The sequence below is a fragment of the Mustelus asterias genome, unplaced genomic scaffold, assembly GCF_964213995.1.
Source record: "Mustelus asterias unplaced genomic scaffold, sMusAst1.hap1.1 HAP1_SCAFFOLD_42, whole genome shotgun sequence".
NCBI lineage: Eukaryota > Metazoa > Chordata > Chondrichthyes > Carcharhiniformes > Triakidae > Mustelus > Mustelus asterias.
In genome coordinates, this window is record NW_027590119.1 from 625,898 (window position 1) to 747,793 (window position 121,896).

General features: G+C 44.1%; 2 protein-coding genes, 6 non-coding genes and 1 pseudogene across 9 annotated transcripts; 7 read left to right on the plus strand and 2 right to left on the minus strand.

Moving 5' to 3' along the window:
* Nucleotides 1–1,678: 1,678 nt before the first annotated feature.
* On the minus strand, nt 1,679–1,768 carry trnap-agg (transfer RNA proline (anticodon AGG)). The gene is given in 2 exon segments: nt 1,679–1,714; nt 1,733–1,768. It is a non-coding gene; the product is annotated as a tRNA-Pro (tRNA).
* Nucleotides 1,769–26,257: 24,489 nt separating this feature from the next.
* trnat-ugu (transfer RNA threonine (anticodon UGU)) lies at nt 26,258–26,330 on the plus strand. The gene has a single exon. It is a non-coding gene; the product is annotated as a tRNA-Thr (tRNA).
* Nucleotides 26,331–61,095: 34,765 nt separating this feature from the next.
* LOC144482690 (Ig heavy chain C region-like) lies at nt 61,096–79,245 on the plus strand (annotated as a pseudogene). Its single transcript, XR_013495950.1, has 7 exons — nt 61,096–61,210; nt 61,343–61,651; nt 62,822–62,890; nt 74,837–75,136; nt 76,109–76,420; nt 77,340–77,648; nt 78,141–79,245. The product of XR_013495950.1 is annotated as an Ig heavy chain C region-like (transcript).
* Nucleotides 79,246–86,480: 7,235 nt separating this feature from the next.
* Nucleotides 86,481–91,918, plus strand: LOC144482757 (uncharacterized). Its single transcript, XM_078201595.1, has 3 exons — nt 86,481–86,562; nt 86,935–87,022; nt 90,307–91,918. Exon 3 carries the CDS (start codon nt 90,658–90,660, stop codon nt 91,246–91,248), a length of 591 nt encoding a protein of 196 aa, XP_078057721.1. The 5' UTR covers nt 86,481–86,562; nt 86,935–87,022; nt 90,307–90,657; the 3' UTR covers nt 91,249–91,918.
* Nucleotides 91,919–94,234: 2,316 nt separating this feature from the next.
* On the plus strand, nt 94,235–94,307 carry trnae-cuc (transfer RNA glutamic acid (anticodon CUC)). The gene has a single exon. It is a non-coding gene; the product is annotated as a tRNA-Glu (tRNA).
* A 2,701-nt stretch (nt 94,308–97,008) lies between these two features.
* On the plus strand, nt 97,009–97,080 carry trnaq-cug (transfer RNA glutamine (anticodon CUG)). The gene has a single exon. It is a non-coding gene; the product is annotated as a tRNA-Gln (tRNA).
* A 5,809-nt stretch (nt 97,081–102,889) lies between these two features.
* On the plus strand, nt 102,890–102,972 carry trnal-aag (transfer RNA leucine (anticodon AAG)). The gene has a single exon. It is a non-coding gene; the product is annotated as a tRNA-Leu (tRNA).
* Nucleotides 102,973–104,504: 1,532 nt separating this feature from the next.
* On the plus strand, nt 104,505–104,576 carry trnae-uuc (transfer RNA glutamic acid (anticodon UUC)). Its single transcript has one exon. It is a non-coding gene; the product is annotated as a tRNA-Glu (tRNA).
* A 10,096-nt stretch (nt 104,577–114,672) lies between these two features.
* LOC144482811 (uncharacterized) lies at nt 114,673–121,580 on the minus strand. The gene is made up of 3 exons (XM_078201685.1): nt 121,515–121,580; nt 115,506–116,603; nt 114,673–115,346 (listed from the first exon to the last, which is right to left on the minus strand). Exons 2-3 carry the CDS (start codon nt 116,250–116,252, stop codon nt 114,996–114,998), a joined length of 1,098 nt encoding a protein of 365 aa, XP_078057811.1. The 5' UTR covers nt 116,253–116,603; nt 121,515–121,580; the 3' UTR covers nt 114,673–114,995.
* Nucleotides 121,581–121,896: the final 316 nt, after the last annotated feature.

Sequence of the window (121,896 nt, forward strand, 5' to 3'; positions counted from 1 at the left end):
AATGTGGTATTGCAGTCACTGTCAGGGTGTAGACAAAGATCAACTTAATGCAAGGTAATGGCCATTCAAAAGTATGATGGCTGCAGGGAAGAAGCTGTTCTTGAGTCGGCTAGCACGTGACCTCAGACTTCTGTATCTTTGTCTCGAAGGAAGAAGGTGGAAGAGAGAATGTCCGGGTGCGTGGGGTCCTTAACAATGCTGGCTGCTTTGCCGAGGCAGCAGGAAGCGTAGACAGAATTAATGGATGGGAGGCTGGTTTGAGTGATGGATTGGACTACATTCACGACCCTTTGTAGTTTATTGCGGTCTTGGGCAGAGCAGGAGCCATATCAAGCTGTGATACAACTCGAAAGAATGTTTTCTATGGTGCACCTGTAAAACTTGGTGACAGTTGTAGCTGACATGCCAAATTTCCTAAGTCTTCTGAGAAAGTAGAGGCGTTGATGGGCTTTCTTCACTATAGTGTCGGCATGGGAGGCCAGGACAGGCTGTTGGTGATCTGGAGACCTAAAAACCTGAAGCTCTCGACACTTTCTACTTCGTCCCCTTTGATGGAGACAGGGGCATGTTCTCCTCTACGCTTTCTGAAGTCAATGACAATCTCCGTTTTGTTGACATTGAGGGAGAGATGACAGAAATGAGAAAATACTTTGCGGTTCACGGCCTCAGGGTGAGGTCCGCACTAAATCAGAAAATGAGTACACCACAGAATAAGGCCATGCTAAGGAATGGCAATATAATTCCAAGTCAGGATGGTGAGTGACTTGGAGGAGAACTTACAGATGGTGGTGTTCCCATGTGTCTACTACCCTTGTCCTTCTGGATGGAAGTGGTCGTGGGTTTCGAAGGTGCTGTCTAAGGATCGTTGGTAAATTGCTGCTCTGTATCTTTTAGATAATACACATCGCTGCTCCTGAGCGTCGGTTGTGGCGGGATTGAATGCTTGAGGATGTGGTGCCAATCAAGCGGGCTGCTTTGTCCTGGATGATGTCAATCTTCTTGTGTGTTGTTGGAGCTGCACCCATCCAGGCGAGGTGGGAATATTCCATCACGCTCCTGACTTGTGCCTTGTAGATGGTGGACAGGCTCTGGGGAGTCAGGAGGTGAGTTATTCGCCACAGTATTCCTGGCCTCTGACCTGCTCTTGTAGCCATTGTGTTTATGTGGCGAGTCCAATTGAGTATCTGGTCAATGGTAACCGTAAGGATGTTAACAATGGGGGATTCAGTGATGGAACAACTATTGACTGTCAAGAGGCGGTGGTTAGATTTTCTCTTATTTGTGATGGACGTTGTCTGGCATTTGTCTGGCGCGAATGTTACTTGCCACTTGTCAGCCCAAAGTCTAATATAATGCCGCACACTGCGGACTTTCAAAATCTGAAATAAAAACAGAAAATGCTGGGTTATGTCAGCATTTCTGGAAGTATCTGTGCAGCGAGAATCAGAACTGACGCTTCCCGTCCAGCTGTCACGTGGCAGGCGCAGATGGGTGTCCGCGCCTGCCATGTGGGTGTCCCCGCCTGCCATGTGGGTGTCCCAGTGGGCTCTATCCGTGCTGTAAAACTCTGTGCCTTTATGACTCTTTTTCGGAGCCAGTCAGCAGAAAGCCATCCCGCCGTTTGCACCTTAAATAAATCAAAATATCTCCTTTCGAACACAATATTTCGGTCAAAACGGGGCTCGTCCGGGATTTGAACCCGGGACCTCTCGCATGCTAATGGGGCGAGGTACCCTAAGCGAGAATCATACCCCTAGACCAACGAACCTGCACGTTAGTAGCTAACAAAATAAAAATTGTTTAACTTTCTACAAAGCAGTTCTGACACCTCGAGTGAAAGCCGAAATTGATTAAATAACTTACCGCATCAGCATTTGTGGACTTTAAGTTCCAGCAAAATATCCGTCCAATATTGTTACCTCGACTGTTTGCAACTGGGGGTTTTTGTTTATAAAGTACACATGTTACAGTCAATAATTTTAACCAGCAACTTCAACATGTGACAACTCTGAGTCTGCCTTTGAAACTTGATCACTTTTGAAAGGTGTGGTCTGTCTGATGACATGGTTCACCTGGGAGATCTGTGGGTTTGTGTGAAAGGATCGGGGAGCGATTGGACTTGATGTGATAGTAATATGAGTAAAAACATGTCAAACTTCCCAACAGTGACAATCAGTAACCTCAGTGAGGGAAAACACTTAGACGGGACTGTATTGTCAGGTTCACTATGAGTAAATTTTCGCTGATTTTTAACCCCATGTGTTGTCCTGACAATGAATCATTGATTATCGACCTGTGCCAGATTTTGTATGAGGCCCGCGGGAGCCTCATTCACTGTGGCTCTCAGTGCACAGTAATACTCGGTGTTGTCTGTCACCTTCAAATCTTTCATGGGCAAGTGAAAAGTGCTTTGTTTCAGGTTGAGATTCCCGCTGCAATGTAAAAAACCTTGAGACCCGTACATTCGCGGCTCTGAGCAGTCAATGAGGAGCTCGGTGTGTATACTGGCGATACCAGAACAGTAATGTTGTACAGTTAAACTCTGTCCCGAGTAACTGCAGGGTATTGCTGAATCTTCACCCTCTGCTGCTTCAACACCTGGTCCTGACTGGGACACTGAGTCACCGTTACTCATGTCTGAAAATAGGGAACAGACGCGCAGCGGGTTAGAAGGAGTAACAACAATGGAATAATCCCCTCCAGATGGAAATGGGGAATGAATGTGGTGACTGGCAGATTTCACGCAGAAGTTCAAAATGACAGACCTGTAATCAGGACAATAACCAGAGTGAGACAGAGTTTCACCCCCATGGTTCGAGTCTGAACAGCAGAAACAGAGAGACTGATCACTGTCTGAATCAGATCTGCAATTGGAGATGTTGAAACAGTCAGGGGGATGTTATGAGGTCCAAAGTGACTCCATCTCTCCGCCCATCTTTACATCTTCAAACAGACGCTTCCTTTAGAAAGGGATTGTGATCTTTCATAAGTGATCAGAGAGTACTCTCCCGTGGACAGCACAGCCGCATATTGGAAACAGGGACACACGCGGCAACCTGAAAAGACTGACACTTATAGAGAACATTGAATCATAGAACCCCTACAGTACAGAAGGAGGCCATTCGGCCCAGCGAATCTGTACCGACCACAATTCCACCGAGGCCCTATTCCCGTAACCGCACACATAATCTCCCTGACACTAGGGGTCAATTTATCATGGCCAATCCACCTAATCCGCACATCTTTGGTCTGTTGGAGGAAACCACAGCACCCGAGGAAACCCAGCAGACATGCGGAGAACAGATAGACACACGGTCACGTGGAAAGACCAACACGAATAAGGATATATAACCATATAGATATATGCCCAGACAGTGACATCAATTCTAACGTCCCTCGTTATAAATCCAGAATTATTCTGCAGATTTCTGACACCTATTAGTTTGCGTTGCTAACCATGATAATGCATGAATACCTCCACCTCCGTGTTCACTGGAAGTCTCGGATACTGCACAGAATCAACACAGAGACCAGTAAACTAAGTGATAGATTCCCAAACCGATCGACTCAAACATAGAGTCATAGAGTCAAAGAACAAAGAACAATACAGCACAGGAACAGGCCCTTCGGCCCTCCAAGCCCGCGCCGCTCCCTGGTCCCAACTAGACCATTCTTTTGTATCCCTCCATTCCCACTCCGTTCATGTGGCTATCTAGATAAGTCTTAAACGTTCCCACCACCTCCACCACCTTGCCCGGCAGCGCATTCCAGGCCCCCACCACCCTCTGTGTAAAATACCTCCTTCTGATATCCGTATTAAACCTCCCCCCCCCCCCCCTCCACCCCTCATCTTGAACCTATGACCCCTCATGAACGTCACCACCGACCTGGGAAAAAGCTTCTCACCGTTCACTCTATCTATGCCTTTCATAATTTTATACACCTCTCTTAGGTCACCCCTCTTCCTCCGTCTTTCCAGTGAGAACAACCCCAGTTTACCCAATCTCTCCTCATAACTAAGCCCTTCCATACCAGGCAACATCCTGGTAAACCTCCTCTGCACTCTCTCTAAAATCTCTGGAGGTTTACAGCATGGAAACAGGCCCTTCGGCCCAACTTGTCCATGCCGCCCGTTTTTGTTTAAACCCCTCAGCTAATCTCAATTGCCCGCATTTGGCCCATATCACTCTATACCCATCGTACCCATATACTATCTAAATGCTTTTTAAAAGATAAACTTGTAACGGCCTCTACTAATACCTCTGGCAGCTTGTTCCACGAGACACACGGACAATCACTAAGAAAGATAACCAAGCAGATTGGCACAGCCATTGACACACAAAAGAGACATGAACTCATTGGCAACGTAAAAAGCGTGCTAGCTCCAGAGTAAACTTCCTGAACTGGAATTCCCTGGTGTGGTGTAAGTGCGGCAATATCGTGTTAGATACTCATTGCGATGGAACACAACATTTTAACAACAGGAGCAGCCAGAAATCTATTTCTCATCAATGGTGATCATTGATTGACAAATCGACGTGGACCCTTTTGCAGAATAAGCAATAATGGATATATTTATTTTTACGCCAAACATATTCTGGATGTGTCCGTGTGCAAAACATATTTACTAGTGTCACAACCAGGCTTACATTAATCCTGCAATTAATAATTCAAGTTACTGTGAAAATCCTCTCGTCGCCACATTCCGCCGCCTATTCGTGTACACGAAGGAGGAATTTCAATTGAACCCGGGTCCCTAGCATTGTGAAACAGCAGTACTAACCACTGTGCCACTGTGTTGGCCTATGTGAAGTCCGTGTGAATAAGACAGATTCTCCATCCATTCTCGAGGTTTTCGGATTGGATGTTCAGGACACAGGAGGACAGCACAAGAAGACTGCTTCAGGTGTAGGTGATTTATTCTCGTCTGTTATATTCCACACTCTGTGGAAGGTTGTGGAGTAAATGTAGTTATATTAGGTATAATTCAGAAATAATGAGGAGATGCTTCATCAGATTTAAATTCGTTTTGTAAAATCGATATAAAATCAATTGCAAAAATAAATATATGTTTACGTTGAAAACTATATCAGGAAGCTAAATCCAATACTTGCTGCCATTGGGTAAGGGAAAGGTTGTTAAAGCAAATTGTCCATGGATTCCGCAGAAACTCCTTCTTCAAATTGGGATTTTTCAATGACTTAAAAGGGAGAAACATCAACTTCATGGAATTAGAGGAGGAAATTGAAATTGGAACAAAGAACAGTTCAGGACAGGAACAGGCCCTTCGACCCATCAATCCCGCAACGACATCTTAATTATTCAGCTCCTCATAAAATAATTCGCAAAGATCTGATGGATTGATGAGCCTCTCATCGTTCTGTGACATTGTTAACCATTTTCAATCATTCTTAGATTAATGTGTCTCCAGCATTCCCAACGAATATTGCAACATATCAACTCAGCCCCATTGGGCTACGGAGCAGCCAACAGTTTCTGTGGTGTAGTGCTGATTGCATTTGCCTCACGCACGCAAGGGCCCACGTTCGAAATCGAGCAGAATCATTAATGACATTTGTCCATTAAGGTTGAGGGAAGTCTGTATAATTTCAGATTGTAGCTGAACATTATCCAAAACTCGATGTTACAGCCATGTTATATTTGCGCTCACCTCAAAAGCTTTCAGCAAAATCAGAAACCTTGTATTTTCATGACGCAATGAGAGGAAATAGATGTTCCTATTTTAAAACCGTGCACATATTAGCAATATTTTCAGCCCACTCCCGAATTTAATAGGTTTATAAATGCAGACTAACATAATTCATCACCAACTGAAACATGTCTAATAGTATTGTGTGCTCACAAATACAGATACAAGTGATACTGTAACTGAAGTAGAGAAAATGGAGAACATTTCCCCGAAGCATCTTTTTAAAATTGTTCTTCATAATAACGAAATAGGGAAAACCTCTCAGACAGAAGAGGAAATCGAGAATCAAAGCGGACCTTCTGGATCTCCTATAGATGAACGAGATTTAGGTGCCAGAATGTTTCACACACAGAATAAAGAGGGATCAAGTATAACTGGCAGATCATTCTTGAATCTCTTTCCTTTAAATATATTTGATTTGGTTTAAAGGCTGATCATGGTCAAACTCAAAAAAGCACCATTGGATGTGTATTACCCGTGACTCGATTTATTTTGTTGGTCAGTAATGTTTGCAATTTAATTTTGTATATTTCAGACATATTCAATTCGCAATGAGGACATCTGTGTTAAATAACTGGATTGATAGTAAATGTTGATTGCCGAACAAATACTGGATATAAGTGGTTGAAGTTAATCGATGGTATATGAGAATGACGCATTCACGATGGAGCAGAAATCATTGCTCCCTTAGACATTTGTCCGATGAATGTTTTTAAATTTTGAAATTCGAGACAAGTTGAGACATCACGTTGCAAGTAACGGTTGTCTCTTGCACGGAGGTACATGGACTCTCAGTCTAACCATTCGAACCTGCAGCAATAGAGCGGGGTTGAACAATGCAGTCAGACCAATTGCATATTCCAGAGATATTAAATTCAGAATTTGGACATATATATATTAAAAATCTGTATTGATATTAAAAATTGAATGATGATCCAAGGTGGATTGGGCATTGCCCCTCGGTTAGATTGATTAGCCATGGGGAAAGAGTAGCGTTGTGGGGACAGCAGGGGTAATGGCCTGGTTATGATACTCTGGCGTCGCTGCTGATTCGTTGGGCCGATTGGCCGTTTCTGCACTGATTCTATGAAACAGATACTGAGTATAATTGGTTGAAATTATTCGCAGGAAGATAAGAATGGCGCATTAATAATTGAGCACAAATCAGTGCTTCCTTAGATATTTGCCGGACGAACACTTTTTAATTTTGAAGAACAAGGTAAGTTGAGATATCGGGTTGAAAGTCAGGGATGTGCTGTTGTATTAAGTGACATGGGCCCTCAATCATACCATTCAAACCTGCAGCAACAAAGTGGAGTTAAACATTGTAGTCAGGGCCATTGAGGCCCCAATGCTAGCTGCAGTGGAGTGGTTATCCCGTTCCCCTAAAACACGAAGAGTCCCCGGTCCGAAACGGGGAAACAGCATTCGTTAAGCTTTCTCATGTAAGATGAGGGAAATCCTGTATGATTTCAGTTCGTTGCTGACCATTATCCGAATCTCGATATTACAACAATATTATATTTCCTCTGAACTCAACCTCAAATGGTTTCTGTGAATAAGAAACGCTGATTTTTTTGACGCACTGACAGGAAAGAAACGTCTCTACTTTGACAACCTGCACATAGTATCATCTTGTTCAGTGGACAACAAAATTTAATGGGTTCACAGGGGCAAACTAAAATAGCGAATCACCATCTGAAGCATGTCTAATAGGAGTGTGTGCTCAAAAAGACAAACACAAGTGATACTCAAAGTGAACTCGGGGAAATGGCGCACCTGCCGATAGCTCCTGTCAATGACCTCCTCACAATGGATAGTGAGGAGGTCATTGACAGGAGCTATCGGCAGGTGGTCACACCGGGACCACGGGAGGAGGGTAACTGGGTAACAGTGAGGAAGGAGAAAGCTCGGTTGATGGTGAGCACCCCGATGGATGTGCCCCTTAATAATAAGTACTCCTGTCTGAGTACTACTGGGGTGGACAGCCCACCTGGGGGAAGCAGCGGTGGCAGTGTCTCTGGAGCTGAGCCTGGCCCAGTAGTGCAAAAGGGTAAGGAAAGGAGGGTAGTGCTAATTGGGGACTCTACGGTGAGGGGGTCAGATAGGCGTTTTTGCGGACACAGACGGGACTCTCGGATGGTGGTTTGCCTCCCTGGTGCAGGGGTCCGGGATGTCTCTGGTCGAGTCCCAGAAATCCTGAAGGGGGAGGGAGAGGAGCCGAAGGTCGTGATGCATATAGGTACTGCTGACATAGGTAGGAAGAGGGAAGGGGTCATGAAAAGAGAATATAGGGAGTTAGGTAGACAGCTGAGAAAGAGGAATGCAAAGGTAGTAATCTCGGGATTGCTGCCTGTGCCGCGGGAGAGTGAGAACAGGAATCGGTGGAGAATGAATGCGTGGCTGAGGGTCTGGAGCAAGGGACAAGGATTTGGGTACTTGGATCATTGGGACCTCTTTAGGGGCAGGTGTGACCTGTTTAAAAAAGACGGGTGGCACTTGAATCCCAGGGGGACCAATATCCTGGCGGGAAGGTTGGCTAAGGCTACTGGAGAGACTTTAAACTAGAAAGGTTGGGGGGAGGGAATCGAAATGAGGGGACTGAGAGCGAGGAGGTTAGCTCGGAAATAGATAAGGAATGTAAACAGGGTAAGAGGGAGGTTAGACGAGTGATGGAGAAGGGAAGTGCTCAGGCTGAAGGTCTGAGATGTGTCTATTTTAATGCCAGGAGTGTAGTGAATAAAGTGGATGAGCTTAGAGCGTGGATTGCTGCTTCGAATTGTGATGTGGTGGCCATTACGGAGACTTGGATGTCTCAGGGACAGGACTGGGTGCTTCAGGTGCCGGGTTTTAGATGTTTCAGGAAGGACAGGGAGGGAGGCAAGAGAGGGGGGGGGAGTGGCACTGTTGATCAGGGATAGTGTCACGGCTGTAGAGAAGGTGGACGCCGTGGAGGGATTGACTACGGAGTCTCTGTGGGTGGAGGTTAGGAACAGGAAGGGGTCGGTAACGTTGCTGGGTGTTTTCTATAGGCCGCCCAATAGTAACAGAGATGTTGAGGAGCAGATGGGGAAACAGATCCTGGAGAGATGTAGGAATAACAGAGTTGTCGTGATGGGAGATTTTAATTTCCCAAACATAGATTGGAATATCCCTAGGGCTAGGGGTTTGGATGGAGAGGAGTTTGTTAGGTGTGTCCAGGAGAGTTTCCTGACACAGTATGTGGATAAGCCTACTAGAGGAGAGGCTGTACTTGATCTGGTGCTGGCTAATGAACCTGGACAGGTGGAGGATCTCTCGGTGGGTGAGCATCTTGGGGATAGCGATCATAATTCTATCTCCTTCACGATAGCATTGGAAAGAGATAGGATCAGGCAGGCTAGGAAAGTGTTTCTCTGGAGTAAAGGGAAATACAGTGTCATCAGGGAGGAAATTAGACGGGTAAATTGGAAGGAGGCATTCTTGGGGAAAAGTACCAAAGGAAAGTGGAGGATTTTCAAGGAATGTTTGTCTGGAGCTCTGCATGACAACGTTCCGATGAGACAGGGGGGTGTTGGTAGGGTACGGGAACCGTGGTGCACGAAGGTTGTGATGAACCTGGTGAATAAGAAAAGAGAGGCGTACAGAAGGTTCAGAGAGCTAGGAGGTGTTAAGGATTTAGAGGAGTATACGGGATGTAGGAAGGAGCTTAAGAAGGAAATTACGAGAGCGAGAAGGGGTCATGAGAAGGCCTTGGCGGGTAAGATTAAGGAGAATCCCAAGGCTTTCTACAAATATGTCAAGAGTAAAAGGATGAGATGTGAAGGCATAGGACCCTTAAAAGGTGAAGGGGGAAAAGTTTGTGCGGAACCGTTAGAAATGGCGGAGCTGCTTAATGAATACTTTACCTCGGTATTCACGGTGGAAAGGGATCTGGGTGGTTGTACTGCTGGTTTGCGGTGGACAGAAAGGATCGAGCATGTGGACATAAAGAAAGAGGATGTGTTGGAACTATTGAATGGCATCAAGGTTGGTAAGTCGCCGGGACCGGATGGGATGTACCCCAGGTTACTGTGGGAGGCGAGGGAGGAGATTGCGGAGCCTTTGGCGATGATCTTTGCATCGTCGATGGAGACGGGAGAGGTTCCGGAGGATTGGAGGATTGCAGATGTGGTCCCTATATTCAGGAAAGGGAACAGGGACAGCCCGGGAAATTACCGACCGGTGAGTCTAACCTCAGTGGTTGGTAAGTTGATGGAGAGGATCCTGAGAGAAGTTTAGTATGATCAAAAGTAGTCAGCACGGCTTTGTCAAGGGCAGGTCGTGCCTTACGAAGGAAGAGCGGTGGATGTGGTCTATATGGACTTCAGCAAGGCGTTCGATAAGGTCCCCCATGCAAGACTTCTTGAGAAAGTGAGAGGGCATGGGATCCAAGGGGCTGTTGCCTTGTGGATCCAGAACTGGCTTGCCTGCAGAAGGCAGAGAGTGGCTGTGGAGGGGTCTTTCTCTGCATGGAGGTCAGTGACCAGTGGAGTGCCCCAGGGATCTGTTCTGGGACCCTTGCTGTTTGTCATTTTCATAAATGAACTGGATGAGGAAGTGGAGGGATGGGTTGGTAAGTTTGCTGACGACACCAAGGTAGGTGGTGTTGTGGATAGTTTGGAGGGATGTCAGAAGTTGCAGCGAGACATAGATAGAATGCAAGACTGGGCGGAGAAGTGGCAGATGGACTTCAACCCGGATAAGTGTGTGGTGATCCATTTTGGCAGATCCAATGGGATGAAGCAGCAGTATAATATGAAGGGTACCATTCTTAGCAGTGTAGAGGATCAGAAGGACCTTGGGGTCCGGGTCCATAGGACTCTTAAATCGGCCTCGCAGGTGGAGGATGCGGTCAAGAAGGCGTACGGCGTACTGGCCTTCATTAATCGAGGGATTGAGTTTAGGAGTCGGGAGATAATGCTGCAGCTTTATAGGACCCTGGTTAGACCCCACTTGGAGTACTGCGCGCAGTTCTGGTCACCTCATTACAGGAAAGATGTTGAAGCCATTGAAAGGGTGCAGAGGAGATTTACAAGGATGTTGCCTGGATTGGGGGGCATGCCTTATGAGGATAGGTTGAGGGAGCTTGGTCTCTTCTCCCTGGAGAGACGAAGGATGAGAGGTGATCTGATAGAGGTTTACAAGATGTTGAGAGGTCTGGATAGGGTAGACTCTCAGAGGCTATTTCCAAGGGCTGAAATGGTTGCTACGAGAGGACACAGGTTTAAGGTGCTGGGGGGTAGGTACAGAGGAGATGTCAGGGGTAAGTTTTTCACTCAGAGGGTGGTGGGTGAGTGGAATCGGCTGACGTCGGTGGTGGTGGAGGCAAACTCGTTGGGGTCTTTTAAGAGACTTCTGGATGAGTACATGGGATTTAATGGGATTGAGGGCTATAGATAGGCCTAGAGGTGGGGATGTGATCGGCGCAACTTGTGGGCCGAAGGGCCTGTTTGTGCTGTGGCTTTCTATGTTCTATGTTCTATTTCCCAGAAGAATCTTTTTTTAAAATGTTGCTTCATCACATGGAAATCGGAAAAAAAACACTCAGACAGATGAGGAAATGGAGACTCAGTGCGGATCAACTAATCTTTCCTATAGCTGGCTGGAATTTATGCGCCTGAATGTTTCACACTTATAATAAAAAGGCTCAAGTATACCTAACAGATAATTGTTCAATCTCTTCCATTTAATTATAGTTGACTTTGTTTAAAAGCTGACGATGGCCAATCTCAAACAAACACCATGGGATCTGTATTACCCGGTGATTCGACTCTTTCAGTTGGCCAGTTATGTTTGCAATTCAGTGATATTCAAGTTCAGAGATATTCAATTCATAATGAAGACATATGTGTTAAATAACGCATTGATACTAAATATTGAAACAAATACTGAGTACAATTGTACAATGAGCTTTGACAAAGTGTCATCTGGACTCGAAACGTCAGCTCCTTTCTCTCCTTACAGATGCTGCCAGACCATATGAGATTTTCCAGCATTTTCTCCTTTGGTTTCAGAATCCATCATCCGCAGTAATTTGCTTTTATTAATGAGCACAAGTGGTTGAGATTATTCGAAGGAAGATGAATATGATGCATTAGTGAATGAGCAGAAATCATTGATCCCTTCGATATTTGCCAGGCGATCGCTTTCAAATTTTGAAGTTCAAGATAAGTTGAGCAATCACATTGAAAGTAACGGTTATCTTCCTGAAACAAGTGACATGGGCTCTCAGTCTAATCATTTGAAACTGCAGCAATACAGCGCAGTTGAAAATTGCAGAGAGGCGAAAGGTTCCCGGTTCAAAACCTGGCAGAAACATTTATTGAGCTTCCTAATTTAGATTGAGGAAAATCTGTATGATTTCAGTACAAAGAACAAAGAATATTACAGCACAGGAACAGGCCCTTCGGCCCTCCAACCCTGCACCGACCATGCTGCCCGAATTAACTAAAACCCCGATCCTTCCGGGGACCATATCCCTCTGTTCCCATTCCTATTCATGTACTTGTCAAGACGCCCCTTAAAAGTCACGACCGTATTCGCTTCCACTACTTCCCCTGGCAACAAGTCCCAGACACCCACGAAACCCTGTGTAAAAATTCTGCCTCGTACATCTCCTTTAAACCTTACCCCTCGCAACTTAAACCTATGTCCCCTAGTCATTGACTCTTCCACCCTAGGAAAAAAGCTTCTGACTATCCATTCTGTCCATGCCTCTCATAATCTTGTAGACTTCTATCAGGTCGCCCCTCAACCTCCGTCGCTCTAGTGAGAACAAACCAAGTTTCTGCAATCTCTCCTCGTAGCTAATCCTCTCCATACCACGCAACATCCTGGTAAATCTTTTATGTACCCTCTCCAAAGCTCCACATCCTTCTGGTTGTGTGGCAACCAGAATTCAACACGATATTCCAAGTGCGGCCTAAATAAGGTTCAATAAAGCTGCAACATGACTTGCCAATTTTTAAACTCAATGCCCCGGCCGATGAAGGCAAGCATGCGGTATGCCTTCTTGACTACCTTCTCCACCTGCATTGCCACTTTCAGTGACCTGTGTACTTGTACACCCAGATCCCTTTGCCTATCAATACTCTTAAGGGTGCTGCCATTTACTGTATATTTCCTATCTGTATTAGACCTTCGTTGCTGAACGTTATCCGAATCTTGATATTGCAGCCATATGATCTTTGCTCTGACCTCGGCCTCAAGTGCTTTCTGTAAAATAAGAATGTTGATAGCTTTGTGACGAAATGACAGGAAAGAAACATTTCGATTTTGACACTGTGCACATATTCGCATCACGTTCAGTCAACAACAGAATTTAATGAGTTTATGGGTGCAGATTAACGTAGCTAATCACCATCTGGAACTGTTCGAATTGTAGTATGTGCTCCAGGGGACTAACACAAGTGATACTGCAAGCGAACTATCGGAAATGGCGCACATTTCCCAGAATAATCTTTTTCTTTAATCGTTCTTCAAAACAAAGAAATAGGAAAAAAAAAACCACTCAGACAGATGAGGAAATCGAGACTTAGTGCGGATCTACTGGACTTTCATTTAAGTGTCCGGAATTTATGTGCCTTAATATTTCACGCCCATAATAAAAAAGACACAAGTGTCAATAGCAGATAATTCTTCAATCTCGTCTATTTAAATGTAGTTCACTTTGTTTAAATGTCGTTCGCTATGGTCAATCTCATAATTGTGATCTGTATTCCCCGGTGACTCGATTCATGTTGGTCAGTTATATTTGCAATTCTATTGTATTGAATTTCAGAGATATACAATTCATAATGAAGACATATGTGTTAAATAATGCATTCAGACTAAATACTGAAACAAATACTGAGTACAATTGTACAATGAACTTTGTTAAAGTGTCACCTGGATTCGAAACATCAGCTCATTTCTCTCCTTACAGGTGCTGGCAGACGTTTTGTGATTTACCAGCATTTTTTCGTTTGGTTTCCGATTCCAGTTTCCGCGGGAATTTGCTTTTATCGCTGAGTAAAATTGGTTGAGATTAGTCGAAGGAAGATGAGAATGATGCATTAATGAATGGCCAGAAATCATTGTTCCCTTAGATATTTGCCAGAAGAACGCTTTTAACTTTTGAAGTTCATGATAAGTTGAGCAATCAGATTGAAAGCAACGGTTATCTTCCTGAATTAAGTGACATGTGCTCTCAGTCTAACCATTGGAACCTGCAGCAGTTGAACATTGCGGACAGGCCGATTTGCTGCAGCTTGCGTCCAGCTGTTTCTGTAGTGTAGTGGTTATTATGTTCGTCTGACACGCGGAAGGATCCTGGTTCCAAACGAAGCAGAAACATTCATTAAGATTTCTCATGTCGGGTGAAGGAAAATTGCATGATTTCAGTTCGTTCCTCAACATTATCTGAACCTCGGTATTACAGGCATATTATCGGCTCTGACATCGGCCTCTAATGTTTTCTGTAAAATAAGAAATGCTGATTTTGTTTTGATGCACTGACAGGAAAGAAACGTTTCGATTTTGACACTGTGCACATATTCGCATCTCGTTCAGTCTACAACAGAATTTAATGGGTTTACAGGTGCAGACTGACATGGCTAATCACCGTCTGAAATATATCTAATAGTAGTGTCTGCTCCAGAAGACTGACACAAGTGATATTGTAAGTGATCTATCGGAAATGGCGCTCATTTCCCAGAAGATTCCATTTTAAAATCGTTGTTCACAACAAGGAAATAGAAAAAAAAACACTCAGACAGATGAGGGAATCGGGACTCAGTGCAGATCTTCTGGACTTTCCTATAAATGGTCGGAATTTATGCGCCTGAATATTTCACCCCCTAGATAAAAAAAAGGCCCAAGTGTCACGAAAAGTTCATTTTTGAATCACTTCCAATTAAACGTAGTTGACTTTGTTTAAAAGCTGGCTATGATCAATCTCAAAATTGCGATCTGTATTACCCGGTGATTCGATTCGTTCTGTTAGTCAGTTATGTTTGCAATTCTGTGACATTCAATTCCAGAGATATTCAATTAATAATGAAGACATATGTGTTAAATAATGCATTGATACTAAATATTGAAACAAATACTGAGTGCAATTGCTCAATTAGCTTTGACACAGTGCCATCTGGACTCGAATCGCCAGCCCTTCTCTCTCCTTACAGATGCTGAGATATTGCGAGATTTTCCAGCATTTTCTCTTTTGGTTTCCGATTCCAGCATCCGCAGTAATTACTTTTATTAATGAGTACAATTGTTTGAGATTATTCGAAGGAAGATGAGAATGATGCATTAATGAATGGGCAGAAATCATTGCTCCCTCAGATATTTGCCAGACGAAAGCTTTTAAATTTTGATGTTCAAGATAAGTTGTGAAATCAGGTTAAAAGTACCAGTTTTCTTCTTGAATTCAGTGACATGGGCTCTCAGTCTAACCATTGGAACCTGCAGCAGCGCAGCGCAGTTGGACATTGCAGACATGCCGATTAGCTAAAATATGCTGTCAGCTGTTCATGTAATGTCATGGTTATCACGTTCGCCTCACACTCGAAAGATTCCCGTATCAAAACCCGACAGAAACACTTTGGGACCTTTCTTATTAATGGCGTGCGAAGCCTGCATAGTTTAACTTCCGAGAATCACATACTGAAGAATGAGGCAATTCGGCCCATCGAAGCTGCACCGAACACAATCCCACCCAGGCCCTATCCCCATTACCCCATGTATTTACCTGGCTCGTCCCCCTGACACTAAGGGGCAATTTTGCATGGCCAACCCGCCTCACCCGCAACTCTCTGGACTGTAGGAGGAAACCAGAGGACCCGGGGAACCCCACACAGACACGGGGAGAACGTGCAAACTCAACACAGACAGTGACGCAAGCCAGGAATCGAACCCAGGTCTCTGTGAGACCGCAGTGCTAACCACTGTGATGCTGTGCCGCCCCCACTGTGCAACCATCATTGCTCAACGTTATGTGAATCTCGATGTTACACCAACTCAAATGCTTTTGGGAAAATCGGATCTTACAGTAACTCAATTGTCTTTAGGAAAATCAGAATTGCCGTGTTTTAGGATGCAATGGCAGGAAATAAATGTCTGTATTGTTTGTATGCATATTCGCAACCCGTTCAGTCCACAATAAAATTTAATGCGTTTACAGGTGCAGACTAAGAGCTTTAATCACCATCTGAAACATGTCTCCCAGCAGTGCGGGCTCATAAGGACAGACACAAGTGAAACTGTAACTGAACTAGAGGAAATGGCACACATTGCTTCGAAGCTTATTTTTAAAATTGTTCTTCCTGATAAAGAAATGGGAAAGACCATTCAGGCCGATGAGGAAATCGGAAATCAGTGCGAACCTCCTATAAGACCATAAGACCATAAGACATAGGAGCGGAAGTAAGGCCATTCGGCCCATCGAGTCCACTCCACCATTCAATCATGGTTGATTTCAACTCCATTTACCCGCTCTCTCCCCATAGCCCTTAATTCCTCGAGAAATCAAGAATTTATCAATTTCTGTCTTGAAGACGCTCAACGTCTCGGCCTCCACAGCCCTCTGTGGCAATGAATTCCACAGACCCACCACTCTCTGGCTGAAGAAATTTCTCCTCATCTCTGTTCTAAAGTGACTCCCTTTTATTCTAAGGCTGTGCCCCCGCGTCCTAGTCTCCCCTGTTAATGGAAACAACTTCCCTACGTCCATCCTATCTAAGCCGTTCATTATCTTGTAAGTTTCTATCAGATCTCCCCTCAACCTCCTAAACTCCAATGAATATAATCCCACGATCCTCAGACGTTCATCGTATGTCAGGCCTACCATTCCTGGGATCATCCGTGTGAATCTCCGCTGGACCCGCTCCAGTGCCAGTATGTCCTTCCTGAGGTGTGGGGCCCAAAATTGCTCACAGTACTCCAAATGGGGCCTAACCAGTGCTTTATAAAGCCTCAGAAGTACATCCCTGCTTTTGTATTCCAAGCCTCTTGAGATAAATGACAACATTACATTTGCTTTCTTAATTACGGACTCAACCTGCAAGTTTACCTTTAGAGAATCCTGGACTAGGACTCCCAAGTCCCTTTGCACTTTAGCATTATGAATTTTGTCACCGTTTAGAAAATAGTCCATGCCTCTATTCTTTTTTCCAAAGTGTACGACCTCGCACTTGCCCACGTTGAATTTCATCAGCCACTTCTTGGACCACTCTCCTAAACTGTCTAAATCTTTCTGCAGCCTCCCCACCTCCTCAATACTACCTGCCCCTCCACCTATCTTTGTATCATCGGCAAACTTGGCCAGAATGCTCCCAGTCCCGTCATCTAGATCGTTAATATATAAAGAGAACAGCTGTGGCCCCAACACTGAACCCTGCGGGACACCACTTGTCACCGGTTGCCATTCTGAGAAAGAACCTTTTATCCCAACTCTCTGCCTTCTGTCTGACAGCCAATCGTCAATCCATGTTAGTACCTTGTAGATGAAAGATATTTAAGCGCCAGAATGTTCGACACACAGAATAAAGAAGGATCAAGTATAACTAACAGATCATTCTTAAATCTCTTCCCTTGAAAGATATTTGCTTTTGTTTGAAAGCTGACTGCGGTCAATTTCAAAAAGGTACCATGGGATGTGTATTTCCCAGTGACTCGCTTTCTTTTGTTGGTCAGTCATGCTTGCAATTCAATGTTCTCTATTTCAGAGATATTCAATTCAGAATGAGGACATTTGAGTTAAATAAATGTATTGAAGTTAAAGGTTGAATCAAAAGAACCGGGAAGATGCAATGTGATTGGATGGGATTTCTTTTCTCCGCCCATTTTCGCATCAGCAAATTGTCACTTTCTGCAAAAGGAGACTGATGTTCGGTAAGTGATCAAAGAGCGCCCTCCCGTGGACAGTACAGCAGTGGTAACAGACGCAGAACCAAGATCTGAGATATCGGCACTCAGAGAATATCCAGGACAGCTACAACATTGGACAAGAGGAAACATCCGCTCAACATCCACACTGTTCGCACCCCTTAGGGTTTTGAAGGTTTCAGCCAATATGCCTCTTACTCTTCTAAACTCCCGTGGGTACAAACCTGACGGTACCATTCTTTCCTCATAAACTGACCCGCTCATAGCTGGTAATAGTTTAGTGAAACTCCTCTGAACTTTTTTCTAACGCATTAACATCTTTCTTAAGATAAGGAGACAAGTAGTGCACACAATATTCGAGACATGCCCAATGCCCTCGCCAATGCTCAATTTTCCGATCTATCTTTGTGTCGTCAGCAGATTTAGCATTTATATCTTCACTCTCTTCATCACTGCAGAAATCATCCCACTTATATGTTTCGCGACAAATTCAGCCAGAATGCATTTGTTCAGGTCAAATCGTGTATAATTAACTTGCTTGAGTTTTATGCTGAGTAACAGAGATGGTTTGTGAGGGTATTTCTCTTATTGGGCGTCCAAAAGTCATGTGATACGGTGCTGCACCACAGCTTGTGAGTAAGTATGGAGCTCACAGAATAAAATGGACAGGAGTAACATGGATAGGAAATTGGCTGAGTGCCAGGAAACAACTCGTCGCTATTTTTCGGACTTGAGCAAAGCTTGTAGTGAAGTTGCCAGGAATAGTTGACCTTCCTGGCATAGTAATGACCGAGAGCTTGGTATGGAAGTCAGACTTTCAAGACCTGTGAATGATACAGAACTTGGAAACATTGCCAACCATCAGTAGATCATGCAGAACTTTAGAACGAAAAAGATCCTAATTGGTGCAATTGGCGTGCAATTAGGAGGTTTAGTTTTTTGCAGAGTAAAGTTACATGCTTAGCTGTGTTGTGCAAAATGTGAAGAGACAAATGGAAATGATGAAAACGCTATGAAAGTGGGTTTCGACGCCGAGGGAACTGAGAGAATATGTGAATAAATCATCCATGGTGGAAGACAGTTGAGACTGCAGTCAATAAAATAGTTAACAATCTTTGTCTATTGGGGAATAGAATACAGAAGCAAGGAAATTAGGCCATATCTGTCGAAAGCAATGGAAAACAGTCAACAGAAATATTGCGTCCAATTCGGGGCACCAAACTTAAGGAGGAATGTAAAGCCAACAGGATGGCTGCAGAGGAAAAACACGAGAATAGTTCCAGAGTTCAGAAACTTCAATTACAAGAATATATTGGAGAGGTTAGGACTGTTTTCCTTGACAGGGAGTTACTGACGTGATCTTAGCATGGGTTCGTGAAGGGAAGGTCATGTTTCACTAATTTGGTGGAATTCTTTGAGAACGTTACATGTGCAGTGGACAATGGGAACCTGTGGATGTGGTGTATCTGGATTTCCAGAAAGCATTTGACAAGGTGCCGCGCCAAAGACTGCTGCATAAGATAAAGGTGCACGGTGTTACGGGTAATGTATTAGCATGGATAGAGGATTGGCTAACTAACAGAAAGTTAAGAGAAGGGGTAAATGGGTGTTTTTCTGGTTGGCGATCAGTGACTAGTGGTGTGCCTCAGGGATCAGTGTTGGGACAGCAATTGTTTACGATTTAAATAGATGATTTGGAATTGGGGACCAAGTGTAGTGTGTCAAAATTCGCAGACGACACGAAGATGAGTGGCAGAGCAAAGTGTGCAGAGGATGCTGGAAGTCGACAAAGGGATATAGATAGTCTAAGTGAGTGGGCGAGGGTCTGGCAGATGGAATACAAGGAGCTCCCTGCCCAGTGAAGCAGTTGAGGCTACCTCATTGAATGTTTTTAAGGCAAGGATAGATACATTTTTCAACAGTAAAGGAATGTAGGGTTATGGTGAGCGGCGCGGTTAAGTGGAGCTGAGTCCACGAAAAGATCTTATTGAATGGCGGAGCAGGCTCGAGGGGACAGATGACCTACTCCTGCTCCTAGTTCTTATGTTCTTATTAAGGCATTCAAAATGCAAAGTGGTCTGGAGAGAGTCGATAGAGAGGAACCGTTAACTGGGAGAAGGATCTTGTACCAGAGGGTGCGGGTCGAAGTTAATTGGCAAAAGAAGCATGGAGACATAACGGAAAACATTTTCAGACAGTGACTGACTCAGATTTGGAATGTGCTGTTTGAGAGTCTGGTGCAGGCAGCGCCAATTGATGGTTTCAAAATGGGATTGAATTATTGTCTGGAAATGAACAAAATGCTGGACTGTGGGGTAGAGAGTGCTGTTGGATGAATTGCTCCCTTAGAGGGCAAACACATACACGATGAGTCAAATGGCCTTCTCCACTGTTGTAAATGCTCTATGAACCTTGAAAGGGGAGGCAGTGGCATAGTGGTAATATCACTGGGCTAGTAATTAGGAGGGGAGGCAATTTTCTCAAGGTATATATTCAAAGACAACTACAACAGTACGTGGGATTTAGAATGCAATTAAAATTTTGAATTTAAAGTTTGTTTCCTTAATTGCTGCTATTACAAAAAAACACGTTAGATTCGCTAATGCCCTCTGGAAAAGGAAACCTTCCATCCTTCGCCAGCTTGGCCCATACGTAACTCCAGGCCTCCAAGTGGTTGGCGCTAACGGCCTGCTGTGATGCTTTAGAAACCCAATAAATTCAGAGTATTAGCGATTACTGGCCTCTCCAGCCGGGATAACAGACAATGAAAAAATAAGAAACAGCAACTAAAATCAGCATTTCACAACATCTGCAATAGCAAAGGTTGTCCAGGAGATGGCAGTGAAATCGTGATTTTTGGCATGACACAAAACTGAGATTGTCTCAATTATTGCTGCCATGGACTCAGGCTTTGCCCATCCTAAACTAGAGCCAGTTTATATGACAATAAATCCTATTTCTGATAATATGACAATAATTCTGAGTTGATTCCGTACTCATCAAAATCCCAGTTGTTATTATACTGAAGAAAGCCTGAGTTGATATTGCACCGTGCATTCTGGCAATTACGGCAGCACGGAATTAATTCTCGGCTAATGTCATGATTCTCCATGTCTCTGTTGTTACGTCACTTGACCCTCTGTCTTCTGATACTGCACCAGAACACGTTACTGTTTTTATTCCACGAGGCTCTGTCTCAGTTGTTGCACGGTAGCACAGTGGTTAGCACTGCTGCTTCACAGCTCCAGGGACTTGGGTTCGATTTCCGGCTTGGGTGACTGTCTGTGTGGAGTTTTCACATTCTCCTCGTGTCTGCGTGGGTTTCCTCCGGGTGCTCCGGTTTCCTCCCACAGTCCAAAGATGTGCGGGTTGGGTTGATTGGCCATGCTAAAATTGCCCCTTAGTGTCCTGGGATGCGGAGATTAGAGGGAGTAGCGGGTAAAATATGTAGGGATATGGGGGTAGGGCCTGGGTGGGATTGTGGTCGGTGCAGACTCGATGGGCCGAATGGCCTCTTTCTGTACTGTAGGATTTCTATGATTGCTGGAAACTGCCACGTATATAAAAACATCGACACTATCTCAATCACTCCTGCACCAGTCTACCTCCATGTTTATAGCGAACAGCATCCTGTCGCTGTAATTATTGTTTTATTACACGTTTCATTTATTGATGCACTTGCCGCGTCAAAGCTTATATCAATCTAAGGCCTTGGTCTAAATTACTGTGTCAGGCTTTGTCTCATTTTATATTATACAATGCCTAGAATCAGACAAAATTATTCTCGGCCCGGTGTCAGTTTTATAACGTTTGATGTTCTCTCCTTTATTATGCGCTAAACCATACCGCTGTTCATTTTGCACATCATTCTCTCTCAATTATTACTTTACTCTGCATTGCCTCACTTTTTATTCCACTGGGCTACATCTCTGTTTATATCACGCTAGATCATGTCCCTATATTCTGATAGCACCTATATGAGTTTCCATTACACGAGAACCTGTCTCAGTTGAAATTATTGTGCACGTTGTCTCCGCTGATATTAGAATAAATCTTGTCTTTGTTACAGCTGCATGTCTCTGTTTATATTAGAAAGTACCACGCTAGTTACTAATACACTAGACCTTCTCTCAAGAATTATTGAACTGAACCCAGTCTCGATTCAGACTAGCGCAGGTACTGGATAAATAATTGTTGCACTCGGCCCTGTCTCTGTATTACTGAACAAACGCCTACCCCCAATTATTATTTAATCATACCATGGTGATGGATTGGCCATGCGAAATTGCCCCTTAGTGTCCAAAGATGTGTAGGTAACGTGGATGAGCCATCGTAAATGTGCAGGGCCATCGGGGATAGGGTAGAAGGAAGGGTAGAATGGGATAGGGTAGAAGGACATTTGGGCCGACTGACCTGGATGGGATGCAGACTCTATGGGCCAGTTGACCTTTTTTTGCACAATACGGATCATATGGCTCTATGTCTAAGAAATATCACATAATTTCCCTCCTTAAATATTTGTCTGCTTATTTATTTAAATTAATCTATTTTCTATTAACCCAATTTGGAGAAATAAACTTTCATTCAGCAAATTTCCTTCAATTTTCCAGTGATAACCTTCAATCCATTTCCGCCTTCCATGAGTGTATGAAAACCCTAAACAATTCATGTATTCAATTGAAGAATAGGTAATACTGTAATTATTTATTGTCAACCATTCTGTTCTGTGCTTTTGTTTACAAAATGATTTCAGACTGACTATTTTCCCAGCGTTGACTTATTTGTCTTTAGAGATCAGTTGGAAAATGAATAACTCACTGTCAAATGGCGAGGAGATTTTTAAAAAATGACCTTCTCAGTTTCTCACTGAAATTCCTGATATAAGACTCGAATATGTTCCGATTTGTGAAAATGATGCCGAAAATGAACTTGGATGTATAGCCGACAGGAGATAATTATAACTTTAATTCTCAGTCCTCTTATACCTATTGATGCAAAGGATGGAAACATCTGCTGCTCTCCAGAGAAGGAGCAATATTTCTGTGTAACCGTTACCTTCACCAATTCCATGGTAACCAACCTAAATATTTTCTACTGTGTATAGGTTGTACAATGTCGGTAATACGATTAATCAAGATCAGGTGTATCATAAGGGTGTTCAGACCTTGTGTGGTATAAACAGTGATACGGGCTGCTGAACATGGATCGCAGTGGTTCAAGATGGCAGCTCATCACCACTTTGTCAGGGGCAATTAGGGAAGGGCAACAGATGCCAGCGATGCCCAAATCCCAGAAATGATTAAAAACTATTCAGGAACAACAGAGACAGAATCTAATCTAATATAGACAGATATGCTAGCGCAATGGTGACATAAACTGACCGGGAGAGTCATGTAAACCAATGTATGGGATATATAGAATAAGAGAGACAGAACATGATATAACATTTTAATAAACAGTTTTGTGCGTGTGATCATTCTCGAAAAAAGTAATTTGTCCAATGATAACCGGCAGGTGTCAAATGAAACAAAATCAGATATAGGTTCTAATTCACAACTGATTGGCTAACGGTTTCCAGAAATAATCATGGAGAATTAGAATATTATAATTTGAATGACCGGCTCCAGTGTATCACTAACAGAGACAGCTGGGCCCGGAGTCGGACTGGGAACTGATATAAGTAAGCAATCATTTCTAGGGCCTGAGTGCAGCTTTCTTTGTCATGACGAGTCTCGTAGGGATTTGTGTGGCAAACACGGATTGAAAACCCGATGACGACCGCAGGAGTGACTGACTCTACCTGACTAAGAGCTGTTATTCCCAAGGGGGACAATGGTGGCGGGCTCCATAAATTTCTGTTATCTGAGGTAACAATGCTGAATCTGTCAGAGGAACAGAAAATAATCTGTTCCTTCTCTTTCCTACAAACAGTTCCACATTTACAGACAGAATTAGGACATATGATGACTGAAAAGTCAAAATATGAAAACTTCATCGGAGGAAAAAAGAACAGTGCAATAAATATTAAGGGCAATTGTGCTTTTCCTAAATAATCGATCCAATGCTAATTTGTTCAAAGTGATACTCTTATCTTAACACAAGACGACAGCTGTATAAATATTGCATTCTATTCAGTCTCAATGAAGGGCAGGGAGAGACACAAAAAGGATGCGAGGACAATTACATAGATGAACCATTCAACTGGTCCCATTCTTGAAAACCCTTCAAATTTTAACCCCATGAAGGATATATCTTATTTATTTTCTAAAGTTACTGTGAAATCTGATTCGATCACCCTTTCAAGCTCTTTATTCCAGTTTATAACAACGTTTGTGTAAAAATAAACAATTATATTTCTGTCTCCCTGCTCAATAAAATAAATTTGTGCCCATTGGTTGCTGACCGTCCTCCCAGTTGAAACATTCTCTCTTTAATTACCCCACTCACAACTTCATGATTATGAACACTAATAAAAGTGTTCAAAAGATAGGAGATAGACAGAGACACCGGGAGAGTTAGCAGAAAGAAAAACGGGGTGCTGACAGATAAGGAACAAAAAATAAAAAGCAGATGGAGAGAAAATGATCAAACAATGCAAGACAACAGCTATCATTCCCTTCCTTCACGGAACCCGGGGGAGCTCAGTGGCTAATCCACTGACCATCGAGTTATGTCCGGGAATGGAAGCTCTAAGCAGATCACACCAGGCTCATTTGTAAATGTCACCGCAATGTGATCTGTGTGATTCTGCCCTGGCTCTGTGGACAGATATAGGCCGCACTGACAGATGTTCTCACCAGATTGGGGTCCATGGAGTTATTTTCTGCTCAGAAGTGAGATGTGTGGTTTGCAACCGGCAGCAAGAAACAGGAAGTTGTGTTACCTGAGAATGAAACAACCAGGGCCAGTTTGATGTTATCACCGTGAACAGTCTTCCTGACTGTGAGGGTGAACTCACTCTGACAGCATCAAGAACAACCACACAGATTGCTGCCAGTCTCAGTATTACATTCACCTCTATTCCCATTTTAATGAATCAAGAAAATGATCATATTTGGGGTTTAAATAGATTAATTGCAGTGAAGATGGACCGAAGGCTATCACTGAGAAAAGAGGGAAAATTAAAGCAACATTTTTTTCCCCGCAGAGGTATTCCATATAAGAAAGTTTAAGTGTGTTAGGTGTTGTGTGAGAGAAATCGAGGAGAGAGGTTAAGTGAGTGAACTGGTTTGTTTCCGACACTGAATTTTCCGCTGAAGAGATTTTTGTACTTTATCTTTTCAGTCACAAGGTGCCTTAAACAACAATTTTTTTTTTTTAAACTCGTAGCCAGATCCGTGTCCTGGATACCTGTGTAAGTGAGTTAATGGAGACTGAGAGAGAGAAGAGAGGTTATCTGATTTAGTTGCAGTCTGAGACAGAGAAAGAGAGGAGAGAAATTCAGTGAGTCATTTGAAAGATGCATTGCGTTGGCAGCGAAATGGCCAGATGTACATCACATTCAAGAGCGTCCAGGGCAATTCATTAACTTTAGGTATTGGCTGAGGCATAGAATGTGTAACCATAGAAACCCTACAGCACAGAAAGAGGCCATTCGGCCCATCGAGTGTGCACCGACCACAATCCCACCCAGGCCCTACCCCCATATCCCTACATATTTACCCACTAATCCCTCTAACCTGCACATCTCAGGACACTAAGGGCAATTTTTAGCATGGCCAATCAACCTAACCCGCACATCTTTGGACTGTGGGAGGAAACCGGAGCACCCGGAGGAAACACACGCAGACACGAGGAGAATGTGCAAACTCCACACAGACAGTGACCCAAATCGGGAATCGAACCCAGGTCGCTGGAGTTGTGAAGCAGCAGTGCTAACCACTGTGCTACCGTGCCACTACTGCGTTACCGTGAATACTGAATAAATTACCGTATCATGTTTAAAGGTAATAGCAATTATTTACACAGTGGTTAGCACTGGTACCTCACACTGTTACGGGCACAGGTTCCATTTCGGCCTTGTGTGGTGTTTGCACATTCACCCCGTGTGTGCGTGGGTTTCCTCCAGGTTTACTGCTTTCCTCCGACAGTCTAAAGATGTACAGGTTAGTTGGAGTGGCCATGCTGAATAGCCCATTAGTGTCCATTTGCTGTGCAACGTGGCGTACGTTTATTATGTTCCTCAATCTCTTCTGAACAAGAGGATGTTACAAGTTTCATCCCAAGCTTTCAACAAAATATTGCAGACAATCCGAGAGCAATTAAATATTACACGCAGCACCTAATAGTTATTAACAAGACGAAACGCATTCATCGAACCCCTTTCATCGACAGAAATATATTACGTTTTTTAAGCTAATATCCGTCTTTTCTCGCTCGCCCCTTCTTTCTTTCCATCTGTCAGACGCATTTTTATAGAAAACCAATTGCTGAGACACTGTCTGCTTTATTATTATGACCAAATATAAGACAAAGTGAGGCACGGATGTTTCAGTAGTGCACGACATAGAGCCGAGCGCAATAATATCTGAGATGGAGCCGAGTGTAACAGAAATGGCCTCTTGACTGAACAAAAACTCAGAAATAATGATTTGTAGCATTGTCGTCATGTAATAATAAATGAAGCGGCATATTTCGTAAATTAAAGTAATAGCAGCATTTGGCTCCATGGCTCAGTGGTTTAAGCACTGGCTTTGTAAACCAGGGTTCGCGAGTTCAATTCTCACTGGAGCCTGAAAACAAAATCTAGCTGATAGAAGCTGCACGGAAGAGACTGGGAGGCGAAGCAGAGAGCTTTGATTAGTGGAGGGAACAGATCGGATGGCATTTTAGTGCGGCACGGTAGCACAGTGGTTCGCACTGCTTCTTCACAGCTCCAGGGATCTGGGTTCGATTGCCGGCTTGGGTCACTGTCTGTGTGGAGTTTGCACATTCTCCTCGTGTCTGCATGGGTTTCTTCCGGGTGCTCCGGTTTCCTCCCACAGTCCAAAGATGTGCGGGTTAGGTTGATTGGCCATGCTAAAATTGCCCCTTAGTGTCCTGAGATGCGGAGGTTAGAGGGATTAGCAGGTAAATATGGGGGTAAGGCCTGGGTGGGATTGTGGTCGGTGCAGCCTCGCTGGGCCAAATGGCCTCTTTCTGCACTGTAGGGTTTCTATGATTCTAATGTAAACAGACACCAAGATCTATTGCAAATGCTCACATGCAGTATATAAATAGGCATGGCCTCGTGCATTACTGTACATGACTGCGCCAAATGTGTGTGACAGAGAGGGAGGGAGCGAGACAGACAGAGAGAGACACAAGGAGAGAGAGAGAGAGATGCACATTAATATCACTCCATTTATGATGAATGATCTGCTGAGTGTTTCTGGCATTTTTTTTTCAGACCCATGCATCGGTAATAGCTTCCTGATGAGCAACGAGATATTTAATCAGGTTACTGACAGGATGGCCAATAAAAGGGATAGTTTTATGGATTGATTCAGACGAGGAATATGAGGTAACGAGATTTAGGGAGGGAATAACAGAGCTTAGGGCCTCGACAGATGAATACATCCCAAACTGAAAAATAATTTTGAAGATAACAATACGAATTGCAGAAAATATATGTTTTTAACTCTATTCAAACATATCGTAACAGTCAACACTTGTTCTGTGTCCCCATTTCGGGGTTTTTTTCTCTCTGAAACAGATGAGCAAATAATGAATGGACAGATATTTAGCCTGTGGGAGCCCATCTGGCGATATTGTGAGGACACAATTCTGTCTCACACTGTCAGTATATCAGTTGAATGGTATAAATAAAATAAGATAGGCGAACAATTTGTATCGCTAAACTCTGTGACATATTGACTCAGTGCAACACAATATTCAACTAATAAAATGTATCACAACAGAGGTTGCTTGAAGTTATTGCAACGAGCACTGAACGATTGTTCAGATATTGACTTGTCCCCAATGCCGGTTAATCACTGAGAAATTGTTATAACGTTCACGCTAAATATTACCCACATGATAGCAGAGCAATTAGACGTTTCTCACAGCTATTTATATATATTAGCAAAAAAATAAACCTACTCTTCGAAACAAGAATGACTGGTACCGGACAGGCAAACCCATATTATATCGTGATTGATAATATCTCGACAGGCAACATATTCATGGTCGTATGTTGGATTAACAGAGACAGGTTCTGATGTAATGTAAAGAGACAAATCCTGTTTAATATAAAAAGAGATGGGATCTGATGTAATATAATCAGATCCGTGGTCTACTCCAGTAATAATTGACAGGACCAAATCTAGCAGAAATAGAGAGATGGCCTAGTGTAGCAAAACGAGAGAAATGACCGAATGTAGCGTGAAGAGAGACAGGGTCTACTGTCATTCAATTAAAGACTGGGTCCAGTACAGCACAAATAGCAGTATGGTCTTGTATCAAGCAGTGCCTTCTGAATATTGGCCTCTTGCCAGTGGGTAACAGTTTCGTCCTAATGAGTAAAACATTCCCATTCATAACTTTGAACTTCTGTACTAAATCTCCCATAAAGATTGGGATCAAAGGTGAACACGGGATCAAAGGTGAACTAGCTCGATAGGTACAGAACTGGCTTGGCCATAGAAGACAGAGGGTAGCAGTGGAGGAGTCTTTTTCTGATTGGAGGTCTATGACTAGTGGTGTTCCGCAGGGCTCTGTACTGGGGCCTCTGCTGTTTGTGATATATATAAATGACTTGGAAGAAGATGTAGCTGGTCTGATTAGTAAGTTTGCGGACGCCACAAAGATTGCTGGAGTTGCAGATAGTGATGAACATTGTCAGAGAATATAGCAGGATATACATAGGCTGGAAAATTGGGCGGAGAAATGGCAGATGGAATTTAATCCAGATAAATGTGAAGTGATTCATTTTGGTAGATCTAATGCTGGGGGGAGCTATACAATAAATGGCAGAACCATCAGGAGTATAGACACACAGAGGGATCTGGGTGTGCAAGTCCACAGATCCTTAAAGGTGGCAGCACAGGTGGAAAAGGTGACGAAGAAGGCATATGGCATGCTTGACTTTATTGGACGGGGCATAGAGTACAGAAGGTGGCATATGATGCTGCAGTTATATAGAACGTTGGTTAGGACACATTTGGAATACTGCGTCCAGTTCCGGTCACCACACTATCAGAAGGGCGTGGAGGCTTTGGAGAGAGTGCAGAAAAGGTTTACCAGGATGTTGCCTGGTATGGAGGGTATTAAACAAATAACAGATGCATGTAAAACTGGAATAGCAATAATCATGGGGGATTTTAACCTCCATATTGATTGGTCAACTCAAGTTGGACGCGGTTCTTAGAATGCTGTCGTGATAGTTTCCTCGAACAGTATGTTCCAGAACCTATGAGGGAGCAAGCTAGCTTGGATCTGGTCCTGTGTAATGAGACAGGTAACATTAATGATCTCTTTGTGAGGGATCCTCTTGGAATGAGTGATCACAATATGGTTGAATTTCTAATGCAGATGGAGGGTGAGAAAGTAGCGTCCCAAACCAGTGTCCTCTGCTTGAACAAGGGGGATTACAAAAGGATGAGGGCGGAGTTGGCTAATGTAGACTGGGAACACAGACTCATTCGTGGGACAGTTGAGGAACAGTGGAGGATTTTTACAGAGATTTTTCTCAGTACTCAGCAAAAATATATTCCAGTGCAAAAGAAGGAATGTAAGAAAAGGGATAACCAGCCATGAATAGCCAAGGAAATAAAGGAGAGTATCAAATAAAAAACAAATGCATACAGAGAGGCCAAAATTAGTGGCGAACTAGAAGATTGGGAAAGCTTTAAAAAACAACAAAGAGCTACTAAGAAAGCAATAAAGAAAGGAAAGATAGACTATGAAAGTAAACTAGCACAAAATATAAAAACTGACAGTAAAAGTTTTTACAAACATATAAAACGGAAAAAATGGCTAAAGTAAATGTTGGTCCCTTAGAAGATGAGAAGGGGGATTTAATAATAGGAAACGTGGAAATGGCCGAGGCCTTAAACAAGGTTTTTGTGTCGGTCTTCACAGTGGAGGACACAAATAGCTTACCAATAATTGACGGTCATGGGACTGTAGGGAGTGAGGACCTTAAAACGATCACGATTACTAAAGAGGTAGTGCTGGGTAGGCTAATGGGACTAAAGGTACACAAGTCCCCTGGTCCGGATGGAATGCATCCCAGGGTGCTAAAAGAAACGGCAGAAGAAATAGCAAATGCATTAGTTGTAATTTATCAAAATTCACTGGACTCTGGGGAGGTGCCAGCTGATTGGAAAACAGCTAATCATAGAAATCATAGAAACCCTACAGTGCAGAAGGAGGCCATTCGGCCCATCGAGTCTGCACCGACCACAATCCCACCCAGGCCCTATCCCCACATATTTACCCGCTAATCCCTCTAACCTACGCATCCCAGGACTCTAAGGGGCAATTTTTAACCTGGCCAATCAACCTAACCCGCACATCTTTGGACTGTGGGAGGAAACCAGAGCACCCGGAGGAAACCCACGCAGACACGAGGAGAATGTGCAAACTCCACACAGACAGTGACCCGAGCCGGGAATCGAACCCGGGACCCTGGAGCTGTGAAGCAGCAGTGCTAACCACTGTGCTACCGTACCGCCCAGTACTCTGGCGAAGGAGCAGCGCTCCGAAAGCTTATGGTATTTGCTACCAAATGAACATGTTGGACTTTAACCTGGTGTTGTTAAAACTCTTACTGAATCTAACAGAAAGCAGAGAGTCGGAATAAATCGGTGCTTTTCCGGTTGGCAATCAGTGACTAGTGGCGTGCCGCAGGGATCGGTGCTGGGGCCTCAACCATTTACCATATACATAGACGATCTGGAGGAGGGGACCGAGTTATCCATTTTGGAAGGAATAATAGTATAATGGACTATTATTTAAACGGTGAAAAATTACAACATGTTACTGTGCAGAGGGACCTGGGGGTTCTTGTGCATGAATCACAAAAACTCAGTTTACAGGTGTAGCAGGTAATCAAGAAGGCAAATGGAATGTTGGCCTTTATCGCGAGAGGGATGGAGTATAAAAGCAGGGAGGTCATGCTGCAGCTGTACAACATACTGGTGAGGCCGCACCTAGAATACTGTGTACAATTTTCGTCCCCTTATTTAAGAAAGGCTATATTAGCTTTGGAGGGGGTACAGAGAAGGTTCACCAGGTTGATTCCGGAGATGAGGGGGTTAGCTTATGAGGAGAGATTGAGTAGACTGGGCCTGTACTCATTGGAATTTAGATGGTTGAGGGGAGATCTTACAGAGACATATAAGCTCATGAAGGGGCTAGACAGGGTAGAAGCAGCGAGGTTATTTCCACTTACTAAGGAAACAAGAACTAGGGGGCATAGCCTCAAAATACGGGGTAGTCAATTTAGAACTGAGTTGAGGAGGAACATCTTCTCCCAGAGGGTAGTGAATCTTTGGAATTCTCTGCCCAATGAAGCAGTAGAGGCTACCTCGTTAAATGTGTTTAAGTCACAGATAGATAGATTTTTAACCATTTAGGGAATTAAGGGTTATGGGGAGCGGGCGGGTAAGTGGAACTGAACCCACTATCAGATCAGCCATGATCTTATTGAATGGCGGAGCAGGCTTGAGGGGCTAGATGGCCTACTCCTACTCCTATTTCTTATGTTCTTATGTAGCTATGAGGTGAGATTGAGTAAACTAGGGTTGTTCTCCCTGGAAAGACGGAGGTTGAGGGGCGACCTAATAGACGTTTATAAAATTATGAAGAGCATAGATAGGGTGAACAGTTGGAAGCTTTTTCCCAGGTCAGAAATGACAAACACAAGGGGTCACAAGTTCAAGGTAAGGGGACAAGGTTCAATACAGATATGCAGGGGACGTTTTTTACACAGAGGGTGGTGGGGGCCTGGGATGCACTACCAAGCAAGGTGGTTGAGACAGACACGCTAGGATCATTTAAGACTTATCTAGATAGCCACATGAACAGACGGGGAATAGAGGGATACAAACGGATGTTCTAGTTAGGAACACGTGATCGGTGCAGACTTGGAGGGCCGAAGGGCCTGTCCCTATGCTGTATTGTTCTTTATTTGTTCTTTGTAAACTGCTCAGCTCTAAGGGAACCAAACTCAGCTTTCAGCTGTTCTGATAGTGCAGCTCATGCATGATGAACGTCAAGATCGATAAGACCTTCTACCTCGCGTGCTTCCCGATGTCATTTTAGGAATTGATGGAACTTTTGGATGGAATCCCATTAATCATTGTCATTATGTCAGCATAAGATTCCAGGCTGGGAGAAGACTTGCTTCTGACAATTAAATGCCAACAACATATACATAGTCGTATGTTGAATTAACAGAGACAGTCTCTGATGTAATGTAAAGAGAAAAAATCTGTGTAATATAAAAAGAGATGGGATCAGATGTAATAGAAACAGATCCATGGTCTACTCTCGTACTAATTGAGAGGACCTAATGCAGCATAAAGAGAGGGATGGCCTCATAACGAGTGCAGTATAACGAGAGAAATGACCGCATGTAGCATAAATTCATACTACATTCGGTCATTTCTCTCGTTCTGCTACACTAGGCCATTACAAATTCCAAATTCCAAATTTGGAAATTTCAAATTCCAAACTACAAATTCATTACAAATGAATTTATTCTATACATGTAACCTACGTGTCTGCGTGGGTTTCCTCCGGTTACTCCATTTTCCTCCCACTTTCGGAAATACGCGCTGTTTAGGTGCCTTGACCCGAACAGCCGCTGGACTGTGGCGACTAGAGAAATTTCACAGTAACGTAATTGCAGTGTTAATGTAAGCCTTACTTGTGAGTAATAAATAAACTTTGTATAGTGTAGTATTGGGCACAGATTTTCAGACTGTGGGCACACTGAGCTGAATGTCATCATGTCAAAACACAAATTATGACCAGTTAACAGTCTAATCTCAGTGGAATCCGCATAAGTTTTGAGTCAAACGGTAATGTGTTCAATTCCCACAACAGACACCTGAGCTCGTGATCCAACCTGTGACCCAGTGCTGAATGTTCAGTTATTCCATTATTAGATGTGATGATATTTCAGTCTAAGGGGTGGTATAGCAATATCATTATTATTAAGCTAGCATTCCAGAAGTTTGAAGTAATGCTCTGGGGACAGGAGTTCCAATTCCACCCTGACAGCTGAGAATTTCAATTCACTTAATTGATTATGCTGAAACAAACATCATGTGTATTTAAAGTTTAAAGGTTTAAAGTGTATTTATTCGTCACAAGTAGGCTTACATTCACTATGTAATGAAGTTACTGTGAAAATCTTATGTCGCCAAAGCTCATCTTCTTCTCGAATGTCTTTCAGGAGAGGAAATTTTACTTCTTCGTTCTAAGATACATAAAATTACCAGAAGAAGCAACAAAGCTGAGGTTTAGGACCGTTTTAGAATTCAACAAAAGAAGACCAAATGATCGCGGGGGGAAATAGAGTATGAGAGTAAAAGAGCAGGGAACATAGAAACTAATTGTAAAAGCTTCTATGAATATCTGAAGAGACAAAGATTAGTAAAGACAAATGTAGTACCTTACAGTCAGAATCCAGGGAAATAATAATGGGGAACAAAGAAATGATGGATGAATAGAACACAAAGTTTGACACCACCTTTACAAAAGAGGACACACATATCCTCCCAGAAATGTTAGGGAACCAAGGGGCGAGTTGGAAGGCGGCATTGTTGAAAACCAGTATTAGTACGAAAATCGTTCTGGGGAAATTAATCGGGTTAAATGCTGATCAATCACTAGGGCCTGATAATCTACATCCCAGAGTATGAAAGGAAATGGCCCTGAAAATATTGGATACATTGGTGATCATCTTCTAATCTTCTATAAACTCTGGAACAGTTCCTACAGATTGGAGAGTGACAAATGTAACCTCAATGCATACAAAGGAAGGGAGAGTAAAAATGATGAATTACAGCCTGACTTTAGTATCATCGAAGATGTTAGAAACTTACAAAAGAAATGATAGTAAAACATGTGGAAAGCATTAACGGAATTTGATGAACCCAGCACGGGCTTAATAAAGACGTCATTCTTAACAAACCTACTTGCGTTCTTTGAGGATGCAAATAATGGGATAGGCAAGGTGGGACCAGTGTATGTGGTGTATTTGCACTTCAAGAAGACATTTGAGATGGTTCTTCATAAAATATCAGGAGGCCAAATTAAAGCGCGTGAAATGGGGTTAATGTATTAGCATAGGTATGGAATTCGTTGACAGATAAGAAACAAGAGAGTGGAAATAAATGGGTCATTTTCCGCGTGGCAGTCAGCGACTAGTGGGATACCCCAGATCCCAACTTTTTAAATTTATTCATTAGTCACAAGTAGGCTTACGTTCACACTGCAATGATGTTACTGTGAAAATCCCCGAGTCGCCATATTCCAGCGCCTGTTCGGGTACACTGAGGGAGAATTTAGCATGGCGTAGCTAATGCACCTCGCCAGAACATCTTTCAGACTGTGGGAGGAAACCGGAGCACCCAGAAGAAATCCATATAGACACGGGGAGAATGTGCAGGCTCCGTACAGACAGTGACCCAAGCTTGAATCGAACCCAGGTCCCTCGCACTGTACAACTGTGGGATCTGGATGAGGGAATCAAATGTAACATTTTCAAAAGGGTTGGCGATATATAACTGGGTGTAATTGTGAGCTGTGTGGAGGATCTGGACAAGTTGAGTGAATGGGTGAACACGTGGCAGATGCAGTACAGGGTGACTAAATGTGCAGTTATATACTGGTGTGTAAAGCAGAACGCAACACATATTTGGAAGTGTGACGTAGAAATGGATCTGCGTGTCCTTGTACACCAGTCAATAAAATTGGAGAGGCATGCACAGCAAGCAATTAGGAAGGCCTTCTCTGCATGAAGATTTGAGTTCAGAATTACGGAAGCCTTACCGCAGTTATGCCGGGCCTTCCTAGGACCATGCCCCGTGTAGTGCGTGTAGTTCTGATCTCGGAAAATAAGAAAGGGTCTGTGGGCACTACAACTGATACCGGAATTGGTGGGACTGTCCTAGGAGGTTAGGTTGATTCGACTGGGCCTGTATTCACTTGACTCACCTGATGAAGGAGCGGTGTTCTGAAAGCTCGTGATTCCAAATAAACCTGTTGGACTTTAACCTGGTGTTGTGAGACGACTTACTGTGTTCACCCCATTCCAACGCTGGTATTTCCACCTCATGTATTCACTTGAATTTAGAAGGATGAGAGGGCATCTGATCGAAACATATAAAATTGTGACTGAAACGTATAAAACATATAAAACGAGGGTGGCACAGTGGCACAGTGCGGGCCTCATAGCGCCAGGGACTCGGATATGATTCAAAGCTTGGGCCACTGTCTGTGCAGAGTCCGCATTCTCCCCGTGTCTGCATGGGTTTCCTTCGGGTGCTGCAGTTTCCTCCAACAGTCTGAAAGACGTGTTGGTTAGGTGCATTGACCATGCTAAATTTTCGCTCAGCGCACCTGAATAGGCGCTGGAGTGTGACAGTAGGGCATTTTCACAGTAACTTCATTGCAGTGTTAATGTATGCCTACCTGTGACACAAATAATAAATATACATTATGAATAAATAAAGTATAACAGGACTGGACAGGCTAGATGAAGGAAATATGTTTTCGCTGGTTAGGGAGTCTCAAACCAGGGATGCAGTTTCAAGACACAGGGGAGCCAATTTAGGATAGAAATGCGGAAAGCTCTCTTCACTTCAGAGGCTAGTGAACCTGCGGAGTGATCTGGCACAGATGACTGTGGATGCCATGTCGCTGCATATATTCAAGAAATAAATAGATTTGTGATTAAATTTTAATGCTATCAAGAGGTGTGGACAGAATGCAACAATGTGGCCTGGAGATAGAAAACTATCCATGATCATGATGAATGACGGATCAGGTTCGAATGGCCGACTTCGACTCCTAGTTTCTATGTACCTAATGTTTAGCTAATGTTCTGAGGACCTGGGTTCAAATCCCACCACGGCAGATCGTGGAATTTGAATTCAATAAAAAATATCTGGAACTAAGAATCTATTGATGACTGAGACCATTGTTAATTTTTGTAAAAACCCATCTGATTCGCTAATGTCCCTTTCGGGAAAGAAATCTACCGTCCTTAACTTGTCTGACCTACATGTGACTCCAGAGGCACAGCAATGTGGTTGACTCTCAACTGCCCTCCAAGGGCACCTAAGGATGGGCAAAGAATGCTCATCAGCCAGTGACGCCCAAGTCCCACGAATGAATAAAAAATAGTGTGTTTACCCTGTCTGTCCTACATGTGACTCCAGTTCCACAGTGATGAAGCTGACACTTAAATGCCTCTGAGATTTCCGAAATAGCCATTCAGGTGTTTCAAAGCTGCTGCAGAAAGTCAAACACAAATAAAACCGACCAGAGGGCAATTATTTTCAAAAAGGTGGCTCAGATCAGCCTTCTCAGGATGGGCAATTAATGCTGACTTTGTCAGTAATGCCCATATCCAGAGAATTAATAAAACAGTGCAAACAGTGTAGTTCCAGAAATCTGACAGAAAAACAACAAAAACGGTTGAGCAGTGGGCATCAGCAGAGAGTGAAACGGATTCTCATTTCAGGCCGATGGTAGAATGCAAAATCTCGATGGTATAATTATGTTGAACTGGGCTGTTCTCCCCAGTATCCTGGGCCATTCGTTCTTCAACTAAAATCACAAAATTGCTGTTCCTTTATCACATCTCGGTTTGTGGGAGGCTGCTGTGCCCCAAATACTTGCTGTATTCCCAATATTACAGTATTACAGTAGTGAATAAATTCAGCGAAAATACATCAGAGAGTTTTAAATGCTTTGGGGCGACCTGAGGTCGGGGAAACCGTTATAAATACGCGGGCGGCACGGTGGCATAGTGAGGTGGCACTGTGGTTAGCACTGCTGCCTTACATCTCTAGAGCCGTGGTTCGATTCCCGGCTTGGGTCACTGGTCTGTGTGGAGCTCGCACATTCTCCACATGTCTGCGAGGGTTTCCTCTGGGTGCTCCGGTTTCCTCCCACAGTGCAAAGATGTACGGGTTAGGTTGATAGGCCATGCTAAATTGCCCCTTAGTGCCCCAGGATATGCAGGTTAGCGAGATTAACAGGGTAAATGTGTTGGGTTACGGGGATAGGGCCTGCGTGGGATTTTTGTCGGTGCAGACTCGACGGGCTGAATGGCCTCCTTCTGCACTGTAGGGTTTCTATGTTTCCATGAACTAAATACAAGTTCTTTCCAAATGTTAACATTAGAAAACGCAAGATTTGATATGTTGAAAGCTCTGAGATTAACGTGATTGTATTCATTTCGTTGCCTGATGTCTTAACTTGTCCAGTTTAAGTAGATCAAATCATCAATAAAATTGACATTCAGTGGAATTGGAACCTGTTCAAATATGTTTCATTTATTGTGACATCAGAATACTCTGAACAAATTTTTGATCAGAATGTATCTCTTTATTTGAATTAAATAGCATCTGTTCTAATGGGTATTCAGAAAGTTTCTATTCATTTTGAACCAATTGTCAATATACTTAAATTAAACAGTTATTTTGAGTTGAAACGAATCAATAAGTGACTGTTTATCTGGTTTTTCTGCCGTGATACTTCATTCTAACCAGTGAGGTGTTTGTGTAAGTAAACAGAGAAATAGCAATCCCAGAATACATTTATTGATTGAGAAAAACACAACAAAAATTTCCCCATCAACACAGCACAGAAATAGACAAACATGCATATAAATCAACGGATTCCAGTCGTGAATGTTTTTTGGACATTTTTCTTCATCGGTTATATGTGCAAAAAAGGCTATGATCATCTCTGTGTTCAAAAGTAGGAAAGATTCCCTCTAATCTCGAAATATAATGCCACGGCAAATATATTTGTGGAGATTTCCTGTGCTTTATCTCTCTGTGTTTTTCTCCTATCTGATTCTGTGTCTGGTTTTGTCTCTCCACGACAGGTCATTGTCAACAACATCAAGTCAAACTCCAGCTAATGTATTCTCTCAGCCATATTAATAGGCTTCTAACTAAATGGATCTAATTCAATTAATTGGACAATATCGAGAGAGCTTTTCTCCAAAATGTATATTGGTCATTCCGTGGATCTAACTCGTCCTGTCCCGGCCACCCAATTGTTTCAATGGACAGTGTAGAGAGAGTTTTACTGTTTCTAAACAGCCTACATTTTCTGGGAATGTATGATTAGCACAGTGGAGATGGAGATTCACTTCGTATCTGTCCCGTGCTACACCTGCCTTGGGAGTGTTTAATGTTGCAATGTGGACGGAGCTTAACATTCGGTACCTAAACACATGCTACACCTGTCCTTGGAATGTTTGATGGGACACTAGGCCCTGTCTCTATAATACACTCGTCTGTGATTCTGGTCTGCTGATGTTAAATTAACTAATCTCTGCGTCAGTTTATATTAAAGAACGTTCTGTCTCTGTTCATATTACACTAGATGTGCTCTCTGTTTGTACTAAACTAGATGCTGTCTCAGTTTATATTACACGTCACCATATCTCGGTTTACATTAAGCTCGACAGTGACTCTGCTTCTATTAATGTAGACCCGTCTCTGTACTAAATTGGATGCGGTCTTAGTTCTGCACTTGACTATGTCCACGTTCATTTTATTTTGGGCACGGACTCAGTTATTCCTGCGCTAGACAAGGTGCAATAATGTGAAAAGTGGCTGGGGGAACACATTTCTCTGCATATTCCGACAGACACAACTCTCTGGGATGGAGACTGGTCTTGGGCACTGGAAGAAGTGATATCTGAAATCCAATTCTGCTGACTGCATTGCAAATAGATATCAAACCCTGCGCTGGATGCACTGTCGATCCAATCGTTTCTGTTTCAGGATCCTGCTGAATACAGATGTTTTTAGCACAGCATATTTATGTATATAGAACCGTAGAGTAATGCGACCTTAATTCGAACAGAGGCATAATCTAGTGCATTAATAACAGTGACCTGGTCGCATTAAATATAGGCAGAGTCAGGATCAAATAAACACATACATGGACTGATGCAGCATTAAGACCATACCATAAGACATAGTAGCAGAATTAGGCCACTCGGCCCATCGAGACTGCTCCGCCATTCAATCATGGCTGATATTTTTCTCATCCTCATTCTCCTGCCTTTTGCCCAAAACCCCTGATCCCTTTATTAATCAAGAACCTATCTACCTCTATCTTAAAGACACTCAATGACCTGGCCTCCACAGCCTTCTGTGGCAAAGAATTCCACAGATTCACCACTCTCTGGCTGAAGGAATTCCTCCTCTTATATGTTTTAAAGGATCACCCCTTTAGCGCGAGGTTGTGCCCTCTGGCTCTGATTTTCCTACGAGAGGAAACATCCTCTCCATGTCCACTCTATCCAGCCCTCGCAGTATCCTGCAAGTTTCAATAAGATCCCCCCTTATCCTTCTCAACTCCAACGAGTACAGACCCAGAGTCCTCAACGGTTCCTCATACGGCAAGCTCTAACTAAAACAAGATCGAGTTAATTTGATGTAATGAACTTTTCAAGCAAATACTGTGACCGAAACATTTGTAGTGCAAGAATGTTGTTTCAGTTTAGTATACGCAGATAAATGTTGTGATGCAGTAGGAATTGAGACACAGCCAGATTAAAGTTTTAAAGCTTACTTATTAGTGTGACAAGTAGGCTTACATCAACACTGCAATTAAGTTACTGTGAAAATCCCCCAGTCGCCTGTTTGGGTAGAATTCAGGGGAGAATTTAGCATGGTCAAAATGCACCTAAACAGCACGTCCTTCAGACTGTGGGAGGAAACCGGAGGACCCGGATGAAACCCACCCAGACACAGGGAGAACATGCAGACGACACACAGACAGTCACCATAGCTGGAAATTGAAGCCGGGTCCCTGGTGCTATCAGGCAGCAGTGATAAATATTGTGCCACCGTGCCGCCCATATTAACTGAAACATAGTTCAGCACAGTCATAACTCAGAAAGTATCGTCTAAGTAGGGCCTTGGCTTCATGTAGGAACAACTGATAATGAGCCGAGTAGAGAAATAATGGAGATAAGACATGTTGTAATGTGATCGAGACATGGTCTATTTCAATACAAACAGAAATGGGGGTTAATTGAATATAAGCAGAGATATGACATGAGATTGGAGGATAGCCAATGTGGTCCCGTTATTTAAGAAGGGTAGGAAGGATAACCCGGGTAATTATAGGCCGGTGAGCTTGACGTCCGTGGTGGGGAAGTTGTTGGAGAAGATTCTTAAAGATAGGATGTATGCGCATATAGAAAGGAATAAACTCATTAACGATAGTCAACATGGTTTTGTGAGAGGGAGGTCATGCCTCACGAACCTGGTGGTGTTTTTTGAAGAAGTGACCAAAATGGTTGACGAAGGAAGGGCCGTGGATGTTGTCTATATGGACTTTAGTAAAGCATTTGACAAAGTCCCTCATGGTAGGCTAGTGAAAAAGGTTGGATCCCATGGGATAAAGGGGGAGGTGGCTAGATGGGTGGAGAACTGGCTTGGTCATAGAAGACAGAGGGTGGTAGTGGAAGGGTCTTTTTCCGGCTGGAGGCCTGTGACTAGTGGTGTACCGCAGGGCTCTGTATTGGGACCTCTGCTGTTTGTGATTTATATAAATGATCTGGAAGAAGGAGTAACTGGGGTGATCAGTAAGTTTGCGGACGACACAAAACTGGCAGGACTTGCAGATAGTGAGGAACATTGTCAGAGGCTACAGAAGGATATAGATAGGCTGGAAATTTGGGCAAGGAAATGGCAGATGGAGTTCAATCCTGATAAATGCGAAGTGATGCATTTTGGTGGGAATAATGTAGGGAGGAGCTACACAATAAATGGAAGAACCATAAAGGGTGTAGAGACGCAGAGGGACCTGGGTGTGCAAGTCCACAGATCTTTGAAGGTGACGTCACAGGTGGAGAAGGTGGTGAAGAAGGCATATGGCATGCTTGCCTTTATAGGACGGGGCATAGAGTATAAAAGTTGGGGTCTGATGTTGCAGATGTATAGAACGTTGGTTCGGCCGCATTTGGAATACTGCGTCCAGTTCTGGTCGCCACACTACCAGAAGGACGTGGAGGCTTTGGAGAGAGTACAGAGGAGGTTTACCAGGATGTTGCCTGGTATGGAGGGGCTTGGTTATGAGGAGAGATTGGGGAAATTGGGGTTGTTCTCCTTGGAAAGACGGAGGATGAGGGGAGACTTAATAGAGGTGTATAAAATTATGAAAGGCATAGATAGGGTGAACGGTGGGAAGCTTTTCCCCGGGTCGGTGGTGACGTTCACGAGGGGTCATAGGTTCAAGGTGAAGGGGGGGAGGTTAAACACAGATATCAGAAGGACATATTTCACACAGAGGGTCGTGGGGGCCTGGAATGTGTTGCCGGGCAAGGTGGTGGAGGCGGACACACTGGGAACGTTTAAGACTTATCTAGACAGCTATATGAACGGAGTGGGAATGGGGGGATACAAAAGAGTGGTCTAGTTTGGACCAGGGAGCGGCGCGGGCTAATTGTTCCTGGTTTCTCGTTTCAAGGCTTCATTCTACGATCATCTTGCTGGTGCCAGTACAGAGTGAGACTGCGGATAGTTGGGAACCTGTCTCGGGGGCAGGGAATTCATATGGTGTTCGTGGAAGTGGAAATGACTAGGGTTGGGAAGCATTTTCCGATCGGGGCCATTGTGATCTCCTGGACTCGTTTCGATCGCCTCAGGGGGTCGGAGAGGAATTTCCCAGATTTTTTTTCCCCATATTGGCCCTGGGGTTTTTCACTCTGGGTTTTCGCCTCTCCCTGGAGATCACATGGTCTGGAATGGGGGGGTGGGGGTAAGTTAATAGGTTGTAATGAACAAAGCATCGTAGCTGTGAGGGACAGCTCGGTGGATAGGATATTGGTATGTAGATAGGCTGGAAAATTGGGCGGGGATCCTGGATTCAGGATTCAATCCTGGACCGGGGAGCGGCGCGGGCTTGGAGGGCCGAAGGGCCTGTTCCTGTGCTGTATTGTTCTTTGTTCTTTGTTTAAAGTTATTTTATGAGATTTTTGTGTCACTGGTAAAGTAGCATTTGTTGCCACTTCGTTTTTCCCTTTGAGAATGTAGTGGTGAGCCCTCTTCTCGAGCCATTGAATTCCACAGAGTAAATACACGCACAGTGCTGACAGGAAGGGAATTACAAGGTTTTCATCCATTGACACTGAAATATACAGTCAAGATGGCGTGTGGGCTTTATGGGCACTTGCAGGTAATTGTGTTCTCGTGCATCTGCTGCCCTTGTCGTTTTAAGTATCAGAATGAATGTGTTTGGAAGGTGCTATCGAAGGATTATGTTGCTGCTATGTAAGTTGTGTATAGCTCACACTACTGGAGTTGTACATCTGTGACGTAGAGAGTGAATGCTTCAAGTGGTGTGTGGGGCGTTCATCGAGCAACCTGCTTTTTGCTGGGTGGTTTCGAGATATTTGGGTGTTGCTTCAGGGTCACACGTCCGACAAGTGGAGAACATTCAATCAGACTCCTGACCTTTGCCCTGTACATGATAGAGAGGGTTTGAGAAGTCAGGGGGTGAGTGACTCAACACAAAATTCCCAGCCTCTGACATGTTCTTGTCGCAATATTATTTACATGGCTGTCCCAATTCAGTTTTTTAATCAACGGTAATTCACAGAATGATGATAGTGGGGGTTTCAGCGGTCGTCATGCCATTTAGTGTCAAAGGGAGATGTTTGGAATCTCTCTTACTTGAAGAAGGTCATTGCCTGCCACTTGTGTGGCGTGAATGTTATTCTCTAATCCTCAGAAAAGCCTGAATGTGTTCTAAGTCTTGCTGCATATGGACACGGACTGCTTCAGCATCTGAGGAGTCGCAAATGTGCTGAACACTGTGCAATCATTAGTGAACATCCCACTTCTGACCTTCCAATGAAGGGTGAAGATTAGGCCGAGGGCACTATCCTGAGGACTTCCTGCAGCAATGCCCTGTGACTCAGATGATTGGCTTTCAACAACCACAACCATCTTACTCTATGTTCGGTTTGACTGAAGCCAGTGGAATGTTTACCCCCGGATCCCCATTGACTGCAGCTTCGCTCGGGCTTATTGATGCCACAATCGGTCAAGTGCTGCGTTATTGTCGAGGGCAGGCACTCTCACCTTACCTTATTAAATCAGCTATTTCTACTATATTTGGACTAAGTTTAAATGATTTCTGGAACCGCGTGCCCCTAGTGGGACCCAGAGAGAGCATCATTGAGCAGATTATTATTATTATTGCTGATCGGATGATCCTTGATACTTTCTATTACGTTGATCGAGTGAGGACGCATTGGGCGATAATTGGCCGGATTGGATTTTCCCTGCTTTTCGTGACAGGACATGTCTGCCAATTTTCCATACTGTTGGGTCTGTGACCGTGATGTGTATACTTGAATAGATTGGCTGGGGCGCAGCTAGCTCCAGAGCACAAATCGTCATTATTATTGCTGAAATATTGTCAGGACCAATAACCTTTGCAGTGTCCAAAGCCTTCAGCACAGTGTTAGGCCACAGATCAATCATGAACATATTGCATGGCGGAGCGGGCTCCAGGGCTTGAATGGCCTATTCCTCTTCCAATGTTACACTGTGAAATGAATTGAACTGCTTGGAAACTGGCATCTGTGATGCTGGGGACCTCAGGAGGAGGCTGAGATGGAACATCTTCTCGGCACTTCCGGCTGGAGATGGTAGCAATTGTTTCAGTTTTGTTTCTTTACCCTTTGCTGAGGTCCCACATCATTAAGAATGTGGGTTTTATTTGAGGCTCCTGCTGCGGTTAATTGTTTTAATGTCCATGACCATTCAGGACTGCATGCGGCAGAACTGCAAAGTTTGATCCTTCCTGGAAATATTCGGATCAGAGTGATTGTGTGATGTATACATTGACATGTGCTGGTGCAATATTAGTTTAAACAGGGTGCCATATAATATAATGTAGTATAATCAGAGACTGTGCCCATTCTAAATAGATACATATGGAGGTCAATTCAAAATGAACAGATACAGGGTCCAGTGTAGTATTTATTGCGGCATTCATTGCGTCATGTAATGTAACCCATCAAGATTTCATTTCCATCTGCTGGCAAAACTCTGTAATTACAGTTACTGTGAAAATATCGCTGTTAGGTATGATCTATGGTATGAATGTACCACGAATTCACATCCATTAATGTAATACCACATCCCCTTCTGCGGAAGGTGCCAAATTGTAAGGTGCAACGAATTGTACACGTACGTTGCTGAATCATGCAGCTTAAGTGGTGTCCCGCAGGAATCTGTCTTGGGGCCTCAATTATTGACAGTATTCATTAATGGCTTAGATAATGGCATGGAAAGTCAAATGTCCAAATGATAGATCAAGGTATTTTTAGAAGGCACAAAATTAAATTTAGTGGATGCCCAACGAGATTTGGGGCTTCAGGCGCATAGTTTCTCAAAATGCCACGAACTGATGCAGAAAATAGACATTAAGGCCAACGGAATGCTGGCCTTCATACCCAAAGGACTGGAGTATAGGGATGCAGATGTTGTACTGCAATTGTGGAAATCTTTGTTAGACCACAAAAAGAGTACTGTGAGCAGGCATGGGCAACAAATCTTTGGAAAGATGTTGGCTCTGGAGGGAGTTCAACGCAAGATGCGAGGAGAGATCAGACAAATTAAGACTTTTTCTCTCGAATTCAGAAGGTTGAGGGCTGCTCTGATAGAAATCTATGAAATATTTACAGGGAAGGTAGATAAAGATAAAATGTTTCCACACGTTGAAAGTTCGAGAATAAAGGGCCATAGTTTAAAAAAATAGGGACAGGCCGTTCAGAGGAGTTAATAGAAAGAATTTGTACACGCAGAGAGAGATGGATGTTTGGAACTCTCTTCCGCAGACGCCGGTGGGTGCTGGTTCAATTGTTAGATTGAAGTCTGAGATCGATTTTCTTTTATTGAACAGGGGTATCAACATGGGCCGAGGGAAGGTACATGTATTCGGCCACAGATCAGCCATGAACTTATTGAATGGCGAGGCGAGTTCGAGGAGCTGAATGGCCTATTCCTGCGGCTATGTTCCGATGTTGCCAGGTCAGAATCAGATCAAAATAGCTCAATCCATGGTAATGTATTTTTGTTCATTTTGGTTAAAAGGAGGGATGTTGACCAGGGCGCTGTTGGAGACCATGGGACCTTTAACGTCCAGCTCATCAAACATGGCGTTGGGGAAAGTTTATTTCTTCATCGTTCCATCTGAAAGATAGTTGGGGTCATTATCTCTGAAGATTCCTCGGAAGCCAAGATGGAGTTTTAAGTTGAAGGAAAGTGTGTGTGTGTTTGTGTGTGCGTGTGTGTGTGTGTGTGTGTTTCTATTTCTGTACGTGTACGTGCGTATGAAAGGGAGACAATTTGTGGGACAGAATGAGAACAAGAGAGAATGTGTGTGTGTGTGTCTGTGTGCGTTGTTGGAAAAATGTCATATTGTTTACAAATCAATGTCACAATGATAACCGGCATCCTTCCATTTACAATAGAAGTTAGAAACACAGTAAACACATTCATTTCAGTTTGGTTTCTTTTGCATATGTCAAATTTGTTGATGACTGAGGAGGACAACTTTTGAGAGTTTTATTCAACTACAAGTGTTGCCCATGACGCTATCAGTTGTGGTTGTAGATTGTCGTTTTGTGTGTCATGAATGAGACCGAGGACTTTTTGGTGGAGAGCCTAGTTCCCCCAAATCTTGCAGTCTCTGCTCTGATGCGAGTGTCGAATGTCTTCTTGCGATTCACGAAAGTATGGTTATGATACGAATATCTTCCAACACAACCACAACACTGTGCTTCAGATTAATCCCGGTCTTGCAGCAGATGAGTAACAAAATTGTAATCCTATCAAAGGCCTTTCCCGTGATGCTATGATTGAGATACTGCTGCAGATGTTGCCGTCTCCTCTGTCGGCCTTGTCTTCGGATAGTGTGATGTTTTTGAATCATGAATCTCCTGTGGAACGGAACCTATCTTCTGGCAGAGAAAGAGAAGGTCATAAAGTTGGTGTTTATTTTCACCAATTGCCATCCATTCACAAAGTTGCACAATTTTGTTCGCAAGTTATCATCCATTCATAAACATTAATGCATTTAAGTTTTAATTCAAGGGACATGGGTGTTGCTGGCTAAGTCAGCATTTGTTGCCTATACCTAATTGCCCTTAGTAAGCTGGTGATGAGCTAACTTCTTGAATTGCTGCAGAACCTGTGGTGTAGGTACCCACACTGTGCTGTTCTAGGATTTCAATCCAGCGACAGTGTAGGAAGGACGATATGTTTACAAGTCAGGTATATGACTGATTTGGAGGGGAATTTATAGGTGATATTCCCTGGTAACTGTTACCCCTGTCCTTCCAGATGGTAACTGTCGTGTGGTTGGAAGTTGCTGCCTAAGGAGTCTTGGTGAGTTTCGGAAGTGAAACTTGTAAATGGTACATAATACTGCTCTCTGTGGTGGAGGGAGTGAGCATTTTCAAATTCTATGCCAGTCAAGCCGGCTGCTTTGTCCTGAATGGTATGAAGATTCTTGAATGTTGTTTGAGCTCCACTTATTCAAGCAAGTGGAAAGAACCCTTTTACTCTCCTGACTTATGTCGTGTAGTTGGTGCACAGGTTTGGGGAGTCTGGAGGTGGGTTACTCACAGCAGGCTGACCTGATATTCCAGCCGGAGCATTTATATACCTCGTTAATGCAGCGATTATAATGCAGCAGATGGAATATAACGTTGACAAGTGTGAGGTTATCCACTTTGGAAGCAATAATAGTAAAATGGACTATTATTTATATGATGAAAAATTACAACATGCTACTGTGCAGAGAGACCTGTGGGTCCTTGTGCATGAATCGCAAAAACTCAGTTTGCAGGTGCAGCAGGTGATCAAGAAGGCAAATGGAATGTTGGCCTTTATCGCGAAGGGGATGGAGTATAAAAGCAGGCAGGTCTTGCTGCAATTCTACAATGTACTGGTGAGGCCGCAACTAGAGTGCTGTGTGCAATTTTGGTCCCCTTATTTGCGGAAGGATATATTGGCCTTGGAGGGAGTACAGAGAAGGTTCACCAGGTTGATACCGGAGATGAGGGGGTTAGCTTATGAGGAGAGATTGAATAGATTGGGCCTGTACTCATTGGAGTTTAGAAGGCTGAGGAGAGATCGTATAGAGGCATATAAGATAATGAACGGACTAGACAGGGTAGAGGCAGAGAGATTCTTTCCACTTAGAAAGGAAACAAGAACGAGAGGACACAGCCTCAAAATAAGGGGGAGTCAGTTTAGAACAGAGTTGAGGAGGAACTTCTTCTCTCAGAGGGTAGCGAATCTTTGGAATGAATTCTCTGCCCATTGAAGCAGTGGAGGCTACCTCGTTCAATATGTTTAAGTCACAGGTAGATAGATTTCTGATCAATAAGGGAATTAAGGGTTATGGGGAGCGGGCGGGTAAGTGGAACTTACTATCAGATCAGCCATGGTTTTATTGAATGGCGGGGCAGGCTCGTGGGGCTAGGTGGCCTACTCCTGCTCCTACTTCTTATGTTCTTATATTCTTGTTAGCCATTGGTAACCCTGACGATGTTTATAGTGGGTGATTCAGTATCATAATATCATTGAGTGAAAAGGAGCAATGGGTAGATTCTCCCTTTTTGGCACCAATATTACCAATAATCTTCAATACACAAAAATTAATTAATATTTCACCAATTATTGTCAGTATTTTATTTGATGCGAATATAATTGCAGTTTATTTAGTACAATTTATTGAGATTCAAATGTATTGAGACAGCATTCGCCTTTCTGTCACGAAAGAATCAAATCTGCCTCAGAATTCAGCGGGAAATTGATTTAAATCAGACCAAATAGTAGCAGCTACCCAGCAGCCTCTACGTTTTATTACAAGTAATCACCTCATCATCACACAGAAACTCCTGATAAATAACTGGAATGCGTCACCATTTTAAAAATGGCTGTATAACTGAAAGTATCTGTATCTTATATGAATTTATAGAAGCTTAAAAATCCCGATTCATTTTTACACAGTTCTGGAAAGTAATTCAAAACTTCAAGCTGTCCAGTGAGTTACACAATATTTTCGTTGCCACATTATTTATTTATTAGGCTTCACTAATTTGGGTGATGATCTGTTGAGTGATTGTGTTGCACTGGAAAGGCCACATGTTCCAAATATTACAATCCTCCCTCATCAACCTAATCATGTTCCCTCTTTCCATTTTGGATTTGAAGATTTACCACCAACATGGGGAAAAATGAGACTAATCTTAGTGAGGTTCAATTCATTTGTTCCCGGTATCCCGGGGATGGATTTCACCCAGAAAATCTGGAAGGATTAAAGGTTGCAGACTGACACAATTGTAATAAAGGACTAGATTCGATTTTTGAAGTAGTAAAACACAAGTAAGCGAATGTAGAACAACCAATTTCAGGACCAGCTATCGTCGCATCCATCAGTCCATTCACTGATTCCTCAATGAAAACATTCAGGTATCCAACTATCGTTCATCCCTGCATCAACACAGGCATTTATTTATTTCTTGTGTCGATGGTGGCGTAATATTAATGCCAGTGGAGCAGTAATCCAGAAGCCCAGGCCAGTGATGAGGGAACACGAGATTAAATCCGACCATGGCAGCTGGTGGAATTTGATTTCAATCAATAAATCTGGATTCATACTTACAGCGACCAGATAAACCTCTCTGATTCCCCAATCAAGGAAATCTGCCATCCCTACTTGGTCTCACCAGGGTGTGACTACAGACAGGCAGCAGTATGTGTAACTGGGCAATGCCTTCCGAAATGCCCTAGCACACCCCTCAGTTGAAAATAAATTAAGCACAGGAAACAAATGTTGGACTTTCCAGAGACTCCCTCGTCCCATGGAAGAATCAAGTGAAATAAAACACAAACATACATGTTTATGCAGTATAAGATATATCACCTCTCTGAATCAACTCTCACAATCTGCCTGTATTTATTTCTATCCATCGACCACAGTGTTTTGTTGTGTTGGAGAGATCATCATTGTTGCTAACAAGGAGCCAGAGAAGATGGAAACTTTCTTTTCCAAAGAAATGGGAAACATTCATACAGGTTTACAACATTAAAAATAATCAAGTTGCCTCCAGTACTGTTGCTGGGCAGATTTATTTATAAATAGGCCCCATTGACAATGCTGAGAGTTTGAAGTTGGCTTGCAGCCAAGCGCTCAGTACTGAGGAAACAGATCTTTGAGTTTCTGAACAAACACCCTCAGATGCTTCCTGTAAATATTTTCGGATATTTGGCAGCAGGTTGGACCGCTGCCAAACACTGCGTGGACAGATTAACGTTAATATGTAAGGATAAAATGGGACTTAGCCAGTTATGCAATAAATGTCTGATTCCCACAAGAAAGACACGTTTTAAATGGTATTCATTCCAAGCAAATACTTTTAATGAATGCACTGTTGATTATGTGATTAAACAGTATCGGAAACTAGTCAATTGGCTGGGTGCTATTTCATTTGTATGACTTACAAATAAATGTCCTTCCAACAATTAAAGCCACTTTGTGAGCAACTTCAATGAAGCGCAGGAAAGAGATTTTGATGTCCCCAATCCCTCAGTCCAATGAGATCAGTGTAATGGCCCAAAAATGAAAATAATTAAAAGTAAAATAAAGTCATATAATTGCCTTGAACAGCGCGGATTCCTGGAATATTCTCAGTCTTCTGCCCCTCATTAGAAAGGCAACGTCTCTTGTACCTGAGTAGTACCATGTTCTAATGTGCAGCATAATTTGATTTTGATTATTTAACAGTGCCTCTCAGAGCTGCCAATCTGTGAAGAAATGTCCAGTTCATAACCTGGTTCTGTGGAAGATAAAGCATTTACTCTTGTGATATTGTGCAATATGCTGCAAAGTCCTGATGCCCTGTGCTCCCACTACCAGTGAATGTGAGACAGCCGGTGGTCAATAAGATGAGCTACAATGATTTGGATGCTAACGGAGAATTTTCCTGATCGCTGTGTCCGTCCTGATTTATTCAATTCTGTCAAAAGTCGATTTCAATTTTGTTTCTCTGCCAGATCAATTAATTATAAGCCAACCAGGTTTCGTTCACCGCTAATTGTCACAGGGTTAAGGAGCTGTTGGAGAAATATAAAGTGTAATACTGTATCATATGAGGATTTTCTTTTTTGAATTCATTCGTGGGAGGCACAGTGGCATAGTTGTTAGCACTTCTGCCTCCCAGCGCCAGGGACCCGGGCTCAATTACCGGTTTGGGTCTGTGTGGAGTCACTGTCTCTGTGGAGCATGCACATTCTCCAATTGTCTGCCTATTTACTCATACGATCCAAGGATGTGCTGCTTAGGCTGATTGGCGATGATAAATTGTCCCATAGTGTCAAGGGAATTAGCAGGGAATATACGTGGGGTGATGGGTATAGGGCCTGGGAGAGAATGGTGTCGGTGCGGGCCCGATAGGCCAAATGGACTCCTTCTGCTCTGTAGGGATTCTATGGACATGGGTGCCGCTGAATGATCAGCATTTATGGCCCACCTCGTTTTCCGAGGGCAGTTGAGAGCCAACCACATTGTTGTGGCTCTGGAATCACATGTAGGCCAGACCAAGTAAGGACAGCAGATTCCCTTCCCTAAAAGACATTAGTGAACCAGAAAGGTTTTTACACAATCGGCAATGATATCATGGTCATAAGTAGATTCTTGATTCCAGATGTTTTTACTGAATTTAAATTCCACCATCTGCCGTGGCGGGACTCGAAGCCAGATCCTGAGACCATTAGTTGAGTTTGTGGATTAATTGTCTAGCGATAAAAACACTAGGCCATTGTATTCCTTTCTTCTTATATCCAGTCCCAAGTTACAATGATAGTTACCCACACCAGAAATACAATAAATCGATAATAATACCTTAAATGAATTATATTTTTGATGCAATGTGTTAGAGACACAGAATTATTGCAAATCAGATTGACATCTTTACCCTGATAAGTTAATGTCATCTTCTTTATGTCTATTCCCTTGTGGAGGGGTGGATAAATGAAGGGACTTAATTTACAATGAAATTGGTTTTTTTTCTATAACAGATGCTCAAATGCAATTTCACCTCTTGGACTAGCAGAGACATGACAATGGATCTCACTGTTGCTGCCTCAGTGTTAGCCTATCTCTGGAATTTCGCAGTGTCAGCAATCAATTCATCGGGAATAATCCTCAGGGTTTTTGATTTATTTGATTTGATTTGGTTTGGTTTCATTTGATTTATTATTGGCGTGCATATTAGTATACAATGAAAATTATTGTTTCTTGCGCACTACACAGAGAAAGCATACCGTACATAGAGATGGAAACGAGCGAGTGCAGAATGTAGTGTTGTAGTCATAGTAAGGGTATAGAGAAAGATCAACTTAATGCGAGGAAGGTCCATTCAAAAGTCTGATTGCAGCAGGAAAGAAGCGTTTTTTTTAGTCGGTTTGTACGTGTCCTAATACTTTTGTATCTTGTTCCCGATGTAAAAAGGTGAGAGAGTATGTTTGGGGTGTGTGGCCTTTCGTTTTCATTGTTTTCTTTATATTTTTACAAGTATCGAATCGGAGGTTATGTTCACTCAGCCAGAGGCAGAAACCGGGCGTCCCTGAGGCTCCCTGAGACTGAGCTGGAAAGCCAACGCGTCGAATATTGGCAGCAACTGGATGGTTCGGGTCCCACAGGTCCCTGGACAACGTTTATAGTGTCTTCTTCAGGAGGATAGATTTGGAACAAACCTACAATTCCTCCGCCCCAGGGATTCAGAATCAATTTACTCCGCCCAAAGACACTTAAAACAACGTAAAGAGAAAATGCTGGAAAATCTCAGCAAGTCTGGCATCATCTGTAAGGAGAGAGAAGAGCTGACGTTTCGAGCACAGATGACCCTTTGTCAAAGCTTTTTCAAAGGGCCATCTGGACTCGAAACGTCAGCTCTTTGCTCTCCTTACAGATATTACCAGGCCTGCTGAGATTTTCCAGCATTTATTCTTTTGGTTTCAATTCCAGAATCCGCAGTAATTTGCTTTTATACTTCAAACAACGTCGTCTCTTTGGAAATAACATGAAAATCGAAGATTCCCAACTTTCCCCTGTCTGTCCTACATAGACTCCAGTTCCACTGTGATGAAAATGACTCTTCGCCACCAATGAAATTGCCGAGCAAGCCATCCAGTTGTGTCAAAGCTGCTATGGAAAGTCAAACAATAAAATCATCTCGAGGGCAGGTTTCAACTAGGTGGCTCACAATCGCCTTCTCAGTAGGGACAATTACTGTTGGCTTTGTCAGTGATGCTCACATCCAGAGATTCAATAAAAGCAGTGCAAAGTTCTGCAGATTTCGGAAATCTAATACTAAAACAACAAAAGTGCTACTCAGCATCTCAATGGGCATCAGCAGAGCCAGAACTAGAATCACATTTAAGATCGATGCCAGGATGCAAAATCTCTTGATATAATTATGAAGGGCAAGGCTGTTCTGCCCAATATCCTACCCAAATTCTCATTCTTCAAATAAAATCGCAAATTTACTTGCCATTTGTCACATCTCGGTTTGTTGGAGCAAGTTTACGCAAATTATACTGCTATATTTCCAACATTACAGCAGTGAGTAAATTCAGCAAAGGTACATCAGTGAGCTTTAAGAACTTTGGGACGACATGAGGTCGGGTAAAGTGTTCTATAAATGCAAGTTCCACCAAAATGTAAGTTGTAATTCTTTGGAAGCGCTGTGATTAATGCGAATATAGTCACTCTTCTCTCTGATCATAGCAGCATAAAATCATAGAATCCCGACAGTTCAAAAAGAGGCCATTCGGTCCAACAAGTCTGCAGTGGTTCTCCAGCAGAGCATCCTACCTGGGCCCAGCCTTCACGCTATCCCGACAACAACACATATTCACATGCTAATAGCCAGAATCTACACATCATTGGACACTAACAGGAAATTTAGCATAGACAATCCACCTTGGGCCTGGGAAGGATGCTTTGCTGGATAGCTGGTGCAGACTTGATGAACCGAATGGTCTCCTTCTGCACTGTAGGGATTCTATGATTCTAAGTTGCACATCATTGGACGCTAAGGGGCAATTTATCATAGCCAATCCACCTAACCTGCACATCCTTGGACTGTGGAAGGAAACTGGAGCTCTCGGAGGAAACTCACATGGATATGGGTAGAATGTGAAAACCACACACAGTCACCTGAGGTTGGAATCGAACCCGCTTCTCTGTCGCTGTGAGGCAGCAAAGCTAATTGTATCTCTCATTGATAACCACACTGGATTTTTTATTCTTCCCTTGTGTGAGTGTGATCACTATTTGTGACAGGAATACTTCAGACATCAGATCTGTTTCTTTGTTTTAACTTATCTAGTTTAAACATATTAAATGCTCAATCAAATTAATATCTGCCTGTTCACAGATGCTTTACTAATTGTGACATCAGAACTTACAGAACTAATTCTGAAATGGAATTTTTCATTTTCTTTTAATTAAATACAACTGGTGTAATGAATGTTCAAAACGTTTCTATTCATTTTGAACCAACTGTTAATATTCTTAAAATAAACCTCTATTTTGAGTTGAAACTTATCAATAAGTGACGGTTTATCTGGTTTTGCTGTCATGGACATTTCGTTGTAACCAGTGAGGTGTTTATGTAAATAAATACAAAAATAGAAATTCCAAATTAGATTGTTGACTGACAAAAACACAACAAATATTTCCCCACGAACACAGCACAGAAATAGAGACAACCATGCAAATCAATCAACGGATCCCAGTAATGGTTGTTTTTCAACATTATTTATTTATCAGTTATGTGAAGAAAAACATCATGATGATATCTATGTTTAGAATTCGGAAATAATTCCTCTGATCCCGAAATATAATAACACGGCAAATGTGTTCGTAGAAATTTCATGTGTTTCATCTCTTTCTCTGTCTTTCTCCTTTCTGGTTTTGTATCTCATTAGTGACAGACAGCATGGTTTTGTAAGAGGGAGATCGTGCCTTACAAATTTGGTGGAGTTTTTTGAGGAAGTGACAAAAACGGTTGATGAAGGAAGGGCCATGGATGTCGTCTGTATGGATTTCAGTAAGGCATTTGACAAAGTCCCACATGGCAGGTTGGTTAAGAAGGTTAAGGCCCATGGGATACAAGGGGAAGTGGCTAGATGGGTGGAGAACTGGCTTGGCCATAGGAGACAGAGGGTAGTGGTCGAAGGGTCGTTTTCCGGCTGGAGGTCTGTGACCAGTGGTGTTCGCAGGGCTCTGTACTGGGACCTCTGCTATTTGTGATATATATAAATGATTTGGAAGAAGGTGTAACTGGTGTAATCAGTAAGTTTGCGGATGACACGAAGATGGCTGAAATTGCGGATAGCGAAGAGCATTGTCGGGCAATACAGCAGGATATAGATAGGCTGGAAAATTGGGCGGAGAGGTGGCAGATGGAGTTTAATCCGGATAAATGCGAAGTGATGCATTTTGGAAGAAATAATGTAGGGAGGAGTTATACAATAAATGGCAGAGTCATCAGGAGTATAGAAACACAGAGGGACCTAGGTGTGCAAGTCCACAAATCCTTGAAGGTGGCAACACAGGTGGAGAAGGTGGTGAAGAAGGCATATGGTATGCTTGCCTTTATAGGACGGGGTATAGAGTATAAAAGCTGGAGTCTGATGATGCAGCTGTATAGAACGCTGGTTAGGCCACATTTGGAGTACTGCGTCCAGTTCTGGTCGCCGCACTACCAGAAGGACGTGGAGGCATTGGAGAGAGTGCAGAGAAGGTTTACCAGGATGTTGCCTGGTATGGAGGGTCTTAGCTATGAGGAGAGATTGGGTAGACTGGGGTTGTTCTCCTTGGAAAGACGGAGAATGTGAGGAGATCTAATAGAGGTATACAAGATTATGAAGGGTATAGATAGGGTGAACAGTGGGAAGCTTTTTCCCAGGTCGGAGGTGACGATCACGAGGGGTCACGGGCTCAAGCTGAGAGGGGCGAAGTATAACTCAGACATCAGAGGGACGTTTTTTACACAGAGGGTGGTGGGGGCCTGGATTGCGCTGCCAAGTAGGGTGGTGGAGGCAGGCACGCTGACATCGTTTAAGACTTACCTGGATAGTCACATGAGCAGCCTGGGAATGGAGGGCTACAAACGATTGGTCTAGTTGGACCAAGGAGCGGCACAGGCTTGGAGGGCCGAAGGGCCTGTTTCCTGTGCTGTACTGTTCTTTGTTCTTTGTTCTTTGTCTCTCCACGATGGTTCATCGTCTTCACTCCACAGTTTAAAGTCAGTGTCTGCCCAATGTATTCTCTCAGCCAGAGTTATAGGCTCCTAAAAGAATGTATTTCAATAAATTGGATCCGTGAGTGAGATTTACTCTAAAAGATCTCTTGAGCATCCTGTGATCTTGAAATGCTTGAGACATTTTTTTTTGTATCTAACAGAGATGTACCAAGTGATAAGGATTCGATGTGGCAATATCGAAGGATCTTTCCCTATATTTAGCCGGTGCTGTCCCTGTCCTTGGAGTATTTGACTGGACAGTGTCAAGGAATATTTACTCTGCATCTAAACTCACTGTACCTGCCTTTTGAATGTTTGATATGACTTTGTCAAGGAAGATTTAATCCGTATCTAATTTCTGCTGTACCTGACCTGGGTGTGTTTTATAGAACTGTGTAGACGGTCTTTCCCCTGTAACTAACACTAATGTAAACCTGCCTCCCGAATCTCTAATGGAAGAGTGCAGAAGAGGTTTTATCTATAAGAGAGTCCATACTCTTTCTGCCTTCATTTTGTTTGAGCAGACTTTATAGAGGGAGTTTCATTCTGTTTCCAGACAGTATACTGTTCTGGGAGTGTTTCATTTGGATAGTGTAGAGGGAGATTCACTTGTATCTAACTCATGCTATTTCTGCCTTGGGAGTGTTTAATTTGGCAATGCAGAGGGAACTTTGCATTCTGCAGCTAACCCGATGTTCCTCCTGTCCTGTAAGATTTTGATGGGACAGTCGGCCGTCTCTACAAATTTCATGGGGACTGAAGCAGTCTCTTTATATTACAGTAAATTTCCCCTGTGTCAACTTATATTATGAAGCCATGCCTTTGTTTATTTTTCACTAGACCTTAACTCTTTTTATATTGCACGTAGAATTTTATATTGCCTGTCTCTACTCATATTAAACTGGATGTTTTATCTGTTTATACTAAACTTGAAGCTGACCCTGTTTATATTATACGTCACCATGTTTCTGTTTATATTAAGCGAGACGTTGTCTCTGTTTACATTAATTTAGATCTGTCTCTGCTTGTATCAAACTAGATGCAATCTTATTTCTGCAATTGATCGTGTCCACGTTTATATTGCATTGGACATAGTCTCAGTTTTTAATCAGTCAATGCCAGTAATGATGAAATTGGTTGGGGGAACACAATTCTCTGCATCCTTCTGCATGTGCAAACTTGATGAGGTTTTGGGCACTGGAAAAGAAGAAGAGATATCTGAAGTCTACTTCTGCTAACTGCATTGAAAATGGATACCAAGCCCTGTGTAGCATGCACTGTCAACAAAGAACAAAAAAGAAAGAAAATTACAGCACAGGAAAAGGCCCGTCGGCCCTCCAAGACTGCACCAACCAAATACTGTCGATCCAATACTGCCCGTTTCTGGATCCTGCCTGATAGCAATGTTTTTATCCCAATATATTATCTCTTCTTCTCGCAGAACCGTGTAGTAATACAGACATAACTCAAACAGAGACATAGTTAAGTGAAGGAATAACACTGACACAGTCTAGTGAAATATATACAGGGTCAGTATCAAATATTAAATATCCAGAGAGAGTGTCCAGTGCAATATAAACTGAGTTCTGGTCTAGCAGATAACAGAACCAGACTGTATTTTAATATAAACAGGGGCCTGATCCAATAAAATAGAAATGAGTTAGTGCCGACTGCCAAGTGGGGATGGTCAAATATCAAATACTGGTATTTCCAATGACACCCACCATCCCATGACAGAAACATTAAAAAAATATTTATGACATTGTCAAGGAAAAGCAAACGGAGACAGTGTTTTAGTGCAGTTTCACTGGATATAGGAGCTTGAGCGATATGAACTGAGACAGAGCCGAGTAATTAATGATACTGGAGCGAGACTTGTATGAACTGAGATGGAGCCAAGTGCATTAGTAATAACTACTGATAGAGGACTGAGACCGGTTTAAATTGAGACAGAGTCCAGTGTGTTAGTGATAATTACTGATACAGTACCTAGAATGATATAAACTGAGACAGAGCCCATTTTATTCGTGGTAATTGTTGATGCAGGACCTCGACTGATACACACTGTGGTTCGGACAAAGCAGCTATTAGGACGTATTGCGACGTACAATGAAACGGAGACATGACAGTCTTAAATAATCAAATACATGGACTGGTGAAGCATTAACTTAAGCAAGACCTAAACTATTAAAATCTAATGAACTATTAGTATAATAAATGTGACAGTACCATGTGTAATGCATGAAGACAGTATTTCCAGTTTAGTATACAGTGTTAAATGTCCTGAGGCAGTAAGAATTAAGACACGGCCTCTTGTCAGATTAGAAGAGAACTGGCTAAGTGCAGCCATAACTTAGAAATTATAATATTCACAGGGCCTGTGCCTCGTATATGAACACCTCAAATTGAGCAGAGTGCAGGAAAAAACTTAGATAGGACCTCATGGAATGTGATCCAGGCAGAGCCGAGTGTAATACAGACAGGGTCAGAGGCGAGTTGAATATAAGCAGGGATGTGAAATGTTTAAAATTGTTTCATGAGATTTTGGTGTCACTTATGTGAAGTCAACTTTTGTTTCCAAATCCTAATTTCCTTTGAGAATGTGGTGGCAAGCTTTGGGAAGCTGGTGGGTGGGGTGTTCTTCGAGACAGCTACTTTTTCCATAATGGCATTGAGCTTTTTGAGTGGCACAAGTTAGGCAAGTAGAGAATATTCAATCATCTGTGTTGGAACAGACTTGGAGGGCAGAAGGGCCTGTTCATGTGCTGTACTGTTTTTTGTTCTTTGTTCATACTCCTGACTTTTGCCTTGTAGATGATGGATAGGGTTTGGGAATTCAGGTGGTGAGATGTTCGCCGCAGAACTCCTGGCATCAGACCTGCTGTTGCAGCCACATGATTTAAATGCCTGTTCCAGTTCAGATTTTCACGAAGTATAATGTCCAGGATGTTGATAGTGAGGGATTCTGCGCTCGTAATGCTGCTTAGTGTCAAGGGGAGATGGCTGGAATCTCCCTTGTTGGAGAGGGTCATTGCCTGCCACTTGTGTGGCATTAGTGTTACTTGCCACTCATTAGCCCAAGACTGAATGTTTTCTAAGTCCTGCTTCATATGGACACAGACTGTGTCAGTACCTCAGGAGTCGGAATTGGTGCTGAAATTTGTTCAATCATCAGTGAACGTCCCACATATGAACTTTGATGATGGCTGAATCTTGGGGCTAGGTCACTAACCTGAAGAATTCCTGCAGAGCCCTGTGACTGAGATGATTAACCATTAACAACAACAAGCATCTTCCTTTGTGCTCCAGCCAGTGGACTGTTTTCCCCCCTGATTTCCATTAACTGCAGTTTCGCTCGGGTTCCTTGATGCTACAAAAGGTCAAATGCTGTGTCGATGTCAAGGGCACGCACTCTCTATTCACCTTTTAATTTAAATTTTTTATCTATATTTGGACTCATTTTCAATCATTTCGGGAATCGAGTGATCCTGGCGGAACAAAAATTGAGCATCTTGGTGTGCGTGTGTTTTGTGAAATACATCATGTTTATAGAAATTAATTTCAAAATGATCACTTGCATTCTTCCATTTACAGTACATGTTGGACGCACAATAAACACATCCAATTCAGATTGGCTTCCTTTACATATGTTACCTTTTCTGATGATTGAGGAGGACAATTTTTGAAAGGTTAGTTCTGCCACAAGTGCTGCCCATGAAGCTACCATTTGTCATTGTGTGTTATCGTTTTTGTATTATGAATGGATATTAGGAACTTTGGTGTGGAGCCAGTTATCACCAAAATCCTGTAGTCTTTGCCGTGCTGACGGTGTTGAATGTCTTCGCGTGATTGACCAAAGTACGTTAAAGATATGGACACATATGGAACATGGAGAGGTTGTTGTCTGGAGTAAATGTTCCAACACAGTCACTACACTGCACATCAGGAACACCCGGTCTGCAAGCAGATGATGTTTTCCAAGTGTGACCCCAGCAAATATCTTTCCCGTGATGCTATGACTGAGATATGTCTGTGGCTGGAGCATTCTCTTCCATTGACTTACTTTGCAAAATGTGTGTTGAATTTGAATCATACATCTCTTGTGGAATGGTGGGTGGCAGGGTGGCACAGTGGTTAGCTCTATTGCCTCACAGCGCCAGGGCCACAGGTTTGCTTCCCAACTTGGGTCAGTGTCTGTGCGGAGTCTGCACATTTTTCGTGTATGCGCGGATTTCCTCTGGGTGCTCCAGTTTCCTCCCACAGTCCAAAAAGGCATGCAGGTAAGGTTCACGGCCAGGCTAAATTCCCCCTCAGTGTACCCGAACAGACGCCGCAATGTGGCGACACGGGAATTTTCACAGTAACTTCATTGCAGTGTTAATGTAAGCCTACTTGTGACATTAATAAATAAACTTAGAACATAGAACATAGAACATAGAACATTACAGCGCAGAACAGGCCCTTCGGCCCACGATGTTGCACCGACCAGTTAAAAAAAAAAACTGTGACCCTCCAACCTAAACCAATTTCTTTTCGTCCATGAACCTATCTACGGATCTCTTAAACGCCCCCAAACTAGGCGCATTTACTACTGATGCTGGCAGGGCATTCCAATCCCTCACCACCCTCTGGGTAAAGAACCTACCCCTGACATCGGTTCTATAACTACCCCCCCTCAATTTAAAGCCATGCCCCCTCGTGCTGGATTTCTCCATCAGAGGAAAAAGGCTATCACTATCCACCCTATCTAAACCTCTAATCATCTTATATGTTTCAATAAGATCCCCTCTTAGCCGCCGCCTTTCCAGCGAAAACAATCCCAAATCCCTCAGCCTCTCCTCATAGGATCTCCCCTCCATACCAGGCAACATCCTGGTAAACCTCCTCTGCACCCTCTCCAAAGCCTCCACATCCTTCCTGTAATGTGGGGACCAGAACTGCACACAGTACTCCAAGTGCGGCCGCACCAGAGTTGTGTACAGTTGCAACATAACGCTACGACTCCTAAATTCAATCCCCCTACCAATAAACGCCAAGACACCATATGCCTTTTTAACAACCTTATCTACTTGATCACTTCATTGCCTGATTCAATGGAAGATAAAACATTTATTCTTGTGATATTTGCAATGTGCCGCATAGCCCTGATATCCTGTGTTCGCAATACCAGCGAATGTTCGACAGCCGGTGGCCTACAGATTGAGCTGCAATTATTTAGATGCTGAAGGAGAACTTTCATGATCTCCGTGTCCGTTCCGATTCATTAAATTCTCTGTCAAAAGTCGATTTATTTTTATGTTTCACAATCAACTCAGTGTTTAATTCTCAGGAGGGCTGGATTCTTATTATTTTCAAAGGGTTGTCTTCGAGATTGGACAGTTTGACAAATATAAGGAGAAACATTGTATTGTGTGAGAGTTTCTTCTCATCTCCGAACCCAAATTGTACAGTGATAGCCATCCACACTGTAAATAGAATCACTTTGTTCATCCCCCACATTTAGTTACAGAAATCGATAACAATTCTTCTGATAAATGATGCTTTATTATTGTAATGTGACAGACCCGGAATTGTTGCAAAATAGACTGACGGTCTCCTTATTTTCCAAAAATGTTATTTCATCATTGTTAGAGTTGTGTTCTTGTCAGGGGCGTGGTAATAAAAGCACCATATTTACAATGGAATTAGTTTCTTTTTTAAATAAAGAGCTGATGAACTGCAATATCACCATCAGAAATAATGGAGACAATACATTGAACATATTCAGCCAAACAAATATCCCGACACAGATAAAATGCCCATTTTAATATTAACCTATTGTAAATCTCGGAGTCCATTCTGTTGGCGTGTGGAAGGTGGGACGTGGACCCAGTCGCCGCCTCCAGCAGGGAATCAACAGGCGGCGCCTGGAAAGCCGCCCCCTTCTGCCGGGTATTTAAATGACGCTCACTGGGACCGGAATCCAACAGTCCGGGAGCTGGTTTGTTCACTGAGTTCCTGACACAACCATTTCCCCCAATTTACCAGAAGGATGAGGTCGGCGATTTCTCTCAGTTTGTTGCTGACTTTCTTCTCCGGTGAGTAGTTTTTTTTAATTGTCCAAGTCCCTCATTGTTACTGTCTCAATGTTAGTCTATCTCTGGAATGGTCCAGAGTCAGCAACCATGTCACCAAGATTAATCCTCGGGTTTCCTGATCTATTTTTACAGGTGTCCAGTCGGAGGTTGTGTTGACTCAGCCAGAGGCAGAGACCGGGCGTCCCGGAGGCTCCCTGAAACTGACCTGTAAAACCAGCGGATTCGATCTTGGAGGCTACTACACGGGTTGGATCCGACAGGTTCCCGGGCAGGGCCTGGAGTGGCTGGTTAGCTACTATACTTCATCAAGCAACTATTACGCCTCCGGGATTCAGGGCCGATTTACTGCGTCCAAAGACCTTTCAAACAGCATCTTCGCTTTGGACATGACGAGCCTGAAGACCGAAGACACCGCCATCTATTACTGTGCAAGAGACCACAGCGAGAGGAACCAGGGATGGACCCGAACAAGAACAGCTCGAGAGGGAATTCAGCAACTTCCATCATAACCTGAAGGTCAGTATCTGTTTTAAATGTAATATCATCGACAGTGGTCAGAACCAAACCATAATCGTGTTTAAAAAGTAACAAAGAAAGCATTTAACAGTAAAATTTAACAAAGTCACCGATATAACGGGGTGAGCTTTTCACTGACTTTATATTTATTGTCGTTTCAGCAAGTACAGCACTATCGTTTTAATATTTCTGATAGATTGTGTTATATAAACAGTTGCCTACATTTTAAGTTAGAGCAGAACAAATGGTCCATTTGAAGTGAATATTGAGCGGCAGTACTGAACAGAGCAAGTGCAGTTTTTGTACGGGTGTCTGTCACTGTGATACAGCAGTGGGTCACTGTGCTGAACACAGCGACATCCTCATACAAAAACCTCAGAGAAAGACTTTGCTTAAATATGTGATCAGTGCCACTGCCGAATGCTAAACAAAGTGAGGATTCCAACAAAATAATATGTAGAAGCAGCATTGTTTTTTATAAGGTATAAAATACTTCAAATTTATTGTTATTGGTTTACATGCTGAATGTGCACAGAGAGTCTCAAAGTTTCTAATCCCCTTTATCAATCTCATGACCAGTAAAAATTGAAATATCTCACTGACTCACTCTTAAACGGGATGGAAACAGGCTTTTGAAATAGCAGTGGAATTAACCATCTGCATGATACAGTTAACAGTCTGCCGCAGTATTTGTCATGCTGTGTCTCACTGTGATAACTGGGTGGCACAGTAGTTACTGTCAATACAAAAACCCCTCAGTACCAATTGATTGAGGCTGGATCAGAGTCACTTGTAACTTCCAACTTTAATCACAGTACAGTATTATTTATGTCGAGCACTGACCACATGATAAGAATGAACATGGAAGATATGTGATAATTACTCAATTATCAGTTGGTGTTTTCAATAACATGTTCATGTGTTCCTCTGTGAAATATATAACATCAATGTCATTTATGAATGGAGAATGGTATCCAGAAATGCAATGATAATTTAATGAACATTAATTGACTGTTTTTCCTCTGGTTTGTGAATATTTAAAATAATGGTGGTTTTGTGTTTATTTTGTGCAGGGACGGTTATTGTATGACACAGCCCAGAGAATGTGACACTGTGACGAGTTCGACTACTGGGGACAAGGAACCATGGTGACGGTGACTGCAGGTAAGAACCATGCACTTATTGAGTAATTGGCTTTCATGTGTCTTTATTTTACATTTTTGTCGATACTCATAATCCATTTGTTTACTTAAATGGGGGTTTGGTGGATTCTGGATTGTGATTTTTTTACAATGTTTCCTGTGATTCTGCTGCAAAGGGCTTCTAGAATTATGCTGTTTCTTGACAATAGAGGCTGCTGAGCGATTCAATCCCTCGTTCTTGCGATGTTGTGTTTATCTGTTGAGGTTACTGTGTGGCTGGGTTACTTTAAAAGCCTGACGTCTGTTAAACAATTCAGCGTTTCTGCAATGTTTAATCTCGGTGACATCTAGTGGCTGCGGGTTGTACCATCAACTGCACAAGTGTTTGAAATCTAACCGAATATTTTTTTAAAGTTCTAAAATTTCTAGATTAATCCAGTGAACATGTTCCACTCACTAGCAGTGCTGGTGCTGCTATGCAATATTTCTGCTTATTATAAACATTAATTACTTTGGTGATGGGTGGATTGGCTGGAATTTATATTAAAAATTTCTGTCAATGTTACATTTGATTCTGTTGAAAGTGTTTGTAGAATTGAGCTGCTTCTGCAGGAAGCGGGGTTCAGACTCTCAGTGGTGCGTTTTTTCTGGTGAGATTATGTATCTGGGTGACTTTAAGTAAGTAAAATTTGTGACATAGTTTGGTGTTTCTGCATTGTTTAAACTCGGTGACACAGCTGTTACACGCTGCGGGTTTACAATTGCTTGACGCATGACTGCAGGCAGAAATCAGACAGGCTTTAGTGTGTTTGTATTTTTAAAATTTTAAGTGATAATTGCAGGTTAAAATAAACCACGGTTTACGCCGCTCGTTCAGAACATAGTTTGTCACGGCATTCACAATCTGAGGTACCTGCAATGTTTAATCTCGGTGGCATTTGATGGCTGGAGCTTTTACCATCCAAATGTTTAAATATGTTTGAAATATATTCCAATCTGAATAAAATGTGATAACGTTTCAATACTAATTTGTTGGGCATATTCCATCTCCTCGCAATGCTATTGTTATTATTCCAGATTTATGTTACCTTTAACAATTGGTTAAGAGCTGGTTTGCTAGATTCGATATTGAGATTTTCTTGCAATGTGACATTTGATTCTGTTCAATGGATAATTGAGCTGTTTCTCCATGAAACGGATTCATTCCCTCATTGATGTGTTTTGGTGTGTTTCCGTTGAGGAGATTCTGTGGTTTGGTCACTATGAATGTTTAAAATTTGTGAAATAGTTTGGCTTTGCTGCATTATTTCTGCATTGTTCAAACTCGGTGCCACTGAGCGGTTAGACGTTTTCTGGTTGAATGCAAACAATCTTTGAGTTTGAAAATCCTTGTAGGGAGAAAACGAGCAGGTTTTGGAAAAAAAACTAAAATAAAGATATTACAGCATTTTTATAAATTTTAACTAACGCTTACAAATTAAAATACATCATGACGTACAACGCTCATTCGGACACTACGTCGTTGCTGCAATCAAAAACTTCTCATTAACAAGTTTAATAGTAAAATTAATATAAATCAAACAATTATTAATCGGTAATATAACTCCATATTCACCAAAGATTACTTTGTATTGATATAATTTAGCAGTCATCCCCTTTAATAGTTCTGTTGTGCTTTTCACACAATTAACATGACCAGAAAAATTTCCAGACTGCAAATATTTTGTGACAATTCCAGAAATTATTTCAATGATAACATGCTGTTTCCACAGCAGCTCTCAGCTGAACACGATACTTGGCATTAGTCGTTATATCCCAGATTAAGTTCGCATTCACTGGAATACGAGTTTTGCAGAATAAGACGTTGCTTTTTGGCTATTTTTGTATCCGAATACTACATTTTTTTCCTGTGCAGTCGCAACCAGATTATTCCTTCCAAGTAATTTGTAATTGGATACCGAGATAATTAATTACTAATCTCATCTCAAAATTTGTGAAATGGTTTGGTGTTTCTCAATTGTTTCTGTATTGGTTCAACTCAGTGATACTGAACGGTTACACGTTTTCTGGCTAAATGAAAATAAAACTGCGTTTGAAAATTCTTGGAGGGGTAAAGTAAACAGGTTTCGGAAAAATAAAATAAATATATGTTAGGACTTTTATTCATGTTAACTGATGCTTACAGATTAAAATAAATCATGAATTACAATTCTTACTGTGTCACCGTATCTCTGTTAGGGACATTACACTACCCTGAATCTTTTATATTTGATGTGCTCATTTTCAGAAAAAATACATTTTTGCCCAGTTTTCGGGATTTGAGACAGACAGGGAGAGATAGTTAAAAGGCGAAGGGAGTTTTGAAATGAACATCAGGTTAATTTAAAATATGTATTGATTTTTTTGTTGTTGTAATTTGACCTTTGATCAATTAGAATCAAAGAGTTTGTATAAATTTGACAGAGTGAACAGAGTTTTCTGACAGGTGGAATTCGCTGACACTCAAGCAATTGTTCATATGATTGTGTTTGAATTGTAGTAAAGTGTCAACACAAACTGGCTAGAGATGGACAAGTTAATGCTTGAAATTCAAAAAGATTAATTTATGTAAAAATATTCTGATACTATAAAAATAATATTAGCTCTGCACTTAATAATAACATCATGTCTCCCATTACTGCTGAACTCAGGATAGAATTATGGGAAGAATAAATGACAGAATAGAAGAATTGATTATATCTGAACCTTATGTTTAATACTTGTTAAATATTATAATGAAGAAAAAGTCTGGACTTATATTCTGCATCGTGCTTTAGAGGATTTGAATCAATTGTCCTCTTTGTGTTTGCACTGTTTAATTCAGATTTTCTTTAATTAAACAATGTGTTCAGTAATTAAGTTATATGGATGGGCTAACTTTTTACATCTAGAATGCATTATTATTGATTTCAAACTGCCAGGCCGTTACAGCCTATACAAATTCAGAAGTATGCATTTTTAACACGTTTCTAGGTTATAATACGATATTTGTAGTAAAAGTGGAAAAGTAAAATATTACAATGTGATTGGATTTAAGTAAATGAATGACAGATTCTGAATGTTTCCATTCAGTAATTTGAAATTATTGTTTAACATTGTATAAGGTTTAATTGTAACCTAATTATTTAACAATGCTGGAGGTAGAAGCACGTTTTGAATGATTGAAAACTCATTTTATTACAGAGTTCAAATCAGCTGATAAGAGAACTAACTGGCAATTAACAATAACTTAAAATATAATATTGCTGCTGATTAATTTAAAACAAAAGAACTTGAATATTGTACAGGTGTGCAAAATACAATTAGTTTTAGAGAATATTTAATTGTATCGAAAATGAATTCAGAAACAAAACATTTCTTTACTCAGCTATGCTCAGCTCGATAAAGTATTTTGCCTTGATTATTTTGTTCATTAATTTAATTAAGAAATTAACTCGAATCAGATAATGATTTTCAATGTAAATGTTTCCTGATTTGTTTAATTCTGACTGTGTCACTGCATCTCTGTTAGGGACATTGAACTGTCCTGAACCTGTTATTTTTCATTGCTCATTTTCAGCAAAATTACATTTTTACATAGTTTTCGAGAAGTGAGACAGAGAAATAATTAAAAGTCGAAAGGAGTTCTGAAATGAATATCAGTTTAATTTAAAGTAGGTTATTGATTTTCTGTTGTTGTAAGTTGACCATTGATCAATTAGAATCCAACAATTTGAATGAAATTGACAGATTGAACAGATCTATCTGCTGGGCACTCGATTGTTGCACCGTTTGTGTCTGTTCTGTTTCTGTGCGCGTGGTCACTGTGTTGGCACCAAGAATCTGCCTGACTGGTTATAAACCTTTTGGTTCCTTCCCCTGTATTTCCGGGAGTGAAAATTGATTTATTTCTTCAATAAACTTGTATCTGTGAGAAACGTGACAGGTTGATCTGATGTTTGACTCGGAGTCTCAGAAATAAGATCCCTAAAGCACACTGTGACCGTTAGAGAGAGCAGAAACGTCAGGCTGCAGAGAGAGATTTGGTTGATTCTTAACCAGTGATATACCGGCTTTGGGAACTTTGGATGAGCAAATGCAAAGGGAGATTTACTATATTGTACTGTATACTATAGCGGTCCCTGACCTGTTTAGTCGAACAGTTACAGGGTCAAATTCGTTTGCATCTTATTCTTAATTTCTAAAGGCAATTTAGAGTCGCTTGCAAAGCAAGAATTTTAAATATGTCCCTACATAATTGTTCCTTGGGAAAGAATTGATATTAAGTATCCTTGAATAACTGCAGTGCATATGCTGCAGGCGTCCGCCGTGCTGATGGGCAGGAAGTTCCAGGATTTTGACCCAGCGACTGTGAAGGAACTGAGATATTGTTTCAAGTCAAGATGGTGTGTGTCTTGTCGGGGAGCTTGCAGGTGATAGTGTTCATATGTGGCTTCTGCCCTTGTCCCGTTAGGCTGTAAAGGCAGTGGGTTTGGACAGTGCTTTCTATGGAGTCTTGGTGAGTTGCTGCAGTGCATCTTGTATATTATACACTGCTGTAACTGCTTGTTAGTGATAGAGAGAGTGAATAGGGTGACTGAGGGGGTTGGGTAATCTTGTGGGTGGCTTTGTCCTGGATTGTGTCAAATTCCTTGAGTTTTTACAAGTTTCGCTCATTGAGGAAAGAGGAAATTATTCAATTGTGAACTGACTTGTGAAAGATTTAAATGTTTTTCCAACCCTTGGCCCGCGCTCCGTATTGTGCTCACTTGTCACTCCCATTTACTGTGTGAGTGGGTGAGTGTGTATGTGAAGTGAGGGTGTTTTTCCAGACTGAATCAGCCAGAGAGAGACTTACACACATCACACACTCTCACACACATAAATACACACATACACATTCTCATAGTCTCTCACACATGCACACATATATATTCACACTTACTTTGTCTCTCATCCGATCTCTCTCACACACCCATACACATTCTCTCTCACGTTCTACATACATTCTCTCAAATACAAATACACACATACTCTCGCTCTCTCATACCACCATACACAAAAGCACTCACACGCACACCCCCGACACACATTCTCTCTTACACACAGACACACACTCTCACATAAGCACAGTCTCACACTCTCACATGCACTCTCTCTCCCACACTCTGTCACACACGCTCAAGCTGTCTCACATTTATTCACACACGCTCTCTCACAATTCCTCTTGCGCACGCATCTCTCTCTCTCACTCACACATACACACACGCATATATTTCTAAAGCTCTTGCACACACTATCTCACACCTGTACATTCTTGCTCTCACACACTGGCTCTCTCATAAACACACTCTCTCACAAACATAGACCCACGCACACACTCGGACACACACTCTTACACACAGACACAGTCTCTCACATAAGCACAGTCTCGCGCACACATTCTCCCTCACACACACACACACATACACACACACACACACACACACATGCACTATCCCTCTCACATTCCCTCTTCCGTGCTCTCACTCCGTCTCACACACATTCCCATGCTCTCTCTCTCTCATACGGACACTTGCACACGCATTCTCTCACACAGGTACGTTTTTATCTCTCTTTCACCCGCTCACTCCCTTACACATTATCTCACACACGCACAATCTTGCTCTCAAACACTGTATCTCACAAACACCCTCTCTCTCTCACACGCACACAGTCTCTCCGTCTCTCACACACGAACACACATGTATACACAATGTATCTCTCTTAAACACTCCACCTATCACAGACACATGTCCTCTCAACCGTTATTTCACTCACACACACTCACGCATCCATTCTGCATCATTTTCACAGTTTTTCTCACTCACACACACTCTCCCCGCCCCTCCACACACACACACGCACACACATATACTTTGAAGAACAGAAAAATACTCTCACACACATAAAAAATAACTCTTCAAACACACACACACTCTCTCGCACACACGCATTCTCTATCTCACATATCCTTTCTCTCACGCACACTCTCTCTTCTTGTACACACAGACCACTTTCTCAAACACGTGCAAAACACTCATGTGTCTGACACACTCTCACACACATAAACCAACACAACGTCTCTCTCTCTCACAAAAATTCTCTCTCTCTGTCTCACACACGCACACACACACACACACACTCAAACACATCGCTTCTATCACCCACACACATTGCACATATCGTTCTCACTCACACGCCATCCCATGCACACTTTCACACACTCATGAACATATTATTTTGCTTTCCAATAGGCACTCCCTCTCACACATACTGTCTTTCACATGAACACAACACTCTCTCCCACACACACACACCCTCCCTCAAGCACACACACTCACTTTCATAGACACCCTGTATCTCATATAGACACACTTCTTTTCACATAAACACACACTCAATCACACACCGAAGTACTCTCTCACACAGACTGCCCACACACACACTTTCAAGAAGAGACACACTCTCACACACAAAGAATAACTTTTCAAACACACATTCTCTCTCTCACACACACACGTTATCTCACACACCCTTTCTCTCACACACACTCTCCCCTCTTGCACACACAGCCCACTGTCTCACACACGTGCAAACGCAGTCTATCACACACAGGCACCCTCACACATACATTCACCCTCTATCTCTCTCACACAGCCAAACACCCTCTCCACTTTCCATCTCACATACGTCAGAGTAATTGTCCTTGACATCATAAATTGAAGCATAGGATCCTCCAGTGCAGAAGGGGCCAATCAGCCCATTGAGTCTGCACCAACAGCAGTCCCACCAAAGCCCTATCCCCATAACCACATGTATTTACCCTAACTAGTCCCTCTGACACTACGGGGCAATTTAGCACGGCCAATCCAACGAACCCGCACATGTTTGGACTGTGGGGGGGAAACAGGAGCACCCGTAGGAAACCCAAGCAGACACGGGGTGAACTTGCAAACTCCACACAGACAGTGAGCCAAGTCGGGAATCGAACTGTGAGGCAGCAGTGCTAATCACCGTGCCACCGCCCACCCCCCCCAACCCCCGCTAGCATTTGAATGAGGGTGGGATCGAGGAGCCCGAGTAAAACTCAAGTCAATAAGAATCGGCGGGAAATTCTTCTCTGTTCGGAGTCATACTTAGCACAAAGCAAGATGGTGTTGGTTATAGAACATAGAAAGCCACAGCACAAACAGGCCCTTCGGCCCACAAGTTGCGCCGATCACATCCCCACCTCTAGGCCTATCTATAGCCCTCAATCCCATTAAATCCCATGTACTCATCCAGAAGTCTCTTAAAAGACCCCAACGAGTTTGCCTCCACCACCACCGACGTCAGCCGATTCCACTCACCCACCACCCTCTGAGTGAAAAACTTACCCCTGACATCCCCCCTGTACCTACCCCCCAGCACCTTAAACCTGTGTCCTCTCGTAGCAACCATTTCAGCCCTTGGAAATAGCCTCTGAGAGTCCACCCTATCCAGACCCCTCAACATCTTGTAAACCTCTATCAGGTCACCTCTCATCCTTCGTCTCTCCAGGGAGAAGAGACCAAGCTCCCTCAACCTATCCTCATAAGGCATGCCCCCCAATCCAGGCAACATCCTTGTAAATCTCCTCTGCACCCTTTCAATGGCTTCAACATCTTTCCTGTAATGAGGTGACCAGAACTGCGCGCAGTACTCCAAGTGGGGTCTAACCAGGGTCCTATAAAGCTGCAGCATTATCTCCCGACTCCTAAACTCAATCCCTCGATTAATGAAGGCTAGTACGCCATACGCCTTCTTGACCGCATCCTCCACCTGCGAGGCCGATTTAAGAGTCCTATGGACCCGGACCCCAAGGTCCCTCTGATCCTCTACACTGCTAAGAATGGTACCCTTCATTTTATACTGCTGCTCCATCCCATTGGATCTGCCAAAATGGATCACCACACACTTATCCGGGTTGAAGTCCATCTGCCACTTCTCCGCCCAGTCCTGCATTCTATCTATGTCTCGCTGCAACTTCTGACATCCCTCCAAACTATCCACAACACCACCTACCTTGGTGTCGTCAGCAAACTTACCAACCCATCCCTCCACTTCCTCATCCAGGTCATTTATGAAAATGACAAACAGCAAGGGTTGTTGGAGGTCAAACATCTAAGTTCAGATTTCACTGCAAAAGTTCGGCAGGGGATTGTTCTGGGACCAACAATCTTCTACTGCTTCACCAAAGACATTCCATCCAACATGAGGTCAGAAGTAGAGATTTCCATGTGTTACACCGGACACAAAGACGCAATAAGTAAGAAGGGACTTGGCTGAGACCAAGGCCGCCTGGCTCCCCAATACTGGTGTAAACCTGCTGTTTGATTCCTGTGCGACCCATTCTGGTTGCGCTGTCAGCTTCCCTTCCAGCTCCCTCAGTCTGTCTATTTATTAACTGATACGCGTTTCTTAAAGAAAGGCACCGACATTAAAGCAGCTGCCCGGTGATCTACACTGCTGTCTGACTTTACACAGCCCTGTTACAGAAAGCTGATCAATGTAGACAATCGGGAAAAGATCGATGGAGAGGAAGAGGAGGAGGTGGCCCACTGACTCTCTCACCCCCGCCCACACTTCCTCACTCACCCTCAATCTCTCATCCTCACTCAAAGAACTTCACTCACTCACCTTCACTTACCCAACTTCCCTCGCTGACACACTCTCACTCACTCATCCCCACTCACTCATCCCCACTCACTCATCCCCACTCACTCATCCCCGCTCACTCATCCCCGCTCACTCATCCCCGCTCACTCATCCCCGCTCACTCTCCCTTGCTCACTCATCCAACCTCACACACTCACCCTCACACACTCACCCTCACGCACTCACCCTCACACACTCACCCTCACACACTCACCCTCACACACTCACCTTCACACACTCAACCTCACACACTGAGCATCACACACTCAACCTCACACACTCAACCTCACACACTCTACCTCACATAGTCACCCTCACACACACCCTCAGAAACTCACTGATCCTCATTCACCCTGAGTCACTCACCCTCACACCCTCACTCACTCACAATCACTCACAAACATTCGCTCACTCACTCTCACCCATCCTCACTCACTCACCCACACTCACTCACACACCCTCACTCAACCTCACTCATTCAACCTCAATCACACATCCTGAATCACTCATCCTCACACCCTCACTTACTCACTCACATTCAGTCACCCTCATTCACTCACTCTCACACCCTCACTCACGCACCCGCATTCATTCACTCACACTCACTCACCCTCAGATACCCTCATTTACTCACCCTCATTCACGCACTGTCACTCAGCCACCCACACTCACACACCATCACACACTCAACCTCACTCACTAACCCTCAGTCACTCACCAACACTCATACTCACCCTCATTCGCTCACCCTACTTACCCACCCTCACTCACCCAGTCTCACTCACTCTCACTCACTCACCGCACTTACCCACCCTCACTCATCCAGTCTCACTCACTCCACTCACCCTCACTCACTCTCCCCACTTACCCACCCTCACTCACCTAGACTCACCCCCACACACTCAAGCTCAATCACCCTCTCTCTTTCACTTACGCCACCTGACCCATTCAAACTCACTCAGACTCACGCACCTACATTCACTCACACACCCTCACGTACTCACCATCACTCAACTTCACCCACCCTAACTCACAGATCCTCAATCACTCAACCTCACTCAAACACCTTCACTCACTCATCCTCACTCACCCACCCCATCCGCATTCAATCTCCCTCACAGTCTCACACACCACCCCCAATAACACACCCTGACTTACTCACTCTCTCACCCTCATTTACTAAGTCATATTCATTCCCTCACCCTCATTCACTCGCTCTCACTCACCCACCTTCGCTAACCTTCATGCATCCTCACTCACTCACCCTCATTCATTCATTCTCGCTCACCAACATTCACTCACACACTTTCACTCACCCATTCAGCCACCGTCACTCACACACCCCCTCTCGCACACACCCTCATTTACTAACGCCCTCTCACCCTCACCCACACTTACTCACTCACCCTCAATCACTCATCCTCACTCAAAGAACTTCATTCACTCACCCTCACTTATCCACTCTCTGTCACTCACACACCATCACTCATCCACTCTCACTCCTTCACTCACTCATCCTCACGCACTCACATTCTCTCACTCACCCTCACTAAACCTGTGTGTGGAGGTCTGCAACGAGAGAGAAGAACGATCTCAAGCGGCAGTTTGGTGTTCAAATGTGGGAGCTGCCCTGCGAATGTGGAGAGCTGAGGGAAATCCCTGGGGGCTCAGGGCCAAGGACAATGGCAAAGAGCGGGGGAGAACAGGAGGCGTGGTAAAGGGCAGAGAGCAGGGGGGGGGAGGGGGGAGGGCAGAGAGCAGAGGCGGGGGGGGGAAGGAGGGGTGGGGAGGAGGGCAGAGAGCCCGGAGAAAGGGCAGGGAGCCAGGTGAAAGGCAAAGAACCAGGGGAAAGGGCAGAGGGACCAGGGAAAGGGGAGAGAGCCAGGAATAAGGGCAGGGAAGCCGGGGAAACGACAGGGAGCCGAGGAATAGTGAAAGAGAGCCCAGGGGAAAGGGCAGAGATTCAGGGAGAAAGGCAGAGAGTCAGGGGGAAAGGGCAGAGAGCCGGGGTAACGGTCAGAGAGCCAAGGGAAAGGGGAAAGTGGATAGGGAGCAGGGAAACCGGGCAGAGAGCCGGGGGAAAGTGTAGGGAGCCGAGGGAAAGGGCAGATAGCCGGGGGAGAGGGCACAGAGCTGGAGGGAAGTGTAGAGAGCCAGGTGGAAGTGCGGAGAGCCGGGTGAAAGGGGTAAAGAGCCACAGGGAATAGCAGAGAGCCAGGGGAAAGGGCAGAGAATCGGGGGAAATGGGCAGAGAGTGGGTGATCGACGGGCGGAGTGAGGATGTGCAAAATAGAGCGAGCACCACAACCAGATCATCTGTAATCTCAGTGAATAATGGAGGAGACTTCAGGGCCCGAATGGCCAACTCTTGCTATTAATGTATGACCCTTCAATTAGTCAATGTTGCAATTATTTGAATTTGTAATCACATTTAGAGTTTCCTGGTCATTCAGTAAGTATTCATTCCGAAGGTAGTTTTGAAGCAAAGTCACTAATCTTCGTTTTGTGGAGTGAGAGGCAGTGAGTTGGAGAGAGGAAGGGACATCAGTTAGTTTGTACATGGGCAATATCCAAAACTACAATGTGGATATGCCGACGCCAGGTTGGGGTGGGCACAGTAAGGAGTCTCACAACACCAGGTTAAAGTACAACAGGCTTATTTGGAATCGTGAGCTTTTGGAGCTCTTTCATCAGGTGAGTGGCTGATATGAATGAAGAGACAACTTCTTCATCACAAAGTGCTGTTGTTTGAGAAATAGCGAGTGCCTGAAGTAATGGAGAAACTCTTTACACTTCTCTGTTAATCTAATGAATGGTATGTCATTACAATGACATCAAAATGTTTTTGTCTTTCCAATCTGATAGAGGTCGAGACAGTGATGTGAGTTTCTACAAAGATGGCGATTCTCAAATGATAGGAGTAACAGAAGCTGAAAGTGTATGTAGGTCTTAATCGGGAAATATTAAGTTAAGTTCATAATTCTAGACAAATCGTGATGTAGAAACATAGAAAATAGAAGCAGCAGTAGGCCATTCGGCCCTTTGACCCTGCTCTACCATTCACTTTGATCACAGCTCATCAATATCCTGACCCCGTCTACTACCCATATCCATTGATCCCTTTAGCCCCAAGAGCTATACCTAATATAGAAACTTACTTGTATAAATATGTTTGACTAATTAATAAACGCAGGTAAGAGTCTAACTTGTTGAATCGACTATTCCTTCCCAGTGACACCGTCTCTGCCCAATCTGTACAGCCTGATCTCCTCCTGTCAGCAACACAACACCGGCGGCTCCGTCACCTATGGCTGTTTGGCGATGGACTACTCCCCAGAAATCACCAGTCTCACCTGGAAGAAAAATGGACAGCTGATCACCACTGGATTTAAGACTTACCCATCAGTGAGAAACACGAAGGGAACCTACACCCTGAGCAGCCAGTTAACCATCACCCAGTCAAAGGGAGAGTGCAGCAAAATCGACTGTGAGGTTCGACACAGCGGCTCAGTCAAGAGCATTGAAATGCAATGTAAGTGTTGTGGAACCTGGGCAAGACAGGGGCGCTCTGATTGAACTCTATAAGGCTTCAGTTATAACTGATCTGTAGCATTCTGAAAAATTGAATTATGCAAAATCCAGGTAAGTGTCTACTGACTGAAAAGTTGCTCAGAATCAAAGAACAACAGAAATGATACTGTGCAGAATGAGGCCATTTAGCCCATCATGTCTGTGCTGGTCAAAAGGGAGAACAAATAAACTAGCCAGACAAGTTAAGTCTATTTTCCAGCCCTTGCTCCGTAGCATTGCAGCTTAAAGCAATTGAGATGCAGACCCAGATACCTTTTAAATGACCATGCTCCCTGGTAATTGAGCCCTCCACTTGGGGAATGAATTATTTCTGCCTACGTCCCTTATTTTTTTGTGAACCACAATTATGTCACGCCTCAGCCTCCTCTTTTCCTAAAGAGAACAACCCCTGCCTATCCAATCTCGCCTCATGGCTGCAATTTTCAGGCCCTGGCAACATTCTTGTAAACCTCATCTCTCGCCAGAGTCATTACTTTATTCCTGCAATGTGGTGACCAGAACTGTACAGCAAACTCGAAACGTGGCCTAACTAGGTTTTATGCATCTCCATCATTGCATCACTGTTTTTGCATTCAATATCTCACATAATAGAGAAACTAATCCGATATGCTTTCTTGATCAACTTTTCCAGCTGCCCTACCATCTACAAGGACCTGTGGACGTGCACTCTAAGGTCTTGCATTTCCTCAATCCCACTTAACATTCCAGTTTATTGCCTTGCTTTGTTTTCCCTCCCCAAATGCATTGTATGGCACTTTTGACCGTTGAATTCCATTCGCCATTTCCCTGCCAATTCAACCAAACCATGGATATAATTCTCAAATCGGCAGCTATTTTGCTCAAATAAAAGAACTAATTTATAATTAATGTCAATTGAATCTTCAAGTAACGTCTGAACATTTGTTTGTTGAAGGCCCAATCGTTATCACCCCAACCGTTATCCTCACCGTGAGTTCCAGTGAAGAAATCACCACCAGAAAATTTGCAATCATCGTCTGTTCAATCATCGATTTCCAGCCAAAGTCAATGACGGTGAAGTGGCTGAAGAATGGACAACCCATGGATTCAGGAATTGTCACCTCTCCCGCCTATGAGGTGAACAGGAACTTCTCGGCCAGCAGTCGGCTGACAGTCTCCGCTCAGGAATGGATCAGCAAAGCGGTCTATACCTGCCAGGTCACTCATCAAGAATTCACTCAGAGTCAGAACATCAGCGGATCTCTGGGTAAGAGACTCAAACCGAGGATAAAATAAAATATACCATTCCGATGTTAATCGGAATTAGGGGTCTATTAAAGTTAGTACAAAGCACAGAACAACTTCTAATTTGCTGTCATGTGGTTTGCTGCATTAGGACAGTGCCCCATTCAGAATTTCATCACAACAGCAATTTTTGTTATTCCTTCATGAGATGTGCATTTATTTCCCATCCCTGAGGGCACTTAAGTGTCAACCACGTTGCTGTGGACCTGGAGTCACATGCATGCCAGGCCAGATAAAGACAGCAGATTTACTTTTTTAAAGGGCATTCGTGAACCAGGTGGGCTTTTACAACAACGGCTTCATGATGATCATTTGACTTTTAATTATAGATTTTTATTGAATTCAAATTTCACCATTTGCAGTGGTGAGATTCGAATCCGTGTCTCTTCAATTAGAGTCTTGTACTCGGTCTCTTGGATTACAAGTCCATTGACAATACCACTGCCTCCCCTTGAAAGAGTGTTTCTATTTTGAAGTAACATAGTGAGCGAGGCGGCCTTGATGTCAGCTTTTTTCCTGAGACGGCTGGTAAGATTTGGAGAAACAGTTGGTGTTGGACTGTTTCACAGGTCAAAGCGGAGGGGTTAAATGTTGGAAAGTGCATTCACCCTAATAATAAATCAATGACAAGTGCTGTGTTCCTGAGTAGGGGCATGGTTTGGAATGCTGCAATGCTGATTCATGAGAATGATACCGCTGCTAAAATATTTTAATAAAGAGAATAATTTCACAGAACAAGCTGGTTTTCCATCGTCTATAGAAGTTTAAAGGCGATACTTAGAGGTTGATATCTCGAAGGCGACTTTTTCTCCTTCAGGCTGAATATTACTGTCCTGCTTCTGAAGAGGGAACTTGGGTTGATTTTCATTTGTCATTCACAGGTCCTTGCCAGTGCCATGATTCCACAGTGACGATACAGCCACCACCAATAGAACAGGTCTTACTGGAGGCAACAGTGACCTTAACCTGCATCATTTCTAATGCTCCTTATGGAGTCAATGTGTCCTGGATCCGAGACAGGAAGTATTTGAAATCAGAGATTGCCGAAAAGCCAGGAGCGGATCCTGACAGCGTGGTCAACAAATTAAACATCTCGACAGAAGCCTGGCTGAGTGCGGCTGTGTTTCACTGCGTGGTGAGCCATCAGGATCTACCGACTCCTTTAAGAAAATCCATCCACAAGGAAACAGGTGAGCTGAGAGATTGAAGCAATAAATGTGTCACTGTGTCTATTTCCAGTGTAAGTGTACTGGTCAATATTCAGTATTCAGTGCATTAATGGTGTCCCGAGTGGAAACTCCACTAACTAAAGACTCTGGCTGCAGATAGTTTTACGGGGATATTTGATGTGTTGATGAATGAAAAGTGAACTGAAGGCGATGTTATTGGATTTAGATCGAATAAGGAGGGAGGAGCCTGATGTGGAGCATGAAAACCAATAAAAAAAGCAGATCAGTTGGGCCGAAGAGCCTGATTCAGTGCTGTAAACTTTCTGAAACTTTCCAGTCCATCCCGCTGAGTTATTTGAGAAAACAATTGCGTTCACCTCTCCTCCAAGCTGGAAGTCAAAAATGGAAACATTTAAAATCGAAAGCGAAGCACATTTTTCTGATACCCAGCCAGCAGTTTCATTGTCTCCAGAATCCTCCAGTTTATTGACATCTATTGTACTTTTTCTGCAGATCCAAATCCGCGGGAACCGTTCGTCTCTGTCCTCCTGCCCTCGGCAGAAGAAGTCTCCGCCCAGAGATTCGTCTCCCTCAGCTGCTTAGTGAGACGTTTCTCCCCGCGAGAGATCTTCGTCAAATGGACTGTCAACGACAAGCCGGTGAATCCTGGGAACTACAGGAACACCGAGGTGGTCGCGGAGAACGGCAATAGCTCCTTCTTCATGTACAGCCTGTTATCCATTGCAGCAGAGGAATGGTCCAGCGGTGCTTCTTACTCCTGTGTGGTGGGACATGAAGCCATCCCCTTGAAGATCATCAACAGAACAGTTGACAAATCCAGCGGTAAACCCAGTTTTGTGAACATTTCCCTTGCACTGATGGACACCGTTAATTCATGTCAATGAGAATCACTCGGTTACATTAAAAACTTCAATAAAAAGAATAAAATCTTTTTCCTCTAACGATAAATGAAATATCCAAACGCCTAATTGATTGTTTTTCAGTTTTACTTCCATTAGATATCTTTGGTTTGAGTCAGATATTTTCAGGTCTCAGGCCCAAGTCTTGTTGAACCAGTGCGCCCAGCTCAGATACACCCTGTGTTCGAGACAGAGTAGAGCACATTCATTACAGGATTCTGCAAAATATCTTCACCGACGTTCCTCCCTGAGGAAAAATCCGACAATTTGAACATTTCTAACAAACGAACACAACATTTAGATCTCGGTGTTCCTGCTTCTCTCGTTGTCCATGCCTTTACGCATTGATGTCATATTTAAGCTGCTGCACCACACCCACTGGGAACTGGAGTGAGGGTCACACAGAAACATGGAGCAATAATCCCCCCATCAGAGAGAGGGAGAATGAAATTGTGAACATACCGGATTCCTACTCACCCAACAAAGAGAGGGGAGGAGCAGTAGCTAACCCATGTACCACCACTTCCTCAATGAAAAGAGGAGGAATGGCCTTATTTAATCCACTCACCTCCACCTCCTCAGTGGTTAGAACCATCAGGGACATTGCTTCACCAGGTTGAGAGAGGGAAACTATGAGCTCACTCACCTCACTCTCCCCAAGTAGCGTGTTTGGAAGGGAACGGCTCTCTACTATAAGGACTCAGTTGTCAACAGTGCAAATTAGCTTCCGTTTACTTGCTGCAGATTTTGAAGTATCATTATCATTATCAAAGTGTCATTGAAGTATATAATACACATATACTTATATATATATATATAATATATGTATATATGTGTGTACTTATATACATATATACTTATGCAACATAATTTAAAAATGTTGCAACACTCTTGTTCCTGTTAATCATGTGCTGGCATTGATTTCCCAGAATACAAATTTAAACAAATAATAGAATCCTCCCCGGTTTTCACTGTTCTGTCACTGAGGTTTCTGAGATGCATCAATGAATTATTTCATTCGCTCTCCTGATATCACCGTGCCACTCACATAAAAGAAATTTATACAGCAAACACTGAAAATGTGCTCCATTATTCATATTGTTTGGATCATGTTCAGTTAATGATTACCGGTGAAACTTGAAGCAACAGTTAAAAAATACACACACTGACAATACCGCACAAAACTGTCACAATTATAAATACACACATAGGCGCACACACACACAGACACACACACACACATCGACACAAATGCACAAATACACGCACAAATACACATACTCACAAATATGCACACAAATGCAGAAAGACACATGTAAATACACTCACACAAATGCATGCACATATACAGAAATACGGACAGGCGCATTCAAATACAGACATAGAAGCACTCACACACAGCACATACACATGCACAGAACACACAGATACATGCATACACACAGATACACTTTCACACACCATAGGTACATGCAATACTTGCACAAACGAACACACATGCAGAGAAACAAGAATGCGCACACAAATTCACTCATGGACAACGCAGGCACAAACAAAAATACACACACAAATACACACAGACACAAATACACCCACACAAAAATACACCCATACATAAATACATCCGTACACAAATATACATAGGTACACACACACATTCTCTCTCTCTCTCTCTCTCTCTCTCTCACACACACACACACACACACACACACACGGATACATAGACTCGCGCTTGTACAAACAGGCACTAAAACAACAACATACGTAGATAATCAAATATGTACAAACGCACACATATACACATAAAACACACAAGTACATACACATTCACATACGTGAGTAGGTACACAGACCCAAACACAAACACATACATTCAGAGACACAATACAGACAGATACACACGCATGCAGACCCAGATAAATAGACAAGCACATACATCATCTCAAATAAATACATATATTAGCACACATTCACGCTGACAGGAGTATCGATATAAAGACGCACAATGTTATACACATTAACAAACATACATGGAAATATATATAAACAAATTAGCAGACTGCATATAGATGAACAGACTGCAAAACTTTTACACGCAAACATGTAGACGCAAACATTAACATGCTCATACAGAACAGAACACCATCGCACACATTACTACACATCGAAACACAAACATACATCAACACACCGTTATAAAGAACTATCAACACGTACATACATGTACTGACCTGTTAACAGACATACACACAGACACACGGAGAGACAGAAAGGGAAACAAACATTACTAGAGTGACAGAAATTAACACATAGCAAGAGGCATAAACACACGTGCGCCCATTAAGAATGGCGTTAAGAAATATTCATAGACTTCACACAATAATAGAATCATACATACACAATGACACAAGAATAAAATATACACACAGATGCAGACACACAACTTCACAAATCAACAACCATAGGCAAATGAACACGTACATTAACACTCTTGCACACATATTAACTCAAAGCTAAAGAATAATGCAGACCAGGAGATGCTCATGCACACGCACACAAACGCATGATCTTAAATACAAACGGTAGGCAAATGATGAATGTAAAATTTAAGGGTGATTTTTTAATGCACATATCCACAGATTAACTCTCCAAATGTACAATGAACAGACAAACACATTGAGAAGCTGAATTAAGCTCATGATCTATTTCCACCATAAAGAAGCACAGATCGGAAATTACATCCCAAGTCTTAAACAACAACATTTACAGTTTATAGATCAGTAACCATCTGTGAAAACAATCATTGATCAGTGAACGTTCCTCGATATCAGTCATAACATTCTTCAATAAGGGATAGTGGCAAATAGTTCAAAAATGAACTGATACTCAATTAAACATCTTCAGTGTTTTCTGACATGGACTGTCCAAGGAATATCAATAAAGATCAGGTGTGAAAATAGTTACGGAGATCGGTTACTGAGTGTCCTGAATTTAACAGTAGATACACATTGAAAATTAAATTCGAGATTAAATGAACAGCTTAAAAAGGAGAACGGGGCACATAAAAATAACAATAAGATCACCTGGATAAATAAAGTAATCTAATTTCAGTTCCTGGTCTCCGTCCCCTAGACTCCACCGACCGCGTCTGGATTGACGACAATGACGATGATAACAGCAACATCTGGACAACCGCTTCTACATTCATCGTGCTGTTCTTCCTGAGCATTTTCTACAGCACTGCCGTCACTCTGGTGAAGGTGAGATGATTCAATTCACTCACATTTCAAATTGGCAGAATGGATTTGAAAAAAATTCTCAATGTTTCGCTGATTAAAAACTCTAACATTAATGTCCCGCATCATCAACATCTGCTTCATTATTGTATCTTTCTTTTACAGATCAAATGATGGGTTGAATTTTGGAAGCTGCAGATTTCCTGCAGCTGATTATCAAGATCTCTGTATGGATCAAATACAATATCTGCTCTCGGTGACTCTATCAGTAAAATTCTCTCAGTTTATCATTCTGAATCTGTAACTGAGGCAATTATAGACGTGAATTCAGTTTTCAGTGTGAAATGTACGAGGCATTTTTTGTTATAATGTAATTGTGATTAATAGTTTCCCCGTAGTTTAAAGATCATGTATAAATAAGAAACTTTTCTCATTCCTTATTCACATTTGATAATTCCTCTTTCTATTAAGATCCTGTTTTCTCTTTCTGGTGTATGTAACAGATGTACAGATACTGACGGATTCCCTGTGCATCTGTTCTGTTCTCAATGTGAAGCTCGATCGTTATGTTCACTTTTCTAACTTTAAAAAAATAATGTTGCTGTAAAATATTCTCTGAATTTTTAAAATAAATATTGAATGAAATTTTAACCATCTCTGGCTTGGCTTAATTCCGTTCTCCAAAACACATCAACTCCGCCCCATTTTCCCCATTACACGGTTTCCCCTCTTTCCCAGACAGGGATTTTCCCCAGTCATATGTGGGACGTGGTTGAACTCAATGCCCTTTCGTGAAAGAGTCACTGCGCCACCCAGTGACCCATCCGTGTAAATACACCTTCATCGCTGCCTTTTTATGATAAAATCCAGATACAGAATGAATGAATAATGAGGAGAACCGCGGTGATTTCAAGCATAAACTGGTCTGTCACTGACGAGTTTCAGGTAATTCTAAACAGCAAAAGGCTCATTCATTAGAGGCCGATGCAGGACAGTGTGTGGCAGAAGATAGTTTCCTATACACTGTCCCTTAAAAACAGTATCAGTGTCGCTGCAGCGTGGGTTAACAGAGTGTATCTCTCTATATATCGTCCGATGAAATACTTCGCAGGCAGGCAAACCACAAGCTAGATAGAGAACACATACAGAACAGATGTGCAAACCATGGGGTGAAACCAAGAGAATGAGGTGTATTTCACATAAGCACATCATCGATTGCAAATTTCCAAATTATGACTAATGTTGTGGGATAATTTGAGATGACCAATACTGTCGTTAACTACAGACAATATAAAACTCACGAGGCAGGTATCTCTGTGTGAGGAGGTCAAAATGAACATTCCCACCGGCTCATATCCAAAACTGGATAGACACGTGATCCTGAGTCCCAGTACGATCTGTTCTATGTCTAAACATTGAATGTCCCCATTCATAAAGTTGCAAAATGTGTTCCCTCGCCAGAAACTTTCAGATATTAATTCTGCAACTACTAAGGTTCCCAGGCCATTGGCTCTCAACTCTTCGATTTGTCATCATACCGTACAGTGACTTGCTTTTGGTTGAAATGAACAATAATTCATTCAATACATGAATTACATTTAAAATATGAGCATATATGTTTTATAATGGTCGGCTTATGATGAAAGTGAGGAGGTGTGGGATAGAGGGAAAGTTGGCCGATTGGATAGGTAACTGGCTGTCTGATCGAAGACAGAGGGTGGTGGTGGATGGAAATTTTTCGGATTGGAGGCAGGTTGCTAGCGGAGTGCCACAGGGATCAGTGCTTGGTCCTCTGCTCTTTGTGATTTTTATTAATGACTTAGAGGAGGGGGCTGAAGGGTGGATCAGTAAATTTGCTGATGACACCAAGATTGGTGGAGTAGTGGATGAGGTGGAGGGCTGCAAAGAGACATAGATAGGATGCAAAGCTGGGCTGAAAACTGGCAAATGGAGTTTAACCCTGATAAATGTGAGGTGATTCATTTTGGTAGGTCTAATTTAAATGTGGATTATAGGGTTAAAGGCCTTTCCATCCACCTCCATCTCACCATGTTCTTCCACAGGTTGTGGATGATATGAGCATCTCCTGGGGATTCTGGTCTGGTCCTTTGTATTTTCCGACATGCCTGAATCTGAGATCTTTTCATTCTAATGTCCTGGAGTTCAGCCCTGAGATTTGAGTTGCTGACCTGTCATATCAACTTCAGAGAGAGAAGGATGAACGGCCAGCATGCGAGTTCAGAAGACCTTCTCTGAATGGATCCAGTTGAAAATTAAAGTTTATTTCTGCTCGAATCTCTATTACTCACCATGTCTGCCGCCCCACGCAGCCAAGGGCTGACCCTCCCTCTCTCTTTTACTTTTACCTTCAGTGGTCTGACTCCCCATCTCAATGTACTTTCCCCAAGATCGGAAGGTCTCACGTTGGTCAGGGCGACCGTTTCTTTTCTAACGCATGCTCTACTGACTTTGGGATTGAGTGATTGGATAATGTAGAGGGAGATTTGTATTGCATCACACCTATACCATACCTGTCCTATAATGTGACACCAGATTGTAGAGAGAGGTTTTAATTCTATCTGTGCTTAACCTTTGGACTTAATAACACGCTTTGCTGATAACCAGTAAGCACACACACACACTACACACACATACATTTTAGTTGTTATGAGTCTTTGCTGGTTGGGTCGATGAAAAGATTCTATTCACAACAAATTATTAATACAACTTTATGAAAGATGGAAGTATTCATATAAGAACAAAGAACAAAGAACAATACAGCACAGGAACAGGCCCTTCGGCCCTCCAAGCCCGCGCCGCTCCCTGGTCCAAACTAGACCATTCTTTTGTATCCCTCCATTCCCCCTCCGTTCATGTGGCTATCCGGATAAGTCTTAAACGCTCCCAGTGTGTCCGCCTCCACCACCTTGCCCGGCAGCGCATTCCAGGCCCCCACCACCCTCTGTGTAAAATACGGCCTTCTGATATCCGTGTTAAACCTCCCCCCGCCCTCACCTTAAACATATGACCCCTCGTGAACGTCACCACCGACCTGGGAAAAAGCTTCCCACCGTTCACCCTATCTATGCCTTTCATAATTTTATACACCTCTATTAGGTCACCCCTCATCCTCCGTCTTTCCAGTGAGAACAACCCCAGTTTACCCAATCTCTCCTCATAACTAAGCCTTTCCATACCAGGCAACATCCTGGTAAACCTCCTCTGTACTCTCTCTCAAGCCTCCACGTCCTTCTGGTAGTGTGGCGACCAGAACTGGACACAGTATTCCAAATGCGGCCGAACCAACGTTCTATACATCTGCAACATCAGACCCCAACTTTTATACTCTATGCCCCGTCCTTTAAAGGCAAGCATGCCATATGCCTTATTCACTACCTTCTCCACCTGTGACGTCACCTTCAAGGATCTGTGGACTTGCACAACCAGGTCCCTCTGCGTATCTACACCCTTTATGGTTCTGCCATTTATCGTATAGCTCCCCCCTACTTTAGTTCTACCAAAATGCGTCACTTCGCATTCATCTGGATTGAACTCCATCTGCCATTTCTTTGCCCAAATTTCCAGCCTATCTATATCCTTCTGTAGCCTCTGACAATGTTTCTCACTATCTGCAAGTCCAGCCATTTTCGTGTCGTCCGCAAACTTACTGATCACCCCAGTTACACCTTCTTCTAGATCGTTTATATAAATCACAAACAGCAGAGGTCCCAATACAGAGCCCGATATGAATAAAAGAAACACGCATTATGACACTGAATGCAACCTGAAACCATTAATCGCAGACGTTATGCAAATAAGCAACAGTTCCAAATGGGAGAAGAAAGGATAAGAAGAGAGCAGTAATAATAAACCAGCATTAATAATCATTCTATAAAATATCATGTCGCAATATTTGCATAGAAAGGAAGAGGCTTTCGACTGGATTCCACTGGATGGCGCTCCAGGACTTTAGATGTGGCCAAAAATATCCGATAGCATCAGTTTATTGGTACCACAGGTGACAGTTGGGATTGCAGGAAATATCGTTGCCTGGAGGCAACACTTCATACGACAGAGCATTTAAAGGAGGAGCTTGCATCCAAATTGCAGGCTTTATGATAAAGGAGATTTAGACAGTGAACCTTCTTGTATTCATTCGTGTATTCAAAGTTCAAAGGATTTGATCAAACATGAGTTCATTCTTATTGTCAAGTCCGTGTGTGTGTGTGTGTGTGTGTGTGTGGAGAGAGGGTGGATGGTAAATCATCAGCTCGTTACACCAGCTGACACTCCAAGGAGTTCATCTTCAGATGCAGACGTTTGTTCAGCTATTAATTAAACTCAGATGTGGAGATGCCGGCGTTGGACTGGGGTAAGCACCGTAAGAAGTCTCACAACACCAGGTTAAAGTCCAACAGGTTTATTTGCTACCAAATAAACCTGTTGGACTTCAACCTGGTTTTGTGAGACTTCTTACATTGATTAAACTCAGGACAGAGCTAGCGACTGTATTAGTTATTTTTATTTTATACCTTGGTGCTTTGGCTTCAGTCATAATTGAATCAGAATACATAATTATTTTTTATGCAAGAACATACTTCAATGGTGGCTATCTTACCCAGCATTCACAGTGAATCAGAATATGATCTATACTTACAACAGACTTTGCGCATGCGTACTGTAGATCTAAAGTGCATGCGCAGTGGATGTTGCTGCCGCAGCAGCAGCAAGGGAGTTATATCGGCTCCGGGTTTCCAGGGAAACGGCTTATTCTGGAGGGTAATGGAGGCGGCGGGGTGGGTGGAGAGGGTTCATAAGCACCCAGTGGAGACAGGAGAACCCGAATAATAACTGCTCAGTGCCGCGTTCCTACCATTCGAGTCCGCGACCGCAGATGCCGAGTTGGAGGCCCCGAGTTGACGGAGGGCATCTTTCTCGGGGCGATGGGCAATAGTGCGCATGCGCGGTGCTCCCTGCCAGCAGGAGGAGAGAATGTTGTGAATTTCTCTCCTGGACTGACAGGGATGGACTTTGGAAACTCCTTTTACAGGGAGTGAGAAGGGGAGGATTTACACACAGAAAACTCAACCCAAGAGAAATGTTTCTCACTTAATTTCTATTCTTGACTGACAGTGATGATTTTTTTTACAGGAAATTTGATGACAAAATTTGAAGGGAAACTCAAACCAGACATCAGATCAAAACCTGCCAGAGTCACTCCATTCATCAGAACCTGATTGTAAGTGTGTCTGTAGAAAAAGATTCAAACATCTGTGTGACTGGAAATAGGGAACGATAATGTCATGGAAGGATTTGCAAAAAAAGATGCAATGTTTTAAATTGAGTTGTTTAACCAGGAGCCTGTGTGGGTCAGTGTTTTAAAGTTTATTTATTAGTGTCACAAGTAGGCTTAGCCTACATTAACACAGCAAGTTGCTGTAAAATTCCCCGAGTTGCCACACTCCGGCACTTGTTCGGGTCAATGCACCTAACCAGCAAGCCTTTCTGACTGTGGGAGGAAACCCATGCAGACATGGGGAGAACGTGCAGACTCCACACACACAGTCACCCAAGCCATGAATTGAACCCACTGTGACGCAGCAATGCTAACCACTGCAGCCCCATGGTGAGGACATGGTGATGGGTGAGTGTGTGGGACTTGATGCAGAGGACAGGGGTTTATATACACCAAAGTTTTTCATGGGTTAAATGAGGGACACTGACAGTCAAGTCTAAAGAAAATAAAGGAATGAATGAAAGTTCTAGAAACCTCAGCTGAGACAGGGATTTAGCGAAACTCAAGTTGGTAATGAATAGATGTCCGGTCAAGTCAAGAGGGAATGCATGAAATTTTCAGAAACAATACTAATATTCTGATGCAGCGAATGGTAATGACCTGAAACTCTACGTTCTAAAAAACTCAATCAAATTTGTGAGACATGATTTTCCACTCACAAAGCTATGCTGTCCCTAATCAGTCCTTGCGTCTTTAAATGCCTGTAGATCCTGTCTCTCAAAATACCTTCGAGCAACTTACCCACTACAGATGTGAGGCTCACCCACCGGCTTGTAGTTCCCAGGCTTTTCCCTGCAGCCCTTCTTAAACAAAGGCACAACATTTGCCACCCTCCAATCTTCAGGCACCTCACCTGTGACTATCGATGATTCAAATATCTCTGCTAGGGGACCCACAATTTCCTCCCTAGCCTTCCAAAATGTCCTGGGATACACTTCATCAGGTCCCAGGGAATTATCTCCCATGATGCACTTTAAGACTTCCAGCACCACCTTCTCTGTTATATGTACACTCCTCAAGACATCACTATTCATTTCCCCAAGTTCCCTAACATCCATGCTTTTCTCACCAATGGATTTCTCAAAGGATTGTGAATGAAGTCCAGTCCATTGCGCAAACCTGCCTCCCATCCATTGACTCTGTACACATCCGGCTGCCTCGGAAAAGCAGCCAGCATAATCAACCCTCACACCCCGGACGTTCACTCTTCCACCTATTTCCGTTGGGGAAATGAAACAAAAGTCTGAGCTCACGTGCCAACCAACTCAAGAACAGCTTCTTCCCTGTTGCCATCAGACTTTTGAATGGACCTACCCCGCACTAAGTTGATCTTTCTGTCCACCTGAGCTATGACTGTAACACTACATCCTTCACTCTCTCCTTTCCTTCTCTATAAACTGTATGCTTTGTCTTGATAGTGTGCAAGAAACATTTCTTTTCACTGTATACTAATACATGTGACAATAATAAATCAAATCAAGTGCATCCTTGGATCTTGTGGGAGTTTGGGGAACTTGGGGAAGAAATTGCAGAGGGCCTTGCAGAAGTATTTGCTTCATCCTTTTCCACTGGCAAAGTTCTGGAAGACTAGAGTGTGACTAATGTTGTTCCATTGTTTAAGAAGGGCTGCAAAGAGAAGCCTGGTAATTACAGGCCGGTGAACCTGACACCAGTGGCGGGTAAGTTACTGGAGAGGATTCTGGCCAACCTTTGGATAATCAAGATCCGGTTAGGGATAGTTGTCAGAGATCCTGGGTACCAGCAACTTTAGGCATTCTTAGTCGACTTGAGTACAAACAGCACTGGACACCACGCACAATCCAATGTGGGGCCTTTAATGACTTGTGCACAAGGAGAAACCCTGTGCAGCTGTCCCGCAAGTGGTTCTGATGTTACAGAAAAATAACTTGGCAATAATAGTCAATTACAGCAAATCAGAAACCAGGAATTTTTCTAATCCTTCATTGACGGACATATTCGCCAATTAAATCCTAGCTTTTCGCCCTTTCGCGTTCAAAATTGACTTCTGCTAATCTTTTATTTGCATAGCATATCCCCATATCTCGCCTTTGGTATTTGTTATGGAGAAATCTGGTCTTGCTCACCCTCTGGTGAAGGCCGAAAAGCAGAATGTTATGGGGCCTACGTCGGTGAAGATTAGCCTGTTCATGCTGAAATAGCAGACACTGACTCCTTTGAAGGTCTGCAAGTCGATAAACATTTTCACTCGCTGTTAAAGAGAAGGCAGGAAACTTCAATCTAAGCATTTCCACACAGTCAGCCCTGCTTCGTGCATGTGTTAGAGTGGGCCAAGGCTGAGGCAGCTGTCCTATATATATTTATAGAGAGAGAATAGACTAACATTTCGAGTCTGGATGACCCTTTGTCAGAACTCTGATGAAGGGTCATCCAGACTTTAAATGTTGGCTCTATTCTCTCTCCACAGATGCTGTCAGACCTGCTGACATTTTCCAGCATTTTCTGTTTTTGTTTCAGATTCCAGCATCCGCAATATTTTGCTTTTATATATATTTATATATCCAAATGTGCTATGTTAACAAAATGGGCAGTTACTAACCGAAATATAAAGCATCATGTGATTTAGCTGACTTGACCATATTCCTATAGTTATTCAGTCATTAAAGACACAGTCATGGAGCATTAAACTTGCCTCGCAGGGCCCCTCGTATCAGCACACAGGCAGCTGCTTTGTGAGACTGCGAGCAGCACAGACAAGTCAGAGATAAGAGTGTCTTGAGAAGAGAGATTCATTGTGAAGGCTCAGGGACGGTTGATAAGATGTATTAATTCTATGATTCTCATGAACATTTTTTCCTCTCTCATTCCCAAAAGCTGTGAATCTCCATCCCACACACTCTCCCTCCATTCTCACTCTGCTGTATCTAATATTCACCCTCCCAATTCTCCTGAAGGTGCTGATTGAGGCTGATTGACAGATCCACGCTCACTGCTTCATGTCCACGACTCAGAAATCATAACAGGAGCTGCAGTTGGCCATTCAGCCCATCGAACTGCCTCAACCATTCATTGAGAATTGGCTGATCTACCGCAGCATCATTTCCCACGCTATCCCCCAGATAGAGAGAGAATACAGCCAATGTTTCGAGTCTGGAGAGAGGAAAGAATGTTCCGTAGAAACTAGAATTGTCTGTTCTGAATTTCTATCCTGTACTGACACTGATGATCTCTGTAAACTTGTTTTACAGGATACTGAAAGAGGAATCACAGGCCGAAATCTCAAACGTCACATCTAGATCTGACAGAGTCATGTTCCTTGGGACCTGAATATCATCGGCCTTTGTATCTTGAAGGAGAAATTGTTGTCTGGTCTGTCAGTTTGAAAAGATTTCCAACATCAGTGTGACTGGAAAAGCACCAACACACTGTCACACTCGAGTGAGAGTCTTCCAGTTCACAGACTCAAGAGCTTTAACCAGTTACACAGACTGAATAAATATCACACCATTCACAGTGGGGAGAGACTGGACACGTGTTGTGTGTGTGGACGAGGCTTCAACTGATTGTCCACCCAAGAGAGAGGCAGGGACACCTGCACCATGGAGAAACCATGGAAATGTGCGGACTGTGGGAAGGGACACGGAGCCCCTTCAGAGCTGGAAGTTCATCGGCGCAGCCACACTGGGGAGAAGCCATTCACCTGCTCTCAGTGTGAGAAGGGATTCAGTCAGTTATCCAACCTGCAGAGACACCAGCGAGTTCACACTGGGGAGAGACTGTTCACCTGCTCTCAGTGTGAGAAGGGATTCAGTCAGTTATCTGGCCTGCAGGCACACCAGCGAGTTCACACTGGGGAGAGGCCTTTCACCTGCTCTCAGTGTGGGAAGGGATTCACTCATTTATCCACCCTGCGTAGACACCAGCGAGTTCACACTGGGGAGAGGCCGTTCACCTGCTCTCAGTGTGGGAAGGGGTTCAGTCAATTATCTGACCTGCAGATACACCAGCGAGTTCACACTGGGGAGAGGCCGTTCACCTGCTCTCAGTGTGGGAAGGGATTCAAAGTTTCATCCCGGCTGCTGAGACACCAGCGAGTTCACACTGGGGAGAGACCGTTCTCCTGCTCTGCGTGTGAGAAGATATTCAGTCTTTCATCCCATCTGTTGAGACACCAAAAAGTTCACGAGTGATTCCAGGGGTTGGATTCTGCTGTTATTGTTTCTGCTCTCAATTACATCCAGGACTGCATTTTGTTCATTCTCACAGTTGGTCAATGGGGAGGGTCAGAGGGTTTCTTTCTGCTGGACTGGCCGGTCTCACGACTTTGTCTCCAGTGGCTGATGCTCTTTGAGTCTTGTTGCGAATACCTGGTTTCAGATTTCACACGGATCACAGAGTGACAGGGTGTGAGGAAGTTCAGAGTCACTATTTCTGTTTGAAACCTCCCAATGCCCATCCAATTTCCTTTGTAATTGTTTATTGTCTCCACTTCCTCCACCCTCGTAGGCAGCGAGTTCCAGGTCATTACCATTCGCTGCATCAAAATATTCTTCCTCACATCCCTTCTGCATCTCTGACCCAAAACCATAAATCTGTGTCCCCCTCGTCCTTGTCCCATCAGCTAATGGGAACAGCTTTTCTTCGTCCACCTTATCTAAACCTGTCAGAATCTTGTCCACCTCTATCAAATCTCCCCTTAACCTCCGTTGCTCCAAGGGGAACAACCCCAGCCTGACATTGACAATAAAGAACAAACCAGCAGAATATGTTAATACCTGAAATCAAATGGGAATGTTTAATTTCTGTTTTAAAGAAATCATGAATATATTGTCACGTAGAATAAAGGGATTTGAATAACTCAGCTTGAGTGCAGTTGAAAGAAATGTACCAATCTCGTATCCACCCACAGTCGAGAGGAAGTGTGGAATGTGTCGCTGGAAATCCCTCCCTAACAGCACTGTGGGTGTACTTACACCTGAGGCATGATAGCAGTTCAGGAAGGCAGTGTTGGGGTTGACCATGTCCGAGGCAGCTACATACAGCCACATATTCTGTTAGAATTGACGGACAGCAGATTGAATGTGAGGCATTGTGGGACATGACTATCTTGACCACATTCCTGTGACTGCTCAGTTTCTGCAATCATGAACCATTAAAGCTGCTTAGCAGGGCCCCAACAGAGGACCTGGTGAGAATATTTACTCAGAATGAGTTAGAATTAAACTTATTCCAGGACCGGCTGGTGTTCAGTGGCTGAGATTCCTGAATCTGTAAAAAGGGGGTCTGACCAATCAACAAACAGTGGTCAGTAGTTAGTTAAGAAGCGTTCTCATCCATTGTTTAAATTATTTTATCATAAATTTGTGATCAGAACTGTGAGGGACTTGTAACCCAATAGTTGTTGAATTGACGGTAAACTCCAAGTAGCACTGGACTGAAAAGGGGGTCTGACCAAGAAGTGAAGTAACCTCAGGCATTGTTTAAATTACATCATCATTGGCCAACTTCCCCTTTGTGATGTCACAATGGAGTCCTGCCTGAATCAGCCAATAGGAATCACTGTGCTCCGCAGTGCGCAGGCCCGGGCGCGCGGACCCGGGAGCCCCGCCCCCACCCATTGTTCCCCTCCCCCTGCACCACATCGAGCCAAGGTTTCCAGGCAACCGGCTGGCGGCTCCGGACAGAGCGAGAAGCTGCTCGGTGATCTCCCCCTCCCCCCGGCCCGGGACTGCGCATGTCCAAGGGAGGGGGAAGCTGCGCATTGCAGGGCAGATCCCACCCCCTGACCTTCTGAGGTGTTGATTAATAGGAAGAGTTGGAGGACCGGAAGGACTCTGGTCCTCCAGCTGATCAGAGCGCGGGCTTTGTGTGAATGAAGATTGAGCTTCAGACAGATTGACACTTCCTCCTGTCTCCAACATCAGAGAGGTTGTTTCTGTAGTGAAGTGGTTGTCACATTTGCCTGACACGCGAAAGGTCCCCGGGTCAGAACCGGGCAGAAATGTTAATTTGGTCATTCCAGCATCTGAAAGTGGGAAGGGGGAGGAAGGTGAGCTGTTGCCTGCCTGCCTGCTGTCGTCTGGCCTGCCTGCCTGTCGTCTGGCCTGCCTGCCTGTAGTCTGGCCTGCCTGCCTGTCGTCTGGCCTGCCTGCCTGCCTGTTTTCTGGCCGGCCTGCCTGCCGTCTGGCCTGCCTGCCTGCCTGTTGTCTGGCCTGCCTGCCTGCCGTCTGGCCTACCTGTCTGCCGTCCGTCCATCCACTGGAGGGTGCTCTCTCCCTGGAGGGAGAGAGGACACGGAGTAACTTTCTTTCTTTTTTCTTTCCATCTATGGGAGGGAGGACTGCACGTTTCAACATCTAGGGACTGAGTGGTTGGGCTGGTGCCCTCATCATCAGAAGGTCGGTGCCTGAAAGGGATGGGGGGGGGGGGGGTGAAGTAAATTCAGACTGTTTTTTCCATCTGCAGTGGGGGGGCGGGGGGGGGGGGTGATGAAGACACCCCGGACTTGAACTGTTTGCACCCGAAAGGGCTGGAGGAGTAAAGTCCCCCACCCACTGCTGCTGCCCCCAACAACGGCACCCCCTCCCCTCTTTCCCCCTGACTGGGGCACCGGCCCCCCTCCGTGCCTTGTCCCTCGTGCTCCCTCCTGCTCCTCCAACCTCTTCTCTCCTCTCTCGCTCCGGGGAGAGAGCACCTAGACCCCCATCCACCTACCCTACCCTCCCTTATTTTTCCCTCTTATACGCCCTGCCGTGCATCTGGGCAGTCTCGGGGTGGGCATAGCACTCCCTTGATTACTATGGAGGCGTCGCCGGTGGCAGAGCCTTCTCGGCCCACCTTTGTGGGCGTGGCAGCTGCCAGAGCCCCCGCCGCTCCCAAGACCCTGCCACCTTTTTCGTTGCTCACACGGCAGCTCGGTGTAAAGTGCTATGCCCACCCCGACATGTCCATCGAGGCCTGTGTTAAGACAATGGCTGGGGTTGTCGGCCCCTGAGCCATTGTCGCGGCCTCTAAGATGTACGGCCGGGCCGTATTCTTCTTGAAGGCTGAGCAGGCGGTCCACCTCGCCCTGGAGAGGGGGCTCACGGTGGGCGGGACGTTCCTGGCGGTGGACCCTTTGGAGGTGGTCCATGGTGGTCCATGTATAAATTAGTGTTTTAAATAATTCGCATTAACTCCCCTGATGGTCTAGTGGTTAGGATTCGGCGCTCTCACCGCTGCGGCCCGGGTTTGATTCCCGGTCAGGGAATGTCGATTTATTGCTCTACCCTGAACAACAATCCCGTGTTACTTCCGGGTCAGCACCAGTTCTATCGCAATTAGTATCAGTCTGAATTGGAAATGTCACATGTCAAGAATTTTTAAAAACCGATGGGCTGGAAAGCGCTGACGATAGAGATGGTGATGCGGGGTAGAATTTGGCTGATAATGGGGTGGATTTCATTGTTTCCACTGATACAAATATCGTGCAGATCTGGGTCCAAATCTCGGGCTCAGTGACAAGAAAACCTTTAACTGAATTAAACAGCAAACTTTCTGACCTCCAGTGAAATGGAGGCAGTTTTCACTCAGAAACCAGTAACGGTGAGATTAACAGCGCGGGATGGAGAAGGCCTCAGTTTCAATGGTGAGACTGCGGGTGGAATGGCGAGCTGAAGTTCAACCAGAAATGCAGCAAAGTTTAAAAACAATCGCGCTCAACGTGGGGTTGGAACCCACGGTCCATTAACGGTGATAAATTCATGTTGTTCAGCAAAATTACCACAACATAATTGAATCACAGGTTGATACTAACACTGCCCTTTGAACGCAGCGAGCTGCAGTAAAATTGAATGCAGTGGAAAGGACGACACGGTGGGACAGTTGTTAGAACTGATGCCTCACAGCGCCAGTGATGAAGGTTCAATTTCTTGGGTTACTGTACATGCGGAGTTTTCGCGTTCTCCCCCTGTCTGTGTGGGCTTCCTCCTGGTGATCCGCTTTCCTTTTCAAAGATGTGTGGGTTAGGTTGATTGTCATGATGTGGAGATGCCGGCGTTGGACTGGAGTAAACACAGTAAGGAGTTTAAACAGCACCAGGTTAAAGTCCAACAGGTTTATTTGGTAGCAAAAGCCACAAGATTTCGGAGCCTTAAGCTCCTTCTTCAGGTGAGTGGGAGTTCTGTTCACAAACAGGGCATATAAAGACACAAACTCAATTTACAGAATAATGGTTGGAATGCGAATACTTACAGCTAATCAAGTCTTAAAGGTACAAACAATGTGAGTGGAGAGAGCATTAAGACAGGTTAAAGAGATGTCCAGATAGGACAGCCAGTGAAATTCTGCAAGTCCAGGCAAGCTGTCGGGATTACAGATAGTGTGACATGAACCCAATATCCCGGTTGAGGCCGTCCTCATGCGTGCGGAACTTGGCTATCAGTAAAGAGATTAAAAGGGAAGGTCTGTGATAGAGAGTATAACAGGATGGATTAACTGAAACAAGGAATGATGGACAAGGGCAACATTGGGTGGTTCTCATTATTTTTAAACTTTGCTGCTTTCCTGGGTGAACTCCAGCTCTCCATTCCTCCGGCAGCGTCACCAATCAAACTGAGTCTTTCTCTATCCCACTTTGTTAATCTCACAGTTACTGCTTTCTGAATGAAGACTGCTTGGAATCAGTCTAAGTCAAATAGATTACTGCTAAATTCAGTGAGAAGTTTCTTGTCATTCAGCACGATATTTTTATCCAGAAATGAGTGATATTTCTGTCAGTGCAAATGGTTAACTCTGACCCATTACCACCCAGATTTTACCTTGTATCAACATCTCCATCGTCAGCGCTTTGCAGGCTATCACTGTCTTTCACTATCAGTATTTGTTCTCGACCTGACCTGTTGCCCACATGACATTTCCAACTTGGAAGCAAAAATACAAATCTCACTCCACTGTTTCTGGCTGAGCTGCTTTCGAGCAGAAAGTATTGCAGGTTTGTTTATCAAAACATTTAAACCTTTATATATCGAAGCCAGTCTGCACCAGGATCTCATCTTCTTGATTCTCCCAAATACTTACGACAGGAATGTGCACAGTGCCAATTATCGACATTCATACACTCCTCCCTGTCTCTTAAGACATTAAATTGTTCATATTTTCACACTGGCTTCCAGTGTGACGAAAGCAGAGCTGCGATATGCTGATGTTAGAACATAGAACAGTACAGCACAGAACAGGTCCTTCGGCCCACGATGTTGTGCCGAGCTTTGTCTGAAACCCAGATCCAGCTATTTCCTCCCTATCATCCCAAAGTACTCCATGTGCCCATCCAATAGCTTCTTAAATGTTCCTAAAGTTTCTGACTCCACTATCCCTGCAGGCAGTCTATTCCACACCCCAACCACTCTCTGAGTAAAAAACCTACCTCGGACATCCTTCCTATATCTCCCACCATGAACCCTATAGTTATGCCCCCTCGTTACCACTCCATTCACCCGAGGAAATAGTCTTTGAACGTTCACTCTATCTCTCCCCCTCATCATCTTATAAACCTCTATCAAGTCTCCTCTCAACCTCCTCCGCTCCAAAGAGAAAAGCCCAAGTTCCCTCAACCTTTCTTCATAAGACCTACCCTCCAAACCAGGCAGCATCCTGGTAAATCTCCTCTGCACTCTTTCCAGTGTCTCCACATCCTTCTTATAGTGAGGTGACCATGTTGTTCAGCATTTTGAACACAACAGGTTTATAAAAGTTCGATGCTAACATTGCTCTTTAAACGTGGTGAACTACAGTGAAATATCCTGCAGTTGAAGGTAGCCTACTCATTTTTGCAGGAGGAATCAGCAAGGGCAATGTAAATATGAATTGCTGTGGGTAATTGACGGAATTGTGCAATGGGACTGATATTTCGCCCTGCTGTTCAAATTGGCACAGGTACTGAGCGACCATTTTCAGATTGCTCCCGTGTGCTGGGTTCCGTGGTGTAATGGTGAGCACTCTGGGCTCTGAATCCAGCGGTCCGAGTTCAAATCTCGGCGGAACCTTGCTTCAATTTGCAGAATATGGATATACTAAAGGGCGTTTAATTTTCTCACCAAGTCCAAATCGAGAGGACAATTTGTCAGCCACTTCAGCTGCTGTTACAATGCACATTGCTGAACCTCTGGCGCCAGATGCCTGCAACATCAGTGAATTTCATCTTTTCGCTACTCTTTAACTCCTCTGTTGGAAGATAGAAGCAGTTGGTGTCACACAATAGCAATTCGATTGGAGCCTGGCAATTATTGAGCAAAATGTGTGTGTGTGCGTGTGAGTGCGTGAGAGAGAGAAAGAGAGTCGGTGCGTGTGTGTGTTCTGGAGAAAAGACTGCTGTCGATTCCATGGTGTAATGGTTCGCACTCTGGCCTCTCGCCTCCGAATTCTGGTTTAAATTGGGATGAATGAGTGAATGAGTGACACATGTAGGTGGACCCCCTGCCCACTGTGGTGACTCTGCTTCTCAGCCCTTTGTGTTCTTGAGCAATCGTTCTCTGGAGCTGATGCAATGACGCCGGGAGAGTCATTCGCTGCATCGTCTGCAATGTGATTGCGGTGGAATTTGCTGAAATTTCCTCAGTGTTTAGTTTTCCACTTTCTGAGAATTAAAAATGAAATGCGCTTCAGCAAACTCATCATCGTCTTTAGCAAATAAAAACAATCTTTCACCGAGTTCTGAACTCCGCTTACTACATTCGGAGTCCAGAGTGCCCACCGTCACACCACAGAAACAGGAACAGAGCCACCTGATGCAAATGGTTACTCAAAGCATGTGACCTTTTTCATTCAATGTGGCAGCAACAGCAAGTGGGTCAAATGCTTTGAGTGACCATTTGCAGCCGGCTGCTATGTTGTAGGTCCTCTGGTCTAATGGTGACTACTCTGAATCCAGCGAACCGAGTTTAAATTTAGGCGGACCCTTGCTCTTCTTTGCCATTGTTGAGGATTGATTTGTCGATGGATCTTTTATTTCAGTTCCTCATAAAGCAGGAATCGGGAGGACAATTTGTCAGCCAGTTCAACTTCCATTACATTGCACAATGCTGAGCCTCTGGCGATAGGTGCCGACATCAGCAATGTTTTTTTCATCTTTCGCTACTCTTTAAATCATCTGCTGAAAGAAAGAAGCGGTTGGTGTCACACAACAGCAACCATTCGACTGGAGACTGGCAATTATTGAGCAAGTGTGTGTGTCTGTGTGTGTGTGTGTGTGTGTTTTGGGAGCAAGGTCTGGTGTCATAGGTCAGAGTGCTGTCGTTTCCTTGGTGTAACGCTGAGCAATCTGGCCTCTCGCCGTCCGACTTCTTGTTTCAATTGGGACAGATGAGTGAGTGGATGACACCCGGAGGTGGACCCCCTGCAAAAGATATTTTGAATTAGTAACATCTTTTGGAATGATTGATCCTCATTTTGTTTCATTTTATGTCAAATAGGGTGACACATTCTTGTATCTTATTTTTTAATACCTCAGCCCTTTAACTATTTAAACAGGGAACATTCAGTCCAAGAAAACTAATCCACATTGAACTAGAAAAAGAAACACTGAAGTTACTGAAAATCCCATTTCAAAACAGAAAATATTGGAAACACTCAGCAGGTCAAACGTCGTCTTTGGAGAGGGAAACAGAGTGAATGTTTCGGGTCGCTGACGTTATATCCAAAATGGAAGAAGTTAGAGATTCAATGGTTTACAAGCAACTACAGAGTGAAGGAAAAAAAGAGGACAAGAACTATTTTTATGACCTGGTGACAGGATGTAAGGTTGGAGTGACTGAATGGCAATGGGGATGATTATTGTTTCCACTGACACAATCTCCCAGATCTTGGTTCCAATCTCGCGCAAAATGAGAAGAAAACTTCTAGCTGAATTAAGCACTAAACTCTTCGACTGCCAGGGAAGCAGAGATCGCTTTAGCTCATGAAAGTAGCAACTGTGAAATTCATAGAGCGGCACGGTGGGACAGTGCTCAGCACTGCTGTCTTTCAGCGCCAGGGACCGGGGTTCGATTCTCGGCTTGGGTCACTATCTGTGTGTGGTTTGCACGTTCTCCCCGTGTCAGCGAGTGTTTCATCCCACAGTAGGAAAGATGTGCTGGTTAGGTGCATTGACCCGAAGAGGCGCTGGAGTCTGGCGACTAGGAGAATTTCACAGTAACTTCATTCATGCAAGCCTTCTTTGTGACCACTAAATAAACTTCAAAAGAAAACGGGATGGGAAAAGGTTCAGTTTGAGCGGCGACACTGCTGGAACTTAACCCAGTAAAAACAGAGCCCAACGTGGGACTCAAATGCACGACCCTGAGCTAGACGGACACATCTCAGAACTGGCACTCCATATACTCAAATGCATGGAGACAAATATGGCTTTTCCATCTACTATCTCAGCTTATTCCAATTAGAAAGCTGGCGATTAATCAACCGACAGAATCTTTGAGGTTAGAATGCATTCCTCTCAATGATCGACAACTTCATTCGCATCTCGCACTTTTGAGGTGCATCTCCTTCCAAACATTGCAAACTCCTCTTACATCTTTCGCCTTAATATTTTTGATCTAAATACTCCAACCCGGTGGGGAAACAGCGTCTCAGTATGCCCGGAGGCAAACTATCGCCCCATTTTCAGACTTTTCCATCTGACCACCTCTCAGCCCAAAATCATCCCACTGAGTCTCTCCTCCCCGCACAACCGCCTCATCACAGGATTAAATCCAGTGAACGTTGGTTAAACATAGACAGCGAGAGAATAGAGGGAGCAAAGAGCAAAACAGGGAACAGTGATCGATGCACAGACAGAGAGACTGAAAAGTGAGAGAGTCTGAGACAGGTCTCCAGCGACAAAAAGGGACAGACAGGGACAGAGAGTGAAGCATTCACCCACAACTCAATATACAGAAAACAACTGTCGGAACCCACAAGCATGGGGTCCTCTGAATGGGTGAATAAGTATTAAATGAATGTGTGCAAGCATTGTCATCTATTGAAAATGTCTGGATCCTCTGTGAGTGTGTTGTACGAACAGAATTTGATTCGATTTATTGTCACATGTATTAACATACAGTGAAAAGTATTGTTTCTTGCACGCTATACAGACAAAACATACAATTCATGCAGCAGGAAACGTGAGAGTGCAGAACGTAGTGTTAGTCATAGCCAGGGTGTAGATAAAGATCAACTTAATGCAAGGTAAGTCCATTCAAAAGTCTGACAGCAGCAGGGAAGAAGCTGTTTTTGAGTCGGTTGGTACGTGACCTCAGAATTTTTGTGTCTTTTCCGGATGGAAGAAGATGGAAGAGAGAATGTTGGGGTGCGTGGGGTCCTTAATTACGCTGGCTGCTTTGCCGAGACAGCGGGAAGTGTAGACAGAGACAATGGGAAGCCTTTCAGTGTGTTCTCAGGTTCTAAAATCATGTCCCATGTGAACCAATTCCACCATGTCACGGGAAATAAACTAACAAAATCCACGACTTATCCATTACAAAGGAAGGGCTTGTCCGGGATTTAAACCAGGGACCTCTCGCAAGCCTGCGGATTTTAACACCTAAAGCGAGAATCATACCCATCGACCAACAGCCCGCGACAAAAAAGCATGTCAACTAAATATATGTTCATTGCCATCTAACAGCGGATCAGAAATTTGCAATGAAATGTGATAATGTTGGAAAAACTCAGGAAGTCAGACAGCGTCTGTGCATAGGGAAACAAAAGATAAACTTTCACCTCCATGACCTTATGGTCTTATAGAAATTGATAAATTCTTGATTTCTCGAGGAATTAAGGGCTATGGGGAGAGAGCGGGTAAATGGAGTTGAAATCAACCATGATTGAATGGTGGAGTGGACTCGATGGGCCGAATGGCCTTACTTCCGCTCCTATGTCTTATGGTCTTATGGTCTTATGGTCTTTCGTTAACATTGGGAATGTTTAGAAATGTAGGAATTTTAAAAGAAGTGAAATCCAGCAGGGAGGAAACATAACAACATCTGATATGGTGGAAGCCAGGGGGAAATAAATGAGGGAAACAGAGAATGACAGAATGATTACAGCACAGAATGAGACGATTACAAATTTACTTGCAAGACTCACATGCGTTGTGGGTGAAGGAGAACCAGAGGGCGTACTGTACATATATTTCAACAAAACCGTCGTGATGAGGTTGGTGGGCTTGAAAATTGAACGCTATACATAGGAACATAGGAATTGGGAGCAGGTGTCGGCAAATTCAGCCCTGTGGTCCTGCTCTGCCATTCAATCAGATCATGGTTGACCTCTCCTTGATCTGAAACCCACCTCCCCACCTATTCTCCATATCCCTTTAATGTGTTTTTCTTCATCAGAAATATTTCTATCCCTTCTTGAAATCATTCAACGATTCAGATTCCAACGCGCTATGGAGCAGCGAGTTCCACCAATTCACCACCCTTTAAGAGAAGTAGTTTCTCCTCATCTCAGTTTTAAATCAACGGGCTCTCAAACTATACACGTGAGCTCTTGTCCTTGATTGCCCCATAAGAAGAAACTTTTGGTCTACCTTTTCTTTATCAATCCATTTAGAATGTTATATACCTCTATCAGATTCTCTCCTCATCCTTCTAAACTTTAGTATTTTGTGGGACCATTTCACCTCACTATCAATTCCATGACCCAGCGAATTCAATCCGTGTTGTCATTGGCTGAAGGAGGCAATTATGTTCCATCCAAACAGGACATTTTGAAGAGGAAACGTGTCACAAGTGAAAAAGATCTGAGAGGAAAATAATGAGCAAAGGGACATGTATGAAATCAGTTTGAAAAACACAGTTCACCGGTTTCCATGGTAGTCCAGTGGCTCATGTTCAACACTCTCCTTGTGATGTCTGGTTTCAATTCCCGCTTTGGAAAAGAGGACTATTTGCTCTCAGTAAACCATTAATAATGATCTGATTTACTCTCTGATCGAAAGCAGATCTATTAGAATCAGCCGAGTGAGGTTTGCAAGTTTATATCAGAGCTGGAAGTTTCACATGTGCAACAGTTCAAGAACAAACACAGAAAGAGAAGGACAGTGATAGGGTGCATAGTACGAACGATTGAGAAGTTGTTGCAAGGTCAAATCTGTCTGGTAATTGGTCAGATTTTACCGTTTACATTGACACTGAATAATGAAACTTTTTTCCTCACTCTGCATTGAAAAGCATTTGGAAATATTTCTGTCCGGTTTCGAACCGTCGGAAGCGAAAGTGATAATTGCACTGGAGTGTTTGTTATATGTTGTCATTGGCTGAACACATCACTGGCGTTGAAACAGAGGGCGCCATTTTGCAGGAGAAAGCTGTTTGTGGTGAAAGTGGCGTGAAAATTAAAGTAACAAAAGCAGCGTGGATAAATTAAATTCTAAAACACGCTGTAAGCTGCTGGGCTGGTTGTTAGAGTTTGTCTCTGTCGCTGCTGTTTAGATCACTGGTCTGGAATTGAAGATTTATTGCTCTCATTCAAACTGTGAAAACTGTGAGTTATTGCCTCGATGAAGATATAAAACATAATCTCGCCTCGTGCCCTGAAGTGCAGACCCTGAGCAAATTCAACAGGAGGTTCCCTTGTCATTTCTGGCAGGAAATTGGGAAGAGACGAGCTGAAGGTCAGTTTAAATGATGCCGGCCCTTCACTGCAGCTCATTGTGTTTCTGACGTGGATGATTTCTGTTTGTTGCGCAGTTCAGGCTGACCTGATTCAGGGAAGGAGTGGGCTCATGTCGCTTGATGGCCTTTCCCACCTCCATTGCTTTTAATGAATTTGAGTAACATTATCATTAAATAACATGATTGCGACGCGTTCCAACGTGGTAGTGTGGCCGAGCGGTCTAAGGCGCTGGATTAAGGCTCCAGTCTCTAGGGGGGGCGTGGGTTCGAATCCCACCGCTGCCATGAGTTTGAGTTTTGGTCCTTGCAGCTGCAGTCCAACAGCTCAGAATTAATCCCATGAGTGTGTGTGGTGCCGTTTTCGTCATGAACAACGAGCAGAGACATTAGCAACTTTAAAAAGTTGTTGGGGTAAAGCAGCGTGTGTGCAAGATGCACCTTTCGAGAGTACACACAGGCTGAATTTCTGACTGCCGAGTTAAACAACCTAATGAAGGAGCAGCGCTCCGATAGCTCGTAATTCCAAATAAGCCTGTTTGACTTCAGCTGGTGTTGTGAGAATTCTTGCTGTACCCACCCAGTCCAAAGCCGGCATCTCCACATCATGATATAAACAACATGATTACAAATAGTGAGACTGTATTCCCGGCCCAGGAATTCAGGTGATGGATTTGAATTTTATAACTGAAGTTCAAATCCTGTCATGTATGCTTCACATCATTCTGACCAGATATTTACAGAATTAACCTGGCTCCTGTGATAATCACCGCACTATATAAACACGGAGATGGCCTCAGGGCAAACAGATCGGGTTTACTGGAGAACAACAAGACTGGCTCCAGAAGCTCATCTTTTGCCCACAGCAATTGATATTACATTGCCTCTGCGTGTTCCTCCTGTCAAAATGAATAATGGTACTTCCCACTGTATTAAAGTTTCGTAATAACATGTTCGAGAAAAAGTATTCACGACGTTTAAAGAAAATCAACTGAACACCAGAAATTTGTGGCATTTGACCACTTTCCCCCCACAAATGCTATTGCCTCGAATTCAATGCCTCAGAACACTCACCAACGCTTTTAGCGGAAGTGATCGCTGTCAGATATGGTGCTGCAGGGGTTGGAATTAATGGAGTCGGATAGGCTCACATGTCCCATGGAGTCTGCTCCACAATTTAAGGAGATTATGACGAATCCCAGGACTCAACACCAATTTCCAACCCTATCATGATGGCCCTTCATTCCCTTAGGTTCCAAAAATATCTCCATCTGAAACTTCAATATCCTCATTAACTGAGGATCCACAGACCTCTGGCGAAGCGTCATCCAGACTCGAAACTTTGGCTCTTTTCTCTCTCCATAGATGCTGCCAGACCTACTGAGATGTTCCAGCATTTTCTGTTTTTGTTTCAGTTTCCAGCAGCCGCAGTATTTTGCTTTTCCCGCCACGATTTACATTCCGTTTGTTTCTTTTTCTATCACAACTTTGTCAACTCTTACCCACGGCTCCCACCCTCACACCCCGCATCTCCCTTAAAGTATAAATCTCGCCCTCTTTTCCTGTCTTCAGCTTTGATGACTGGCCATACAGATTTGAAATGTTGGCTCTATTCTCTCTCCAGAGATGCCGTCATGCCTGTTGAGATTTTCAAGCATTTTAAGATTTTCTTTTAAGTTCCAGCATCTGCAGTAATTGGCTGTTGGCTGAAGGAGTCATTCGTGTTCCATCAAAACATGAGTTTTTTTTCCCCAAACCTTTCTCGAGTATTGAAAAAACGCTGCAATGTACCAGTCAGATTAAAACGTTTGCTCGCATCTTCCCTGGTGGTCCAGTGGTTAGGATTTGGCGCTTTCACCACCGCGGCCCGGGTTCGATTCCCGGTCAGGGAATGTAGATTTTATAGCTGCCGACCAGCACATGATTGAGGAGGGGCTGAAATTACTTCCTGATCGATAACAGGAATGATCATTGTGCCAGTTTGAGCTCCCTGGAGAAACAAAATAATCCCATTTGCACAATCCCGTCAATTGTCCCCGGCAATTTTTCATTACATTCCCCTTGCTGCTTCCTCCTGTCAAAATGAACAATAATGCATTCTGCTCCACTACATTTCACTGTAGCTCACCAGATTCAAAGATCATTCGTAACCTCTGCGTCTTCTGTAGCTTCTTGTGGTAAATCTGCTGAACAACATCAGAGATTTGTATCTCATTGATCATCATTACTGTCTCCATTGCTTCATTCCAGGTCACTGTCGCTACAGACATCGTCACACAGTCATTCTACCTTCTGCAGCAAATGATATTCTCTTCCTTTGCTTTCAGATACTTTCCCCTCCAGAAACTGATTAGACGCTCAGTAAAATGTTCTGTTTAGTTGACAGTTTATCATCAATCCCGGGCCTTGGCAGTGAAAGGATTGACTCTGAACGACTTGACCACCCGGCCTCCGCCATCACCAGCTAAATGTTGCCTTATCCATCACTCCTTGTTTCATTGAATCATCCTCCCTTGCTTTATATCACAGAACACCCGTTTTGTTCTTTTCACAGGTTGATTCATGGCGTTACCATCAGAAAATGTTGGAAATACTCGGCAGGTCAGTTAATGTTTCGTGGCAAATGCGTGATTATTTCTGAAAGCTGAATTACTCTGAAATTGAAAACATTTGGAAATGTTTCTGTAAAGGTGAAATACTGCTGATGCTGGAACCTGAAACACACAAAAAGATAGTTGAAAATCTCAGCAGGTCTGGCAGCATCTGTGAAGAGAGAACAGAGCCAATGTGTCGAATCAGGAAATCTGATGAAGGGCCATCCAGATTTGAAACGTTTGTTTCCTCACAGAGGCTGTCAATCCTGCTGAGATTATCCAACATTTTCTATTCCCGTTTAATAAGCTTCTCCTCAGGATTGAACCAGGAAATTTGCATGTGTACGGCGACCGTGATAAGTACCACACTACAGAAACGCTGCGATGCAATGATGTAAGGAAACTGGCTCCACAAACACGTCAATTACCTACAGCAATTTATATTTGCATTGTGTCTGCTGGTACCTCTGTTAAAATGTTTAATGATACATCCTACTACGTAGAATTCGTGTGAAAACATGCACCACCGACCTTGCATTAAATTGTCCAGTCCTCAGCCCGAGTATCAGTGCCGTTGAAAATAAGGAGCCGTTTTCTCTGTTGGAATGGCACGCAGCAGCTCGGCTGTCTGCCCCTGAAATACGCACGGTTACTGCGCGCATCACAGCAGAGTGGAACAGAGACTTTTCCTTTTCCAGATTTCTGAATTTGACGCACTTTGTGCCAAGTGAAATCTATTAAGCGCAATGCCTGGTTACTGCGTGTTCTCTCCGGTGCAGTCACCACCCCGGGGTCTTATCTTTGAGAATAGACTCGCTCGAGGGGACATCGAATAATGGGGTGTCTGTGAATTGCCAAAGTGGCTTGGCGATCAACGCTGAAACTGGAAGTTACAATGAACATTTTGCTCTCTCTCTCTCTCCCACTCTCTCATTTACAGCATTAGATTGAGTCAAAAGCGTCTAGACTTTCGATGTTGACAGTGGAGAAATTGTCAGAATGGAATGAATAAACGAGAAGGAGTTATGAGAGCCGAGAGACAGGTTGAATGTTTGGTGGATGTGCTGGGAAGTGTGTGCGCGATATGAGTAGTGTGGAGGAGGTGAATAGGTTCGCGCTCTCTTGTGGCCGTGCAAGTTGAAGATTTTAAAAGTTCAGTTCCTGCCGTGAGCAGCAGGGAGCAGTAAAAGTGAGGTGGATATTGAGGAGGCAAAGAATGGGGAGAGTGAGGAAAGTGGGAATTGCAGAATGGTGCGTGTGAGCGTGCAGGGCTGGTGGAGAGTTGGTTGGTCAAAAGTGTGTGTACATGTTTTGGTTTACTTGCGTAGTTTGCTGTGGTGATAGCATTGGTTGTGAGAGTGATTGAAAGGGGCAGCAGAGGGAGTGAGTGTGGAGGCAGGCAGAGAGGCATCGGGTTTGTCTGTATTGAGGGGAATGGCAAAATATTTTGTTGGCTGCGTTTGAAGAAAAGGATGCGTCTCGCTGTATTGGTCAGGCTGCACTACTGTTTCTATTCACAGGTGCTATCCCACTACTGAAGAGCATAGGAGATTTGACCTGCTCCGTTCCCGACCTGGGCCGGTTCACCCCTCCTTAGCACACCTCGCGTTCCCAGAGTCCTCTTGGGACACCATGCGGATACTGATCTTAGTGTGGACACCCGATCGGCACAGAGAACAACAGCCCAGAACTCGCGACCTCAAGCAATCCAGCAGCCTCAGCCTCCCAGCAGCGGGATTACAGGTGCGCGCCACAACACCCGGCAAACGCAATCCTTGATTCAGCCGCCTTCAGTTCAAACAGCAGCAAGAGCTCGAATGCAGACATCACTGCAAATATAATAGGCTGCTTCACTGACTCAACTGGTAATAATTTGAGGAAGCTTCAACTTTGAATGCTCAAGTTAGTCGAATTGACAACGTAAATTCATTTGTGCAAATTATTCTTTGTATCATGGAACCTGTGTGAATATGTTGACTCAGTCCAGTCCTCAGCCCAGGTATCAGTGCCGTTGAAAATAAGGAGCCGTTTTCTCTGTTGGAATGGCACGCAGCAGCTCGGCTGTCTGCCCCTGAAATACGCGCGTTTACTGCGCGCATCACAGCAGTGGAACAGAGACCTTTCCTTTTCCAGATCTCTGAATGTGACGCAGTTTTTTGCCAAGTGGAAGCTCTGATACCAGAAGACCATGAGACATAGAACATAGAAAAACTACAGCACAAACAGGCCCTTCGGCCCACAAGTTGCGCCGGTCATGTCCCTACCTACCTCGGCCTATATATAGGCTTACCTATAACCCTCAATCCTATTAAGTCCCATGTACTCATCCAGGAGTCTCTTAAAAGACCCTATCGAGTTTGCCTCCACCAACATTGACGGCAGCCGATTCCACTCAACCACCACCCTCCGAGTGAAAAACTTACCCCTAACATCTCCCCTGTCCCTACACTCCAGCACCTTAAACCTGTGTCCTCTCATAGCAGCCATTTCAGCCCTGGGAAAAAGCCTGAGAATCCACCCGATCCATACCTCTCAACATCTTGTACACCTCTATCACGTCACCTCTCATCTTCGTCTCTCCAAGGAGAAAAGACCAAGCTCCCTCACCCTATCCTCATAAGGCATGCCACCCAATCCAGGCAACATCCTTCTAAATCTTCTCTGCACCTTTTCAATAATTTCTACATCCTTCCTGTAATGAGGCGACCAGAACTAAGTGGGGTCTGACAAGGGTCTTATAAAGCTGCATCATTATCTCCCGACTCCTGAACTCAATCCCTCGATTGATGAAGGCCAGCACACCGTACGCCTTCTTAACCACCTCCTCTACCTGCGAGGCCGATTTCAGAGTCCTATGGACCCAGACCCCAAGGTCCTTCTGATCCTCTACACTTCTAAGAGTCTTACCCTTGATATTATACTCCTTCATCCCATTTGACCTGCCAAAAGGTACCACTACACATTTATCCGGGTTCCAAAATGTACCATGACACATTTATCCGGGTTGTACCACTACACATTTATCCGGGTTGTCTGTGTTGTTTGAGATTTTCTGTAAACTTCTATCGTGCCTGTATAATATTTCACTACTTTGTTTAGGTTCCTTCACAATTGAATTTCATAATGGACACATCACTGTGAAGAGGTCAGTCAGAATTATCAGCAAGGATTAATCAGCACTTTCTCATTGGAGATGTTAATCAGTGGAATCTCTCACACACAGATTTTCAGAAAAGATTAATTAATTTAGGACTGAAGTAAAGTTCGTAATTTTACTATTAACTTCATGAACCGGTTCTTGTTGAGGATTCTTGAATTAAGGAGAAAGATCACAGAAGGTGCTTTTAAAAAGGAACATTGCAGCTCCGAAAATCAGTGACATCTCCAGAATATTAAACTCCAGCCAGGGGCGGCACGGTGGCACACAATACCAGCGGTGGCCTCACAGCACCAGCGACCTGGGTTCTATTCCCGGCTTGGGTCATTGTGCGGAGTTTGCATGTTCTCCCCGTGCTTTGTGGATTTCCTCCAGGTGCTTCTGTTTCCTCCCACAGTCTGAAAGATGTGCTGGTTAGGTGCACTGACCCGAACAGGCACCGGTGTTTGGTGACTAGGGACATTTCACAGTAACTTCATTACAGTGTTAATGTAAGCCTTACTTGTGACTAACAATTTTTTTAAAACTTTAAAGTTGTAGGGATGTTAACATCAGCAGAAACAAACCAGATATTGTCAGACTATCAATCCAGGCTGTGATTAAAAGCAGAATCCAATCCTTGCAGTCTATTATGAATTTGCTGGTGTCTCAGCAGGCTGGAGGACCTTGTGAATGCCTTTCCACACAAGGAGCAGGTGAAAGGCCTCTCCCCAGAGTGAGTGATTCAGTGAGTCAGAAGGTTGGACGACTGCTTGAAACCCTTTCCACAGGTACTGCAGCTGAATGGATTCTCCTGAGTGTGAGTGCGGTGGTGGGACAGGAGGGTGAATAACCGAGTGAATCCCTTCCCACACACCGAGCAGGTGAATGGTCTCTCCCCGGTGTGACGTCGCTGGTGTCTCACCAGATCGAATGACTGGGAAAATTTCTTCCCACACATGGAGCAGCTGAACGGTCTCTCCCCGGTGTGAGTGCATTGGTGAGCAGTCAGGGTGGATTAATGACACTCGCAGTGTCATTCCCCACCCGCCGGCTCCATCCCCCCCCCCATTCCCCACCCGCCGGCTCCATCCCCCCCTCATTCCCCACCCGCCGGCTCCATCCCTCCCTCATTCCCCACCCGCCGGCTCCATTCCCCCCTCATTCCCCACCCGCCGGCTCCATTCCCCCCTCATTCCCCACCCGCTGGCTCCATCCCCCCCTCATTCCCCACCCGCTGGCTCCATCCCCCCCTCATTCCCCACCCGCCGGCTCCATCCCTCCCTCATTCCCCACCCGCCGGCTCCATCCCTCATTCCCCACCCGCTGGCTCCATTCCCCCCTCATTCCCCACCCGCCGGCTCCATCCCTCCCTCATTCCCCACCCGCCGGCTCCATCCCCCCCTCATTCCCCACCCGCCGGCTCCATCCCTCCCTCATTCCCCACCCGCCGGCTCCATCCCTCCCTCATTCCCCACCCGCCGGCTCCATCCCTCCCTCATTCCCCACCCGCCGGCTCCATCCCCCCTCATTCCCCACCCGGCGGTGTCGGATCAGCTGAAAATTCCCACCGCCGCAATCCTGAGCTTCCAGCGGCACTGCGCATGCTCCACATCACAATGACCGGGCAGTGATTGACAGCGGTTCCGGACCAAGGAAAAGGGGGCGGGGCTGGAGGACCGAGCGGGAGCGGCTGGTCCGCCAACCAATCAGAGTGAATGGGGGCGGGGCTGAGCCCGGATCTCCCTCATTGTCTGAAACTGCATCATTGTGAAAGCTGCTTTGTGTCAAACTCCAGGAGAAAACTGGACCTTTCTGTTTGTGGCTTCAAACAGATGGAGCCCTGTGGGTGCGGAGCAAATAGATGGAGCCCTGTGGGTGCGGAGCAAACAGATGGAGCCCTGTGGGTGCGGAGCAAACAGATGGAGCCCTGTGGGTGCGGAGCAAACAGATGGAGCCCTGTGGGTGCGGAGCAAACAGATGGAGCCCTGTGGGCGCGGAGCAAACAGATGGAGCCCTGTGGGTGCGGAGCAAACAGCTGGAGCCCTGTGGGTGCGGAGCAAACAGATGGAGCCCTGTGGGTGCAGAGCAAACAGATGGAGCCCTGTGGGTGTGGAGCAAACAGATGGAACCCTGTGGGTGCGGAGCAAACAGATGGAGCCCTGTGGGTGCGGAGCAAACACATCAACATTTATCACTGAGATAAAGACAGTAAATGTTGGAAAATCTCAGCAGGACTGACCATCTGTGGAGAGAGAATAGAGTAAGAAATCTCACACCACCAGATTAAAGTCCAACAGGTTTATTTGGTAGCAAAAGCCACTAGCTTTCGGAGCGCTGCTCCTTCATCAGGTGACTATAAAGGAATATCAGTTAAATATCAGTGACTACAAAGGAACAACTTGGTGGGAAGTTAAAAAGCAGGACCCCGAGGGGAGTAATCTCAGGATTGCTACCTGTGCCACGTGCCAGTGAGGGTAAGAGTAGGATGCTCAGGCGGATGAACACGTGGCTGAGGAACTGGTGTAGGGGGCAGGGTTTCAGATTTCTATATCATTGGAACCTCTTCTGGGGCAGGTGGGACCTGTACAAGAGAGATGGGTTACACCTGAACTACAAGGGGACCAATATACTTGCAGGAAGGTTTGCTAGTGTTATTGGGAAGGGTTTAAACTAGATTTGCAGGGGGATGGGAACCAGAGTGCCAGAGCAGATAGTGGAGCGTTGGTGAAAATAAATGATGTTAATAGTTCATGCAAAATCACAAATAGAAAGGCTGTGTGTGGAGTTGGAATGTTATGGTGAAGTTGTATAAGACATTGGTGAGGCCGAATTTAGAGTATTTTGTGCAGTTTTGGTCACCTAATTACAGGAGGGATATTAATAAGGTTGAAAGAGTGCAGAGAAGGTTTACAAGGATGTTGCCGGGTCTTGAGAAACTGAGTTACAGAGAAAGGTTAGGACTTTATTCCCTGGAGCGTAGAAGAATGAGGGGAGATTTGATAGAGGTGTATAAAATTATGATGGGTACAGATAGAATGAATGCAAGCAGGCTTTTTCCACTGAGGCTAGGGGAGAAAATAACTAGAGGACATGGGTTAAGGGTGAGGGGGGAAAAGTTTGAAGGGAATATTAGGGGGGGGGCTTCTTCACACAGAGAGTGGTGCGAGTGTGGAATGAGCTGCCAGATGAAGTGGTGAATGTGGGCTCACTTTTAACATTTAAGAAAAACTTGGACAGGTACATGGGTGAGAGGGGTGTGGAGGGATGTGGTCCAGGTGCAGGTCAGTGGGACTAGGCAGAAAAATGGTTCGGCACAGCCAAGAAGGGACAAATGGCCTGTTTCTGTGCTGTAATGTCCTACGGTTCTGTGGTTCTAACTGATCTTAAAGCCAATCTTTTTCATTCTGTGGGGAGGGGGTGCGCTGAATCAGTTTTAATGGGGTTTTATATTTGTTTATACAATGTGGGCATTGCTGACTCAACCAGCATCAATCGCCCACCCCAAATTATTCTTGAGAAGGTGGTTGGGGCTGCCTTCTTGAACTGCAGATTTGAAGTTACTGTCAGATCAGCCGTGATCTAATTAAATGGGTCAAGGGACTGAATGATCTTCTCTCCTATATTTATAAGTTTGCCGCAGTCGAAGATGCTGTTAGGAAGGGATTTCCAGGATTTTTGATCAGCGACAGTGAAAAGACAGCAACATGATTCCAAGTCAGGATTGTTTATGTCTTGGGTGCCATTGTTTTTCGGTGAAGGGTCTGTTCCTCTGCTGTACTGTTCTTCATTCTTTGATAACGTCAGTTGTCCATGTTGCCAATTATCTGCTGCCCTTGTCTCGAGGTGGTAGAGTTTGTAGGATTGGAAGGTAAAGGTCGCAGTGTTGGAAGGTACTGTTGAAAGTTAAATTATATTAATTTCCTCATATTAAAAAGTGGAACACATGATGATATGGTGGGGAGATCTAGATCAGAGAGGCAGTATTTCAGAGTTTATCACTGTGATAGCAGCAATCCCATTGCTATCTGTTGGCAAGACTGATGGAAATATTTAAAATGGAGACCATTGGAGGATGAGGTACAATGGAATTTGTGAACTATCTGAGGATAATGGTGAGGGGAAAGGAAGGGATCAGGAAAGCAGCCGACACTTCATATTGTTGCAGGAGAAGTGGGGTCAGGTTGTGTAGATGTCAGGTTTTACGCAGCACACAGTCAGCCTGGATGGAGAATCTCTGGATCACTCAAATCACTCAGTTGGAAAATCAGAGACCTATCATTGTCTGCTTGGACGAAGGTTGTGTTGCAGCTGATGAGAAGCAGCTTCACTCAGATACCAACATCCTCATGCACAAAAACTAACACACGCAGCCATCCTCCCACCCACCCACCCACGTGATGTACCAACTGACTCAAGAGCAGCTTCTTCCCTGCTATCCGACTTTTGAATGGACCAACGTATATTAAATTGATCTTATTCTACACCCTCGCTATGACTGTAACACTATATTCTACACCCCCTTTTTTCCTTTTCCCCGATGTACTTTAGAATGTATGTTTTGTCAGTATAGCGCACAAGAAACAATACCTTTCACTGTATCCCAATACATGTGACAATAGTAAATCAAATCAAATCAAAAACTCTCACGTGAAACAGAGCCTGTCCCATTGGGTGGACAACACCAGCTAACATGACTAAAACTGAGGATAAAGTATTGGTGTCTGTAAGGGCTGAAACAATACCCTTGACTCTTGTTGATCTGTGGCACCAAGTTCAAGACTCCTTCATGAATCATCCTCTTGGCCTCTAGCCTGTCAACCCCCCATGAGAATCTTATATGTTTCAGAAAGTTCACTGCTCATTCTTCTAAACCTAATGATTAGAGGTGCAACCTTTCCTCAAAAGACAATGAGTTGGATTCTCCGGCCGCGCTCACCCCAAAACTGGACAATCCTGCCCGAGGTCAATGGGCCTTTGTGGTCCCGCCCCTCTGCCCGCGACGATACCTGTGGTGGGCGGGATGGGAGAATTCTCACCTACACCTTACAATCTTTCCTCAAAAGACAACACCTTCATCTGAGGAATGGACCTTCTCTGAACTCATTCCAATGAAAACATGTCATTCCATCAGTAGGGAGACCAGAACCGTACACAGTATTCCAGCTGCTATCTCAGCAATGTCCTGTGTAGGTGCAGCAAGTTCCCTTTTTCAAACTCCACCCCCTTGCAGTAAAGTCCAACACTCCATTTGCCTTCTTCTTTACTTGCTGTACCTTCATCCTACTTGTTCACGATTCATGTACAAGGACACCCAGATTCCTCTCTACGGCAGTATTCTTCAGTTTCTGTATATTTAAACAATTTTCTGCTTCTCTATTCTTCCTGCCAAAGTGGAAAAGCTCCCACTTTCCCGCACTATACTCCATCTGCCATTTTTCTGTCCATTCAGGTAACTTATCTGTGTCCCTTACAGATTTTTTGTAACACCCTCACAACTTGCTTTTCTACCTATCTTTGTATCATCAATTCTGGCTTCATCCAAGTCATTGATCAAGGTGGCTGTTTTTCTCTCTCTCAGTTATGGGTGATATTTGTCTCTATTCTCCTGGAAACTGAATGAATCTTGTTCCAAACTGGGTTCAATATCAGACATTTCAGGGAGTCAGGAATCATTCGCCCCTGAACCTACACTGGTAAAACCCCAGGCAGTTCCTCAGTAAGGAGTTTTCTGGTTCCTCACCATATATTAGTCAGGATACTGAAACCCAGCTTTTCTTACAGTCCACTCCTGGAGGTCCCACTCCCTGAGCCGACAAAATTCAGCAGTGTCAGTGCTGAAGTTTCACAGTGGGAGTGATTCCCAGAGTAACTGTCAATCAGATCACCATTGATGTCCAGGTTTGTGTAGTTTTAGTTATCCTGATGTCTAACACACGCACATCAATAAAACAGGGAATTCCTGCAAACAAACTGCAGCTTCTTCTCTATCTGGAGATCCAATGTTTGTTGAATAATTGTCCCAGCGGTTAACAGGCTCCTGTGAACTCATCCAACTCGTATTTTAATACTGACTTGAACAAATATATTTTAAATAGGTTTATTTTAAATGAGTTAAAACCAGCCTTAAAATGGTAGATATAGTATAATAACCAAAGTACTTTTCAGACTGGAAACTTTAACCTGCTGTTTCACTTTGATTTAGGAGCAGATCCCAGTTTTACACCAATCTCTGATTCATGTATCCAGCATTCACCGTCATTCTAAAAACAGAAGTTGCTGCAAAATCTCAGTAAGTCTGACAGAATCTGTAAAGACAGGAACAGTTAATGTTTCCAGTTGAATGTGACTCTTCTTCAGTGTCAAAACATTAGCTCTGTTTCTCTCTCCAGAGATGCTGTCAGACCTGCTGAGTTTTTACAGCACTTCTTGTTTTTATTTACGAGTTCAGGACTCAGACAAGACAATCCACAATACAAATCTTACAACTGGGCCAGGGTTTATTAACATCAGCAGAAACAGACACCAATGAAAATGGTTGGGACCTCGATGTGATTAACAGCAAAATTCAGTCCTTGCAGTCACTCGTGAACATGATGGTGTTTCAGCAGGTGAGGTGACTGAGTGAATCCCTTCCCACACACGGAGCAGGTGAATGGCCTGTCCCCAGTGTGAATTTGCTGGTGCTTTACCAGGTTGGATGATTGACTGAATCCCTTGCCATAATCAGAGCAGGTGAATGGTCTCTCCCTGGTGTGAACTCGCTGGTGTCTCAGCAAGGTGGATGAATCAATGAATCCCTTCCCACAACTGGAGCAAGTGAATGGCCTCTCTCCAGTGTGAACTCGCTGGTGTTTTAGCAGGTTGAATGACTGAGTAAATCCCATCCCACGCTCGGAGCAGATAAATGGCCTCTCCCCGTTATGAATTCTCTGCTGTTTCAGCAGGTTGGATGAATCAGTGAATCCCTTCCCACAATCAGAGCATCCTCCCCATTGACCAACTGTGAGAATGAACAAAATGCAGTCCTGGATGGAATTGAGAGCAGAAACAATAACAGCAGAATCCAACCCCTGGAATCACTTGTGAACTTGTTGGTGTCTCAGTAGGTCGGATGAAACTCTGAATCCCTTCCCACACTGAGAGCAGGTGAACGGCCTCTCCCCAGTGTGAACTCGGTGGTGCGTCCGCAGGTTGCATGACCGAGTGAATCCCTTCCCACACTGAGAGCAGGTGAACGGTTTCTCCCCAGTGTGAACTTGCTGATGTGCCCGCAGGTTGGATACCCGAGTGAATCCCTTCCCACACTGAGAACAGGTGAATGGTCTCTCCCCAGTGTGAACTCGCTGGTGCCTCCGCAGGTGGGATGAACAAGTGAATCCCTCCCCACACTGAGAGCAGGTGAATGGTCTCTCCCCAGTGTGAACTCGCTGGTGCATCCGCAGGCTGGATGAACAAGTGAATCCCTTCCCACACTGAGAGCAGGTGAATGGCCTCTCCCCAGTGTGAACTCGCTGGTGTGACTGCAGGTAGGATGATCGAGTGAATCCCTTCCCACACTGAGAGCAGGTGAACGGCCTCTCCCCAGTGTGAACTCGCTGATGTCTCTGCAGGTCAGATGACTGAGTGAATCCCTCCCCACACTGAGAGCAGGTGAACGGTCTCTCCCCAGTGTGAACTCGCTGGTGTCTCTGCAGTTCGGATGACCGAGTGAATCCCTCCCCACACTGAGAGCAGGTGAACGGCCTCTCCCCAGTGTGGCTGCGCCGATGAGCTTCCAGCTGAGATGGGACTCTGTACCTCTTCCCACAGTCCACACATTTCCATGGTTTCTCCATGGTGCAGGTGTCCTTGCCTCTCCCTTGGGTGACCAATCAGTTGAAGCCTCGTCCACACACAGAACACGGGTACAGTCTCTCCCCGCTGTGAATGGTGTGATATTTATTCAGGCTGTGTAACTGCTTAAAGCTCTTTAGTCAGTGCACTGGAACACTCTCACTCTAGTGTGGCAGTGTGTCGATGCTTTTCCAGTCACACTGATGTTTGAAATCTTTTCAAATCAACAGACCGGGCAATCATTTCTCCTTCTGGATTCAAAGGCCGATGATATTCAGCTCCCAAGGAATATGACTCTGTCAGATCTAGACGTGAAGTTTGAGATTTCAGTCTGTGATTCCTCTTTCAGTATCCTGGAAAATGAGTTTACAAAAGTCATCAGTGTCAGTGCAGGATAGAAATTCAGAACAGACAATTCGAGTTTCTATGGAACATTCTTTCCTATTTCAGTCCCAAAAAGCTGTGAATCTCCATCCCACACACTCTCCCTCCATTCTCACTCTGCTGTATCTAATATTCACCCTCCCAATTCTCCTGAAGGTGCTGATTGAGGCTGATTGACAGATCCATGCTCACTGCTTCCTGTCCTGGACACAGAGACCATAACAAATTGGAGCTGCAGTCGGCCATTTGGTCCATCGAGCCTTTTAAACTATTCAATGAGATAATTCGTTCATCTACCTCAGCATCATTCTCCCCACACTAAACCCATATCCCTTGATAGCTTCAATATCTAGAAACCAATCAATCTCTCTCTTGAAAATAGTTGATGACTGAGGCTTCACTGTCCTCAGGGGTTGAGAATTCCAAAGCTTTAGCACATCCTTGAGTGAAGAAATCCCCTCACATATTAGCTTTTGCTCCATCTTCTTGTCTGTTCCCCATAACTCTTGACACCTTTGTCAGTCAAAGATCTGTCTAACTGGAATATATTCAATGATCCTCAGCCTCCACTGGTCCCTGTGGAAGAGAAATCCAAAAGACTAACAACCCTCTGAGGGAAGAGATGTCTGGAAATATATAACGTAGCTACAGTTCCATATTACAAGATATTCAGATCCCAAGGAATATGACTCTGTCTAGACGTGACGGTTGAGATTTTTGCCTTTGATTCCTCATTCAATATCCTATGAAATGAGTTTGCAAAAGTCATCACAGTCAGTATAGGATAGAAATTCAGAGCAGACATTTCTAGTTTCTATGGAACATTCTTTCCTATTTCATTCCCAAAAAGTTGTAACTCTCCATCCATATCTATGGTTTCTATTTAAAAATGAAAGTGGTTGGGCATTTGAAGGAAATAAACTTTCAGGAGAATGGGGATATAGAGGGGGATTGGGACTGGAATGTTATACAGAGAGTCAGCATGGACTCGAGTTACCGAATGGATTCCTTCTGTGCTGTAATGACTTTATGACTGGAAATGTATAACATCGCTACAGCATTATATTACAATGCAAGAACTAATAATAAAAGTATTTTATTACAGAAACATAAATAATATATCTAATCTGGGTACCATATAATAACACCAGACATATCTCTGTCCTATATTAACGTTCTGTCCCCTTAAATGTCAGCCATCTCCTGAGGAAAGCTGTCCTTTAATGTGAACATGAGGAAAAAGACCATCCTTTTAGACAGACAAATAAATGTGTCAAGCTGAGGGAGCAAAGGATGTTCACCAGGCTGATTCAGGGAATCGCGGGACTGATGTCGGAGGAGAGATTGACCAGGTTAGGATTGTTTTCGTTGGAGTTCAGATGAATGAGGGGGGAATCTCATAGAGACTTATAAAATTCTAACAGGTCGAGACAGGATAGATGCAGGGAGGATGTTCCCGATGGAGTCCAGAACCGGGGGTCACAGTCTGAGGATTCAGGGCAGACCATTTAGGACGGAGGTGAGGAGACATTTCTTCACCCAAAGAGTGGTGAGTCTGTGGAATTTATTACCACAGGAAGTAGTTGGTGCCAAAACATTGAAGGTATTCAAGAGGCGGCTGGATAAAGCACTTGGAGCGAATGGGATCACAGGTTATGGGGAAAAAGCAGGATGAGACTACTGAGTTGGATGATCAGCCATGATCGTAATGAATGGCGGAGCAGGCTCGAAGGGCCAAATGGCCTCCTCCTGCTCCTATCTTCTATGTTTCTATATCAATGTCTTTAAGAGAGAGAGAGAGAGACCTGGGCCAATCTTCACAGAGTCTGCACCCTCCCTGGATTCACTTCTTTTCCCTTCAGTTGCTGCAAGTCCCCAATTTCCCCCAGAATGAGAAAAGAAAGTGTTTTACTCACAGATGTTGGCCTCTTTTAGGTCAAAACAAATAAACAAACTCAAGTTAAATCAGGACAAAGTAAAAGGGGCAGCTCCCCAAAAGGAGGGGGAACAGCCCGAACAAAATCAAAGTACAAAGGAAACTTAAAAACATCAAATTAAAATGTGATTATTAGGGTCAATAACGCACCCCAACCCCTGCGGTGCCCAATGGGCACGGAAGGCGTCGACCGCGCCCGTGGACACCGCATGCTCCCTCTCCAGGGACACCCGGCCGCGAACGTAGCCGAGGTAGAGGGGCAGACAGTCAGGATGGATGGCCCCCTCGATCGCCCGCTGCCTGGACCGGTAAATGGCGCGTTTCGCCAGGCCCAGGAGCAGGTTCACGAGGAGGTCGCCATCCCGACCCCAACAAAAAGAGAGTGCAACCTAAGACACCAAACATAGACATGGTCCACGGACTTCACAAGGCCACAGAAGGGGCAAGCTTCATAGCCCGTGAACCAGTGAATCCTACGGTTGTGCGGAACTGCTGCATGCATCACCCTTCACCCCAGGTCCCCGATGTAATTGGGGCAATCTCTCCATAGAGGGACCTCTACGGAAACAAGGCCCGCCAAGGTGTATCCGGGCGACAGGCGATAGTGGAAGGTGTGCAGCAGCAGCCCGCACAGGAAACGCCTCCGCGCGGTAGAAAAAGGCACGGAGGACATTTCCGCGAGGCGGCTCAGGCTGTGGGGCACCTGACCCGAGGAGGAGGGTTGAAGTTTTGGGCCAATGTGGAATTCCGTCCGAACAGGGGAACGCTCGGGCGGGATCCCACCGCACGCCTGCGCCGCCTCAAGTTTGCATGCACTTTTGGGGCCGAGCACGACCGTCCTAAGGTCTAGGATGGCTTTGGCCGCGTGCCGGACGGACGTCCCCGCGCGCTCAGCCAGCACGTGGGGGCTCATCCAGCCCGCCCCTCCGCCATCGAGCACGTCCCCGATTCTGGTCACCCCGGCGTCCACAGCCCCCCTCTCCGCCAGCCACCTGAAGTTATACGGCTGGAGGAGCGGATTCCTGAGCAGCGGCTCTCGCACGAGAGCTGCTACTCCTGACGGGGGGGGAGCTGCGTCGTGAGGCGACCGTGTTCCAGACAGTGAGGAGGTCCTTGTAAAAGACGGGCAACTCCTGCAGGGCGGTCGAAGCACACCCCAGTTCGATATGCAGGAGCTGCACGTCATAATTGAGGCCGTGCCACTGGCGGAAGAAATACGTCGCCATGGCACACCATTGTGGAGGGGGCTCAACGTAAAGGTACCTCTGCAGGGCCTGGAGGCGGGAGGTCGCTATCTGAGTGCGGAGGCACACCAGACCTTGTCCGCCCCCCTCAAGCGGGAGATGCAGAACCGCAGCAGGGACCCAGTGCAGTCGATTGCCCCAGAAGAACCGCAGGAGGGTTCTCTGGATATCGGCGACAAAGCCAGGGGGAGGGGTCAAAGGGACCAGCCGGTACCACAGCATGGAGGCGACCAGCTGGTTTATGACGAGAACCCGTGCCTGTGAATGGTCACAAACACTCACCTCTGAAAGAATTTAACTGATTTTAATATTAAAACCTCCTGCTGGAGCCTGCAGCTGGAAAGATATCAGAAGCATTGGCATCAGAGAAAAATCTCCCAGTTGGGGAAATCCCCAGGGAGCGGGGGTGATGTCACTGTGCAATTGTAAGTGTGTGATGAGATCACAGACAAGAACACAGAATACCTGGGTCTGTGCAAACCAGTGAACACCACACATTATGGAGGATGCGAGGCTCCTTGACAGGGTGCAGAGGAGATTTATCAAAATGGTTCCAGGGATGAGGAATTATAGTTACAATGTTAGGCTGGATAACTTGGGGTTGTTCTCCTTGGAGCAAAGTAGATTGATAGAGGTGTACAAGGGTACGTGGAGGGTGTTGAAGTTTACATGCTCTGTTTACGCGTGTACAAGCTCTGACTATGGGTTGTCCAGTCTCGAAACGTTGGTTCTATTCTCACTCCCCAGTGAGTGCAGACCTTTGGGGGTGTGCGGGGACGGGGGGAGGGGGGGGGCGCGGGGGTGGTGCCGGAGGTGGAGAGAATGTTTATCCTCCGACCCTGACCTTGACTCGGGAGCCGTAAAGGTTGGTGAGAGTCGTAGCGGACATGCCGAATTTCCTTAGTCTTCTGAGAAAGTAGAGGCGTTGGTGGGGCTTACTTATCTATGGTGTAATTTTTCATTCGCGAGAAGAAGGTTAAGAGGTGACTTAATAGAGGCGTACAAGATGATCAGAGGATTAGATAGGGTGGACAGTGAGAGCCTTTTTCCTCGGATGGTGATAGCTCGCACGAGGGGACATAGCTTTAAATTGAGGGGTGATAGATATAGGACTGATGTCAGAGGTAGGTTCTTCACTCAGAGAGTAGTAAGGGTGTGGAATTCCCTGCCTGCAGCAGTAGTGGACTCGCCAACATTAAGGGCATTTAAATGGTCATTGGATAAACATATGGATGGTATTGGAATAGTGTAGATTAGATGGGCTTTAGATTGGTTTCACAGGTCGGCGCAACATCGAGGGCTGAAGGGCCTGTACTGCGCTGTAACATTCTATGTTCTATGCTATCAAATCTGCTGAGATTTTCCAGCATTTTCTGTTTTACTTTCCCTTTCTTTTTCCTTCTCTGTCACCGCTCTGCCTCATCAATAAGACATTGGGACTCAGAGGGTTGATGCAGTTTGATGGACAAGTTGTCTCCATTCTGAACACTGGGGAACAAGCTCCTCCCACTGATTGACAACATTGCCCTTTACAAACATGGCGGCCGCACGTGCGCACTGCTGCATATTGCCCCCAATAAAGATGGCGAACGTTAACGAACATGAGGAGCTGCAGCCCTGCTCGGTACAAACTGGGTCCGGGAGGCTCTCTTCCGCGGTTTGCGGCTTACACAACATGCTTACGCAGCGTTTCCACCCACCTGGGCGATCCATTGCTCTCTCCGTACCGCCAATCACCTCGAACAGATTTCCGAGCCCAAAACAAAATGCGCCTCCATTGCCATTACTCAAACTGCGCATGCTCAAGTCAAAGCTGGCCCCGCCCCTCATTCACTTCTATTGGTTGGAGGACCGAGCGGTCCCGATCGGTCCTCCAGCACTGCCCCCTCTTCCCATTGGTCTGCGCTGCCGTCAATCAGCTGGGCATTGTGACGGTAACTTGCTGTTTGTCCAATAATCACAGTGACAGAGTCTCAGTGTAACAATGACACACACAGACTCCAATACAATCAGAGTGGGGATGGAGCACAGAGACAACACAGCAAAGCACTGACTTACTCTGAGTGTAACAAATACAATGTT

Bases quoted from the DNA above. Each gene is read 5' to 3' on its own strand.
- LOC144482811 (XM_078201685.1), bottom strand. From the start codon at position 116,252: ATGGAGAAACCATGGAAATGTGTGGACTGTGGGAAGAGGTACAGAGTC. The intron at 115,347-115,505 runs GTTCACAAGTGA...CTGAAACAGCAG, and splicing joins ACCTACTGAGACACCAACAA to AGAATTCATAACGGGGAGAG.
- LOC144482757 (XM_078201595.1), top strand. From the start codon at position 90,658: ATGGAGAAACCATGGAAATGTGCGGACTGTGGGAAGGGACACGGAGCC.